This window comes from Mustela nigripes, chromosome 9 (assembly GCF_022355385.1).
Source record: "Mustela nigripes isolate SB6536 chromosome 9, MUSNIG.SB6536, whole genome shotgun sequence".
Lineage (NCBI taxonomy): Eukaryota > Metazoa > Chordata > Mammalia > Carnivora > Mustelidae > Mustela > Mustela nigripes.
In genome coordinates, this window is record NC_081565.1 from 24,796,849 (window position 1) to 24,941,027 (window position 144,179).

The 144,179-nt window shown below is 42.2% G+C and overlaps 1 protein-coding gene, 1 non-coding gene and 1 pseudogene across 2 annotated transcripts; 1 reads left to right on the forward strand and 2 right to left on the reverse strand.

The window, feature by feature from the left end:
- Positions 1–37,482: 37,482 nt before the first annotated feature.
- On the forward strand, positions 37,483–37,592 carry LOC132025214 (U6 spliceosomal RNA). Its single transcript, XR_009406479.1, has one exon. It is a non-coding gene; the product is annotated as a U6 spliceosomal RNA (small nuclear RNA).
- Positions 37,593–62,922: 25,330 nt separating this feature from the next.
- LOC132024103 (large ribosomal subunit protein uL6-like) lies at positions 62,923–63,456 on the reverse strand (annotated as a pseudogene).
- A 14,723-nt stretch (positions 63,457–78,179) lies between these two features.
- Positions 78,180–120,483, reverse strand: RAD23B (RAD23 homolog B, nucleotide excision repair protein). The gene is made up of 10 exons (XM_059411129.1): positions 120,402–120,483; positions 103,963–104,044; positions 103,565–103,644; positions 100,385–100,650; positions 95,220–95,275; positions 90,152–90,279; positions 87,601–87,733; positions 85,512–85,639; positions 84,597–84,767; positions 78,180–79,092 (listed from the first exon to the last, which is right to left on the reverse strand). Exons 1-10 carry the CDS (start codon positions 120,465–120,467, stop codon positions 78,979–78,981), a joined length of 1,224 nt encoding a protein of 407 aa, XP_059267112.1. The 5' UTR covers positions 120,468–120,483; the 3' UTR covers positions 78,180–78,978.
- Between the last annotated feature and the right edge of the window lie 23,696 nt (positions 120,484–144,179).

Below are 144,179 nucleotides of genomic sequence, written 5' to 3' on the forward strand. Positions count from 1 at the left end.
GCTAAGTGCTTTCAAACATATTTTATTCAGTGTATGCACCCAACTCTAGGAAGCAGATATTACTACTATCTCCATATCACCAAAGAAGAAACTAATGCACAGAGAAACAGAATAGCTTACTAAGGAGCCATAGATCCCTGGATTCAGATCTCAGAGCTGCCCCCAAGCTTAGGTCCTAGCTTTCTACAGACAGCACCGCTCGGGGGAATAGTGGTTCTTTCTGCTTCCCAGGGCTATTCTCCATGAGTTGGCCTTTTCATTGGTGCCGTAAATGACCCACACAGTCTTCTCTTCCATTAGGCCATCTCACTGTCATCCAGGCTCAGCCTCTGCTCAGTGTCATGAAGTCACAGTCCTTTAATGGAGACCAGACCAGGGCTGGAGTCCTCCACTTTGCTTTGGCACCTCTGGGGTCCAAGACAATTTGCTTTTCTTGCTCAGTTGCAGTTTTCTCACTTGGAAAATGGGAATAATCCAGGATCACCGTCTCCTACCTCAAAACCATCTGAACCACGTGTCTCAGAATTCAGCCTTTTCCAGGTTTTATTTTATTTTATTTTAATTTTTTTAAATTTATTTTTATTTATTTGACAGACAGAGATCACAAGTAGGCAGAGAGGCAGGCTCCCCAATAAGCAGAGAGCCTGATGTGGGGCTCAATCCCAGGACCCTGGGATCATGACCTGAGCTGAAGGCAGAAGCTTTAACCTACTGAGCCACCCAGGTGCCCCCTTTTCCAGGTTTTAGACAGACAACACGAAGCCCATATTGTGTATTATATAACACCCCACAGGAGTCTGAAAGGCACTCCCCAAATTGAACAGGTGATGATTTTTGCAGCAAAAGGATAAATATTCACACGGAGTGGGATGAAGACACGGTTGTTTCAAATTAACTTTTACCATCAAATATGCTACAAAAGTATTTTTGTTTGCGGGGGGGAGCTCTCTGGAATTTGGACTTGAGATTATAGATTTGTACCTGCCCCGGGGGCTTACTGCGAGGACGACACACCCTGAAAGGACAGACGAGTGAGGGCTCGGGCTCCGGAGGAACCGAGGTACGTAGATGAGGCAGGTATCCTGTCCAAACCCTCCACTCACGCAGGCCCCTTCCAAATTGACTTCTTTGACTTTCCCGTTCATTGACCTACCCCTCCGTGGGCTCGTCTCATCCCCAGACTGGCTTTTTCATCTTCCTAACTAGAATCTCTCCAGACCATGTACGACTAGTCATTGGGCCTCATCCTCCTCCTTGGAAATGTCAGGTTGTGAGGACCTCGGAGAGCCAGCCTTGGTCTCTGTACGAGGGCCATTTGATGTAAGCTCCTCCTAAAGTTGACTGCTTTCCTACAAGAGCATGGTCACAAGCAACCCAGGTCTTTCTAGAAATATGAACATGACCGCCCCACCCTACCAGGAAGCCCACCCCAAACATCCTCTCTCTGCCTGACACTCGGCTGAGGGAAGGTCCCCCGGACGTGATGAAGTAGTTGGGCTAGTCTCTTGTCTTGTAGGGTCAGCCAGGTCCCCGTAGGGTCTCGCACCCAGTCGTCAAGGCGTTACCACCTGTGTTTTCAGGAACACCCCGGGGTGCCCAGAAATGTGGGAAGGGCAGAGGCAAGGCCTTCATGGGTGCATTTCCAGCAGCTCGTAGAAGCCATTGTTGCCATGACGAGGATGTTGCACCACAGAATGGGAAAGGCTCTTCCCCAATCTAAGCCATGATCATTGCAGGTCCTATTCTGGCCACAGACGCCACGTGGGGAGTCAGGCCTCTGCTGTTATTTCAGCCCCAGGGGTGAAAACATCTGAACAGTGGGATCTTTTTTATACCTGGCTCCAGCTTGGAATGCACAGACTTTGGATTCACCATTGTTTGTCTCCACCTATCACCACGCCAAACATAAGGACCTTCTGACGCACATCTACGCTCCCTCTTCCTAAGGCAGGCCTGTTCCCAGCGGCACCCTAGCCACCACCTTGGCAGGGGCCCGAGACCTGGAAAATTAAGGGACCTAGGTCACCCCGGCAGACACGGACTGGCTAGGTTAGGGGTGAGACTGGTGGGAGGAGCAGCGGGGTGGGAAGCGGGGTATCCGCTGGGCTAGCCAGCTTGGGGTCCAGGTAGGGACCGAGGGGAGGCCTTGCGCTTTGGGGGCTGGGGAGCTGCTGGTACCGGCCTTATCAGCTCGTGCCCCTGGTGGCGGTAGCAGGAACTGCAGGCCGATGTCCTGGCTCAAGGTTCTTGTTGATTTCGCCGGCTTTGATGAGGCCTGGAGGGAGAAGCCTTCTTCAGAGGAATGTAGACCTGTCTGTACCCGAAAACCAAAACCGAGTCCAAGGGGCGTGGCTGGGCGGCTGGAGGACAAGCCCCACCTTACCTGGGCGGACCCTGGCATCTGGAATGAAGCCTGGCCCAGTGGGCCTCGGGAGGTGGCTGCAGGCCCAGGGCCAGCCACGCTGCTTTCCCATATGTCCAGGGGTTGGCTTCCTCCAAACCAGACCGGGGTTGGGGGTGGGGGACAGAGAAGGAGCCTCCCAGGAGAGGAGAGCTGAGGGCTTTCCCCTTTGTGTGCACCGACCTGTGCCAGGAGGCAACTGCCGCAAAGAGGCCAACCGGGCCTTTGGCAGGGATTCTCAGGACCCCTCAGTTCGGATCCCTGGCTTGAAGCGCTCCCTAAGCTCCTGTTACCGCCCACTGATCTGTCCAATACTAGCTACTAGGTACCCGTGTCACTGAGCACCTTAGCTGTGCTCCTAATCTGCCCCAGATTTCAGAGACTTAGTATGAACAAGAGAATGTAAATACCTTATTAATAATCTTTTTGCCAGGGGCACCTGGGTGGCTCAGTCCGCTGAGCTCCTGACTCTTGATTTCAGCTCAGGTCATGATCTCAGGGTTTTGGGCTCTAGACCTCAGTTGGGTCCTTGCTCAGCAGGGAGTCTGCTGGTGATTCCCTCTTCCTCTCCATCTGCCCCTCCCCCCACTTGCATTTTTTTCTCTCTCTCAAATAAGTAACAAGTCTTTTTTAAAAAGAGTTTATTTATCTGAGAGAGGGGGGGGGAGAATGTGAGGGGGGAGGTTCAGAGGAAGAAGCTGATTCCTGTCGAGCAGGAAGCCCGATGTGGGACTCGAACCCAGATCATGGTCTGAGCCAAAGGCAGACTCAGCAGACTGAGCCACTCAGGAGCCCCAATAAATAAATCTTAAAAAAAAAAAAACAAAAAAAAAAAACACCTCTCGGGGCGCCTGGGTGGCTCAGTGGGTTAAGGCCTCTGCCTTTGGCTCAGGTCATGATCTCAGGGTCCTGGGATCGAGCCCTGCATCGGGCTCTCTGCTTGGCAGGGGGCCTGCTTCCCCCTCTCTCTCTCTCTCTCTGTCTGCCTCTCTGCCTGCTTGTGATCTCTCTCTCTGTGTCAAATAAATAAAATCTTAAAAAAAAAAAAAAGAAAACAACCTATTTTGGCTATTGAGTTAAATAGCATATATTAAAATTAATTTTACCTGTTTCTTTTCATGTTTTAAGAATGCAGCTGCCAGGACATTTACACACGTGGCTCGCATTTAATTTGTTGGGAGCGCAGCATGCCAAGCTTCCTTCTGGCCCCAGGGTCTCTGTACTTGTCTTTCTCTCTGCCTGGAGCGCTTTCCTCTCAGCATGACTTTCTTTTTTTCTTTATTCCGATCTCTATTCCAGTTTCCCAGCTCTGACTCCTAAAGAGTCCCCTCCACCTCCCTTTCATCAGATGAAGACGATCCAGTTCAAATGTCTTCACAGCACTCAATACTCTTTTCTATATCCTGTTCACCACCCCCCACCCCCAGCCCCAAGTCGCTCTCGTTCTTAGAAAGTCAACTCGGGAGCTGAGACCTTGAACATCCTGGTCACTGTGGTCTTCCTGGTGCCCACAGTCAGTATTTGCTGAATTAATGCTGAGGGGCCCCTCTGATGTGGACCCATGGATCCTTCAATTGCCTTCAAAATTCGAAGTCAACAAAGTCAAAATTCTAGTCTGTGTGCTTGACTTGGCCATTCTCCTAGATCCTTTGTTTTGCCTTTTCTGATCACTTGTCCTGGGAAGTGGGAAAGCAAATGTGGATTTGCATGACTGTAACAGTCCTTTCTTTTACTAGTTTGCAACCTAGCCTGAAGGTGAAGAGTCCAGTCTTCAGACATCAAAGGTTCTGGTGTCCGTTTTGTCAATCAGTCCATGCCTCTGGCCTGGTCAGAGCCTTCTCGGAGCTCTGGTGCCGTTGAAGTGCTGATCTCTAGGGGTTCCTCTTGCCCAAAGGTGAGAATTTAGGTGTTAGGGCTTGGGCAACTGCCAAGGGCACGTCACCCTGTTTTGAACTCCGAAGTCACTTGGCTAGCATGGCAAGGTCTCCATTAACCACCGAGCTGGAGTGCTTGGGGGCAAGAGATGTCCTTAACTTCCTCGCTAAGTATCAACTAACTAGAACATCCCTACTGAAAATTTGGATAGCATATGAATCCATTTTCCATCTCTAGTACATCATGGCGTTGAATACGGTGACATATTCTTAGAAAGGACAGTAAAGTGGCATTGCTGTTTTCCTTTCAAACCTACAACTGAGTGCTGCGGATGAGTCACAGAGAGGCTTCGGGGGTCCCTGGTTCTGTTAAGTGCAGCTCTGTGACTCTAGGCAAGGCAAGGCCTTAGCCTTCAGGTTATCCGTGTCCCTGTGGGGAAAATGGGGGTGATATGACCCAGCTTGCAGGGAAGACACGAGAGGAAAGTGGGTAACACACAGGAAATGCTTGGCATTTATACGTATTGGCCTTGTTGGCAATGTCTCTGGCCGCTGTAAGGCACTGAGCCACATATGTAACCAAAGGAGGGCAATCGCCAGGACAGAGAGGGCCTCTAGTCCAGGTCGGTCTGTAAGACCTGCCTGGGCCCTGGGTGGCCTCTACCACTCCCTGGCCTCGGCTTCCTCTCAGGTAAGATGAGGCTGGGGCTTAGCCTCTGATTTTCACTCCGGTGCTGAGAAGCTGCCAGTCTCGGGATGCCTTAGGGTCTTTTCTTCTGTCAAGCTTGTGTCTAGGCCTGGCTCCAGAAGGCTGAGCCCTCCTTCTCTCTTGGCTGGACTGGGACCTCCCCAGGTTCTGGCTTCCAGCCCAGCCTAACTGCTGTTCTCAGCCCCTGTCTGCTTGCAGCGCTGGCAAGGGCATCGGGCCCCAACCCTGGAAAAGTGGTCCTGCGACGCCCTCTAGAGGACTCAGGGCTTCCCTCGGCTGCCAGGTGCTCAACCTTGAATCCTGGGGCCCCAGGCATCTGACCTAGGACCCGGCTGGAGAAAGGGGTGGGGAGATCGTCAGGCATGCAAATGAATGCCAGCTGGGAGCAGAGGTACGGTATTCTTGGTAATCTGTGTCTCTCTCTAATCTTGTCCCCTGCAGGGCCTCCTCTCTGGGCTCACTGCCTCCAGACCCTCCCACTAATGCCCTCCTAGTGTGCCCACCAGCCACTGCTTAAAACCCTTAAGGCTTCTCGGGCCAGCCTCCCTGAAGAACAGCCAAGACCCACTTGGATGGCAGCTTCCTGGTGTTTCTAGGCTCCTTGCTCTCAGGAACCCACTTTCCGGGACTGATTTATCAATTAGGTATTCGAGATGTAGCTACAGAAAGATTTCTCTCTTTCTATATAGGTATACATTCTCCCCAAATTCTAAAACAAAAAAGCTGCCAAGTTTAAGACATGCGAAATGAAATGTCTGCAAAATGTAACATTCTGGGGCGCCTGGGTGGCTCAGTTGGTTCAGCGACTGCCTTAGGCTCAGGTCAGGATCCTGGAATCCCCGATCAAGTCCCGCCTGGCCTCGGGCTGCCTGCTCGGTGGGGAGTCTGCTTCTCCCTCTGACCCTTCCCCTTCTCATACTTTCTCTCTCTCTCAAATAAATAAATACAATCTTTTAAAAAAATGTAACATTCTGTCAACTGTCTTTGCAGCTGGCCTCAACTGTTACACGCTGCATATTGCTCATATTAAACATGCGGTGTGGGTGACTTTTCATAGCCCCGATGCGAGGTGGGGTGGGGCCATGGAGGGTAACAGTGCCTTGGGGCCTCCAAGGTCTAAAGCCATCCCTGCCCTTCTCACCCTCTGCCGCAGCCATTTGGGGACACTTGCTGCTCCTCCCACACTCTCGCTCTCCCTGGATTCCAGGCCTCAGCTCCTGCAGTGGCCCTGCTCTGATGCTCTCTCTTCCTCTTCCCTACTCTTCACCTTCTCCACCTCGCCTGGCTAATTCTGATGAATCTCTCACTAGACCTCTCAGGAGCCGCTGCTCAGCCCCTAGGTTATAGTGTCCTCTCGTTGGATGGCTGGTGGATGGTCCAGGAAAGTGGGTGGATGGATGGAAACTTCTAGCATCGGGACAGCATAAGAAGGGAGTTCTACGGTCTGGTATCTGAATTTCCTCTTGGATGCCTCTGTCAACTTGCGGTTTAGGCTCTGCTGGAATGTCTTCAGAGGGCAGAAAACTTCTGGTTCCGCCACTCAGTTTGTGAGACTGGCCATGCTGCTCTCCTTCTCTAAGCTTGTCTTTTCCTCTGTAAAAGATTTCATAATCCCTAGGCCATAGGATCCCAGGGGCTTGAATAAGACAACTTCCTTGAACTGTAAAGTCATTCTGACATCTGAATTTTTATTATTGCCCTGGTTCAAATTCTATTCGGCCGCTATAAGAAGCTTCTTCCTTAACTTGATTTAAAACTTTCTTCCCATACTCTCTACCTGGTCACCAGCCACTCTGTTCTCTGGAGTCCCACATGCTGAGAATGGCCCACCGGCTTTGGTGACAAGCCTGGTCAGGACGCTGATGCAGAGAGGGGCAGAAGAAACAAGCGCCCTGCCCGTGTCCTCAAACCAGTGACCCTCTCCTATCAGAGCACTCAATGTCCCTGCTGGACCACAGGCCCCAAAGAACCAGCCACGGAATTTATGACACCTTGAAGTTGCAATCCGCAAACTCCAGAATATGGTTAACGCTAGATAATAGGACCAGACTTGCAAGGGAAAAACAAACAAATTGCAGAAGGAAGAAAAAGGTGAAGAAGGAAAGTTTATTATTTATTTATTTTAATGATTTATTTATTTATTTTAAAGATTTGTTTATTTGAGAGAGAGGGAGAGCACACACAAGCACATACATGTGGGGGAAGGAGCAAGGGGCGGGAAAGGCGAGAGAAAATCTCAAGCAGACTCTGCCTTTTATGGAGTCAGTCACGGGGTTCAGTCCCACAACCATGAGATCGTGACCTGAGCCGAAATCAAGAGTCAGATGCTGAGCCGACGGAGCCACCCAGGTGCCTGTGGAGAGCGAAACTTTAGACTGAAAAGACATAGCAACCAAGTGCTACATGTGGATTTGGTTTGTATCCAGACTGGAACAAACCAACTATTTAAGATGATATAATCAGGAAACGGTGAACGTTATCAATAAAAAAATAATAAAATTATTTTTAATTTTTAGGTGTGATTATGGTATTGTGCATATATGTGTGCTTATTATCTTTTGGAGATATCCACTGAACTATTTATTCAAGGAAATGATTTGTGATTGGTTTGAAATGATCCTACAGTTATGGGGAGTGGTAGGTAGGGAATGCATGGAGGTAGAGATGACATAAATTTGTCCCTGAAGTGATACCAGCCAGAGTTGGGTCTTGAAGGTTTTTTTTTTTTTTTTTTTTTTTTTAAAGATTTTATTTATTTATTTGTCAGAGAGAGAGAGAGAGAGCAGGTGAGTACAGGCAGGCAAAGTGGCAGCAGAGGCAGAGGGAGAAGCAGGCTCCCTGCCAAGCAAGAAGCCCGATGTGGGACTCGATTCCAGGGCGCTGGGATCATGACCTGAGCTGAAGGCAGCAGCTTAACCCACTGAGCCACCCAGGCATCCCTCCTTGAAGGTTTATTATGCCATTCCTTCTAGTTTTGCGTATGTTTGAGAAATCCCATAATAAATGCTTTTTTTAAAAAAAAGATTTTATTTACTTGTTTGACAGAAATCACAAGTAGGCAGAGAGGCAGGCAGAGAGAGAGGGGGAAGCAGGCTCCCCATTGAGTAGAGAGCTTGTGCAGGGCTCGATCCCAGGACCCAGAGACCATGACCTGAGCCTAAGGCAGAGGCTTAACCCTCTGAGCCACCCAGGCACCCTAAATGCACCCCCCCTTTTTTTTTAAACTTCGGGAACTGTTTTGATTCCTGGAGACACCTTGAATGCATTCACACCAGAAAGACTAGAGAGTCCTTTGAGTGTACTGGATGGAAAGCATCCCTGTCCTGAGGAGGTGCGGGCCTGGGGGGACCTGTGCTTGAGCACCGTGTTAGTCCACCTCAGTGTTCAGCCCTGGGCGGGCTGTTACTTTTGAGTTCCCGCCATGTGCCAGCCACAGTCCTAGGCACCCTCCATCTCCTTGGAGAGAAGATGTTTTCCTCACAGATGAGAAATCTGAGGGTCAGTGAGTTCACATAACTTGCCCCGATTCACAAAATTCAAAAGTGTCCAAATTCTACTAGAACAGCCAGAGATGGATGCGGGACAAAAAGGAAATGGGATAGCAAAAGGGAGGAAAAAACAACAACAAAAAAAGACCTGGGCATCCATGAATAGTGCAATCAACCCAGGAAACAATGAAGAAAGTCCCAGATAATGATGGGTTTGAAGACATAAGACCAGATTGGTGCAGACTGAAAAATTCCCAAAGAGAGGTTTCTGGAAACACCTGAAGGAACACATGATTTCATACAGAGATTGGAAACACTTTATGTCATATTTCTTGCAAAGAGTGTAAGACATAATGAATTTAAAAGTTAGGGGGGAAAACCCTGTAATGTTCTAGAATAAAATAGAGAGATATAAAATAGAATAAAGTAGAGATAACATATTTTATAAATCTCAGAGTTAGAAAGTTACATGTTCACAAAACCAAAATATCATTTTTTAAAAAAGGGAGGTTGATAGATTCAATTACATGAAAACTAATTTCTCCAACTCTGTGGCCAAAATTAATACAACAAAATCAGAACCCAAGTTGTACACTGGAAAAATTATTTGAACACATAAATCAATAAATGGCTAATTTTAGTAATATATATAATGTAAACGTTTTTAAAGTTAATAAGAAGACCAACAATCCAATATAAAAGTGAGCAAAGAACTTGGATAGACAATTCACAGAAAAGGAAAATGTGCTTAGTATATGAACAGGTGCTTGCCCTTACCCATAAGAGAAATGCTAATTTAAACTACTGTGAGACGTTCTGAGACTCACACTAAAACATTTGATAATACCCCTGTTGGGAATGCTATGGGGCAAGAGACACTGTTATACATTGTTATGGGGAGTGCCAGTTGTCCCAAACTCCACAGATGCTCCTTTGACAACATCTGTCAAAATTAAAAGTGCCTATGTCCTTTTTGTTTAAAAAAAAGATTTTATTTATTTGTTTATTTGACAGAGAGAGAGAGATAGATCACAAGTAGGCAGAGAGGCAGGCAGAGAGAGAGGGGCAATCAGGCTCCCTGCTGAGCAGAGAGGCTGATGCGGGACCCTGAGATCATGACCTGAGCCAAAGGCAGATGCCTAACCCACTGAGCCACCCAGGTACCCCTATATGTCCTTTAACCTAAAAATTCCACTTGTAGGAATTTACCCCACAGATACACTCAAACATGTACAAACGATTATGTACATAAGTATTCATCACAACCAGGTTATAACAGTGAAAGTTTGGAAATCTCTATAGAGAGAACTTGCTAAATAGAGGATGGTCATATGTACACTGGAATAAAATGCAGCTGTTAACAAACAAAGGAAGGAGTTAAATATGCTGATAGAAGATTACCGTCAAGATTAAAAGAATGTTTTTTTTTTAAGATTTTATTTATTTATTTGACAGAGAGAGAGATCACAAGTAGGCAGAGAGGCAGGCAGAGAGAGAGAGGAGGAAGCAGGCTTCCTGCTGAGCAGAGAGCCCGATGCGGGACTCGATCCCAGCACCCTGAGATCATGACCTGAGCCGAAGGCAGCGGCTTAACCCACTGAGCCACCCAGGCGCCCTAAAAGAATGTTTTAAAACAAGAGGAAAAGGTACAGAAAGGAGGCCAGTGTAGGTGCTCTGCAAAGGTGAAACGTACATCATATCATCTTCACTATTGGCCTTTTTGTACTTTACAGGTTTTATTCCATGTGTAACAGTTACCTTTTATAAAATTTATAATTTATAAATTAGAAAATTAACTAATTAAATCGAAAAGACAGCCTGAAGCCATAGGAAAAAATTTTAAAACTCTAAAAGATGGGAAATGACGTCAAAGAGAAAGGGCAGGAGCTCTTTCTGCCCACGGGTCCTGTCTCTGAGCTTTAATAAAACCACATTTTTACCCCCAGAAAAAACAAATAAACAAACAAACAAACCAAAAAACCCAAAGATATCACTAACTTAGCATCAGGCAATATTTATTGAGCCACTATACTGTAAATGCTCCTTATTGATTTTTTAAAATATATTTTTAACTTTATTCTTAAAAATGAGATTAATTAGCTTATCATAAAAGTTACCCCCTTTTAAGCATCCAGTTCAGTGGTTTTTAGTATATTCACAGTGTTATAAAACTATCACCACTATCTAATTCCAGAATATTTTCATCAGCTCCGAAAGAAACCCTGCACTAATTAGTAGTCACTCCCCATCGCCCTTTCTTCAGCTTCTGGTAACCACTCATCTCTTTTCTGTTCCTGGCAATTTCTGTAAGTGGAATCATACAAAATGTGCTTGGAGTCTCTGATGTCAGGGAAGGTCTGGGCCCCTTTTAAAGGGCTCATCTAATGGATAAAGATGATATGGTCCATATATACAATGGAATATTATGCAGCCATCAGAAAGGACGAATACCCAACTTTTGTGTCAACATGAACAGGACTGGGGGAGATTATCCTGAGTGAAATAAGTCAAGCAGAGAAAGTCAATTATCATATGGTTTCACTAGTTACTTGTGGAGCATGAGGAATAAGATGGTGGACATTGGGAGAAGGAAGGGAAAAGTGAACTGGGGGACATTAGAGGGGGAGACAAACCCTGAGAGACTGTGGACTCTGAGAAACAGAGTGAGAGTTTTAGAGTGGAGGGGGATGGGAGGGTTAGGTGAGTCTGGTGGTGGGTATTAAGGAGGGCACATATTGCATGGAGCACTGGGTGTGGTACATAAACAATAAATCTCGGAACATTGAAAAAATAAAATAATAAATAAATGAATAATAATAAAAAACAAACAAACAAACAAATAAAATAAAGAGCTCATCTGATTCGGTCAAGCCCATCTTGGAAATTATCCTTTTTGACTAATTCAAAGTCAACTGATTAGAGACCTTAATTATATCTGCCAGCTCCTGTCGCGTTTGCCACATAATATGAAGTAATTAAGGAGGGCTACCCTCTATCAGCTCTACTGTATTCTATAGGCTGGAGGCAGGTCACAGGTCCTACCCATACACAAGGAGTGGAGATTCTATAGGCAGAACTCCAGAGGGAGGAGATAGCATGGTGGGTCTTAGAATTCCCGGCCACACTCTTCCTTTCAAGGATAATGCTGTGGAGGTTCTTCAAAAAGTTGAAAACTTACAACCCAGCAATTGCACTACTGGGTATTTACCCTAAAGGTACAAATGTAGTGATCTGAAGGGGCACGTGCACCCGAATGTTTATAGCAGCAATGTCCACAATAGCCAGACTATGGAAAGAACCTAGATGTCCATCAACAGATGAATGGATAAAGAAGATGTGGTATATATATATATACAATGGAATACTATGTAGCCATCAAAATAAATGAAATCTTGTCATTTGCAATGACCTGGATGGAACTAGAGGGTATTATGCTTAGCGAAATAAGTCAGTTGGAGAAAGGCAACTATCATATGATCTCCCTGATATGAGGAAGTGGAGATGCAATGTGGGGGGGTTTGGGGGGTAGGAGAAGAATAAATGAAACAAGATGGGATTGGGAGGGAGACAAACCATAAGTGACTCTTAATCTCACAAAACAAACTGAGGGTTGCTGAGGGGAGGGGGCTCGGGAGAGGGGGGTGGGGTTATGGAATTGGGGAGGGTATGGGCTATGGTGAGTGCTGTAAAGTGTGTAAATCTGGCGATTCACTGACCTGTACCCATGGGGCTAATAATACATTATATGTTTATAAAAAATAAAAAATAAAAAAATAAAAATAAAAATAAAGGATATTGCTGGCTGTGGTCAGAATATCTAGACTGACTTGCAGATTTACAATCTAACATGTCCGTGATGATCAATAAGCTACTTGGAACCCTCCGTTTTTATATACTTAAGAAGAGATACATAATACCTTGGACCTGAGCCGAGGAAACCGTGGTTCTGATCCCTCGTTCACCACGAGCTCACGGCAGCAATTTAGATGAATTCTTTTCTCTCTCTGAGTTGACTTTCTTATCTGAGTTGTGGGGATGGTTGAAAGTCATGCCTACCTCTCAGAGCTGGTGTGAGGATTTCAGGTGAGAATTCACACGAACTGTCCACCCCTCCACCACCACACCGGCACTCATACCCACCCTCTTAACCATATAGTGGCCTCAGCCCACATGCGCCTCTCCCAGAGCCACAGGACAGGCCTCTGTGGTCCTACTCCTCGCTCAAAACAACTTAAGGGCCTGGGATCCCATGTCCCTGCCACCCAGGCAGCCTCCCTATCCCCGGGCAGTGGGCATGAACGTGGATTTAACATATGGCTGTCTCCTAAGAAGGGGAGAGAAAAGCAAAAAAGAAAAGCATGACCTTCTGCAGGAAAATGAGCACAGCGCCCACCTGTCACATTGAATACGAATGCCTACCCGCCTGACAGCCGCCAGAGCAAGAACCAAGAGCTGCGCTCAGCCCCACCAAAAGTATCATTAGCTTCTATTCCCTCTGCATTTATGATGACAGTGGGTTCAGAGTGGCACGGAACCAGCTTTAATGCCTGCGATAAAACTTTGTTCACGTGAGCCCATCCATTAAAACGCGGCTGGAGCACCAGATGAAAGCCCAGGGCCTTTCGGGGTGATTCTGGCTTCCTCTGTCACACCCCTGGGCCACCACAGCAGCCTTCTGTGCCCCCTGGTGATACCCTCCTTCCTTTTTTTTTTTTTTTTTTTTTTTTAAAGATTTTTTATTTATTTATTTATTTGACAGACAGAGATCACAAGCAGGCAGAGAGGCAGGCAGAGAGAGAGAGGAGGAAGCAGGCTCCCTGCTGAGCAGAGAGCCCGATGTGGGACTCGATCCCAGGACTCCGAGATCATGACCTGAGCCGAAGGCAGCGGCTTAACCCACTGAGCCACCCAGGCGCCCCACCCTCCTTCCTTTTTTTCTTTTTTTAAAAAATTACAGTAAAACATTACAAAAAATTACATAAAACATTTTTTCTTTTTTTCTTTAAAAAAAAATCACAGTAAAACATTGCAAAAATTATAAAACATTTACCATTTTAACCATTGTTAAATGTGCAGTCCAGGGGTGGTAAGTACATTCACAGGTTGTGCAACCATTGTAAATATCCATCTCCAGAACATTTTCATCTTCCCAAACTGAAACTTGGTACCCATCAAACAGTAAGTCCCCCTTCCACCCTCCCTCTAATCCCTGGTGCTCACTATTCGACTTTTTGTCTCTGAATTTGACTTTTCGAGGTACATTGTATAAGTAGGATCATACACTATTTGTTGTCTGTCTGGTGAATTCCACTTAACACAATGTCTTCCAGGTTCATTTACTTCACAGCAGGTTCCAAATTACTTTTCTTTTTAAGGCTACAGAATATTCCATTGCATGTATAGACCACATTTTGTCGATCCATTATCTGTTGATTGACATCTGTGTTCCTTCTATCTTTGGGCCATTGCTATGAACCTGGTATACCAAACACTGGGGTACAATTATCTGTCCGAGTCTCTGCTTTCAATTCCTTTGGAAATATGCACAGAGGTGGAATTTCTGGTTCAGGTGGTAATTCTATGTTTAATTTTTTGAGGAGCCACCTATGCTTTTCCCCAGATGCTGCCCCGTCTTACGTTCCCACCAGCAAGGCAGAAGGGTTCCTGTTTCTCCCCATCCTTGCCAACACTTACTATTTTCTGCTTTTGTTTGCTTGTTTTGTTTGCTTGTTTTTGTTGATCAGAGCCATCCTCATGGTTATGAAGTCATAGCTCATTGTAGTTTGCATTTGGGTTTCTGACACCCCTTTTGACCCAATCAAAATTTCGTTCCTCTGCTCTGATTGAGGCGCGCCCACTAGGTTTGTCCTGCGAGGGACCCGGGCCATCCCTGAGATACCAGGTCACCACTTGCCCAGAGAGCCTGTGCATCTACGAAGAGCACTTCTCTCCTTGGCCAGTTCACCGCAGACATCCCAAGTCCCGCTCTTGTCTTGGACTGCATGGCTCAGAGGCTCCTGCCAGATGTGGGAATGCCACAGCCAGCACGTTCCTGGGCCTGCCTCACTTGGAGCCAGGCATCGTCTAGAGGCGGAGGGGCTGGCAGCAGCCAAGGCTTCCGGGCTCAGCCTCGGAGGACATGCGAAGGCCGGCAGACAGCGCAGCCCTACAGAGTGATGTCCTCGGAGTGCTATTTTCATCGGGCTGTCATTACACCATTCGGAGCTGAGATGGAACACTTGGATGAATTTCCCTCATGCTCTGAGCCCACAAGAATTTATGCTGGTCAGATGTGATACATTATGGAGCCCTGTTTGGGGACATGAAAGCTTCTAGAGGATATTTTTGGTAAATTTGATGTATCCCTGATACACGGTTGCTTCGTAACAGCCATTTGTATAAGGTATACAGTGACTGTATTTTCCGAACCTGAAATCAGAAAGACTAAGTTCTGGCAAGAATGAGTGCATTTATGGGAATACAGCACATTTAAAATTGGAACTTTACCACCAAAACCCAGAGGTATGGAGTCGTGGAAAAGCATGACATGCTAATGAAGCTTGCAAACAGAATATGATTCAGGGTTATGGTGTCCCCCCCACTCACAGTCTTGATCTCCAGAAATGTGCTTCTGCACAGAGTGGGAACTGGGTTTTTCATTTGATTTCAAGAACCCAAACAATACATAAGTAAACTCTCACTAGGGAAAAAAAAAAAAAAGAAAATAATACTAATAAGGCTGGTATCTTCTTTGACTCTTATTCCTAATGCCTGTCTCGTTTCAGCAGTAATTACTGCTGTAAGTTTGATGGATTGCCTTCTTGAGCCTTTTCTATCAATTTACAGACAGGTATCTATTTATAAATACATTATTTTGTATTTTAAACATAAATTGTGCCATATTTCTATTAGTTTGCAATTTAACTATTTTCACTTAATATATGTTAGAGATTTCTAAAAGCCTGAGCATACAGTGGTATTCAAAAATGAAGGAATTTTCTAGAAAGTCAACTTGCCTGTTGGGAGTGTGTTGTACCTTGGTCCTGGGTGAAAATGAACTGTTTACACATAAGAGAGACCCCGCTGAATGGAGCACTGGAGGCGAGACTTAATGCTCAGGTATCAAATATAAATGAGGTAAGCCAAATGCGTGGAAGACCGTCAAGAGAGGGGAGGAACGAACAGCAGACCGCTACACCCCCATGTCTGGGGTAGCCTCTACGCAACTCTTGGCATATGGGAATGAAGACTTGGTACTGATAGAGACTGCATAAGAACCGGGATCTTTTAAAAATTATTATTTATTTATTTTTTTAGATATTTATTTATGTATTTATCTATTGAAGAGAGTGCACTCACAAGCAGGGGGAGCGGCAGACAGAGGGAAAAGCAGACTCCTGGGTGAGCAGGGATCATGACCAGAGCTGAAGGCAGATGCTTCACAGACTGAGCTGTCCAGGCGTCCCTGCATTTTTGCTTTCGTGATGTTCCCAGTCAACTCTGTCGAGAGCCTCAGAATCACCTGCCTGCATCTCTATTATCCAGAAACGTTTCCTCCCTACCCTCAGCCTGCAAAATGAGGAGCCCTACCTGCCAACACAGGTGCCATTTCTTCTTCTGGGCCAGAGCAAAGATCATCTCAGAGTTGGTTCTCAGATGCCCTGACCATAGAGAGGTGACAATGGTGCTTTCAGCTTTTAGTTTTCAGGGCAATCCTGGCTTTGACATCGTGAGCCCTCTGTTGTTGCAGATCGAAGCCCTAAATTCTTCAGGAGGCTGTTGGCTGCAAGTAACAGAAATCCAGTCACAAAGGTTTAACAACCACGGGCGTTCACTTTTCTCAAGTCTGGGGAAGTCTTGCAGCAGCCAGGGATGAGCCGTGGTTCTGTGGGGCCCCAAGGAACTAGACACATCCATGATCCTGCTCTGCTGCCCTCAGCACACAACTCTCTCTTGCAAGCTCAGAGCCGTAGCACCTCCCGGCCATACTGCTCTTTTCTGGGGGGATGTGGAGGAAGAACAAAGGTAAAATCCATAAGCGGGTTAAGCCAATTATTATTTCAAAAAAATTTTCTTTAAGATTTTATTTATTTATTCAACAGAGGGAGAGACAGTGAGAGAGGGAACACAAGCAGGGGGAGTGGGGGAGGGAGAAGCAGGCTTCCCACAGAGCAGGGAGGCCGACAGGGGACTTGATCCCAGGACCCTGAGATCACGATGGGAGCAGAAGGCAGACAGACGCTATCAACTGAGCCACCCAGGTGCCCTAAGCCAATTATTTTTTATCAGGAAAACCAACAGTCCATTCTCTGGAAGCCCCACCCACTGGCTCTCACATGGGACAGCCTGGGATATGGAGTTTGTTTTAGCTGACATATTGCTACCCCAATAGGGGATTGTTAGAGAGGAAATGGGGAAACCCAATGGATACTGGGTAGGCTCCTGCCGGTGTCTACCATATTAGACACCTTCTTTGTTTACAAAATACATTTTGGACTTCAGCTGTCATCCAGGGTCATGCCGGCTTGAAAACGAAGCAATCCATGGGTCTAACCCGACCACGGAATCCACAGACTCTAAAGGGCGACAGGGTTCGCCAGGCTGGGGCATTACTACAGAGGTGATGGACGCGGTCACAGAGCAGGGCTTTGTCAGCGACAGTGGCAGACGGTCGTTTCCACCTGGGACTCTCATTCTGGTGCCGCATCGCCACCTGCTGGGGTCCCCTCTTGGAAACAAGGTCCTGCTCTCCTTTCTGACTTTTTATTTTTCAAAAATATTTTTATCTAACGAAGAACACAAGTATTTGTTACAAATATTATAGCAAAGAGCACACATTGAGTTCAGTCGAGTTCACTTTAAACATTTGACGCGTCTTTTCGATATGTTCTTACCTAGATGTGTCTCCTCCAGCTCCTTCATATCATTGTAGCTCATGAGGGGATGAACCAGACTTTTTGGCCCCTGGAGTTTCCATGGTCAGTTTTGCTGACTGCACATTCTTGGTGTACTTCTTCTTCTGTATTTCCTGGAAATTTACAGCTGGGTCCAGACACGGGATCAAGCTTAATCCTTTTGGCAGAATTATCAGTGGTATTTGTTAAGACTATAGGAGGCACGCCATATCTAGTTTCTCTTTTTGTGATCTTAGCGGCCAGTGATAGCCACGTTTTCTTTCAGTGTTAGAGGAGGAATGCAGCATCTATAGGGACTAAAGCTTTCTCCCCAGGGATGCTGGGCTCCTAACCCTTCCATCTGGAAATGTCTTTATGCAAAAGGATGGGCTCCCATACTTCTTCTGGAGCTTTCTGAGGCCCCAGTGCAGGTGAGGTGGGCTTAGGATGGATGCCCACCTCTCAGGTCTACTTAGGTCTTAGTGAGTGAGGGAAGAATCCACCAGTTTCTGTCACGACACACGTGAGGTGTCAGGAGTCATGCAATGCTGGACAATGGAACATACTTGGGGGATGGGGGTACTGCAAACGGTGGGTGGTGTCAAAGATGGATGCAGCTGCTTGTATAGCTGTGCCCAGACACACTGGAGTCTTCTGACGCTGAGCACTCGTGAAGAAAACCACACTTGCCACCTACACCAAGGCCATTTCCCCAGCAAAGTCCTTGGATACTGGGTTAAACTGATGAAGATGAAGGGCTCACTCCTCCCCTTGTCCTGACATCACCCAGCCATCCATGACAGAGCCATGAAGCATCACCACCTGGGGAAGGACAGAGGGATGACAATGGAAATGGGAGCCAGACAGGCCAGTCAGATCCCCTTCCCTTCCACAGGCTCTACTCTCCATGACTAGGAAGGGATGAGAATAAGGCCCTCCAGGGCACTGAATCAGAGGGGGGCAGGGAAACAATCTGGAGAGAGAATATGCAGAGTCAGCTACACTGGATCTGCACACAGGGCTTGAGCTGTTGTTCCTGCAGTCGGATGAAACGCTTACCAGCCTTCCTGGTCATGAGAGAGGTAGCAGCTTTCTTGGAGCCCAGTCCTGTTCTGTCGTATCGTTCTAGGAACCATTTCCAAAGCTCAGTCCAGAGCCTGTCCTTTAACCCTATTAATTATTTCTTTCAGCACTGAATTCCCTGTTTTTCTTTTTCTTTTTTTCTTTTTTTTTAAGATTTTAAAATTTATTTTTGAGAGAGAGACAGCGTGCAAGCATGAGTCGGAGGGGCAGAAGGAGAGGGAGAGGGAATCTCAAGCGGACTCTACGTTGCGTGTGCTCTATGACTCAAAGGATTCATGAAACCATAAAGAAGCTACATTTTCTTTAGGAAAGAAAAAAAATTCTATCTTTCCTGATCCTGAAATTCTACTTTGAATTGTGCACATATTCCAAGGAATCATAATCTCTTCAGCCAAGCACATAGAACAGAAATATCAAATCCATGTTGTGCTTGCCATTTACCCATTCTGCACTCATGACAGACATTACTAATCAATCATGTGCTCTTTCTCCCCCAAGGCCAGATGAGGCTTTATCCATCTCCACACAACACTTCAAGCAACCACTTCTTTTTTTTTTTTTTTTTTTAAAGATTTTTTATTTATTTATTTGACAGAGAGAAATCACAAGTAGATGGAGAGGCAGGCAGAGAGAGAGAGAGGGAAGCAGGCTCTCCGCCCAGCAGAGAGCCCGATGCGGGACTCGATCCCAGGACTCTGAGATCATGACCTGAGCCGAAGGCAGCGGCTTAACCCACTGAGCCACCCAGGCGCCCCAAGCAACCACTTCTAATCATTTAGATAGAGAAGCAAGACTAATGCTGTTTGGTCATGTCTGCCCTAGAACAAAGATGAGTTCAAAAGTGCCACAATATTTTTAAAGTCTCTCTCTCTTTCCTTCTATAATTTTTTTACTGAATGCCTGTTATGTGCAAGGCTCTGAGGTATATGCATTAGAAGAATGTAAGTATTATTTTATCTCTTTTTTTTTTTAAGATTTTATTTTTAAGTAATCTCTACACCCAAGTGGGGCTCAAACTTAACAACCTTGAGATCAGGAATCACATGATTCACCAACTGAGCCAGCCAGGAACCCCACAGAGGAATACAATTATTTTAATATGGATTCAGTCTCAGGAAACCTCTAGAACACTAGAAGGCAAGTCAGGTATAACATTAGATCACAAGCTATGCAAGGATAACATGGTGATGCACCCAATGTGTTATGAGGGATGAATGTTTCCTGCCAGGAGCTGGTAGGACAAAGTCTTGTAGAATATATGAGCTTTTATTTTATTATTTTTTAAAGATTTTATTTATGTGTTTGACAGACAGAAATCACAAGTAGGCAGAGAGGCAGGCAGAGAGAGAGGAGGAAGCAGGCTCCCCACTGAGCAAGGAGCCCGATGCGGGGCTGGATCCCAGGACCCTGGGATCATGACCTGAGCTGAAGGCAGAGGCTTTAATCCACTGAGCCACCCAGGCGCCCCGAATATATGAGCTTTTAATACGTGGCAGTACAGGGACAGAGGAGCAGTGGAAGGGATTCTAAAGGGAAGGAACTACATGAGCAAGTGCAGAGAAGTCAAAGTCAGCGTGAACAGAGCAGAGAGCAGGGGGCACCATCTGGCTGAGTAAATGAGACAATGTGATAGGGAGTGGCAGTGGCTGACGTTTGCAATGAAGGATGGCATTCGACTGCCAAGGCCTTGAATGTCTAGCTCAGGAGGTAGGGCCTGATTCACGCAACAGGGGGAAGCCAAGAAGTGGGGTTCAGGGTGGGAGAGCGGTAGACCGGGGCTTTGTTAGGAATGTGGATCTTGCTGCCAAATAAATGAGGCATCAAAATGGGAGGCCAGGGGCGCCTGGGTGGCTCAGTGGGTTGAGCCGCTGCCTTCGGCTCAGGTCATGATCTCAGGGTCCTGGGATCGAGTCCCGCATCGGGCTCTCTGCTCAGCGGGGAGCCTGCTTCCCTTCCTCTCTCTTTGCCTGCCTCTCTGCCTACTTGTGATCTCTCTCTGTCAAATAAATAAATAAAAATCTTTAAAAAAATAAAAATTAAAAAAGAAAATGGGAGGTCAGAAGGAGGAGAAGCCACTGGAAGGCTGCTACCATGCCCCTGAGTATCAGCCATGGTCCAACCAAGAGAGAAACCACCCCTATAATTCGGAAATGGAATATAAAAACTTTTTTTTTTAAATTGTGGTGAAATATATGCAACATAAAATTTGCTGGTTTAACCATGTATTTGAGTATACAGCTCAGCGGCATGAAGCAGTAGCACCGCTGTACGACCCTCACCACCATCCCTCTCCAGAACACCTTCATCTTCCCAAACTGGAGCTGTCCCCACTAACTATTGCTCCCCTCTCCTGACCCCCTTCCCTCTCCCCCCCCACCAGCTCCTGGCAACCACTATTTCACTTCCTGTCTCTGTGGGTTGACTACTTTGGGTATCTATATAAGTATAAAGGACTTTGAACTAGGGCAGTATGGTTAATTAGTAAACAGGACAAAAGATACAGAAGCTGCAATAGCAGAGAGCAGCTCCGAGCTCTGGAGCACAGTGGACGTAGAAGGATACCCCTTCACCCTTCTGTCTTCCTTCCAGGGCTGGGACTCAAGTCCTTTTGGGGAGCATGTGGCTGCCACAAGATTATGAAACCTACCAGTGGCAGAGAAATATGTCACAAGCTAGGCAAAGGACTAGACTTCCAGGTGGCCAAAAAGGTTACCAGACGCATAGGCAGGTTTGAGTCAGTCAGTAGGAGCAGGCTCGTGTGGAAGACATGGTGGATTCTTTCACAGTAGTACCACCCACATGTGCACCCCAAGGTTGAGTTTAGTCTAGCTCATTTTCGAAACTTGATGTGATGATCTGATATCCGTATGTATTGTGAAAGGATTACCACATAAGATGAGTTAACACATCCGGGATCTCACATAGTTACTTTCTTTTATTCTTTTTGGTTCCATGTATAAATGAGATCATACATTCGTCTTTCTGTGACTAATTCCACCCAGCATAATGTCCTCGAGGTCCATCCATGGTATTGCAAATGGTAGGATTTTCTTTCTTTTTATGACTGAACTAGGTTCCTGTGTGTGTGTGTGTGTACACTGATTAGTTCATCCATTGGCCGACACTTAGGTTGTTTCTGTCTTGGCTATTGTAAATGCTCTCACAAACATAGGGGTAGAGGTATCTCTTTGAGGTCCTTGAGATCTTTGAGTTCAGCTACATCCCTAGAAGGGGATGCTGGATCACACAGTGGCTCTATTTATAATTTTTTGAAGAACATTCCATACTGTTTTCCAATTTACACCGATTTACATTCCCACCAACAGGCCAGGAAGGTTCCCTTCCCACATACCCTTGCCAGAATTTGTTATCTCATCTTTTTGGTAATAGCCATTCTAACAGGTATAAGGTGATACCTCATTTTGGTCTTTTTTTTGCATTTCCCTGGTGATAAGTGATGTTGAGCATCTTTTCATGTACATTTTGGTCATCTGTATATATTTTTGGGAAAATGTCTTTTTTTAAAAAAGATTATTATTATTTTTTTTAAAGATTTTATTTATTTATTTGACAGAGAGAGATCACAAGTAGGCAGAGAGGCAGGCAGAGAGAGAGAGAGGAGGAAGCAGGCTCCCTGCTGAGCAGAGAGCCCGATGCAGGACTCGATCCCAGGACCCTGAGATCATGACCTGAGCCGAAGGCAGCGGCTTAACCCACTGAGCCACCCAGGCGCCCCTAAAAAAGATTATTTATTTATTTGACACACAGAGAGAGATGACAAGTAGGCAGAGAGGAAGGCAGAGAGAGGGGGGAAGCAGGCTCCCTGCTGAGCAGAGAGCCTGATGAGGGGCTCGATCCCAGGACCCTGAGATTATGACCCAAGCAGCAGGCTGAGGTTCATTCAACCCACTGAGCCCCCAGGTGCCTCAATTTTTGGGAAAACGTCTGTCCAGGTCCTCTACTCATTTTAATCAGATTATGTGTGGGTGGTTTTTGTCTTTGTTTGCTTTGTTATTGAATTTGAACATTTCTCATATATTTAAGTTATAACCCCTTACTAGTAGTTACATAATTTGCAAATATGTTCTTTTGTTTTGAGGGTTACTTTTTCATTTTATTGGGGGCTTTTTTGGTATAAGTTCTTTACTTTGATGTAGTCCTACTTGTTTATTTTTGTTGTTTTTGCTTTTGGTGTTATATCCAGAAAATCATTGCCAAGACCCATCCATGTCAAGGAACATTTTCTGTATGTCTTCTTCGAGGAGTTTCATGGGCTCAGATCTTATCTTTAAGCCTTTAAGTCACACTTTGTGTGAGTGGTGTAAGGTAGAGTTCCAGTTTCATTCTTCTGTATGTGGCTATCCAGTTTTCTAAATATTATTTATTAAAGAGACTATCCTTTCTTCCATCGAATATTCTTGGCTCTCTTGTTGAATAATAGGTGACTGTATATGTGTGGGGATTTTTCTGGGTTTCTGATGTGTCCCCTTGGTCTGTGTATCTATTTTTATGCCAGTACCATAGTATTGTGATGACTACAGCTTCCCAGTATAGTTTGAAATCAGGAGAGATAATGCCTCCATTTTGTTGTTCTTTCTCAAGATGGCTTTGGCTATTTAGGGTCTTTTGTGGTTCCATTCGAGTTTTAGGATTGTTTGTTCTATTTCTATGGAAGGTGTTGTTAGATTTTTGATAGGGATTACTTTGAATCTGTAGATTTTGGGTAGTATGCAATCCTAACATTAATTATTCTGATCCATGAACATGAAATATTTTTACATTTATTTGTGTCTTCGTCAGTTTCTTTCATCGATGTCAGTTTTCAGGATGAAGACTAGATTTTTATTTTTAAAGACTGTATTTATTTATTTATTTGTCAGAGAGCGACAGATAGTGGACAAGCAGGGGGAGCAGCAGGCAGAGGGAGAAGCTCCCTACTGATCAAGAAGCTAGATGTGGGGACGCCTGGGTGGCTCAGTTGGTTAAGCCGCTGCCTTCGGCTCGGGTCATGATCCCAGGATCCTGGGATCGAGTCCCGCATTGGGCTCCTTGCTCAGCAGGGAGCCTGCTTCTCTCGCTGCCTCTGCCTGCCTCTCTGCCTGCTTGTGTGTACTCTCTCTGTCTCTGGCAAATAAATAAAAAATCTTTAAAAAAAAAAAAAAAAAGAAGCTAGATGTGGAACTCGATCCTAGGACCCTGAGATCATGACCTGAGCCAAAGGCAGACAATTAACCAACTGAGCCACCCAAGACTAGATTTGAAGTAACAAGGCTCATAAACACTAGTTCTCAAACTTGGTTGAAACTGGAATCATGGGGTGCCTGGGTGGCTCAGTGGGTTAAGCCACTGCCTTCGGCTCAGGTCATGATCTCAGGGTCCTGGGATCGAGTCCCGCATCAGGCTCTCTGCTCAGCAGGGAGCCTGCTTCCTCCTCTCTCTCTCTCTCTCTGCCTGCCTCTCTGCCTACTTGTGATCTCTCTCTGTCAAATAAATAAATAAAATCTTAAAAAAAAAAAAAAAAAAAAGAAAACTGGAATCACCTGGCCAGCTTTAGCTTATACACATATTTAAGACTCACCCTCAAAAATTCTCATTTCATTGGTTCAGGGTAAGTTCTGAGCAGTGCGATTTCTAAAGCCCAACAAGGTAGTTGTAATGGGTAGCCAGCTGGCCCAGAGCAGAAGTCATAGGTGGGTAGCTGGAGGGCCAAGCCCAATCAGCTCATCTGTTTGGTTTGGCCCACCTAGTATTTTAAATTTGTTCCACTGACAACATTTAAAAATGGAAATCTCATAGACATGCACAAACAAAGCCTACAATTCCAGCTTTTCCTGAAAAATCAGAAAATCCGGTGCACTCAGTCGGATCCCGACAAGGCCATAGTGGGCAGATATGGAGTAGCTGTTGCCCCTGTAACTGTCCTTCAGAAGCTCGGCCTACTCATTCCTCACCATTATCTCACCATGTGGACATTTAGCTTTGCTAACCCAGATTAGACTCTAGAAGTACGTTGGAACTTCTCCCTTGGATTCTGTCTTTGTCTGCTTGGCTGGGAGAGAAACATTTCTTCCCAAAATCTGGTTTTTGATTTTCAAATTGCAAAACAGCCAGTGTGTTGCATATCTGGGTATTGTGCCCATACATCTTCTTCTTCAATAGGTTACATCCTGCCCGGTATTGTTTTATAGGAGTTTTTTGAATGTCCTAAGATGAATTATGATCCCTTGTTGGAAACCCATACGAACCACTTGCTGAATCTGACACCTGGTTGGATTTGCCTTTTCAAATTGGAGCATTTATTCCACAATTCACTTGCAGGCATCAGTTGTTTGCATTTGCACGGAGAATAACAATGCCTTACGTATTCAGAATTCTGCATAGCTTCAAAAGCACTTCCTCAGACTTTCTTTTATAGGATCTTCACAGCAAACCGAACAAAAGCAACTATATTATTTTCAGTTATTGACAAGAAAAATGAGAGTAAGTGACTTTCTCAAGCAGACCTGGCCTGTTATTCAAGACTCTTGCTATTTACCTGACTCCTGCCCCTGCCCTTTCTACTTCAACTGCTACTTCCAAAGAACGCTCTTCTAGGAAATCCCATGAGAAGTGTGACACCCTCATTGGCAAACGTTAATCTGGAAAACACAAGGCTTTGGAAAGGCTCACTCCTGAGGTCACATCTGCTTTCTGGCCTCATACTGTTCAGATTAGATTGCTCTTGGAAAAGCTTTGATTTATCAAGAAAAGAAAAAAGTTATGAAAGGATGCTTGGTACAGTGGCAAGGACATGGACTATGGAGTCCCTAAACCACCCTTCCATCAGCTCATTCAAAGGGAGACCAGATGCACCCAACTGGCTGAGGGTGACTCAGAGTAAAGAAAAAGAGAAGCAGAACCTGAGTTGGGGGGTAAGACTAGAGGGCAGGCAAAGACAAAAAAAGTGAAGAGGACTATTTGATGTAAAGGAAAGATGGGGCGACAGAGAGGCAAACTTTGATGTCTAGCTTAGGTGGGTTTGGAAGGCTTACCCCAAGGGAAAGCCAAGAACTGTTTTACACAATCTTTGGGACTTAGCTTGTATGCACAGTAGTTTGCTAGGGTCTCAGGCAGCCCGTTCCGACCCTCCCTTCCACTAGGATAATAGTTTCGGTGTTTGCTTGCTTAGCCAAACTCACTTTTGTGCTGGAAGGATGTACAATGGAGAGGAACTAGGGAAAGGTGTAACAGATTTTGTATCCAAGAATATTTTTACTAATTATGCATCTGGGCTTGAGGGAAGACCAAAAGGGTCAGTGGAGTTCACCATCTCCATCCTGTTCTCATTTTTGCTCATCAGTTTTTTCCCGGACCTTTGCATCCATGCTACAGCTACGAGAAGTGGTGTCATTCTTGCTCATATACTGGAATCACCCGGCGGAGATAAGGCAATAGATGAGGGAGGCTGGGGTCCGGTTGGGAATGGGTAGGTAATGCAGTTATAGGATTTAGACTTCACCCTGTTAAGCAGTTTCAGAAACTTATTTTAGCCCAGTAGCCCTCAGCCTTGACCTGACTTTAGAATTAACTGAGGAACATTTAGGTCTGGGTCACACCCAGGCCAATTACATCCGAGTTTCTGGGGGTAAAACCCAGGCAGCAGTGGTTTAAATCATCCCAGGTGATCGCAGTTACCTCAAGGATGAATACTACTGCTCATGGATGCCATGTGGAGGACGGACGGGAGGAAGAGGTGCTCATGAAAAAGCAAGAAGGCAGGTTCCAAGGCTGAAACAGTGGTCCAGGTGAGCGATGATAAGGCAGGAACCGAAGCAAAAGTGCTGGAAATAGGAAAAGAAGGATATGCGCTAGCTTAGGGAAGGAGTTGGCTGGGGTAGGCAGGATAGGGGAGACATCAGGATGATTTACAGGGCTCTGCTTGGTCAACTGGTCGAGTATGGCACCATGGCCTAGGAAGGGAAGACTGAGAGAGAAGAAGGAGGGGGAGGGGAGGAGATGTTGAATGTGGTAGGACCGTGGGTCGCTCAGGAGGACATACTGAATGTGTTGTCTAGAGTTTATGGGTGATGCCCACAGGGAAGAGTATATGGTCCTGCCCTGGATCAAAAGGATAGTTTGAGACTCCTTGGCATCTAAGTGGTAGTTGAAACTATAGGAGTTGGTGCGATGGCCAGGGGAGAAGGTGGGAACAGAGTCAAGAATCAGCTCAAAGAGGGAAATAATTAATAAGAAAGTAATGGTAAACAAACAAAAAATTTATGACTGTGGCTAAGGTCAAGGATTCTTTTTTTTTTTTTTTAAAGATTTTATTTATTTATTCGACAGAGAGAGAGCACAAGTAGGCAGAGAGGCAGGCAGAGAGAGAGAGTGGGGGAAGCAGGCTCCCTGCTGAGCAGAGAGCCCAGTGCAGAGCTGGATCCCAGGACCCTGGGATCATGACCTGAGCTGGCAGAGGCTTAATCCATTGAGCCACCCAGGCGCTCCAAGGCCAAGGATTCTTATCTCTCAGTATCCTAGAGAGCAAAACACAGAAAAGAGAATGGCTAGGCAGACTTGGCTCCCAGCTAAAGCTGAAACTTTGCCTAATATACTACTCAAATATTTGGAAGAACACAGTCTCTGACCCCCCACCCTACTATGTGCCCCTAGCCTAGTGAGGGATAACATCTGAGTTAAAAACAAATAAATCAGAATGCAACATCCTATTCTTACCAAGTGGGCATCAAGAATCCCTGTTCATCTCATAGATCCAAAATCAGGAAGGAATTCAGCCTTATTCCATGGAGTTGAATATGGAGGTTCAGAGGATGGAAATGCCTTGTACAAGTGCCACAGCAAGATGGTGGCGGGGTCAGGGAGTGGGAATCCAGGTGCTTGGAGACCAGACCATAGTGCCCCTCATTGTGGTTTTGGACCCCATGTCTCACTGTCACGAAGACCAGCATAGTCCTCGGCATCTACTTAGGCACTCCACACTTAAAGGCATATTAAAAAGATAAATGTTTCAACACTCTGTGAGCCCTGACGAAATGGAGATTATTAGGGAGAAGACAGGGGGTGTCAAGGATCATCAACTTGAAAGCATTTGTTTGGGCACAGTATTTGCCGTGAAAAATAGGAAGTCTCCTGTGAAGAGTACTTTCTTTGATCATTAATGTTGTCCACAGGCTGGTGTAACAACCATCAACAGACTGGCTGAGAAGTTTCATCCCAGTCTGGGCTCAGCAGAATCAGCTATGTAGGAGAAAAAGCAAGGAAGGCCATGCCCAGTTCTGCCAATTTCCAGCATCTTAGGGTGATCATGTCCCCTCTCTGGGTTGCCTGTAAAATGATGAGGTCAGAGTAAATAAGCTTTGAGATCCTTCAAAACCAATGACTTGATTTATCCATTGCCTTTCTCCAGATCGCCATGAGATAGCTACTGTAAATTCTTTCCCAAACATGGAATAAGAACTCTTCCTTCTCCAATGCCTGATGCTCTCCTCCAGGTGGAATTAATTAGTAATCAAGGCTTGATGTGGGGAAAAAGAATTCCATTCTCATGTTATATTTGTTAAATACACATTTCCATATAAGCACATCCATCTGTCTTTGTACTTGCCCTGAAAGATACTTCTGCTGACAGTTTCTTGGAGGGTTCGGAGACTAGAGGCCTCTTTTCCAGCACTCACCTCACTTGGGAGTGAGGACTTTGAAGCCCAATTAATGTAATAGACTTCATGGGGTTGGAGTGCTGGTATCTTCCTTTCTAGCTTACAAGGTCTTTCTTATACTTTATGTTGGGCCCTCACTGCAGCCCTATGAGGTAGGTAGTGTGGGTGTTATTATTACCGTCTTATTAGTGAGGCATTGGAGGTTAGGTGAGGTCAAGTGACTTGACCAAGATCACACAGTGGTCTTGTGGTACTCCCAGCAGGGCTGGGGTACCAATCAAGGTGTCCTGATCCCACAGCCAGTGGTCTTACCATTATCCATCCATCCATCCATCCATCCATCCGACCTACATTTACAACCTCACATGAGCCAAAGATGGTGACAGGCTCTGGAGATACAAAGCTGTGTAAGACAAGGTCCCTTTCTTGAGATGCTAACAATCAGACGAGTTGGGAAGCAAATCTCTACAGCACTGATGTGAATACAACTGTTGTGCCTTGGGAGGAGAGAAGAAAAGGAAATTAACTCTGCCCGGGGAGACCCTCTCAGGCAGCGGATGCGGAGGAGGAGTGTTCACAACTGTAAAGAAGGAAAACAGCACTGCAAGGGAAAGGAACAGCATGGGTAAAGAAAGGCATGGAGGCATGAATAGTTAGCATGTTCAGAGGACACTGCAAAGGGTGACTCAAGACGAGGGTGCATGGTGGGTGTGGACGGAGATGAGGCTGAGGGCAAGGGACCTGGTGTGAAGGCTCTCTAGTTTTCTGAGAGGAGCTAGCCTGGACCCAGTAAGTGAGGGGTCATTGGACAGTCAGCACGTAGGTGTTCCAGATTTTCCTGTTTATCTAATAGTGTGTCTGCCTAATCCACAGTCACCTACACAGTCTTCTCCTCCCCATACATGGCTGACTTGACCCAACTGTTCCAGAGTATTGCTCAATTTCAATATAGCTCCCATAAGAGACCAGAGAGAGAGAGAGAGACAGACAGACAGACAGAGAGAGAGGGAGAGAGAGAGAAGAAGGAAGTAGAGAGATGTTTGAGCAATGCAGATGGCCCAGCTGGGCTCTGGTCTCTTGGAGCCCATGTGGGTTTCACATTCTCAGGAAAATATTTGCCACCCTCACTGGCAGAGGGAAAGTGGAGATTCTTCATGAACTGTTTGAGCACAGGTCTAGGCCTGAATGGGAATGACTCATTGGCCTTGGCTGGAGCTGGAAGGGAGCCTGGAGGCTGATGGTGGGTACCAGTGGAGGGGGACTAGGAGGGTCCTCTCCTGGCCAGGGAGATTTTCCTGCTCCTGAGGCTCTGTCCAATCCTCAAAACTCTTTGGGTTTACTCTTGTCCCTCCTCCCACACCAAAGACAAGGGTAGGAACAAGGGGGCCAGGTCAAATGAGGAAGGTAGAAAGAACCATTTCAACTCCTGTGTTTCCAGTTATATTGTACAGTTAATTTCCAACTACAATACAATGTACTTCCAACTACATATACACATATGTATATAACTTCTAACTCTAAATACAATGTACAAGTATTTGCACAAGCCTAGTATTTGCACTGCCCCTTAGTTTCTACTTCATCACTCAAACTGGGACCCTTGAGGGGCACCTGGGTGGCTCAGTGGGTTAAGCCTCTGCCTTCGCTCAGGTCATGATCCCAGGGTCCTGGGACTGAGCCTCGAATTGGGCTCCCTGCTCAGCAGGGAGCCTGCTTCCCCCTCTGTCTCTGCCTGCCTCTCTGCCTACTTGTGATCTCTCTCTCTCTGTGTCAAATAAATAAATAAAACCTTAAAACAAACAAACAAGCAAACAAACAACTGGGACCCTTGACAGGGTCACACTGCTAAAAAGGACAGGACATCACGTATATACTGGAACTATTCTGGAGGTACCATAATGTATGGTCACTCTCGATATTTCCAAATCTAGTGGTTCATAAAACCCTCACGTTTTCATTTTACATTGGAAGAGAAGCACATGTTTCCTGGGGGCTTGCTGCCACAAGGATGGAAGAGGAAGACGAGCCAGCAGAGACTGGGCAGGGTCAGCAGCTCCCCTGCCCAGCCACTCCCAGGCAGCAGAGGCTGTGTTAGAAGAGGAGCCAGGAAGGGACCCCCCCGTGTGAGTGTTTGAGATGAGGCAGGTCTTGCCTTCAGCACGTACCCATTCATTGCCTCACTTAATCCTGACATTCTGCAAGGAGCTAATAATTTGCCAGTGAGGAAAACAATGTTCAGAGAAATGAAGTTACCCGTCCAACACCCAGAGGCTTTAAGTGAGGAGTTGAGATTCGAGTTCAAACCAGTACCTTTCCCATCACGCTAGGCAGCCCAGTGGGGCACCTGGGCGTACTTAGTATTGAAGTTCTCAAGAAGAACTAGGTCTGGGGGTGAGAGCCACTCCCCAGCATTCTGTGACTGCCTCTCCTAACCAACTAGGTTTCAGCAGTCACTTATCTGAATGTGCCTTGAGTCAGGCCAACCTTGTACCCAACAGGAAATACGTGCATTGAAAAAGCCAATAAACCATCTTAACTGGGCTCCCTTGTGGCAGGAAGGCTGCTCCAACAAGCATCCCCTGCTGAAATGGAGGGAGAAGGTGCAGAAGGGAGCCACAGAAGTGACCTCTGGTTGGTGGCTTATGCTCCAGGACTACCTCTGGCCCTGAAAAAGCTACAGCTACCAATGCCAAGGGCAGAGTCCCTGGCCACTCACTCTGCTCCTGGGAGACTTTCCTCTACACCCGGCCTGATCCCGGCTAACTGCAATAAGTCTCCTGGCAGCCTGCTGACTGCCTCTCTGCCCAAGTGGCAAGGCAAGGTGCCCAGCAGCCATCACCTTCTCCACTCATAAGCAGCCACCTGCATACAAGGTGACAGGCATTTGTTGAGTCTTCAAGCCACTCACGCATTTCATAAGATGAGAGCGCATGGCCGAGTTACCTCATCCTACCTCATCCTGGATTGCTTCTCCAGGTGGCTGCATGATCTTGCCAAGTTTTCTCTAGAACACTGTGAGCCCTATTAGGTTCCTGTTTGTCTGAGATTTTCCTCTCCTCTCTGGTGAGTCATTGCCTAACACAGTCGATTTCCTCGTTACTCAAAGTGTAGACCGTAGTTCATTCAGCTGCATTGGTGCCACCTGGGAGCACCATCTCAGCTCCCGCTCTAGACTCACCACACAGCCTGCCTTTACCATGATGGTAACACTTGAAAAGAGCTGCTCTCAGACACCCATGACCGTTCAGTTCCAAAACCCCATCATCTCAAATCAATTTCATATAATGAAAGAGAGCAGATGATGGTCAAGTACAAGATACTCTTAAAACATGACCAAACACTCCTCTCCTCAGACTAGAGAGAGTTATTTGGGCACCAGCTCAACTGGCAAAATTGTCCTAGCTCAAGAATATTCGCTGTCTGTCTTGTAGGCCAAGGCCAAAATACAGGTTGTGGCAACGTGGGGCTCTATGCTGAGAGTGTGTTTAGGTCTGGGTTAGATTAGAGGCTAAATTTAGGTTTAGTAGGAGTGAGTGGTGATGGATTAGCAGTGTCTGCCATGGATCCAGGGCTACAGAGTGGCTGCATGTGTGCCACGCATTGCCCTCCCTATCCTAGGCACTACCTGCTTTCCTGGCACTCATTCTCATTTACAACTCTACTCAGCTCCTGGCATTTCCCTGTAACTCCTGGGAATAATAATAGTATGACTTCAAACCTGACCATTTAGGATTAGCACTAAATCCAGCACCTGTTCACTACCATGTAGACAGTGACCACTCATTCTGGCCATTTTCCACCCTATTGTCCCAGCTACATTTCTACAGGAAGAAAGCACAAATATGGCCCCAAAATGGGCTCCCCTGCTGTGTTTGATCCATTCGTCCCCATGCAAAGGCTGGAGGGACCATGGTCTTCTTACCACAGGGACTAGAACTTCTTATATACCCAGAAACTTGTCCAAGTGACAGGAGTATTATCCCCAATAGCAATTTTGCTCAGAACATACCCTTCAAGGTTTTAGGCAGCAAGTCAGTCACCTTTAGCCTCAATCCATCCTGCTCAGTCCAGAACTCAATAGGAGTGAGGATAGTGACCAATTGGTATGAAAACATATGACCTTGAACTTCATTAGGGAAGATCCCTGATGACACACCAAAAGGCTAAGGGTTCAGCCTGAGCTGCAAGGGGAAATCTGCCCTCATTTTCCTCTTGGACAGAATCAGCTGCCCAAATTTTCTGGCTTCTGGGTCAATAACCCATTCTTTTTCTTTGAAAATGAGCACTGCGGAAGTTTCCAAACCAGAACCTGAACACACCAAGACGTCTTCCCTAGGACTATCTCAAGTTCCCTGCCTTTCTACAGCTGCCTGAAAAATGGGAACCAAAATGAACTGGATGCTATGTAATTTCGTGTACTTGATTGTGTACTTGATGGACACTTTACAACAATCCCATCAGGGAAACATCATTATCCAAATTTACAGACAAGAGAAATAACATGTCCAAAGTCACACAGCTAGTAAGTGGTGGAACGAAAATTCAAACCCAGTACGACTAGGCTCCCAAATTGGCATGCCCTCCATGTTCATGACATCTGCAGAAATTCAATGACGTCCCTGTAGCCAGAACCTTGTGTTTAATTCTTTGTTCCCATCTTACTTGATGTTTTAGCCACATTTGACACAGTTGACCTGTACCCTTCTTCTTGGAACATTTTCTTCTCCTGTCTTTTGCATAATCTTACTTGGTGATGTTCCTCCTACCTCAGTGACTGTTCCTTCTCACGTGACCTTTTCAGATTCTCCATTTTTTGCTTAACTTCTCAACTTCAGAAAACTCAGAACTCAATCCTGAGCTTTATCATTCTTTTTTTTTAAAGTTTTTATTTTTAAGTAATCTCTACACCCCACATGGGGCTCGAACTCACAACCCCCAGATCAAGAGTCACACACTCAGAGAACAAGATGGCAGAGGAGTAGGAGATCAAAATATCATCAGGTCCCAGGAATTCAGCTAGATAGTTACCAAACTGTTCTAAACACCTACAAACTCAGCAGGAGATAGAAGAGAAGAGCAGCAATTCTAGGAACAGAAAATTGACCACTTTCTGAAAGGTAAGACGTATGGAGAAGTGAATCCAAGATGGTATATGGGAAGAGAGACCGCAGCGGGGAGGGGCTGGCTCCCGGCAAGTGGTGGAGCAACAGAGAACAAAATCAGAACTTAGAAGTCTGCTCCACTGAGGAACATCACTCCAGAGGCTACATGGATGTGGAGCCCTCGTAGGTACAGTGTGGTCTCAGGTCCCACAGGGTCACAGAAAGATCGGGGCAGAGCTGCCAGGTATTGGAGCGGGAAAGCAGGCAAGGGAGACGGAGCCAAGGAGTGTGCTCTCAGCTCGGGCTTACCTTAAACCGTGATCTGAGGCACAGCTGGGCCACTGCTCTTTGGGCCGAGATGCCATAAGTGGCAGATCCAGGGAGACAGCCCACTTCCTCCTCCAGGAGAACCAGCACAGTCAGGAATCTGCTGGGTTTGGAGACTCCAAACAGGGCTGTGTGCCAGAGATAGAAACTCTTGGTCACAAGCCGGGTGAGCACAGAGCGTGGCCAGAGACCAGGGAGGGACTGACTGCTTTTCTCTGAGGGTGCACTGAAGAGCGGGGCCTGAGCTCTCCGCTTCTCCAGGCTGGAAACTGGGAGGCCACCATTTTCATTCCCGCCCTCCAAAACAGTACGGAAAGCGTTCAGGGAACAAAAGCTCCCAGAGCGAACCTGAGCATATTTCCTAGCCTGGCCCCTGGCTAGGGCGGTGCAATTCTACCTCCGGCAAAGACATTTGAGAATCACTACAACAGGTCCCTCCCCCAGAAGATCAGCAAGAACATCCAGCCAAGACCAAGCTCACTGAGCTAGGAGAACAGCGGAATTCTAGAGGAGGGGAAAGCAAAGCATGGAATTCATGGCTTTTCTCTCATGATCCTTTAGTCTTTCAAAGTTAAATTTTTTCAATTTCATTTTTTTCTTATTCTATTTTAAAAATTTTTCCTCTTTCCTATTTTAATGTTTTTTAACTATTTAATCTTATCAATACCTTTTAAAAATCTTTAAAAATTTTCATTGTTATACTCGTATTTTATCCTTCATTGTATTTAACCTTATTTTTTTGTATACATATAGGTGGTTTTTTTTTTTTCTTTAAAATTTTGGGATATAATTTCTTCTAATAGATCAAAATATACCCTAATTCTAGTGCATGGCATTGCTCTAGTCTCCAGCCTGATCACATTCTTTCCTCTTTTTTTTTTTTCCTTTTTTCAACCAACTTCTTATCTTATTAACTCCTTTTACAGAATCTTTTTAATTTTCATGTTTACAGTCATATTCCATTCCTTCATCATGTTTATCCTTATTTTTGTGTATATTTATAAGTTTTTCTTTCTTTAAAATTCTGGGATGTAGTTTCTCCTAACAGACCAAAATATACCCCAAAATCAAGTGTGTGGCTCTGTTCTATTTACCAGTCCCAGTCATATATATATATATATGTGTGTGTGTGTGTATTTTTTTTTAACTGTTTTTCCTGCTTTCTTCTCCCTCTCGTTTTGGGTCACTTCTGACTTGGTTAGTGTATATTTTTCTTGGGTTGTTGCTACCGTTTTAGTATTTTGTTCTCACATTCATCTATTTTTATCTAGATAAAATGACAAGGCGGAAAAACTCAACACATAAAAAAGAATAAGAGGCAGTACTGACAGCTAGGACATTAGTAATATGTCAGAATTACAGTTTACAATGATGATTATCAAGGTGCTAGCTGGGATCCAAAAATGCATGGGATATATTAGAGAATCCCTTTCTGGAGAAATAAAATCCCTTTTTGGAGAAATAAAAGTACTAAAATCTAACCAAGTTGAAATAAAAAAAGCTATTAATGAGATGCAATCAAACACAGAGACTCTTACTGTTAGGATAAATGAGGCAGGAGACAGAATTAGCAATACAGAAGACCAAATGACAGAGAATAAAGAAGCTGAGCAAAAGAGAGACAAAGTACAAGACTATGAGGGGAGAATTTGAGAGATAAATGATACCATAAGATGAAACAATATTAGAATAATTGGGATCCCAGAAGAAGAAGAAAGAGAGAGAGGGGCAGAAGGTATATTGGAACAAATTATAATAGAGAATTTCCCTAACATGACAAAGGGAACAAGCATCAAAATCCAGGAGGCACAGAGAATCCCCCCCTCAAAATCAATAAAAAGAGGTCCACACCCCATCATTTGATAGTAAAACTTACAAGTCTTAGTGACAAAGAGAAAATCCTTAAAGCAGCTGAGGACAAAAGGTCTGTAACACACAACAGTAGAAGTATTATATTAGCAGCAGACCAATTCAAAGAGACCTGGCAGGCCAGAAAGGACTGGATTGATATATTCAGAGCACTAAACGAGAAAAATATGCAGCCAAGAATACTACCTGCAGCTAGGCTGTCATTGAAAATACAAGGAGAGATAAAAAGCGTCCAGGACAAACAAAAACCAAAAGAATTTGCAAATGCCAAACCAGCCCTACAGGAAATATTGAAAGGAGTCCTCTAAGCAAAGAGAGAGCCTAAAAGTAACAGACCAGAAAGGAACAGAGACAATATACAGTAACAGTCTCCTTACAGACAATACAATGCCACTAAACATATCTTTCAATAGTTACCCCTGAAAGTAAGTGAGCTAAATGCCCCAATCAAAAGACACAGGGTATCAGAATGGATAAAACAACAACAACAACAAGAAGATCCATTGATATACTGTCTACAAGAAACTCATTTTAGACCCAAAGACACCTCCAGATTTAAAATGAGGGGGTGGAAAACAATTTACCATGCTAATGGACATCAAAAGAAAGCTAGGGTGGCAATCCTTATGTCAGATAAATCAGATTTTAACTAAAGACTATAATAAGAGATGAGGAAGGACACTGTATCATACTCAAAGGTGCTGACCAACAAGAAGATCTAACAATTTTAAATATCTATGCCCATAACATGGGAGAAACCAATTATATAAACCAATTAATAACAAAAAAAGAAATACATAAAAAATAATACAATAATCATAGGGAACTTTACCCCCCCCCCCCCCACTGAAATGGACAGATCATCTAAGCAAATGATCAATAAGGAAACAAAGGCTTTAAATGACACACTGGACATCACAGATATATTCAGAAAATTCCATCCCAAAGCAATGGAGTACACATTCTTCTCTAGTGCGCATGGAACCTTCTCCAGAATAGATCGCATCCTGGGTCACAAATCAGGTCTCAACCAGTAACAAATGACTGGAATCATACCCTGCATATTTTCAGACCACAGTGCCCTGAAATTAGAACTCAGTCACAAGAGGAAAGTTGGAAAGAACTCACATCCATGAAGGCTAAAGTGCATCCTACTAAAGAATGAATGGGTCAACCAGAAAGTTAAAGAAGAATTTTAAACATTCATGGAAACAAATGAAAATGAAAACACAAATGTCCAAAATCTTTGGGACACAGCAAAGGCAGTCCTGAGAGGAAAGTATATAGCAATACAAGCCTTTCTCAAGAAACAAGAAAGGTCTCAAATACATAATCTAACCTATACCTAAAGGAGTTGGAGAAAGAACAGCAAAGAAAGCCTAAATCAGCAGGACAAGAAAAATAATAAAGATCAGAGCAGAAATCAACTAAATGGAAACCAAAAGAACAGTGGAATAAATCAATGAAACTAGGAGCTGGTTCTTTGAAAGAATTAATAAGATTGATAAACCCCTGGCGAGACTTACCAAAAAGAAAAGAGAAAGAACACAAATTAATAAAATCATGAATGAAAGAGGAGAGATCACAACCAATACCAAAGAAATACAAACAGTTGTAAGAATATATTATGAGTAACAATACACAAGCAAATTTGACAATTTGAAGAAATGGATGCACTCTTAGAGATATATAAACTACCAAAACTGAACCAGGAAGATATAAAAAACATAAACAGACCCATAACCAGTAAGGAGATTGAGGCAGTCATCAAAAATCTCCCAACAGGTGTGACTGGGTGGTTTAGTCATTAAGCGTCTGCCTTCAGCTCAGCTCATGATCCCAGGGTCCTGGGATTGAGCCCTGTAGCGGGGAGCCTGCTTCTCCCTTTCCCATTCCCTCTGCTGTGTTTCCCCTCTTACTGTGTCTCTCTGTCAAATAAATAAATAAAATCATCAAAGAAAAAAAAAGATCTCCCAACAAACAAGAGTCCAGGGCCAGAGGGCTTCTCAGGTGAATTCTGCCAAACATTTAAAGAAGAATTAATACCTCTTCTCCTGAAACTGTTTTAAAAAATAGAAATGGGTGCTCACTTCGGCAGCGCATATACTAAAAAAACTGGAACGATACAGAGAAGATTAGCATGGCCCCTGCACAAGGATGACATGCAAATTCATGAAGCGTTCCATATATATATATTTTTTTAAAGATTTTATTTATTTATTTGAGAGAGAGACAGTGAGAGAGAGCATGAGCGAGGAGAAGGTCAGAGGGAGAAGCAGACTCCCCATGGAGCTGGGAGCCCGAAGCGGGACTCGATCCTAGGACTCCGGGATCATGACCTGAGCCGAAGGCAGTCGTCCAACCAACTGAGCCACCCAGGCGTCCCAAGCGTTCCATATTTTTAGCCCATCAGAATAATGGCAGACCTGTCCACAGAAACCTGGCAAGCCAGAAATGGCTGGCAAGATATATTCAGGGCACTGAATGAGCAAACATGCAGCCAAGAATACCTCATCCAGCAAGACTGACATTCAAAATGGATGGAGAGATAAAGAGTTTCCAAGATCGGCAAGGCTTAAAAGACTATGCAACCACCAAGCCAATACTGCAGGAAATATTAAGGGGGGTCCTATAAAGGAGGAAAAATCCTACGAATATCATTGAACAGAAATATGGAGACAATCTACAGAAAGAAAGACTTCAAAGGTAACACGATGTCAATAAAAATGTATCTATCAATAATCACTCTCAATGTGAATGGCCTAAATGTGCCCATAAAATGACATAGGGTTGCAGATTGGATAAGAAGACAGGACCCATCCATATGTTGTCTACAAGAGACCCATTTCAAACCTGAGGATACACCCAGACTGAAAGTGAAGGGATGAAGAAGCATCTTTCATGCCGATGGGCCTCAAAAGAAAGCTGAGGTAGTGATTCTCATATCAGATAAATTAGATTTTAAACTAAAGACTGTAGTCAGAGATACAGAAGGACACTACATAATTCTTAAAGGGACTATCCACCAAGATGATCTAACAATTGTAAATATCTATGCCCCCAATATGGGAGCAGCTAATTACATAAGAAAACTATTAATCAAGATAAAGAGTCATATTGATATGAATACATTAATAGTAGGAGATCGTAACATGCCTCTTTCAGTAATAGATCATCCAAACAGAAAATCAATAAAGAAACAAGAGCATTGAATGACATATTGGACCAGATGGACCTCATAGATATATACAGAACATTCCATCCTAAAACAACAGAATACTCATTCTTCTCAAGTGCACATGGAACCTTCTCCAGAATAGACCACATACTGGGTCACAAATCAGGGCTCAACGGATACCCAAAGACTGAGACTATTCCCTGCATATTCTCAGATCACAATGCTTTGAAACTGGAGCTCAGTCATAAGGAAAAGTTTGGAAGGAACTCAAACACCTGGAAGCTAAAGACCACCTTGCTTAAGAATGCTTGGATCAACCAGGAGATCAAAGAATAACTTGAAACAATTCATGGAAACCAATGAGAATGAAGACACTTCAGTCCAAAACCTATGGGATACAGCAAAGGCGGTCCTAATGGGGAAATACCTAGCCATCCAAGCCTCCCTCAAAAATATTGAAAAATCCAGAATACACCAGCTGTCTCTACACCTTAAAGAACTGGAGAATCAACAACAAATTAAACCAACTCCACACACAAGTAGGGAAATAATCAAGATTAGAGCAGAGATCAATGAGATAGAGATACCGTAGAACATATCAATGAAACTAGAAGCTGGTTTTTTGAAAGAATCAATAGGATCGATAAACCATTGGCCACACTTTTTCCAAAAGAAAAGAGAGAAAGCTCAAATTAATAAAATTATGAATGAAAAGGGAGATATCACAACTAACACCAAGGAAATAGAAACAATCATCAGAAGTTATTATCAACAGTTATATGCCAATAAGTTAAGCAACCTAGATGAAATGGATGCATTCCTGGAAAACTATAAACTCCCAAAATTGAACCAGGAAGAAACTGACAACCTGAATAGACCAATACCTAGTAATGAGATTGAAGCAGTGATCAAAAACCCTCCCAAGAAACAAGAGCCCAGGACCTGATGGATTCCCTGGGGAATTCTACCAAACTTTCAAAGAAGAAATAACACCTATTCTCCTGAAGCTGTTTCAAAAAATTGAAGCAGAAAGAAAACTTCCAGACTCTTTATGAAGCCAGCATTACCCTGATCCCCAAACCAGGCAAAGACCAGACCAAAAAGGAGAATTTCAGACCAATATCACTGATGAATATGGATTCTAAGATTCTCAACAAGATCCTAGCAAATAGTATCCAACAGCACATTAAAAAGATCATCCACCATGACCAGGTGGGATTCATCTTTGAGTTACAAGGATGGTTTAACATTCGCAAATCAATTAATGTGATAGAACAAATCAATAAGAGAAGAGAGAAGAACTACATGGTCCTCTCAATTAATGCAGAAAAAGCATTTGACGAAATCCAGCATCCGTTCCTGATTAAAACGCTTCAAAGTATAGGGACAGAAGGAACATTCCTTAACTTCATAAAATCTATCTATGAAAGACCCACAACAAATATCATCTTCAATGGGAAAAAGCTCACAGCCTTCCCATTGAGATCAGGAACACAACAGGGATGCCCACTCTCACCACTCTTGTTCAACATAATATTAGAAGTCCTAGCAACAGCAATCAGACAACAAAGAGAAATAAAAGGTATCCAAATTGGCAATGAAGAAGTCAAACTCTCTCTCTTCGCAGATGACATGTTACTTTATATGGAAAACCCAAAAGACCCCACCCCCAAACTACTAGAACTCATACAGCAATTCAGTAATGTGGCAGGATACAAAGTCAATGTACAGAAGTCACTAAAAATGAAAATACAAAAATGGAAATTAGAGCATCAATTCCATTTACTATAGCACCAAGAACCATAAGATACCTGGGAATAAACCTAACCAAAGAGGTAAGGGATCTGTACTCAAGGAACTACAAAACACTCATGAAAGAAATTGAAGAAGACACAAAAAGATGGAAGACCATTCCATACTCTTGGATCGGAAGAATAAACATTGTTAAAATGTCTATACTTACCAGAGCAATCTATACTTTTAATGCCATTCCAATCAAAATTCCACCGGTATTTTTCAAAGAGATGGAGCAAATAATCCTGAAATTTGTATGGAATCAGAAGAGACCCTGAATTGCTAAGGAAATATTGAAAAAGAAAAACAAAACTGGGGGCATCACGTTACCTGATTTCAAGCTTTACTACAAAGCTGGGATCACCAAGACAGCATGGTACTAGCATAAAAACAGACAGATAGACCAGTGGAACAGAGTAGAGAGCCCAGATATGGACACTCAACTCTATCGTCAAATAATCTTCAACAAAGCAGTGGGAAAAAGACAGTCTCTTCAATAAATGGTGCTGGGAAAATTGGACAGCTCTGTATAGAAGAATGAAACTTGGCCACTCTCTTACACCATACACAAATATAAACTCGAAATGGATAAAAGACTTCAACATGAGACAGGAATCCATCAGAATCCTAGAGAAGAACATAGGCAGTAACCTCCTTGATATCAGGCACAGCAACTTCTTTCAAGATATGTCTCCAAAGGCAAAGGAAACAAAAGCAAAAATGAACTTTTGGGACTTCATCAAGATCAAAATCTTTTGCACAGCAAAGGAAACAGTCAACAAAACAAAGAGGCAACACACGGAATGGAAGAAGATATTTCCAAATGACAGTACAGACAAAGGTTGATATCCAGGATCTATAAAGAATTTCTCAAACTCAACACACACAAAAGAGATAATTATGTCAAAAAATGGGCAGAAGACATGAACAGATACTTCTCCAATGAAGACATACAAATGGCTATCAGACACATGAAAAAATGTTCATCATCACTAGCCATCAGGGAAATTCAAATTAAAACCACAATGAGATACCACCTTACACCAGTTAGAATGGCCAAACTCAGCAAGACAGGAAACAATGTGTGTTGGAGAGGATGTGGAGAAAGGGGAACCCTCTTACACTGTTGGTGGGAATGCAAGTTGGTGCAGCCACTTTGGAGAACAGTGTGGAGATTCCTTAAGAAATTAAAAACAGAGCTTCCCTATGACCCTGCAATTGCACTACTGGGTATTTACCCCAAAGATACAGATGTAGTGAAAAGAAGGGCCATCTGTACCCCAATGCTTATAGCAGCAATGGCCCACGGTCGCCAAACTGTGGAAAGAACCAAGATGCCCTTCAATGGATAAATGGATAAGGAAGATGTGTTCCATATACACTATGGAGTATTATGCCTCCATCAGAAAGGATGAATACCCAACTTTTGTATCAACATGGACGGGACTGGAAGAGATTATGCTGAGCGAAATAAGTCAAGCAGAGAGAGTCAATTATCATATGGTTTCACTTATTTGTGGAGCATAACAAATAACATGAAGAACAAAGGAAGATGGAGAGGAGAAGGGAGTTGAGGGAAATTGGAAGGGGAGATGAACCATGAGAGACTATAGACTCTGAAAAACAATCTGAGGGTTTTGGGGAGAGGGTGGGAGGTTGGGGGAGCCAAATGGTGGGTATCATGGAGGGTATGTATTGCATGGAGCACTGGGTGTGGTGCATAAACAATGAATTCTGTTACGCTGAAAAGAAATAAATAAAAATAAACAAAAATATGAATGGCAAAATTTTAAAAAATAGAAATGGAAGGAAAACTTCCAAACTCATTTTATGAGGCCAGCATTACCTTGATCTCAAAACCAAAGACCCCATCAAAAAGGAGAATTACAGACCAATATCCTTGATGAACACAGATGCAAAAATTCTCACCAAAATACTAACCAAAAGGATCCAACAGTACATTAAAAGGATTATTCACCACAGCCAAGTGGGAGTTATTCAGGCTGCAAGGTTGGTTCAACATCTGCAAATCAATCAATGTGATACAATACATTAATAAAAGAAAGAACAAGAACGATATGATACTCTCAGTAGATGCTGAAAAGCATTTGACAAATTACAGCATCCTTTCTTGATCAAAACTCTTCACAGTGTAGGGATAGATGGTACATACCTCAATATCATCAAAGCCATCTATGAAAAACCCATAGTGAATATCATTCTCAATGGAGAAAAACTGATAGCTTTTCCCCTAAGGTAAGAAACATGGCAGTGATGTTCAGTATCACTACTGCTATTCAACATAGTACTGGAAGTCCTAGCCTCAGCAATCAGACAACAAAAAGAAAGAAAAGTCATCTGAATCAGCAAAAAAGAAGTCAAACTTTCATTCTTCGCAGATAATATAATATTTTATGTCAAAAACCCAAAAGACTCCACTCCAAAACTGCTAGAACTCAAACAGAAATTCAGTAAAGTGTCAGGATATAAAATCAATGCACAGAAATCAATTGCATTTCTCTACACCAACAACAAGACAGAAGAAAGAGAAAGTAAGGAGTCGATCCCATTTACATCTGCACCCCAAACCATAAGATACCTAGGAATAAACCAAACCAAAGAGGCAAAGAATCTGTACTCAGAAAACTGTAAAGTACTCATGAAAGAAATGGAAGAAGACACAAAGAAATGGAAAAACATTCCATGCTCATGGATTGGAAGAACAACTATTTGAAAATGTCTATGCTACCTAAAGCAATCTACACATTTAATTCAATCTCTATCAAAATACCATCAATTTTTCCCAAAGAAGTGGAACAAATAATCCTACAATGCATATGGAACCAGAAAAGACCCCAAATAGCCAGAGGAATGTTGAAAAAGAAAATTAAAGTTAGTGGCATCACGATTCCAGACTTCAAGCTCTATTACAAAGCTGTCATCATCAAGACAGTATGGTACTGGCACAAAAACGGACACATAGATCAATGGAACAAATAGAGAGCCCAGAAATGGACCCTCAACTTTATGGTCAACTAATCTCCAACAAAGCAGGAAAGAATAGCCAATGGAAAAAGGCAGTCTCTTCAACAAATGAAGAGAACTTATTATAGTGATGAGCCCAATCAACTTGCAGAAGAATGAAACTGGACCATTTCCTTATACCACACACAAAAGTAGACTCAAAATGGATGAAAGACCTCAGTGTGAGACAGGAATTCATCAGAATCCTTGAGGAGAACACAGGCAGCAACTTCTTCAACCTCAGCCGCAGCAACTTCTTCCTAGAAACATTGCCAACGGCAAGGGAAGCAAGGGCAAAAATGAACTCTTGTGACTTCATCAAGATCAAAAGCTTTTGCACAGCAAAGGAAACAGTCAACAAAACCAAAAGGCAACCTATAGAATGGGAGAAGATATCACAAATGATGTATCAGATGATGGACTAGTATCCAAAATCTATAAAGAACTTATCAAACTCTACACCCAAAGAACAAATAATCCAATCAAGAAATGTGCAGATGCGTGAACAGATATTTCTGCAAAGAAGACATCCAAATGGCCAACAGATGCACGAAAACAACACTCCACATCACTCAGTGATGCTCCACATCACTCAGCATCAAGGAAATACCATCAAAACTGCATTGAGGTACCAACTCACACCAGTCAGAATGGCTAAAATTAACAAGTCAGGAAATGACAGATGTTGGCAAGGATGCAGAGAAAGGGGAACCCTCCTGCACTGTTGGTGGGAATGAAAGCTGGTGCAGCCGCTCTGGAAAACAGCATGGAGGCTCCTCAAAAAGTTGAAAATAGTTACCCTATGACCCAGCAATCACACTACTGGGTATTTACCCTAAAGATACAAATGTAGTGATCCAAAGGGGCACATGAACCCAAATGCTTATAGCAGCAATGTCCATAATAGCCAAACTATGGAAAGAACCTAGATGTCCATCAACAGATGAACGGCTAAAGATGTGATATATATATACATATGTATATATATATATATATATATATGCACACACACACACACACACACACACACACACACAATGGAATACTATGCAGCCATCAAAAGAAATGAAATCTTGCCATTTGCAATGACATGCATGGAACTAGAGGGTATTATACTGAGCCAAATAAGTCAATCAGAGAAAGACAATTATCATACATGATCTCTTTGATATGAGGAACTTGAGAGTCAGGGCAGGGGGTCATGAAGGATAGGGAGGGAAAAAATGAAACAAGATGGGATTGGGAGGGAGAGAAACCATAAGAGACTCTTAATCTCAGGAAACAAATTTTGGGTTGCTGGGGTGTGATGGGGGTAAGGATAGGGTGGCTGGGTGATGGACATTGGGGAGGTTAATGTGCTATGGTGAGTGCTGTGAAATGTGTAAGCCTGATGATTCACAGACCTATACCCCTAGGGCAAATAATACATTATATGTTTAAAAAAAACATAAAATGAGAAAATAAAAATAGAGTCACACACTCCACCAACTGAGCCAGCCAGGCACTCCTCCTGGACTTTTTCTCTTCTCTCATCTATGTTCTTCCCAGGTGATCCCACTGATCTTCTGGTTTATTTTATTTTTTTAAAAAATTTTATTTATTTATTTGACAGAGAGAGATCACAAGTAGGCAGAGAGGAAGGCAGAGAGAGAGAGGAGGAAGCAGGCTCCCCGCCGAGCAGAGAGCCCGATTCGGGACTCCATCCCAGGACCCCTGAGCCGAAGGCAGCGGCTCAACCCACTGAGCCACCCAGGTGCCCTGATCTTCTGGTTTAAATACCATCCATGTATGGAGGTTTCCAAACCTGTGATTCTTTTTTTTTTTTTTTTAAAGATTTTATTTATTTGTCAGAGAGAGAGAGGGAGAGAGCAAGCACAGGCAGACAGAATGGCAGCAGAGGCAGAGGGAGAAGCAGGCTCCCCGCTGAGCAAGGAGCCCGATGCGGGACTTGATCCCAGGACGCTGGGATCATGACCTGAGCCAAAGGCAGCTGCTCAACCAACTGAGCCACCCAGGCGTCCCCAAACCTGTGATTCTTGCCCAGACATCTCTCTGAAGATCCAGACTTGCATAAACAACTTTGATATTTCTAGTTACATAATTAATGAGATTATTAGTTTTTTTTCCTGAAAAATTTGATTCTCCTTCAATTTCCCCCTTCAAAGTAAATGGTACCTAATTACCCAAGCCAAAAATCCAGTTGTCTTCGATTCCTACAATTATAAAAGAATTGCATCAATCTATATAAACTAGAATGGAATTGATGTCATTAAGTAAAAAGAGTAAGATTCAGAATATTACATCATTGTGTTCCCATTACATTTTTTTAAATTTAAAAGTTATATGTGTATGGATAAGCAAAATGTGGTATAGAAATACAATGCATTATTAAGCAGTCTTAAAAAGGAAAGAAATTCTGGTATATGCTAGAAAAACCTCCAAGACATTATTCTATGTAAAATAAACCAGTCACAAAGACAAATATTATAGAATTCCACTTATATGATGCTATAGACCAGTGTTTGTGTCTCTCCTACATTCACATGTTGAAACCTAATCCCCAGTGTGATGGTGTTTGAAGGTTGGGCCTTTGGGAGGTGATTAGGTCATGAGGGTGGAGTCCTCATGAATGGGATTAGTGTCCTTATAAAAAAGGCCCCTGAGAGTTGCCTTGACCTTTCCACTCTGTGAGGGCACAGAGATAAGACAGCCATCTATAAACCAGGAATCAGGGCCTCTCTAGATATCTAGTCTGCTGGAGTCTTGGTCTTAGACTACTAGCCTCAAGAATGATGAGGAATATATCATCTTCCCAGTCCATGGTGTTCCATTATAGTTGTTGAAATGAACAGAGACATATGAGGTACTTGGAGCAGTTGAAATAATAGAGACAGAAAGCTGAGCAGTCCTTTCCAGAGGCTGGGAGAGGGAGGAATGAGGAGGTACCTTTTAATGGCTATAAAATTTCAAGTTGCAGGATGGGAAGAGTTCTGGAAATGGATGGTGGTGCTGATCCACTGAATTGTACACTTAAATATGGTTAAGACAGAAAATTTGATATTACAGACATTTTTGCCAAGAAGACATCCAAATGGCCAACAGACACATGAAAACGTGCTCCACATCACGTAGGTTCAGAGAAATACAAATCAAATCCACAGTGAGATACCACCTCACACCAGTTAGAACAGCTAAAATTAACAAGTCAGGAAATGACAGATATTGGCAAGGATGCAGAGAAAGGGGAACCCTCCTACACTGTTGGTGGGAATGCAAGCTGGTGTAGCCACTCTGGAAAACAGTGTGAAAGCTCCTCAAAAAGTTGAAAATAGAGCTACCCTACGACCCAGCAATCACACTACTAAATATTTACCCAAAAGATACAAATGTAGTGATCTGAAGGGGCACATGCACCCGAATGTTTATAACAGCAATATCCACAATAGCCAACTATGGAAAGAGCCTAGATGTCCATCAACAGATGAATGGATAAAGAACATGTGGTATAGATACACAATGGAATACTATGCAGCCATCAAAAGAAACGAAATCTTGCCATTTGTGATGACGTGGATGGAACTAGAGGGTATTATGCTGAGTGAAATAAGTCAGTTAGAGAAAGACAACTACCATATGATCTCACTGACATGAGGAATTTGAGAAATAAGACATAGGGTCATAGGGTAAGGGAGAGAAAAATGAATGGATGATTTCACAAGGTGAAATCAGAGACGGAGACAATCCATAAGAGACTCTAAATCTCAGGAAACAAACTGAGGGTTGCTGTGGGAGGGTGGTGGTGCGGTGGGAGGGATAGGGTGGCTGGGTTATAGACATTGGGGGAGTGTATGTGCTATGGTGGGTGCTGTGAAGTGTGTAAGTCAGATGAATCACAGACCTGTATCCCTGAAACAAATAACACATTTTATGTTAATAAATATAAATAAATAAAAGAAAGAAAAAAAGAGAATTTCATGTTATACATTATAAAAATCAGATGTACGATATGTGTGTGTGTGTGTGTGTGTGTACACATATACATGCATGCATACGACTTTCCATGTAAAGAGGGAGGGCTAGGAGAATGTACACGGAACTATTGCCATTGGTGGAGGAGAGAAGAAGTTGGGGAAGTGCCGTGTGAACGGGGAAATTCATTTCCATTCTATTTTTTACCTTGAGAATGTGGTATTCAAATGGAAATGGGTATTCAAACTTGGAGTTCTTCTGTCTTCCACGATGTCAAGTGATTCGTTTCATGGTTTTTGTACTGCCCTTCCACACTGGTGCCAAGGAGAGGGCATAGTTGTCTCCAGATTCCAATGTGGAAATTCATGGTAAGGTTTTACATTCGTACTGCAAGACAAATTGCTACTTTTCAAACTGTGAGCTCGCCACAGGAGACAAGGGGGTTTGACTTCGAATTTGCTTTGAAAAGGGGGTGGGGAGAGGAGTGTGAAACACTGTGGAGCGCCACTCCTTCCTTCCTGCTCATTCCAGGCCTTTCTCTGTTGGGTTCCTTTATTTTGAAGGATCGTTAGGGCATAATAAGTTCTCGGTGGGTGCGTTAGAGAGGCAACACTCCATCTGTCACATAATAACTAACAATAAATGGTTGTTGAGTGAACGACAGAGAGCAATAAGACAAACGGAAGAAATCACTTCAAAGGAACCATGAGCTACACCAGTCTCCCGTAATGGCAACCGTACAGTGCCATCCCGTGGGGATTAAGGATGAGGCCACTACCTTGGTTGCCAGGGTGGAGCTGGGCCATTCCTTTCTATGTCAGGACGGCGGTAGATGGTGTGGATAACTATCATCCCCCTTGTTCTGAGGAGGAATATCAAGCAAGTCAGGCTGAGGAGCTCTCGTCTTGGTGATGCTGGCTGCTTTGAAGTGTTTTCTGCCTGGTGGTCCACAAATGGCATTAATACCAACACATCAAACATCAACCCGAAGGAGTAGTGAGTGAGTAGTAGTGAAGGAGTAGTGATGAGCCCAATCAACTTGTTTGGGTTCTTAGAAACCTTCTCACGAGATTGGCCACGTCATCTGCAGGTCCCAGGGCAAAATGTTCATAAAATATGAGGCATTCTGGGGTTCCTGGCTCAGTGGGTGAAGCGGCTGACTCTTGATTTCGGCTCGGGTCATGACCTCAGGATCCTGGGATCGAGCCCTTCGCCGGGCTCTGTGCTCAGTGGGGAGTCTGTTTGAGGATTCTCTCTCCCTCGGCCCCTCCCCTCACTTGCACGTACTCTCTCTCTTTCTCCCTTTCTCTCTTTCTCTCTCTCAAAGAAATAAACCTTTAAAAAACCGAAAAAGCAAAACGAAACAAAATATGAAGCCTTTTAAGAAGGTGACAGTGGAGGAGTTAGCCAAGCCCAGGGCCCTGCTAGGCAGGGAAGCTGTGTGTGACTGCTCGGCCCAGGAAGCCGCCCTGCCCTCCACATCAACACCCCCGCCCCCCACACCACCACCACCATCTTTCTCTGACTCCTCAGTCTCTCATTGTCTGATTCCTCCCACACACTCTCCTCAAGCCACTCCCTCAACCCAGTGCCCCCACCTCCCTAACTTGGGTCAGTCACCCCCTCCACATCCTCCTGTGGGAGAGTTCTGACTCAGTTTTTGCATTTTGCAAATTCTGGAACCCTGTTCCACCAGTTGTTATGGGAAATGCTGCCCTACCTGTTTTCTGAATCAGTCCCTCGGATTGGGATGGGGAGGGGGTGTGGAGGCTCCGGGCACTCTAGCTGCAGTTTGATCTCTATGACGAAGGAAGATTTCGCCCATTTCATCGGAACTACCTGCAGACAACACCCTTTACCACTGAAACCATTCGCTTTCTCCCAAAGGGAACAGTCTCGTCTCAGAGAATGAATACACATTTTTTTCTCTGAGAAACAAATTCAATCTTTTCCTAGTAACACCATGGCCCTGGCCTTGTTGTGCTCAAAGAAACTTCTTTGTCCTCTTTTTACTACAGAGAGCCCCACATTCGCTGAATTCCTTTCTGACTGAGCTGTCTGGAACTATTCTAAAGAACTCCTCTCTGATTCTCCAGTTTTTTCGCTGACAAGAGAGGAAATGGAGTTTCTGTCATCCCACCACATGGCAACAGGCCAGGGACAGCAGGGACGGTTAAGCCTGATTCTTAGAGGTTATCACGGTGGGGGAAGAGGGCCTCCATGACACGTCACAGGATCCTTATGGTGTTGAGTCTTCCTGATCTGGGGATGTCACATTATTACGCTTTCTCCTTCGGTCACATTTAGTTGCCCCCTCTCTGGGTGAGCAGGGAACATCACCAGGCTCTAAACTCATGCTGGTCGCATCAGTGGGCCCGTGATGTGGCTCCAAAATCCTTTCGCCCAGCTCTTAACCTCTTTGCTGTTCCAGCCTTTCAAAAATGTCTTGCCTCATTTTGCATTTCCCAGAGTCCTTCATCCTGCAGAACTCTGTCTCCTTCTGTACCAGCTGGATACCAATGGAATATCCAACTTCTCCTTCTCAACTCCTGTCTGTATTTTCACTTATCTTCTTTCCTCTCCTTTACCTGCACTAGGAAGACCTTCCATCCCTTTCGAAACCCTTTTCCATGGACTTCCCTCCCTTTCTGTCTTTGACGTTTAATCCTTTCTCCCATGGGTCCCCCCCCCACACACACCCGCAAACCCTCCAAATATCTCCCAGCCTGAAATAACTTTCCCTTCACCCCAGCTTGCCCTTAGGTGATCATCACGTCTCTTGCCTTACACTTCACAGCACATAAATTGAGCAAATATCTCTCACACTTGGTCTCCATTTCCTCACCTCCACACATCCTCAACCCACAGCCATCTGGTTGCTTCCCACCCTCTCCATGGCAACTGGTCTGACAAAGGTCAACCGGCTCCTTTTGCCAAACCCAGTGGGTGCATTTCAGTCCTTATCTCACTCGACTCACCTCTCTGTGAGGCTCATGTTAATCACCCCATTCTTCATGAAGCTCACTTCTCTGGGGCTCCACACCTTTCCCTCAAGTTTCTCCTCCTACCTTCTTGGCATCTTATTCCTTTTCCTGGTTATATCTTCCTCAGTCTTGATGATAGCAGGGAGAACAGACCGGTAATTAGAAGTGGGACATGAAAGCTGGGGTCCTAGTGAGGTTGCTTCCTGGGAGCTAGATAGAATCCCAACTACCTGTTAACGGAGAGCTTGGAAACCCCAGGACAGAAGGTGCCTGAGGAGCTGAAGATGGTGTGTCAGGTGCTCAAGCAAGCACTACGGAAAATTTGCATTGTCTCTCATCTCTTCAAACTGACTTCCAAGCTCCCCGAATCCTTCCTCCTTCCTATCAGGGTGGAGATATCCACAAAACAGCCGTACAGCTCCACGACGCTGAATAAATCAGGACAATCCAACCGTACCACGCTGACGATCAAGGGTGAGGAATGATTGACGTTCAGTCTCCCCCTTCATGCGCTACAGGAATATTTTTCTAACAATTCTTCCCTTCTCTGCTCTCCAGAATCATTCCCATCAGCATACAAAGATGCTGTTACTCTTCCAGTCTTTGAAAAAGTAGTCTCCTATCGCATGTGCCTTTCTATGTCAGACTTATCTCTGACTTACCATAAAGCCCTCAAGATCCATTCATGTTATAAAAAAAAAAAAAAAGGGCAGGATAGCCTTCTTTCTCATGGCTGAATAATATTCTGGGATGTGTGTGTGTGTGTGTGTGTGTATCACATCTCCTTTATCTGTTCATCCATTAATAGACACCTAGGTTATTTCCATATCTTGGTATATATAGATACAGAAATATATATATATTTCTATGTCTACCTATATATTTATATATATCCATATGCATATATAAATATATGTTTCTATATCTATACAATCTATACAATATCTATACATATACTATACAATATATACTATATATAAATATATATTTCTATATATTCTATATATTTATATATAGAATATATATAGAAATATATATATAGAAATATATATAGAAATATATATTTCTATATCTATACAATGCAACTATATATTATAAATAATGTTACAATAAACATGTACCTTGTTTTCATTCTCTTTGATGATAGACCCAGCAGTGGAATTGCTGGATCATATGGTGGTTCTGTTTTTAATTTCTTGAGGACCCTCCATACTATTTTCTACAGCGGCTGCACCAAATTCATATCCCCATCAACAGTGTATGAGGGGGTTCCCTTTTCTCCACAGCCTTGTCAATGCTTCTTATCTCTTGTTTTTTTGATAATTGCCGTTCTAACATGTGGGAGGGATATCTTATGGTGGTTTTGACTTGCTACAATTTCTAGAGGAAACAATGGAACAAAGGAAAGATGCTCTAAGTATTAAAACTTAAAAACTTAAGGGACACCTGGGTGGCTCAGTCAGTTAAGCATCTGCCTTCAACTCAGGTCATAATCCTGTGGTCCTGGGGTTGAGTCCCATGTCGGCCTCCCTTTCTGTGGGCAGCCTGTTTCTCCCTCTGCCTGCCCCTCCCTCTGCTTGGGCACTCTCTTTCTTACAAATAAATAAATAAAATTAAAAAAAAAAAAACCCAAATCTTAAAAACTTAGAAGAGGAACCCCATGGAGCTGAAGCTCAGACCTCAGAGTCTTTCCCTGACTGGGCCAGTGACCCCGTCCGTGTCTGAGGTGGTTCAGAGAGCCTTGGGCTAACTCTGCTTGTTACCAAAGCTGTATTACCCCTCAGACTCCGTTCCGTCACTTGTATCAGAGAACTAATGGTGCTGACTCCATAGGGCTGCTTAAAGGATAAATCAGGCAGCATAAGCCAGGCACCCCGTTCCTGAAAAGTGCAGGACAACCAGCAGACCAAGATCAATTTAATTGCTCAATCTATAAGAATAGGACTAAATAAACAAACAGCTTGGGGAATGTCGACTGTCACACTCTTATTTCCTTCACTGTCTGGGGGGCCGTAGTGGCAAAGCAGCAGTTTTCCCAGCTGCCACCTCTCCAGGGGCCAACGATGGGGTGGCCGTGGGGACCAGACAAGGCAGGCACTCCCTCCAGGGAAGCTGACGGTGAGGCGTGGGGCAGCCGTGAAGTTGGCCCTCGGGTGAAGTGTGGGTCCTGACTGGTGGCGCTGGGACGTTCTGGCTAATTAATCACACGGCTTTGTTCCCTGAGAGCCCCTCTGATGGTACGGGATGGTACTGGTTGGGAGCCCTGGCTCCGAGCCACCGCAGGGTGTCAGCGGGAAGTAGCCGTATGCATGTGTATGTGTGTATGTGTGTATGTGTGTATGTGTGTGTGTGTATGGACTGGAGGAGTCTGGTCACTAGAACACTGTCCCTGGCACTCATTTCTGCCATGGGCCTGGCTCACCCAGGGTGACATTGAAGGGAGAACAGTCCCCCATCCTGAGGAATAACTTGGGGGATGAGTATCAGTAGTGGCCATTAGAGGACACCGCATCTCAACCAGAGAATTTTGAGGTGGGTCTAGGATCCGGAGAGGGAGAGCCATGAGAGTGGTAGCACTGGGAGTGGGCACAGTGGGCACCATCAGCAGCCAGCCAGCCCTGCAGCCGGCCACAGAGAGGCCGGCACCATGGCCTTGCTCCCCACATGTGCAGCCACGATGTCCCAGGACAGACCTCTGAGGTCTGAGCCACCCCTCCGGAACTTTTGGATTCACCAGAGTAGGGGCAAATACAGAAGCAGAAAAAGGCCTCATTGTAAACAGTCTGGAATCATTCCATTTGCATTTTTTGAAGAAATCTGACCTTATTTGTAATTCCAGCTGTTAACGTGGTACAGTATCAGTTACTTAGTTTGTCTTGGTTTTCTTTCACATAGAAATTCGATTTTTTTCTGATTGCATACATAAATAATACATAATAATTCTTTTTTTAAAAGATTTTATTTATTTATTTGATACAGAGAGAGATCACAAGTAAGCAGAGAGGCAGGCAGAGCGAGAAGGGGAAGCAGGCTCCCTGTTGAGCAGAGAGCCCGATGTGGGCCTTGATCCCAGGATCCTGGAATCATGACCTGAGGTGAAGGCAGAGGCTTAACCCACTGAGCCATTATTAAGAATTAAGAATTATTATTATTATTAAGAATTTAATTAAGAATTTAATTCATTATTAAGAATTAAGGATTATAATTCTTTTTTTTTTTTTAAAGATTTTATTTATTTATTCGACAGAGAGAGACACAGTGAGAGAGGGAACACAGCAGGGGGAGTGGGTGAGGGCGAAGCAGGCTTCCCTTGGAGCAGAAAGCCTGATGCGGGGCTCGATCCCAGAACCCTGGGATCATGACCTGAGCCAAAGGCAGACACTTAACCACTGAGCCACCCCGGTGCCCCTAAGGATTATAATTCGTAATAATGAGAACTGCAGTTGACCCTCCAACCATGCAGGTTGGAACCTCAAGGGTCTGCTGACATGTGGATTTTTTTTTTGTAAATACAGTAGAGTACTGTAAATGTATTTTCTCTTCCTTGTGATTTTCTTAAGATTTGCTTCCCTCTAGCTTACTTTATAGTAAAAATACCATGTACAATAATACATGTAATATACAGAACATGTATTAATCAACTATTTATATTATTGGTAAGGCTTCTGATCAATAGTAGGTTATTAGTACTTAGTTTGGGGGGAGTCAAAAGTCATATGTATGTGGATTTTGACTGTGCTATTCTGTGTTGTTCAAGGGCTGTGTTCATATACAGATCCGAACAAAAAATGTCACCTAGGATGGTAGCACCCTGAGAAAATCACCATTAACAATGTTTTTCACCTTTCCTTGTACTTCCTTTTGCACTTACGTACATGCGCATCTATACATCTGCCTAAACGAGAAGGCATTATTAATTTTCTAAATCATCTACACCTTGTTCTCCCATCCCCCGACCCCACCCACAACCCGCGGGCAGTCCGTGTTCACAGTCTGGTCCGTGTCCTTCCTTTACTCCGGACCCGGACCGTACAAATGTCTACTTTGTTGTTTGTAGCAGCCTGCTATTGGTCTTTGCTTTATAAAATGAGGTCACCTGTCTCCTTGCATCTGATTTGTCTCTGTCAGCAGCTTGCCTGGAAATCCATCCAGGGTCACCTGAAAGGGCCTCGGCTCCTCTCCTAAGTGACTACTGTACATTCTGTGGCCAATGACACGAAGGGGAAATTTCTCCACCCACTTTCCCCAAGGAGTCTGATCCTTGCCGTTGCGGAAGAAATCACAGTCTGCTGGGAAGGCGGTGAGATGCAGTGGGAGACCAGGAATCGTGCAAACTGAGAACCCAGTTTTCTCAGTGCCTGGTACGCATAAACTAGGACGGGTATGGGAAATATCTGCATGTATTGGTTTTGACTTTCTTGCAGACTTTGTTTTTTTCCTAAGTTTTCCTTTCCAATAAATAATGCCTTCCCATGGTTCAAACTCCCCAAACGTACAAAGGGTGCACAGGGAAAAGATTCCTTCCCACTCCCGTCTCCCAGCCGCCCAGCTCCCCACCCCATGGAAGTACCACTAGTGGCTACTTTCTAAATTAGAAATAATTCTGATTTTCTTTCTTCCCTTTACTCATCCTATCAGAGTAAAGTAGGTCGTGGAACAGTTGTCACTCCGTGTTACAAACGAGGAAGCTGAGACTCCGAGAGTCTCTGATGGCAACAGATTCAAGACCGACGTGGATGGGGCCCCCCAATCGGTCAGACCCCAGGCGCACTTGGCCGGGCTTTCTACTCACCTAATGAGCTCACTGTGTGGCTCAACGAAAGGAAGCCAGTCATAAATCCTCATCCAGAGTGAGTGCTTCTCCCCCCCACTCCCACCCCCCGATGGAGCACTTTATAGCAAGCCTGGATTTTTTGCCCCAGAGGCTTTTTATTTTTATTTTTTCCTACTGCAGAGCAGAGCTGATTCCCTGAGCAGCGGGAGGTGACCAAGCCAAGAACTGTCCCACCTACATGCTAGCAGCATCCGGAGCTTCTAGAGAAAGCCGGTGCTTGTGCAGCTGGGCCCCTTGTGCCTTCTCTTTATCTGCCCAGTGTCTGCCCTGAGGGCCCCAGGACAGAGGCTGTCTGTTGCTGCCTCTGTTTTGCTACCTCTGCCGCGAAGCCTTTCCCAACACCCCTTGATAATCCCCTGACGCTCAGTTGAGAAACCTCCCTCAGGCTTTCATGGCTCCATCCACCTGATCCTCGCGACAGTGAGAAAGGCACGAGGAATCCGAGACTCTGAGAGACCAAGCGGCCCACCCAGGACTCCACAGCAGGCAAGAGTCCCCTCGAGGACGGACACCAAAGTTTTCTCAGGCCTGTTCCCAGGCTTGGTCTCCGGCTCCGGGCCACCTGCAGGGACTGCCTGTGCCCTTTGCTTCTGCCTCTGGTGTGCGAGGCGGTGCTCTACGGGGGCTAGGGGGCTAAGGTCGTAGTTTTGGGGATTAGCAGAGGGCTGGCTTCGGCGCTTGCCAGCTCTGTAATTTGGGACAGGTTCTCTATTTCTCTAAACTTTGGCCAGCCAAAAAGTGGAGACGGTGAGCTCTGTCTCCTAAGTCCCAGAAAGGAAATGAGATCACGTACAGAGCATACTTGTCGCAGGGTTTGGTTGGATGTCAGCAGTGGAGATTTTCTATGAGGGTTTTTTTTTTTTTTTAATTTTAAGATTTAATTTATTTGTTTGACAGACAGAGATCACAAGTAGGCAGAGACACAGACAGAGAGAGAGAGGGAAGCAGGCTCCATGCCGAGCAGAAGGCCTGATGCGGGGCTCGATCCCAGGACCCTGAGACCATGACCCGAGCCGAAGGCTGAGGCTTTAACCCACTGAGCCACCCAGGCACCCCTCTATGAGGATTTTAAAAACTGGCTCATTAGCTCTGGTTCTCCTCCCTTGCTCCCAGCAGAGAGAGGCCTAGGCCCACCCGTCTTGGAGTGTGTGGCACTATTTTGCACGAGTGGCTGACATTTTGATCTGGGGTTCAAAAGGTGACAAGTTGAACAAACAAGGGAAAGGTTGCCAAGGCCAGCAGGTGTGGGGGTGCCGGCATTGTCTCCGAATGAAGGCTCTTGCATGTCCTTGGACCTCACAGGTGCCTGGAGGAGGTGTGGAGAGAGATAAGCCTGGAGAAGTGAAGAGGAACCAGATTCATACCAGGAGTGGGTAAAACAGAGAACAAAATTAGCCCGTGGCCTAGCAGGTCCATGACGGGGATCAAACCAGACTCCCATGTCTGAGACTATTTTAGGCAAGTTGGAAAAGAAATGGAACTTCCTGGGTGCCTCCAGCTACACAACTGATTGGCAGCCAGAACGAACTTTTGTTGTTGGAAGAATCCATCTGTTTCTCTGCCCGGTCGCGAGTTTTCCTTCTGGATCCCTCTGATATCCCTAGATTTACCAATCTACCCTTCCCACTGCTAGGATAATTCCAGATAAAGATGATCTCTTATGAATTTGGGAGTTGGAACCCTTGGGAACGTTCAGTTATAAAATCAGAACGGTTTTGATTATTGAAGGGAAAGGTCACACTAAAACAACCAGAAACAAAGTAACAAACAAAAAGCTGCATCAGCTTCATTTGTTTGCAACAGAGCAACACAAGCATTTAGGTTTCTTCCTAAGGCCACCAGAGGGAAATTCTCTAAAGTTTATAGTGAGGGAGAGGTTGTACTTAGAAAATGACAACAGGGTGCCCATAATTTCTAATCTCACATAGAAACCAGGTCACCAGCACTTACTTGCTTTGCTGAACATGCCATGTTCATCAGACTATTCTCAGGAAGGTAAAAATGTTCCTAAGCATGACCTAATTTGCCCAGACCTTGTCAACCTGCAGGTAGTCTGGGGATTGCCCTGAACACCAATAACTTAGTTTCTTTAGTCTGTGCCTAACACAGATAGAATATCGGTCCCCAACAGAGGTCTGCACCCTGATCCCCAGTTCCTATGACTATGTCAGAGTACACGGCAAGGGGTAATCAAGGTTGAGGATGGAATTAAGATCGCTGATTGGCTGACCTGAACATAAGGGGACAGTCCACATAGGCCCAGTGTAATCACAACGGTCTTGATAGGAGGGAGATGGGAGTCAGAGCGGAAGGGCATGTAACAATGGCATCAGAGGCCTGAAGAGTGTGGCCGCAAGCCAAGGGATGTGGGTGGCTTCTAGGAAATGGGAAAAGGCAAGGAAAAAAGGATTCTTCCCCACGCTCTTGAGAAAGGAGCACAGCTCTGCTGATACCTTGATTTTAATCCCATGAGACACTCTGACGTCCAGATCTGTGCGATAATGAATCTCTGTGTGTGTTTTTTTAAAGATTTTATTTATTTATTTGACAGACAGAGATCACACGTAGGCAGAGAGGCAGGCAGAGAGACAGAGGGAAGCAGGCTCCCTGCTGAGCAGAGAGCCCGATGTGGGACTCGATCCCAGGACCCTGAGATCATGACCCAAACCAAAGGTAGATGCTTAACCCACTGAGCCACCCACGCGCCCCACGTGTTATTTTAAGCTGCTCCTTTTCCAGTGATGGTTGCAGCAGAAATGGGAAACAAATACAATGCCCTTCCTTGCTGACAGAGGAGCGAGCCCTTTCTACCCACTGCAGGTCTGCTGCTTCTTCTGGACAGACATCCCTGGGCTGACTCACATAGCTCCCGAACACACCTCCCGCATTCTTCCGTTCCAGCTTCTGCGGTGAGGTGTGATGCCCACGTCGCCCTTGGCCATGCTTTGTCACCATGGCAGGGATCCCGTGGGAGCACCCAGGCCCATCCTCAGGGGATCACCTTACAGGCGACCCAGAGCAGCACTTGCTGGGGTTTCCAAAGTGACACTGTCCCTGCCGCCATCACTTCAAGCCCCACCATTGTCTATGAAGGAACTGGAAGAAGATTGCTTCTCCCACTCCATGCTTCGCTCGGGCCTCTGGTCTCAAGGGGCTGCTCCGTGTCTTCCCGGGCAACACAGGCAGCTGGGATCCCATGTCCTCCAGGACAGGAGAGGGATCTGCCCGTCTCAGCTCTCCCAGAGGCTCTTGCTGTGACCGCCCTGCTCCTTCAGCCTGATAGTGTCACGTCCACCAACTCCCTTTCCCCCTAAGCGCATTCTCACCAGACATGCCAGATGCGTTTTCATCCCTGCTAAGCCACAAGGAAGCCCTTCCACAGCCACAAAAGAGTTTTACAGTTTGACTTGCCCCACGCTGCTCCCCAACCCATGTTTCTAGACTCTTCGTTTTCTCCGCAGTGAACTCGGCCATTGTGGAGGTTGTAGAACCTTGACTAGCCAGTAGGAAAGAGCCACTGAAATGCTTTCCTCTGGAGAAGGGGGATCCCATCACCCCACTTCTCATCTGCGGCTGGGTGTGCTGAACAGTGAGCTCAGCACCTGCTCCTCCCCCCCAACCATGTGCCCTCAAAGACTTCTTTACAAAGAAGCCTCTTTTGGGGAGAGGTGAGGATGTGGCAGGAACTCAATGCCATCCCCCTCCCCCATCCCATTAAACCTCTCCCCACTAACCTTACTTGCAAAGCTGTTCAATCCTTCTTCCTGATGGGCCTCAGGAGCCGGCCAGGGTGACCCCAGACCCCAATCCAGTCCCAGACGCTGACGGGCCCCCCGTGGCTGTCTTGGCTGATAGAGCGGTCTGGGGGGGAAGAGGAGGGGTCTCCTGCAAGCTGGGCCCACCAATCAGCCCCCATCTCTGCAGCTGAGTCTCTTGTGGAGCTCTTTTGCATAATCTGGTTCAATATTTACTGAGCCAACCTCATTTTCTGGGCTGTCTCCATGGCCGACGACAGCTGCGAAGGCTGCAATTATGGCATTACTGGCGCGCAGGGAAGCCACCGAGAGAGCACGCCGCGCGGAGGCTTCCAAACACATGCAGCCCTCGGGGAGCCCCCGCCGTGAGCGACCCCATCCCCGCAGCTGGAACTCTGCCTGGACCCCAGCTGCAAGCCAGCCTGCTCCCAGACGCAGCTGACAATAACAGCAACGGCAGCAGTAACAGTAAGCCTCCTAGCCGGCTTCTGCTGGGACAGTAAGCCTCCTAGCCGGCTTCTGCTGGGTGCTTCCGGGTGGGCACTGAAGGGGGCATGTTGCTTCTCCAGGGCCACTCCTCTGGGAGCAAGGGAACGCAGGGAAGGATCTGAGAGCAGACAGGCAAATGCGGGTTCCCGCATCCTCTGACTCTGTCGCTGGAATGCAGGCTCATTTAAAGCAGGGGCCAATTACGGTTACTCCCCAGCACCTAAAAATGTCTGAACATGGGAGCCTTTCAGATAAATAGGCTGATTCCTGCTTCTTGAGGGATGGAACACATTTGAGGCTTAGTTTAGACAGCCATTAAATGTGTAAAAACAGCTATCCCCAGGGCACCTGGGTGGCTCGGTTAAGCCTCTTACTCTCGATTTCGGTTCAGGTCATGGTTTCAGGGTCATGGAATTGAGCACTCCCTGGGCGTGGAGCCTGCTTCAATTTCTCTCTCCCTCTCCCTCTGCCCCTCCCCCCACCTCTCCCTCCGTCTTAAACCAAGGAGGGGGAGGGGGAGGGGGGAGGGGGAGGAAAGGGGGGAAAGGGGGAAGGGAGGGGGAAGAGGAAGAGGAGAAGGAGGAAGAAATAGCCATCAGTTTGGTGATGATTACATGAGAACATTTAAGTACACATGCCTAAAATTCTAGGTAACACACCATTAAGGACTGTAGACTTCATGAACTCATCCCTTTTCTAGCTGTACTGACCATGGGAATCGACCCAGACAGGTAATAGCTTCCTAGGGATGGCTTGCGTCCCCTGATATAATAAAGTGGTTTTTAAAGGCAATAACACTAACCATCTTTCAGCATGTCTTGCCCATTACAATGCACCTTTCGATTAACGATCTCATTTGATTCTCTCTAAACTTCCATGTCCATTACTGGAGAGCTAATATTCATTGACAGTGTGTCCATGCCAGACACAACTCTAGATGCCTTGTCTTCAAAGATGATTCCCCTCATCTTCACAAGAGCCTTAAAAAGTAGGTATAGATGAGGGAGCTGAGGGCTAGGAGGTTAAGCAACATGTGACAGTGGTCGTACAGCAAACAGCAGAGTCCCAAGTTGTCACCTCGGTGAGCCCTCTTTAACCATGAAGCGAGATGCTGTTCTCATTGGTTCCGTGAGAAAACTGGACAGGGAATCATACAAAGGTCTCCCAAGTAAGTGGTAATTGGCAGAGGTGGGAGTGGAAGGCAATAATTCAGATCTTCTCCGATTCCGAGCCAGCAAAGCTCGGTCTCTCTCTGTCATTCCAGAGCAGAAAGGTCATGTGCTTTCAGTGGGCAGCTGCCCCTGGGGCTCAGGACCCAGAGCAGACACACGACACATGACAGGGGGCTATGTGGTCTGTGAGGTGGCTGGCTGCCTGGCGTGGGGGTAAGAACAGGGGTCCCCTGTTTCACTCTTTTTCACACCAAACCTGCAGGGCCAGGGAGCCCGGGTGGGGGGCAGGTCAGAGAGGAGGGGGGGGCAGCGAGCTGGGAACTGCTGGGCGGCAGAGCCAAGCTAGAGGAAGCTCCGGGTGCCCCGAGACGGCACCCGCCTCCAGACACACAGGAGAGCACCAAGAAATGTCTGATGGGTGAAATCAAAACAAGCACATGACTGAGCGGAGGTGGGAGTTTTCTCCACACGCCAGCAGAGAGGAGACGCAGGGAGAACAGTGAGCCAGTCAGTAGGTCACATTCTGGCGCTGCCCACACACACCTGGGGCGGTGAGCGGCCCCTGAGGGATTTATCTCCACAGAGCCTTTGTGGGAACAGCAGGCAGTGAGGTGGACAGGTCAAAAGTTTACACCGGAGAGTCCAAATCTGTGGGACACTACATGCAACATAGTATCTTGGTTTGATTTCCAAACAGTAAAAGGATATTAGTGGAAAGCCACATAAAGCCTGTGGTTTAGTTAATGGTAATATACCAGTGTTAATTTCTCAATGGTGACAAGCGTAGAACGTCTGTGCAAGATGTTCCCATGAGGGGACCCTGGGTGAGGGTGTGCAGGAGATCTCTGTATTACCTATTCCTGAAAATTTTAAATTCCAAAAGAATTTTATGAAACTGGGACGCCTGGGTGGCTCAGTCCATTAAGCATCTGCCTTCGGCTCAGGTCATGATCTCAGAGTCCTGGGATCGAGTTCTGCATCCAGCAACTTGATCAGCAGGGAGCCGCTTCTCCCTCTCCCTCTGCCACTTCCCCTGCTTGTGTGCTTGCTCTCTCTCTCTCTGACAAATAAATAAAATTTTTTTAAAGTTACATATATATATTTTTTAAATATTTTATTTATTTATTTGACAGACAGAGTTCACAAGTAGGCAGAGAGGCAGGCAGAGAGAGAGAGGAGAAAGCAGGCTCCCCAAGGAGCCTGATGCAGGGCTCAATTCCAGGACCCTGAGATCATGACCTGAGCCGAAGGCAGAGGCTTTAACCCACTGAGCCACCCAGGCGCCCCTGACAAATAAATAAAATCTTTTTTAAAAAGTTTAAAAAATAATTATATTAAACTATTTTTTTTTTTTTTTTTTTTTTTTTTTTTTACATCTCCGGACGGAATCTCAATTCTGTCCCATGCCATGCAATCTTGACTGAGTCATTGAAGCACTCTGTGCCTCAGTTTCTTCATTGGTGCACACAAGCCTGGGGATGATAACAGTCCCTGCCTTCGAGGATCCATGACACCGAGCCTTATCCGGCCCTAGAAATGAGTGTTAACTATTATTATTATCAGTAAGGTCTGCTTTCAAGTGTAACTGCATTCCTGGGTTGTGGTTGACATGGGGATGGCTCCCTGTGCCCCCTGCGTGGAAGGACTTGCTGCCTAGCTTCAGTGAGTAGTCGTTCCCAAGGTCATGTCCTCCCCGAGGCAGAGGGATGGGAGGAGAGGTGGTGTAAAGGCTCCATCACTTAGGCCAGACTGGGGGACAGCTCTGCCCAGCGAGCCTTGCTCCAGGCCTCCCAGGGGACAAGCCGAGGTTTTGTCAGGCCTGCATGGCAGGGGACATCCCTAGCCCGGTCCCTCACAGTCATTGATCCCTGATCTACCTCTTGCCCCCACCTCCATCCAAACCCCATTTCATTGTTTTCTTGCCAAGAGCCTTACCTGCTGCAGCTGGTGCCGGGAGTGGTCCAAGAAAGCAGGTGGTTAGAATGGGGGCTTGGGAGCTGTACTATCCCCCCTCAGCTGGCAGGGAGGACCCACCACTGGGTTGGGGGGAGAAGCGCAGGCACGCCCTAGGGAAAGGTGCTTTTCAATTGTTAGAACATGTAGCGGTGTTGAGGCACCTAGATGGCACAGTCAGTTAAGCATCTGACTTGGTTTCGGCTCAGGTCATGATCTCAGGGTCCTGGGATCGAGCCCCACATCGGGCTCTCTGCTCAGTGGGCAGCCTGCTTCCTCCCTCTCCCTGCCAGCTTCTCTGACTACTTGTGATCTCTCTCTCTCTCTTTCTCTGTCAAATAAATAAACAAAATCTTTAAAAATTTTTTCTTTAAAAAAACCCAGAAATAGAGATACCATCCCAAACTTTTCTGATATCCTTGTTTCTAACTGCTATGTCTTGCTGAATCAAAGCAGCTGATTCTGATATAAGTTCAATGTAATTTCCTTCCAGAACTAACTCATCTTTCTGGGCTTGAGAGGCTGAACAAGCAACACCTGGCCTCATCTGAGCCCTGTGGACATATTTCAACAGGAGAACCATTTTCCTGAATAACAGCGTTGATGGAGAAGTGAGCATTCCCAGACCTCATCTGGTAAGGGAAGCCCAGTAGAACACGCCTTTGATCATGTCCGGTACGTGACTGCAGATAGCGTGAACAGTAGCCAGTTCTTTTCTTTTTCCCACCGTTTGTCAGCTAGGAGCCTCTTCCTTTTCTTTCCAAGGAGACTTTTTTCCGATGACTTCTACATTGATAGGACTGAAGCCCTTTTTCAGGAGGCTTCCCAGGAACGTGCATCCCTTCAGAGTGATGTTGACATTTTCTGGAATGTAGACAGTCTGATTGCTGAGAATGGTCTTCATTCTTGCAGGAGATTTGGCAAAGAGAGCTGTTTATATTCCTCTTATCAGTTTATTTTTTTTCCCAGCATCCAAAATCTTTTTAATAACAAAGCAGGATCTGAGCTTAGTTTTTGTAGCCACAGTGGGCCATTTGGTCTCTGGTGCACTTGGACTTCTGGTCCTTGGAGCACTCACAGGGGCTGGTGGGGTTGTGTAGGGTTCACAGGGCCTTGCTGAAATGCCTGTACACCTCTGGGCCCTTTCGAGGATCAGAGAACAGGAGCGTGGCACAGCCCTTGTGGGAGTCCGGGGCGAACTGGTTGAAGGTGGCAATCTTGTTCCTGGCCTTGATGTGGCTCATGTGTGTGGCATATACACCTTTAGTGTGGGGACCTCTGGGACGCGCACATCCCCCACTGCAGATCCTACAAGCACAGTTGTTTTGTCTTCCTGGCAGCAAGCTTCATCTTCTTGGGCATCTAGGAAAGGAACAGAGGCCATCAGTTAGTGCAACTCATGAACAACCTTTTCAGCACAAACCAGTTGAAGGTAGAGCTGGTTTGTTCTGCTAGAGATGTGTGCAGATTTACCAACAGCCTCAGTAGATGTCCTGGCTCTTGGGCTCTTGGGCCAAACCTTTTGGTCCCCATTGTGGTAGATGTCCTCTCCCAGGATGGTGCCTCCTGCTCAACCAGATCCGTAAAGCCCTTCTATTATCTCTATAGTTTTATGTTTCTCATTTAGGTCTTTAGTCAACCAAAGAGAACTGAAGACACACACATGATTAGGAACCTTTATTTCTGTCTGGAGAGAAGCCAGCTTCCCAACACCCATCCTTTGTCCGTCCGTTCTTGATGTCACTTTTTTCCTACAACAAGCTCTAGTGGATTGTTAAATCTGTTTCACAATGTCATGTTTTCTGCCATTTTCTGCTTTGTCGCCTGCCTGCTTCCTTGGCTCTGGCTTTGTAATATGTCTTAATAGCTGGCGAGGGAGGTGAGTGAGTGATAATTATTATCACTGCAGATGAGGACACTCAAGCTCAGACAATCTAAGTGACTTGACCAAGGATCACATGACTAGTAAGTGCCCAAACCAGGATTTGAACCCACATCTGCTTTATTTATTTATTTATTTTAAAAGATTTTATTTATTTATTTGACAGAGAGAGATCACAAGTAGACAGAGAGGCAGGGGGTGGGGGGTGGGAAGCAGGCTCCCTGCTGATCAGAGAGCCCGATGCGGGGCTCCATCCCAGGACCCTGAGATCATGACCTGAGCCAAAGGCAGAGGCTTAACCCACTGAGCCATCCAGGTGCCCCATCACATCTGCATTATTTAAAAGACTGGGCTTTTTCCACTCCTCCAGGCTGTCCTCAGAGTGGTTTTTTTACCCTGGGTAGGAGAAGAGGTTGGGTGAGTATTTTGATTACATTGGCTTCATGCTTCTGGCCTCAAAGGAGGTCACGTTTCTTCCCAGAAGGAACGAACATTTCTTTTTGGCTCCTGGAACCAAAGGATAAGAAGGCTTATCCTTGGGAGCACCCAGTAGGGTAGAGAGAAGCAGCCTAGAGCTCGGGGCCCAGAGAAACAGCCCTTCAGAGAGTGGGCTTCATGCTTCCTCTCCTGTGGCTGCAAGCAAGGGCTGAGAAACCACAGAATTATCTTTATCTTTTTGAAAATAGATCTGACCATATCTATCTCCCCTGCTGAAAACAAAATAAAGAAACTACACACCCGCCTACCACCACCCACCGAGAAAAAACAAAACCCGCCATGGCTCCTCAATGAAGCAATAGGCTGCAGACTTTTTTTTTTTTTTAAAGATTTTATTTATATATTTGACAGACAGAGATCACAAGTAGGCAGAGGCAGGCGGTGGTGTGGGGGAGGGGGGAAGCAGGCTACCTGCAGAGCAGAGAGCCCAATACAGGGCTCCATCCCAGGACCCTGGGATCATGACCTGAGCCAAAGGCAGAGGCTTTAACCCACTGAGTCACCCAGGAGCCCCAGCTATAGACTCTTTAGTGTTTGTGTTTCTTTTTAGTCAATAAATCTTTTTTTTCCCTAATAGAATTGCATGCAGGAGCCCCAAATGTAAAACAATAAAGTGTGGCTTTATTAAGTGTAGATTTTCTTTTTTTTTCTTCTCTTTTTTCTTTCCTTTATTTTCTTTTCTCTTCTTTCTTTCTTTCTGTGCAAAAAGTTGGTTTTATTAAAGCATGCGTGGGCAGAAAGAGCTGCCTAAAAGTGTAGCTTTTTTTTTTTTTTTTAAAGATTTCATTTATTTATTTGACAGACAGAGATAGGCAGGCAGATAAGTAGGCAGAGAGGCAGTCAGAGAGAGAGGAGGGAAGCAGGTTTCCTGCTGAGCAGAGAGCCTGATGCGGGGCTCGATCCCAGGACTCTGAGATCATGACCTGAGCCAAAGGCAGAGGCTTAACCCACTGAGCCACTCAGGCACCCAAAGTGTAGCTTTTTCAAGCCTAAAGTGTGGATCTGCTTAGCTCGCTCCTGGGCCTGGCACCCAGTAGGTGCTCAGTAAATATGTGTGGATTTGACAAGTAGGCTTGAGGACCTGTCCAGGGAACCCATTTGGCATCCACCGTCCTTGAAGTCAAGCATGAACCTCCACGACGGCACGTAAATGCCTAACTTTGGCCTTGCCGTGAATTAACCTCCCATCTCCTAGACCGACACAGGAGCCATGCTAATCGGCTCACCATGCCCAAACGTGCCCGGTCCTTTCTTGTACCTGTGTCTTTGCAAAAGCAGTTTTCTCAGCCTGGAGTGTCTTTTCCTCCCATGTCTCCTGCTTTGTGAACCACCAAATCTTCGTAACCCAGCTCACACATCCCCTGCTCCACGAAGCCTTCCTTGGTTTCTTGCCAGCTACCTGGAAGCCCCATCTTTGTGCTGATTGTGCACCTGCTGTCATACTTGTCATGGCTGTCAGAACTCTGTCCCACAACTCCTCAGGGCAGGGTTCGGGCCCTTTGTCCCCATCTGCAGTCTAGCATTCAGTCTCTTGGTGCTCAACAAATGCATGTGAATCAATGAAGGAAGGAGTGAATCAATCCATGAATATGGAGACACCAGTCAACCCACTAGAGGTCTGCCATGGGAAGATCCAGCCCAGGACAGCCCTCGCAGAAGGACCAGCGGGGGTCAACACCCAGCAATGTGTGGCAAGCCCCAAGAAGGTGGCTGTAGCTATGTCACAGGCCGGGAAGGGTAGGAATCTATGAGGCTAGGTTCCTATCAACTACAGCTGTGAAGTGGCAGCCAATCAAGGGTAGGTTCTTGCAGGGGTAGGGGCCTCTTCCTGCCTGAAGGCTCCTCTCTTCCAGCACCCACACGCCCCTCTCTGTTCATCCCAGACCTGGGCCATAGAGCAATCACTTCTACCTTCATAGCCTCTGGATCACCCTGGGGAAAGAGCCCCTTCCTCATTCTAAGTCCCGAGTTTCCTTGGGCATCTCGTAGTTGGCTGTTATTAATCATTCTCTCTGCTGGTCCATGGGAGGCCTTGTGCTGGGCTTTGTCTTAGAGGCTCAATGAATATCAACAATGCAACAGATCTGTGGGAACACAGAAAGGTCACCAAAACCATCAATAAGCTCTGGCCAGCCCTATAGCAGGGACAGAATCATGAGGAACTCCACTCCAAGGAAACACAACAGTAAACGGCGACACTGTGGTCTCTGTATACATGGGTATGCTTTCAGTAAGCTCTAGCCTGATGTCCGACACTAGCTGCTGTGGTACGTGGTAATGTCTGGCTCATCAGACTGTTGAAGAGCAAGTATAAAGATTCCCATTTTTTAGATGAGGAAACTAAGGCTTACAGAAGAAAGATGACTTGCCCAAAGTTTCACAGTTCAGTGAATATCAGAACTGCTATCAGAACCCACATCCCTCTGCTGCGGGAACCTTGAAAATAAGACCATTCCCTGGTTGGTTGGTTGTTTGGTTGTTTTTTTTCTTGGGGGAGAGAAGCATCAGAGAAGCCTTCATGGGTGTGATCCTTAACTGAGCCGTTATGAAACTCCTTAACATTGGTTCATTTATTCAACCACAATGTATTGAGCACCTATTGGATGTCAGGCACTAAGAGTACTTAGAATAAGATACAGACCTTCTCTGAAGGAGCACAGGGTCTAGTGATGGGAAAAAAAAAAAAAAATCAGACAAAGGCAAAGCTTGTATCAGTGGCAAGTGTGACAGGACAGTCCCCAGGAGGCTCTCCATTCCCATGGGGGATCATGGGAAGCTCCTACGGCAGTCTGAGGGCATCATGGGAAACTCTTTGTCCAGGGTGGAGGGTGTGGGAGACTCTCCAGCCAGTGTGGGCATCATGAGAAATTCCTGGGCTAGTGCAGGAGATCTGGTGAGGCTTGTGGGGGAGGGGATATCTGGGCTGAATCTAGAAGGCTGAATGGGCTGAATCTAGAAGGCTGAATGGGAAAGCAAGGGAAGAAGTGCAAGGAAGACCCTAGAGCAGTATGAGCTAAGGTCTGGAGGCCAGGCCTCTTCTGTAGGCCCCGAGAACAGGTGGACAGACAGCTATCAGTGTATGTGTATATGGTCCAAGCCCACAGTGGATAATTTATGAGGCCTCAGTCAATTCCTGGGGTTTGTGCAAGCCCAACGTTGCTCAGAATTGCATTGTATAACTTGAGATGATTAGTTTTGTGAAGTTGTAAAGAAAGGGACACCAAGGGGCACCTGGGTGGCTCAGTGGGTTGAGCCTCTGCCTTCGGCTCAGGTCATGATCTCAGGGTCCTGGGATCGAGCCCCGCATCAGGCTCTCTGCTCAGCGGGGAGTCTGCTTCCCCCTTTCTCTCTGCCTGCCTCTCTGCCTACTTGTGATCTCTCTCTCTGTCAAATAAATAAATAAAATATTAAAAAAAAAAAAAAAGAAAGAAAGAAAAGAAAGGGACACTAAAAGGTTGTAAAAGCATTCCAGGCCATAGGAAAAGAATGGCCCTTTGGAAATGTTGTCTGTTCACTTCTTTCAGGCACTTCTCTACCTCGACCTGGGGGCCGTAGGGGCATCTTCTTGGAGAAGCCACATGGTCATGTGAGGGTCATTCCACTTCCAGTTGGAAGGTGGCTCTTGGACCAGGTCAGGGACAGACACAAGGAGCAGGGAGTTTCGGATGATTCATAGCCCCTTGGAGGGGCCAGCTGTTTGTTTGGTTGGGTTCTGAAGGTGAACAGCCTGATTTTTCTTCTTTTTTAAAAAAGATTTTATTTATTTGACAAAGAGAGAGAGGGAGAGCTCGAGCAGGGGGAGCGTCAGGCAGAGGGAGAAGCATGTTCCCCACTGAGCAAGGACCTCAGCTATGTTCTAATGGGAACTTGGCAGATGGCTCCTTTGGAGACTGACTTCCTCATCTGCCCGGCAGCTCTCCATGGGGACTCAATGAATCAGTGCGATAAGGCTTGTGCCCACGGTCCTGCCAGTAGGTCTGGTTCCCTTCCCTCTGTTCCCCTGCATGGCGTGGGCACCAGAAGTCCAGAAGGGCTGGCTTTTCTAGCCTGGCATCTTCCCCTCCTCTCTCTGGATGGGTTCCCCACAGCTCGTTTCGACTTTTCCATGACCCAGAGGTGCCGGTTCCTCCTCACCTGCCTGGCAAGCCCCACTTCGCCCTCCGACCTGAAACACAGGATGGTTCTCCCTCACCACAAGGGGGCATGTGAGGGCAGAGTGGAGGGTGGTCACCTTTCCAGCCTGTTCTCTGTCAGGTCCTGGCATTCTCCCATCCCTTACCTGGGCTTTTCATTCTACTTTTCCTTTACGATGTCGGACCCTCCCGCCTCCCACCCCAGCCCCATAGCCAAGCCTTCAATGCACGATTTCTAACAGTTCCCTTGTTAGTGTTGGAGGCTGAGCTCCTGCAGCCACTGATTGGTATGGTAAGTTTGGGTTTTTTGGCTTTGACACAGTGTCCAAAAAGCAAAATGTTCAAATAAGTAATAATTATGCTCAGAGAGGCACCTTTTGTATGCTACATGCTCAGAAAGTAGAACAAGGAGGCAATCCTCTGCTGGTTCCTGGGCAGGAAAGCCTTCGTAGAGCATGTAAAGTGAAGTGGGTTTTGCAGGTTGGACAGGAGTTCCCACAAGGAGGGAGGAACCCTTCTAAGCAGAGAGAGAGCCCAGCATATGTAAACATGTAGAAGTGTGGGAAGGCATGGGGGCTGAGGTCCGGCTGTATTGTGGTAGAGAAGGAAGGAGACAAGGTGAAGGTATAAACTGGAGCAAGCTGGACTGAAAAAGGTGTGGGAAGTCAAGCAGAAGAGTCTCATGTTTGTTTTCCTGAAATTAGGAATGAAGGGCAGTAGGGCAGAGGGGTCTCAGAAAGTTCCAGAAGTCTGATAGCCCAACCATGTCTCCAGCAGACAAGAGACAACACTTCGCCGGTGCCCCAGGCACCTTCCCAGCGGTTTCTGGGTCACTTAACTGGTGAAAAGTGGAAAAACCACCACCTAGAGCAGTCCTCAAACTTCCTGCTCTTAGGACCTCTTTTCCTTCTTAAAAATTGTTGAGAAGCCTAGGACTTTTTGTTCATGTGTGTTCTATCTATCAGTATGTACTTGATCAGAAATTGAAGTTGAGAAATCTAAAAAATATTAATTTACTTAAGAGAAACCCACATGTCAAAATTTTAAGAAAGTCTTCATGAAAAATAATTATTTTTAAACCATGAGTGAGAAGAATGGTGTTGTGTTTGATTTTTGCAAACCTTGTTGTCTGGCTCAGTGGAGGCCTGTTGGATGGCCGCTTCTGCTCCTTCGATCTGTGGTACTATCGCAGGTCACAGAGCCTCTGGCAAGCTCCACTATGTGCCTCTGAGAGTGGGAGTGCAAGCAGCAAGCAGAGTCGTAGGGTTATTCTAGAAGTACTGCCAACCTCACAGATGCCCCCTGTGATTGGCCCACAAGTTACCGGTGAAGAACTGCTAGTCCAGCGAAGCCAGGCAGGTCACCAGAGGAGCAAAGAGCTGTTTGAACAGCTAGGAGGAATCAAAACAAAACAAAATAAAGCAACATCACAGGAGGAACAGACCTAAGTCTTGGACACAAAGAAGAGATGAATGTGAGGCAGTGTTACCTTGGGTGATTTGGGAGCTAATTGACATCAGTATGCCTCTTGGCTCTGCCACATTGGCCTGGCTGACCTCAGTTGGCCCATCTGTAAAATGGCAAGTAGTACAAATAAAGCACTTAGCACAGGGCAACGCACCTGGTTTTGTTAACTCTTTCCTTTCGGGCCAGAATAGGACTTTGTAAAAACAGCATTTGTTCAGGAGCTAGGAAATACATGTGAGTTTGTGGTGGGCTGCTTTTACTTCTGTAACACAGATCAGATGTGGACTCTAAATGTAAAGAAAACCTTGAAAACTCTGGTATATCAGCATAGCTGCTATGGTGTGATGTGGCTGTTAAACCTATCAATCTCAAATTCAGGGTGCATTAATAGAGGTATCAGGCACAGAACAAGGGAGGTGAGAACTCCTCCTACAGTTCATACTGCCCCTCCCTGAAGTATTTCCCTTATCAGTGTGGAGAAGGGACTTGCCATAATACATTAGGTGAAGGATTTTTTTTCAACATCTACAAGACTTGACTAGAGGGTGAGAGGTGGTCTGGGAGAGATGATCATGCTTGAAAGGTTGACAGAGCGACCCCACAGAAGTGACTAGAGCCTGAGTCTGACCTATGCTGGGAAGCAGAGGGGTTTGACAACCACTAGAGTGTCTAAAATTTAAAGAGTCTGAGCCTGCAGCAAGGTCACATCACTTGAAGTATTCAAGTGGAGGTTAGAGGTCAGGCATGAATGAGGCACTGCGCTTGATCCCTGGAGGGCACCCACAGACCCCTTCCAAATCCGAGTTCCTGTGCTGCTGGCAGGCTGGAAAGACTGGTAGAGGAAATGGAAAGAAAATATGGAGGAGAGAGTCCCTAGGGATGGGTGAGAGGAACAGTTTTGTCAGGCAGGTTGGCTGCATTCTCTGCCAAATTTTATCTGGAGATGAGATGTACCTGCTAGTTGCTTGGCCTGAAACCTGATAGGAGAAAATTCAGTGTCACTCAGAAACAGTTCATGGAAATTCAATCTTTCCATGCCTGAAATGCCCAATGTTTGAGCCATGCTGCCCAGCTGAGTGGGAAGCCCACCGGCCTTGTGCAAATACAGTGAGAACACTAAAGCAGGGAGGACAAAGGCGCCGTATCAGACACTCAGCGCTATTGGAAACAACTCAGCCAACACTCAGTCCTCTCGTGGCAACCTTCAAATCATTGGAGAAAGGTGGAGAGCTTCTTCCAGACTGCAGGTGGGCAGTCGGCACCCGCCTCAGAGCACAGGCCTGGCCTTGGTAGGGTGCCCTCCCATCCAGTATCTCACTCGAGGAAGATTCCATGTGCTGGTTGAGGAAATCAGACACAGACGGAGAGAGTCATGGTTGAAGTCACACAGCCGGTGTGGGGTGTGAAAGCAGAAATCCAGGCCGGATTAGTCCAGGTCTTGACCCCCACGTCTCTCTGACCTGGCCTTGGCCTGGGATTCTCAGGAGAGCAGCTGTTGGTCCGCTCTCCACCTGAGTCTCAGATGGAGCCCCATCTGGAACATGTCACCAACGCTGCTGTGTCTACAACCAGCTCATGGATTGCATCAGGTCTTCTAGAATCTGCTGCAAGAGTCCCTAGGGTGAGGACACCAAAACAGAGCAGCCTTCAGGATATTGTTCACTGTCCCTCAACTTTTTAGCTTTTAGAACAGAAGGGGTAGCTGAAGGCACAGGAGAGCCCAGAGCCCCAGGAGAGAGGACAGACATCCCAATGAGGTGTTCATGGCCCATGTGTATCCAATATTGACTGGGCATCTCCTCTGCACTAGCCCTTCACCAGGTTCTGGGGATACAGAGGTGAGAGGCATGGGTTTCCAGAAGAGGTGCCTTGTCTAGTTTTGGATGTGTATTTGCTGAATATATGGATCAGCGAAGCATCTCTGACAAGACAGAGATGTGACTAATTCTTGGGGGTGGGGAGACTGGAGACCACTGAGAGCCCAGCATGGGGGCTGTACACCTCTACCCCAGCCCACCCCTCCTACCACCTCCCTGACCATTGCCAGCACCTAAAACGCACACTGGTCCCAAGGAGAAGACACTGGAAAAACTCACGCATTTGAACTCCATGTGCTAACGTGCTAAGACATCCCAGGGCATTTAGCGATTGATCTGGTGGCCCAATAATGGGAATGAATAAGGCCTTCTTCAGTGCAGACAGGCGCTATTACTGGAGTGCTGAATTCAGAACTTCTCTAAATACGCTATCACCTCCATTTAAGTCCAGTGAAAAATAACATTTAAAATATTCATGTTCCATCTGTGGAAAGAAGTGGCTACACAGCCAACGGCTTGGCACTCAACCAAGAAAGGAGCCCGAACGCCTAAGGGAATGGGTTACGGGCTGAGCACGACGAGAGCCAAGCTGCTCACTGACCAAGGAGAGTTAGAACTTGGGCAGTGAGAAGCTAGACTGGGCCTTGTGGTGCTGGACTAGCATGAAAAGTACCAGCCTGAACTTATCAATATTTATATGCAGGTACGGAAACAGATGCAACTGTGTGTGCACGCATGTGTGCTTAATTCCTACGTTGAGACTCAAGTAGCAAAGAGCACACCTAGCACCCAGTGGCGGTTTCTAAATACAATTTCCTCTGAAGGAACTTGGTCTCCTTGAAGAAACAGCGAAATTCCAGGGCTGTGGCACAGGGAGGACAAGAGCCTGTGGACAGGAGGACACAGTGTTGTGCCACAAAGTAAGGAGGGACTCGAAAGAGTGATAAGAGCAGGCCAAGCACAGAAGGCAGCCCTTAGAAGGCACACAATGACAGAAGCTAGGACAGTGTGCCCATCAACCCTGCTACAGTAACGGATCGAATACCCCTGGGTAAGACAGCGATCCGAGCCCATACTCACGCAGATTCTGAATGGGGGAAAAGAGAACGCCAGGATCCAGGAGACTGCTAACTAATAAACGTAGAAATCTGAAAATCACTTGGCAAGAAACATCAATGGATACTAAAATGAATGGGCCAAATATTCAGAAGAAATAGGATATTCTGCCTCAGAATACCTTATCATAAAACACTTACTAAATACAAAGGAATGAGTAACTGTTCAGTCGAGAAGCTGGGCAGACATCACCTTCCTTGAACAACCAGAGTGAACCAAAGTGGAACAAGCGGACACTCTGTGCCCCCTTCATGGGATGCAGTGAAAAAAAGCACAGCATTTGTTGTTGTTTTGTTTTGTTTTTCCAAAACCACAGAACTGGAATCTAGTCATGGGGAAACAACTAAACATAAATTGAGGGCCATTCTAGAAGGCAACAGTCCCGTGATGTTAAAACAAAATGTTAAGATCATGAAGACCAATTAAGGACTGAGGAAGGTATAAAAGTGGCTTGTTACCCTGGATTAGGTCCCTTTACTACAAAGACGTTTACTAGGACTCCCGCACACTGAAAAAGGTTCAGGGGTGGGGTGGGGGTGAATGGGAGCACTTTGTACTGTCCCTGGGACTTTTCTGTAATACATGTGAAATTATTTGCAGGTGAAAAGTTAATGCTCTTTGCAAAAATGCAAACATGGTCTAAAAATTTTAACACCAAAGTTAAAGACATGAAAATATTGAACTTTCCTTTAGTTTTCTTAGAACTGGAGACAAAATAAAAATTAGCAAAACAGCTCTCAAACCAGCACAGGCAGGCCTAATTGACCAAAAATAAGTTTGAACCCTCCCTACCTGAAGACCTCCTAAAAGTTGCAAAAACCACTCCAGGGTTCCTAACATTGTTCAAGACCTCCAGTTGAGCTGTTCTAAGGCATAGCACCTCCAGCCCCAATCATTCCATCCAGTTTTTGTCCATCACTTTTGAGTAATTTACCAAGTATCCTTCTAATCCACTATTGCAGGGAAATTAAAACCCAGATTGGCTTCTACAATTTACAGCCAAACTTTTAGGAGCATTTTTTTTTTTTAAAGGATTTTATTTATTTGACAGAGAGAGAGATTACAAGTAGGCAGAGGCAGGCAGAGAGGCGGAAGCAGGTTCCCTGCTGAACAGAGAGCCTGATGCAGGGCTCAGGATTTATGACCTGAGCCAAAGGCAGAGGCTTAACCCACAGAGCCACCCAGGCGCCCCTAGGAGCAGTTTTGAGACAACTGGGGACTTTGTTAAAGAGATCGAAGTTGTCAGTTCCACAGGCTTCCATGTAGAAGGCCCATCTGGAGAGTTGGCTCACAGGATAAAGCCTCCCAACGTTCCCGTCACAGCAAATGTAGTTGTCCAAAACCTGGGGTGGGGGGAACACGACGTTGCTTGAGAGGCAGCCAGAGTTGAGAACAGCTTTCCCAGGAGCTCTGAAGACCACCTCACTGCCTGGAGAGGATTACGTGCCTTCAACATCAATAACTCATGGCAAACCGGCTGGGAAAGGATGAGGGCCCAGGTTACGAAGAATGGAAAACAAAGTTTAAGTGCAACATGAGCCATAAGTCTGCGATGGCTATCTTTCTCATCTATGCTCCGAGCAAATTCTGCCGTACCTAGTTAAATGTTCTGTAAAAGAATTTAAAACTCAATGGCAGAGTCCTGGTCTCCATTCATTCTGCTATCAGCAGCACCAGGCACATGAAGCGAACTTGTCACCACTGTTTCTTCAGTCATCCCAGACTCCTCTCCACTAAATACCCTCCCTGGGGAACGACTGCCATCCCTACTGAACATCCGGAGAGAAGCCTTTTACAGCCAATTTGTCTCCACCACCGTCCCTGTGCTTCCCCAGGCACTGCTACGGTGCTGGAGCTCGTCCCGAGCAAGCCCAGGACTTCTCTCCCTGTCTCCCATTCCCAAACTCTGTACACTGCGCTGGAAACTCTGGAAACTCGTCTGCCACCCAGACAGGTCCAGCAGCTATACTCCCCCTCTAGGGTTCTACCCACTCTTTTTCCAGCCATGGTTAAGTTGCTTCCTTCAACTGTCTCAACTCTTACCCTAGGGCCCAAAGATTCCCAGATGTATTCATCTGATTGCTTTGTTCTGACCAATTCAGCACCATATCAGGTGCTTCTGAGTGTTTAGTGCTGAATGGCATTATCTGACTGTAAGAGCAAGGAACAGCTCAACAGAATGAGTCATTCCAAGGTTGGTACCCTAGGGCATCACATATGTTAGGAGAGCATATAAGGCACACACTGCTTAATACCACTCCTCTGGAAAGAACCTGTGATGGTCACAAGTAAACCACACTGAAGCTAAGACCCAAAGTCAAGAGGCCAAGATGCCAAAAAACAACAGAAAGCATCATATACTTTAATATGGGATGGGCTAGTCACAGTTTAGAACAGTGGTGGCCAACTTTCTCTGGAAAGGGCTAGATAATAATTACTTGGGCTCTGTAGGCCTCAGTCTCAGCTCCTATTTGACAGCAAGCCTCTGTAGCACAAAAGTAACTATAGGCAATATGTAAATAAATGAGCATGGTTGTGTTTCAATAAAGTTATAGACACTAAAATTTCAATCATCTTCACATCGTGGAATCCTTTCTTGAAAACAAACCCTTAAAAATGTAAAGACCATTCCTAGTTCATGGGACTGAAGTTTGCCAGCCCCTGGCTTAGAAGACCAAATTAGAACAAAATGGACATGGAAGGTCAACTAATGGGAACATGTTGTACTCAAGCCTCATGGCCAGGGAAATCACCAGAACAGACTTTGTCAGGAAGTACTGATAACCTGAAATTGCTTAATATTGGTTGAATATTTTGTAGCAGTCTTATTAGGCTGGCTACTATAACACAAGAGCATGGGAAAAATGGGAATTGAACCAAAATTTCTAAAAGCCCTTATGAATCTTGATTTAGGGTCCATCCAGTATTCCATCTCTGTGTTGATGTTTTGATTGCAAAAAACAAAAACAAAAACAAAAACAGGAGAACCAATAAAATTGATCTAGCACCTGGCCCCCCACATGCCAATCACTGAAGAAAACAGAACTATGGGTGACAGAGGCATTGTCAACTCTCAACCTAAGACTCTATATGGCAAAAGGGTCATTTTAAAAAATGAGAAATGCAATGGTGGATATATTGAAAATATTTTATAATTAATTCTCTAGAATCCTAGCCACGTAGTACAGGAAAAAATTATATGGTGGAACACTTCAGTATTTTGTAAACAATGTAAAGACATATTTGACTAGAGGATGGCAAGAATTAACAAATATAAACTTAAGCTTCCTCACATTTTCCATAGAGCAACTAAACAATAGTATTTCAAGAAATAGATGACAGAATACCTCAAACACAAAATTCCAAAATCAAAGAGCCACTTACATTAAGAGATTTACCAAAATGGTTTGTAAATTAAAAGATAACAGCAAAAGGGTCATAAAAAGCCTGTTCCCCCCACCCCCACAGCATCTTGGCTAATTCTTTAAGCGGATAAAACATGGTAAAGAATGGTCAAAACTTGGCCTCAACTGTCTTCTCGTAATGATTAATCCCACTATTTGTGGTTTGGTTGTCCGAGGACAAAAATTCCAGGCCATCAACTTCTGATGTCACTTTCCAGAGAAAAGAGGCTGCTGCCGGGGTTTTGTTTTTGTGTTGTTTTTTCCTCTTTTCCAGTTTTCGCTATGCTGAGCAATTAGGCAGCAGACAGAATGACGTAAAATAAATGAAAATATTCCATTATTCGACCAAAAATGCCACCCTCCTCCCAACTCATTGCTCTGCCCTGAAGGATGAACATATTTACAAATCCTCATTTTATTCTCCTGAGACATTTTGCATGATCCATTATAAAACATACAGGTAATACAAAATCCAAAGGTGTGCTGTGTTTTAAGGGGTACACACATGAAGATTAAACTACATGATAACACTGTGGGGAAAAATCATGGTTTCATTTATTTTCATGAGTGACAGGTACGAGTGCATGATGTAAAAGATTAAAAGTCATCCCCAAACTTTGCTAAGAATTACTGTAAGAGATTACGCAGGGAGAAATCTGTGCAAATTCATTTTCTTTACTCAGTTATCAGATGGTAGGGGGAAAAAGTCTTCCTTAAACAGTCTTGTTTATATGTAGGAAAAAAGATCTGAAAAACTGAACAAGTAGACATATTCCCCCTCTTTTATGATCAAATAATAATGCCAATGAAGGAGTTTAATAAAAAAAAAAAAAAAAGTTGAAAAAAAAATCCAAATAAAAGCCAACACTGCTATTAAGATTTTTCTTTTAATATGCCATGAGATATTCTTGATTGTATATTTTCCAAAGTACTTTTCCAGCTGCATCTCCCAACCCTTCCAGAAGATTCCACCAGTCTTTCCAATTCAGTAAAAGATGCTGGATTATACTTTTGTCCACCTTCTCTTTTTGAAAGTAATATAGTCCTAATGACTTTAATGGTCATACATTCTTATCTAATAAGGAAAACACTTACAAATATCAGAAACCCAGTTTTGAAACATTTGCATTAATTTTGAACTGAATCAGCATTTTGTGGGTTTAAAAAAAGGCAGCAATTGGAACTCACAACTTACTGACAAACACATTTCTGCAGAGGGATGGGGAAGAGAGGGATAGTGAATGCTGCATTTCTCCATTGGCCCCAAAGTGCTAATTTCACAAAGGGATACATCAAAAGCAAACATGCAATGGTGGTTTTAAAACTTTTACTGCAATATAACAATGAAGTAAACAGTAATTAGACACCTACCAATTTTTTCCCAAAACAAACTGGAAAAAAAAAATGTAAACAGGAAAATAACTGCCTATACTTGTACAGCTTCTCAAATCATGTTAGAAGGGTCTCACATTCGATCATCAAGAAATTTTAAAATAGCAGTAATTATTTTCATTTTAAGAAAAGGTTCCCCTTCTCCCTCCCCCACCCTAAGTACTTAACATGAAAGAAAGGGCTTCCTTACACATTAATTCAATCTGATTTGAAGCAGCAACAATAACCATCAATAATTTGGCATTTCTGTTTATGGTTGCTGCAAAATTTTTTCAATTTCACAAAGCCATTATCCAGTGTTGCCATGAAATAGACTGTAAATTCTAGGTAGCAAAGATTCTTTCTGAAACCAATGTTAAGTCAAAGAAATATAAAGCAGGGCATTACACTAAATTTCTGGATCTAGTACACTAAAAAGAGTGAAACCTAGGAAAAGTTACCTACTGTTTTATAGAAGAAATAAAGACCTGCAAAAGCTGATTTTTGGTTGTATAATATTTTACACACTGTGTGGATTTGCGGCATCTGCTAATTGAAGCAGACATGCACTGTATTTATCCCTGCCCTATATCCTAGATCCCTCCCTCCCCACCCCCAACAATCTACTACCTTATACCAAGTATTGTGGATATGAGCCCAAGTCATCCCAGACAATCCAGTGAACAAAGTTAGTGTAATGCACTGGTGTGAAGTGTGAGATTAAAAAAAAAGTCCCTTTCAATCTTCATCAAAGTTTTGCTGTAGAAGAAAATTGGCAGCCAAGTTCTCATTCTTCTCACAAGCAAAATATGCTTGTATCACAAGTCCTTCAGGAAATCCTAGTGCCTTTAACTGGAAGAAAAGAGAAAACACACATGGGTTCCAGCATAGCAACAGGGGCAGATCAGCACTAGAAAACATGAAAGGCACAAAAAACCTCTTGAAGACATTATGTGAACACGTGCCTACCTAAGTATGGATTCACTGTCCAACCTGAGCAGCGAGATGGAGCCTAGAACCTTTCCTGTATCAACCACTGAGTGTTCCTAGGTGAAGCTTTTAGATGAACAGTTCCTTTGCTAATACTCACTGGCATTAATACTAAAAATTAGTGGCTGAGTGTGATGGTTTAAAAATAAGTGACCCTACAGCCTACAGAAATGTGTAAGTCAAACAGCTTTTAGTATGGAAGTGGGGGAAGATACAGATGAGAGCAACAGGAGAAGAGTTTAACTACTTCATCCAATTATTTGTAATGAAGGTCAGTCAGATCAAGTATCACTCTCCATCTCTTTGGCTTATGAAAAACTTTATAATAGAAAAATAGGTGATCAATTATTAATATTACACGATATACTTTGAGATCAGACATATGGTGTTTTACTTATATCTGCTTAACTTTTACAGAATTTTAAATGGTGGTATCAGCCACTCAATTTTGTTTTCCTAGTCTGCTAAAAATCCCTGTGAATGGGGTGCCTTGGTGGCTCAGTGGGTTGACCTCTGCCTTCCGCTTGGGTCATGATCCCAGGTCCTGGGATAGAGCCCTGCATCAGGCTCTCTGCTCAGTGGGGAGCCTGCTTCCTTGCCCCTCCCCCACCTACTTGTGATCGCCCTCTGTCAAATAAATAAATGAAATCTTTAAAAACAAACAAATAAATAAATAACCCTGTGACTCAAAAATCTGCTTTTAAAAGTGTTTTTAAGCAACCAGGTCAATTATCTAGTTCACTAGGTACTGTATATTTGTTAACCAAGTATTTTTTATGAACCCTCTGTTCAACTGTCTAAATCACCTTACACTGACTATTATCAAGAAATGACCTTAAAAAACATGAGCAGAAGTCTCAATGCAGCATGATTAACTATTCATCCATGAAATAAGAAAAGAATGATTTTGTTACCAAGTCTTGTCTAGATTAAAGCTTGCCTAGCTGAAAAGGTAGGGCACTATCCAACTGTATGCTTCTATAAGATACACACTTAAGATTCAAAGACACAAATACACTGAAAGTAAAAGAATGGAAAAAAGATACATACTATGCAAACAGTTACAAAAAGAAAGCTGGAGTAGATACATTAGTATCAGACAAAATACACATTAAGATTAAAAACTGTTACTAAAAACAAAAGACATTTTATGATGACAAACCATCAGGAAGACCTTGTTACAAAGACACATAACAAGAAAACCTGAAACACACGAAACAAAAACTGACAGAACTGAAGAAAGAAAGGGTGATTCAACAATAGTTGGAGACTTTGCTATCCCCACGTTCAATGCTGGATACAACCACCAGGCAGAAGACTGACAAGGAAGCCAATCTTAACCACATTATGAACCAACCTGACCTAACAGACATTTACAGAACACTTAACAACAGAAGATCACATGTCCTTTTCAAGTATGTATCAAACATTCTCCATAAAGACAATGTTAAGCTACAGAACTAGCCTCAATATATTTAAGAGGATTATAAGTGTGCAAAGTACATTCTCTGACCACCACACAATGAATTCTGAAATCAGCAACAGAGGGAAATTTAAAATATGTGGAAGTTAACATAATCCTTAACCAATGATGAAAGAAGGAATCACAAAGGAAATTAGAAAACACTTGAGAGATGCATGAAAACACCATCAAACACACTAAAACTGATAGGGTGCTGCTGTAGCAGTGCCTCAGGGACAGTTACAGCTTTATCTGCAGTAAGAAAGATCTTAAATACATAATCTAAGGTTCTAGCTTAAGAAACTAGAAAAAAGAGAAAATGAAATCCAAAGCAAATAGAAGGAGAAAAAGAGTAAGGGTTAAAAAGAAAACAAGTAAAACTACAGACTAGAAAAATATAATCAATAAAACCAGAAGTTGGTTCTTTTTTAATTCAGAGTAACAACACTGATAAACGTTTTAGTTAAACTAACGGGGGAAAAAAAATCGCATTCAAATTACTAACATCAGAAATGTGGGAACACTACTTTTTAGAGAAATAATACTATAGAATACTATACTACAGAATTTCTGAAAGTATAAAAAAATCTAATTTTAGGGAAATACTGTGAACAACTCTAGCCATCAAGTTAGATAATGCTGATAAAATACACAAATTCCTAGAAAGACAAAATCACCAAAACTGACTCAGGAAACAGAAAATCTGAATAATCCTACAACAAATGAAGAGACTGAATTAGTAACCACAAAATTTTCCAAAAAGAGAAGCCAGGCCCAGATAATTTTACTGGTGAATTCTACCAACTGTTGAATGAATTAAAACTTTTCTTCATAAACTCTTCTAACGAACAGGAAAGGAGGGAGTACATCCTCACTCATTCTCTAATGAGGACAATCTTACCGATACCCAACCAGACTAAATCATCACACACACCCAAATCCACAGACCACTACTCCTTATGAATACAGATGCAGAAATCTTCAACAAAACACTGGCAGACAAAATCCAGCAACATATAAAAAGGACTATTCACCACAATCAAGTGGCATTTATCCTAGGAATGCAAGGCTAGTCCAATATACAAAAATCAATGTTATTAATAAAGCATATAAAAAAGGGAACAAAACCACATTATCATCTCAGCACACAAAAACCATCTGACAAAAATCCAAGACCCTTTTGTGATAAAACCACTCAATGAACTAGAACAGAAAGAAACTCTCAACCTGAGAATCTAAATCTAGTAAAATAGCTAACATCATACTTAATGGTGAAAGACTGTCTTCTTCTAAGATCAGGGACAAGACAAAGATCTTGGCTCTCACCACTTCTATTCAAAAATACACATACACAGAAGGCCACAGAAAGGATTAGGTGAGAGAGAGAAAGAGAGACATCTGGGTGGCGCAGGTCATGATCCCAGAGTCCTGGGATCGAGTCTTGCACTGGGCTATTGGGGCCTGCTTCTCCCTCTGCTTGTGCACATTCTCTCTCTGACAAATAAATAAATAAAATCTTAAAAAAAATAAAATAAATTAAAAAAAAAAAAAAAAAAAAAAGAGGGCGCCTGGGTGACTCAGTTGGTTAAGCAACTGCCTCTGGCTCAGATCATGATCCTGGAGTCCCAGGATCAAGTCCCAAAGTCCCACATTGGGCAGGCACCCTGCTTTGCAGGGAGTCTGCTTCTCCCGCTGACCTCTCTACTCTCATGCTCGCGCGCTCTCTCTCTCAAATAAATAAATAAATAAATCTTAAAAAAAAAAAAAAAAAGATACAAGGGGAGAAAGATAAGAGAAGGGAAGTAAGGAAAGAAAGGGGAAGGGGGAAGAGAAGAGAAAGCATCTATACTGGAAAAGAATTAAAACTACTTGCAAATAATATTCTACAATTAGGAAATCCTAAGAAACACACATGAATTATCAGAATTAATAAATGAGTTCAGGAAGATTTCACGATGTAAGAGGAACACACAAAATTAAGTTGTATTTGTATATAGCTAGCAATGAACAATCCAAAAATTAAATTAAGAAAATATTTCCACTGATAACAGCATCAAAAATAAAAATACACTTAAGAATAAATTTAACAAAAGCATAAACCAAAGACTATAGAATTTCTGAAAGTATAAAAAAATCTAATAAATGGAAAAGCATCTCATGTTCATGGCTTGGTGAGACTTAATATTGCTAACATGCCAATAGTCTCCAAACTGATCTGCAGGAAAAAAACACAGTATTAAAACCCCAGTTTTTTCTCTTTTCTTACAGAAATCAGAGAAGTGGATCCTAAAATTGATACAGAAATGCAAGGGATCCAGAACAGCCAAAACAATCTTAAGAAAAGAAAATTGGGAGATTTCAAAATTTACTACAAAAAAGCCACAGTAATCAAGACCATGAGATAGTGGCATAAGACAAACATACAGATCAATGGAACAGAACTGAAAGCCCAATAAACCTTCAAAATCATGGCCAGTTGATTTTCAAAAGGATGCCAAGACAATTCAATGGATAAAGAGAAGAATTTTCAGTAAATGGTGCTGGATATCCACAAGCAAAATATTAGGAAGCTAGACTCCTACACCTCACACTATAAACAAAAAGTAACTCAAAATAGATCATAGACCTAAATGTAACAAGAGCTATGAAACTCCCCAGAGGAAAAACAGGAGTAAATCTTTTGGTCGTGGATTAGGCAGCTTCTCTTCTTCTTCTTCTTTTTTTTTAAGTATGACATTAAAAGTACAAATAACAAAAGAAGAAATTTCTTCTCCAAAACAGAAATCAAAAACAGATACCCCTAACCATTTAAAACAAAACAAAACAAAACAAAAACGACAACAACAACAACAACAAAACACTATAGAACAACTGAGGCAAGTGTCATTCACCCACTTGCCTTATTTAAGGGGGAGAAATATTAGCATGATACATAAAAGATCTTTTAAGAAATACATAATTATAAATGCTGAACACCTGAAAAAATGTTTATCGTAAATATGGGCAAATTATCTTACAGATGATTTTCTAAGTACTAAGTTAAAATGAACTTTTATCAGATTTCCACCTCAAAATACTTTGTAAGATAAGACAGGTTAAGTATAGTGATTTCTAATTTACAAATATTAACAATGGAGCCAAGAGGAAAATGAATGACCTGTCATAATATCATACAAACTAAGTCACTGCAGTGCCTCACATGAACTGGCTGACCTAGTAAGGATGTAAACAGAATCATGGTATCAGCTTCTGATGTTTAATGTACATATTTTTTATATATAATTCATATACATATCTATTTTACATTTTAGTGACAGTACAAAAGTGAAATTTTTAAAAGTGGATAATCTTGAGTTAGGCATTCACTTTATTATCATTTTCTTTGTTTTAAAGATTTTATTAATTTATCTGAGAGAGAGAAAAAGAGAGCACAAGCAGGGGGAGCAGCAGAGGAAGAGGAAGAAACAGACTCCCCTCCCCACTGAGCAAGGAGCCTGAGGCAGGACTCAATCATGCCAGCATGATTGAGCAGATGCTTAACCGACTGAGCCACCCAGGTGGTTTCCCTAAGATCATTGTCCTCATAAATTTTCAGACATAAAAAGAAATTTTTAATTTTTAAAATATGTTTATAACTATTTTATAAAGCTGCCATTCACTTAGCAGTTCCTTGGCTAGCACAAAGGCCAAGATGTGAGAGGAGGGATGAAAATACACGGTCTCTTTATTGCAATCCTTAGGACAATGCTGTATTTGGCTGTGTCCAACAGAACTATCTCCAGTGGCAGAAATATTCTATCTGTGCTACCCCGCACAGCAGCCTCCAGCCCCATGTGACTACTGAGCCTCTGAAATGGGGCTAGTGACATTAAGGAACTAAATTTTCAGTTTTACTTCAACTCACCCTTTCTATAGCTTCTTTCTCCTGAGGCGTTACTTGAATGTAGTTCATATGACCACTTCCGGCTTCTGCAATTCCTCCACTGCCACCTCCACCCCCTCCTCCTTGACCACCAGCTTCTTGAACTGGTTCATTTAACATCTGAATAAAATGCTCCTGGTGCTGGCTAATTTGCTGTGGTAATTTGAAGGACAGAAAAAACAACAACAAAAAACAACAAAAAAACAATACAATGATATAAAGTATCTTCAGGAAACTAAGAATTCTAAATTCAAACAGCAGAGAAAGCTAGAATTTCGTAACTGCTTTATTTTTAGAATGATTCTGAATTATTTCATCTTTGGAAGGATGTGATTTCTTATATACTATTAAAAAAACTTGGCACTTTTCAGTGAGGTAAATAGTGAAGAATTAAGGGAATTCAAATTCTCTTTCATAAATGGGTCCCATTTTCCCAAATCAATGTTAAAAAAAACTATTTGGGGATTATAAAAAGAAACAGAACTTCTGTATCTTCCATACTAGTACGCAGTACAATGCTGAGTTTCATAACTTGAGGTTTAAATAAGCCCATGGGTATTAAGAGGCAGTGCTCCACTAACATTAAGTTTGGGGAAAAAAGATTTTATAAATGATTTCTTTCACAAAGAGTTTCTCAGATTTTTTAATCAATAATTTTAATCAATAATTTGATTATTTTATAATAATCAAATTATTATTTGACCAACTTAAATTAACCTACCTCCACCCTCCGACTCTTTTTTTAGTACATCTAATCTATAGCACATACTATTGATTGCAACTCAAGAGAAAAGTTTACAGAGCTTATGGAGGGGAAGGGGAGTCACATGGACTTAAAAAAAAATAGGATATATTCTATAAACCCACTTTTGAAATTAACTTCGATTAAATAGTTACCTGCAGTAATTGAGGATTTTCTCGACCTATCTGTTGTAGCAATGCTGGAAGCAGGGAAGGATTCTGTTGAATAATCTGTCTCATCTGTTGAAACTGAGGCTGATTCCGTAAAAATTCAAGTGGATGTCCTAAAAATCACATAACATTATAAACAAAAGCAGTAATTATGTACACAATATATATACATATACGTGGTTCAATCATAATTTTAGACAGCAAACACTGACAAGCAAAAAATTTGATGAGTTCTCAGATGTATATAAAAATGGGAGTAAATAATGACAGAAATCTTTCAACTATACCAACGTGCAAGTCTTATACTATAGAAATTACTCCTACCGGTATAGGTAGAGTGCAGAACACTGAAAGAAGGAAGTTTTCCTACAACTGTTAGAGGTAGTTAGTATCATCAAACAACGAGAAATTATGATCTGCATGCACTCTATCAAAATAAAAAGTACTAACACTGTTCCTAAGAAAAATATTTATCTAGGATTAACAAAACCAAAAATTCCACTTTCTAATACAACCCAAACCTTTAAGAAAACAAAACAAAACAAAACAATCTGAGCTCGAATTCCTAGGAAATTCTAAACCAAAGAAGTGAAAGATAATACTTAAAAGTTAAGAGATGAGATATGCAGATCAGAAGTTTTATTAATACAAACTTAAATTATAATTAGGAAGACAATTTTGGTTATTACAATTAAGCTTCAAACATTTTTAATTTATAAAAGCTTGAGATAAATAAGCTACAAATAGGGGCACCGGGGTGGCTCAGTCATTAAGCATCTGCCTTTGGCTCAGGTCATGATTCCAGGGTCCTGGGATCGAGTCCCACATCAGGCTTCCTGCTGAGAGAAGCCTGCTTCTCCCTCTGCCTCTGTCCTTCCCTCTGCTTGTGTGTGCTTGCTGTCAAATAAATAATCTTTAGAGAATAAAATAAGCTACAGGTCAATCTAGTCCTAATACATTTAGAACTCTTTAGTCCAAAATTCCATGGCAATCATAAATATTAAGGATGCCAAATAAGACAGAACTTGCCAATTTTGGGGGGTAGTGGTTGTGCTCTGATCATACTACAGGAAACCAAGAATTGCATGTAACTATGTTTTTGAGGTTACTAATGAATTATGGGCATTTTTCGGATGTTATTTCCTTAATTATTCAAGAAAATCATTCAAATTAAAATGGCCAAATGAGTATGAGAAGTAACCTTCCTTCTGTGACACCGGTTTTATAGATGAAGAAAATGAGACTCAGGAACTAAATTAACTAAGGACTGCTAAATGGGACAGCAGTCCCTACCTGAACAAAAGCTGTGGCCTCTTCTTTCCATTCTTGTGCCAACTCTGCATAAATGAAAGCCTGTCCTCTGGGAGACTGTACACAAAAATGAAAGCCTGTTCTCTGGGAGACCGTACACAAAATACTCATGGCTTTTTGTCAACAGGAGCGGTCATTACATAGAGCTAGGAAAAGCATCAAGAAGGGCCTCTTCAAAATGAAGTTTAAATTACCTTATCACTACTGTGTACAGAACGGAGCCTGAAGGAGAACAAAGTAACTTGAGCCCACCAAGGCTCTAGGGCCTCCTCTGTAGTCACACCTTCATCAACGGAAGGGTGGATGCTGACCAGTAAACAGAGGTGAATTCAAGATTGGCTTTCAGCTCTAGATACATGTCTTCAAAGTTCTCAGTGCTTTATTTCTTTGGTGGTAATAACAGCGACTAAGATTGTCCCAGCTTTGAAATTACACATAGTTTATGATATGCACAGGGGAAGAGAAGAGACAAGGTGAGCAAACATTCTGAATGACTTCAGAATGTTAACACAAAATGCAAACTGGGAAGCCTCTCTTCCTCGGAACAGGCTAAACAGAATGTGCCCTTTCCAAAACTACAGCACTGAGGTCTCAGCGAGAAGTTAATGCAATTGCCACTTGGGAGAATTTGTTTTGGGCCCTTTTTTAACATTAATGGATAGAGAACTTGTATAAAGAGTCCTCCAGATGCTCCAGGAACAAGCCTCACCTCACACTAGAAACTCAGGACTGTGCCCCCACACCCTCACCAGCCCATGCTAACCTCCAGGGCTCGCTGTGGTTGTCGATGCCGTCGTAGTCGCCGCAGCGGCCGCCACCGAAGATGGAGGAGCCCCAGTGCTGACCGCAGGAGGGGTGTCCACCACAGCCTGACTCTCTCTATCTCCAGGGATCCCCTACAATACAATTTCCCAGCTTTAAAATATCTTGTCATTCAAAGATAGTTCAATACTATACAAAGAAAAAGATTTATTGATCTATTTAATGTGCTTGTCTAATTTCCAAAAGCATCAAACAGATATCTGCTTCTATTAAAAGTAAAAGATTAAGACTTATCTAAAAGCTGTGTATATTTGGATTAGATTAGAAATGACCTAAGCATGATATAGAAGAACCCATAGTGCAATAACGTAAGGCAGCACAATGTCCAGTAGAATTTTCCATTATGACAAAAATGTTCTGTATCTATGCTAATAAAATATTCATTGATCACACAAAGCTACTGAGAACTTGAAATGTGGCGAATGTTACTAAAGAAACTAATTTTTAATATACTTTTAATTTTATTCAATTCAAATAACTATTTGTACTTAACACTACTTAATAGCTATTTTACTAGACAGTGCAGATCTAAGATATAAAGAGATTTGTAATTTAAAACATAAGTCATAAAATGTTTACATACAGCAACATATTACATCTAACATCAAAGATCCTAAATCTGTATATAATAATATAATTTTTAAAAATATCAATACAAACCTTATCAAAACTGGACATTTGTTTTTTATGCTATGCATTACTCTATTTTTTGAATTTCAGGGAAACTTTCACCAGCTGTGTGATAGCAAGGTTTGCATTTGTAAAGCTGAAAATTATCCAAAGAAACAGGTTTTGACACATGTGCAGTTCTGAAATGAATCCTGAGGCGGGTAAAAATCTAATGGAGACAGAGCAGGTGGCAACAGGGGCCAAGCAAGGAGGAGCTCCTCTACTGAAACACGGTTCTGAGAAAGCATTCTCCAGGAAGTATCACATACAAAAAATTAAATTATTCAAAATTTACAAAAGTAGATGTAAGAACCTTAAATATTTCAATATTTTCTAAGTTTATAGTATTTGTCTTTTGAACTTATTATAATCTAAACTGCATTGAGACTTCTGGAGCACTATTTTGATGCATGATTTACAAGACTTTTCATATACAACATATCAAAAAAGTCTTTATGAAATCCACATAGATTGTGAAGGAGAAGAATTAAGAAGGAAGTATTACATTTGGGTAAAAGAGGATAATGGTTAATGCTTCCATTTCCCAATAAATCAGAAGCTGAAACCATAAACATATGAAGAATTATGCATAATGAACCACATGAACGGTAATGGCTGCTAGCATGAGATGTCACTCCGGGCATTAGAAACAAATGTTTTTGAGACTTCCTTGACTATTACTGACAATAAATAAGCTAACAATTCAAATGTGAATGGAACCAGGTAAATAACATCATACATTGAATTAAATGCATGCTATTATATCAGGAACCAGGGAATGGATGGGAAGATAATGAATTAAAAAGAGTCTATGATCTAAAACTTTTCCTAAACCCTTACAAAAATCCAGAATCCAAGTTGTCCAGACAAACCAGCTCTCTGAATTAATTAATCAATCTACCCATCTATCTTCTAAGTCTTTTATTTTTTTTTTTTTAACCTAGGCTTCATGCCCAGCTCGGAGCCAAACTCAGAGCCTGAATTCACGACCAAGACTGAGATCTGAGCTGAGCTCAAGAGTCAGATGCTTAACTAACTAAGCCACTTGGTCACCCCTTTCAAGTTTTTATTTAGGATGTCAGTTTTTTTTTCTTTTTCTTAGCTATCTAAATTTGTAAGTGAAATCTCTTCATTTTTAAAAGTTGGCAACTAATTATAAAAATGTACACAGCATAAGACAAATAAAATTGGTTGCGGGCTTCCAACTTGTTACTTTTGCCCTCTATCGTAGAGGAGGAGCACCTAGGAGGGGTGCCTGGGTGGCTCAATTGGTTAAGCATCTGCCTTCGGCTCAGGTCATGATCCCCAGGTCCTGGGATCAAGTCCTGCTTCGGGCTTCCCGCTTCGGGCTCGCCGCTCAGTGGGAAGCCTGCTTCTCACTCTCCCTGATGCTCCCCTGTTTGTGTTCTTTCTCTCTGTCGAATAAAATAAAAATAAAATCTTAAAAAAAAAAAAGTATACCCAGGAGTATGCTGGCCATCAAAAAAGCCACTAAAATGGTAGATTAGATTTTAAAAAATTATCCCACACTCCAAACTGTCATCCTTTGAGGATAACATGAATGGGGTAGAAGTTACTACTCTAAGTGGAGAGCCAATTTTACAACTCATTTAGCCATGGTGTTTCCTAAATAAAAATCACATCAAAATCTTTTAGAAGAGGTTACATTTTACCAACACAAGATGTTAGCAAATTAAGAAAAATACAAACATTACATAAATTACTAGCATATATTCTCATTCTCCTGTGAATTATTACTGTTCCTTAAAAGTCTTTGAGACTTCGGCATTAAACTACAATAAATAAAGTGAAATATTTCTCACCATTAAAAGGTACTCCACTGCTCTGTCAGGGTTGTTGAAACTGGCTCTCAGGGCTGCAATCACTTGCTCTCGTTCATATCCCATTGACATGATTTCAGTTACCATATTCTCATAAGACTGACCTGTCACTAAGAAAAGATGTGTGGCATGGGAGGAAGGAAAAGAAAGAAAACATTTAATAAATATGCATTTCCCGTGTATTTCTTGAATGTATAAACAATATTTCAGGCACTACAGGACTAGGGGTACAAAAATGAGTAATGGAACAAACTACAACATATATGTGTATGGGTAAAATAATGCCCCCCTGCCCATCCCTGGAAACTATAAATGTGTTAGGTTATGAGGCAAAGTGGAATTATGGTTGTTAATCAGCTGACTTTAAGAAAGAGAAATTATCCCAGATTATCTGTGTAGGCCCGATGTAATCACAAGGGTTCTTAAAAGCAGAAGGAAAACAGAGGGGAGGGTCAGAAAAACAGATCTAAAGACAAGAGCAAAGAAGCAAGGTTGCAGATGCTATGCTGCTGCCTGATGACAGGAAAAAGGGGCTATAAGCCAAGGAATGCGGGCAGCTTCCAGAAGCACTGAAAGGACATAGAAGAGATTCCCCCCCTGGAATGTACAGAAAGGACTGCTGCCTTGATGGTAGCCCAGTGATTCAGCCCCTTGATTTTAGTCCAGTGAGGACTATGTTAGATTTCTAACCTACTGTGCACCTTAAGATAGGTGCTCATCTGTTGTTTCCTACCAAGAAGTCTGTGGAAACTTATCACATTAGCAACAGAAAACTAACACAGTATGCGTAGTAAGTACAATAAAAACATCAGATACAAATATACGAGAGAATTAGCAGGTCAGAGAAGGCAACCTGGAAGAGACTGATGAACTAATTTTTTGAAAACACAAAGGAGGGATATTTCAAGCAATCAATTCTACTGTAACAACTTCAGTTTTCCTTCGACATCTTTTATTACCAAAGCTGAAGAAAAAAGGAGGTTAGAAGCAGGAAAGTTAGGCTTTCATATACAGATCTTGTGTAATGCCCCAAGCGCTGCTATCCCAGGAAGTCACATCCCACGGGCTACCGCCAACCCAAACTTGCTTTTCATGGAAATGTCAGACCACAGACAACAGTCTGAAAAGAAAGCCAGCTCTCTACACCAAACTTACTTCACTTAAGCCATCTTGTCTTTCACTTCTCTTATGGGTACCATTCCCTTTCTTGTCTCCTTAAAGAACTGGACCCTTTGGTTATCCTCTCTTGTCTACCTCCCATCTTTCACTCTCCATTTAATCATCCTGATCAGCAGTTGACTATATCCTAGAATGTCATCCTAAAAGCAGAAGCCAACCCCCTTGGTCGGATAATAATTCCTCTTTCAGAAACTGGTCCATCTGTCTGCTGCCTTCCCTTTCCAGCCATAGCTAACTGCACAGGCTGTGTCCACTTTTCACATTCCACTCACTCCTTAGCCAATATTGATCTGTGACTTTGAATCTATAAGATTTCCCTCTCAGATGTGTCCCACCATTATCTGTTTTCTCCATTTCAATAACCAGCACCTCTATCCACCCAAGCCCAAGAACCAGGAACCCTGGTGACTGCAAGTTCCCTCTCCCTTCCCTTCCATCACTTATCTACCAGTGTTATCTGCTAGGTCCTACATCTGAAATACAGTGCAAAACTGCCTACTTCCCACTTTCTTCACTGCCTTCACTCAAGACCAGGCCACAACAATCTCTCATCTGGATAACACCCTGCTTCCTCTCCTGCCCCCGAGCCTATAATCTATTCTTCTGCCGGCTGGAAAAGCAAGCTTTTTAAAAAAGAAACCTCATCTCATTTTGGGTTCCCAACACTCAACAATCTCCACACACCACACTCCAACCACGCTGTTGTTTTCCAGCTTACTTCACAAGTCATACCTTTTAGAATCAGTCCTAGAACCTTTACACACACACACACCCCCCCTCTTCTCTGAGGGGTCAGTTCCTTCACAGCTCCAGTTCTCAATTTAAACTGAGAATACATCCCAGAGATGTACTGCCTAACTATCCCAAGTAAAGTACCTTCTATTTTCTTAATGGGAGCCCTTAGTTTCCTTAAAATCATTAATCGTGATTTTCAATTTACTTTGTTTCACCACTTCTTTCCCCCATCTGAACAAAAAGTTCAGCTGTACAAGGGACCCTGTCGTTTTACACTGCCATTTCCCTGGCACAGGTGACACTCATCAGTTGAGTGCTTTGTTTTGTTTTGTTTTTTTGCAGAATTTTCAATAAAGGCATTTAATAGCTATGAAAGTATAGTTTAAAAAAATTAAATATCCTTGAGCAAATGTAGCATTCATGATCTTGCTTAGAATAATGACTTTTCCTTTCCCCTTCCATAAAGGACTTGTTAATATATTTGTTCTTAATTATCCATTCAAATGACTCTAGCACAAAGCCACTTAAGTGTCAATATCCCTTCAGTAATCAAGTTCCCAGGTACAGAAATTAGCATCAATATAAACAAAATTAAGAACTGTGGAGTATCTGAACTACACTATTATGACATGGCGTTTCTCATTTAATCCTCACAATAACTCCATGAGAAAGGTTTACTATGATCATGGTTTAACAATGGCTGGTAAGTCATGGTACAGATACTAACACAGGCTGTTAAGAGTCCAGAGTCCCACACCTAGTCATCAAGCTACACCTCCTAAAATTATGCCTCCTAATTAATCAAGTTATAGAACTCAGAAAGAGATGCCTATAAGCAGTGTGATACTTTCCAGATAGTAATAGTATAAGGGCAAATGACTCACAGAAAAACTAGAGACAATGGACAACACAATAGAGAGCTAATGAGGTTACAGTGGAGTAGTGATGAAGAACCTTGTTGTGTCACTAAGAGTGAGCTGTGGTCTTATCTTCCAGGTCACACAGAGCTGTGAAAGGAACTAACAGCGACCTCATTAGATCTGCCTTTTATGAAGTCCACTATGACACGGCACTGACCAGTTACGAATAATGCAGGAGTTATCCGTAAGATAAGGCTGTGAACTACAGTAGTCAAGTGGCAGCGAAAACAAACTATTCCAGGAACCTCAGGAAGGAGGGTTGTCAGGACCCTGAGCTAAATGGCCCATGAGAGGCGGGGAGGTCAAGGACAATGCCAACATATGGTAGAGATGATGATGCAAGCAATGAGGAACAAAGAAGAATCAGATGGGAGGATAAAATAGGATTCCATTTGGAACCTGAGGAGTTTATGGAGGTTGTAGACTTTCCACATGGTGGCTTAAAGAATGAGTCTGGGGGGCGCCTGGGTGGCTCAGTGGGTTAAGCCGCTGCCTTCGGCTTGGGTCATGATCTCAGGGTCCTGGGATTGAGTCCCGCATCGGGCTCTCTGCTCAGCAGGGAGCCTGCTTCCTCCTCTCTCTCTCTCTCTGCCCGCCTCCCTGCCTACTTGTGATCTGTCTCTGTCAAATAAATAAATAAAATCTTAAAAAAAAAAAAAAAAAAAGAATGAGTCTGGGGACTCAGAGGGAGATGTGTACTGGAATTATAATTTTGGGGATCTTTACAGTATATGGGTGATATTTGCCAGTCCCATAGTTTGAACTTTGAACTATGATCTCTAGCAGAACCACAGAAGATCCATTCACTTAAGGGTCAGATAAAATGAAGAGTTAACTAGAAAGCCTGCAAAGGAATACTCAAGAGGCATGGATCAAGAAAAGAGCAGTGTTATAGCCACAGAAGGCAAGTTTAAAGCAGCAGGGTATCAATGTAAAGACTGGGAGGATTAAAGAGTAAAAGGGTCTTATGACCTAAGTTGTGTAGCGAGCCAGAGACATAAAAGTACAACATTGCCTTCAAAGGACTAGGCATCTAACAGCGGCAGCTAGAATTCGGCAACATCGTGCTTTCCAACGGAGGTGGCAGTGGTGTCAGCCAGACAGTTCAGGAGCACAAGGGGCAAGTGCCAGGTGGTTCCAGCTCTGTAGGCAGACGGCACCTGACTGATTTCTGGGTCACCTCTTATAGTCTTTCCAGTATCTCACTAATAATTTCTTAGGATTAAGCCTTTCCCTGTCTGAAAGGGATTTCTGTTTTGTTGACTGGACACTAACTCAGACTCATTTGACAGCAGACTAGTCCCAGAACACAGTAAATGTAAAAGAGTAAATGTGGGTATGGTACATCCAGGTGACCTTACGTTGATTACTTACAACCATTTTGACCCTACATGCTATGGACAACCAAGATGCCATTTCCATGGCAATGAAAGGATCATGGAGTTCAAGTCATCAGGTCAGAGGCCAACTCCCCAGATCATATGAGGTACTATTGCTGTTGGAACCCTGCTGCTGCAGCAACTAAGAAGCTAGAAGCCCATACCACTGAAGCTGCTGTTCCTAGTCTTTCTCCTCCCTACCATTTCCAGTAATAGAGAACAGAAGAAAGGAGAGGGATGGAGTTGCCAGCCAATAGACCAACAATTAGCAGGAAAGTAGGAAACGTACTAGAAGTATCACAAAGGGAAAATGGGGGAGGGGGGACTGATTTTGACAGACTAAGTGTGAAGGGGAGATGAAAAAGCATTATTCAATAGTTAAAGCTGGGACAAAAAGGTACATTCACTGCAGTACCATAAAAGCAACAAGACAGAGATGGGACATGACAGGGCTCCAAACTGGAATAAAGATGTGCAAAGAAGATTTAGTAACATTTTATACCCGTTTTATAAATATTTTTAAATAAACCTATCAACAGTTCAAACTCTGTTAAGACTTCATTTAAAATTCACATTTGAAAAATAGAAAATAACCTGCTTTAACCAAAAGAATATGCTTGACTCTAATAATACTTTAAATAGTACAATTTAAAGAATTCAATATGTAACACACAAACTTACAAAGTCTTTAGTAATATATTAATCAAATAATTATCTAAATCATTTAATAGCTTGATAATAAGCAACCATGAAAATGAACATTTTCATGATCTAGAAAAATGAAATTAGAACCTCCTCCCTACCTTTTGTAAGGTTATTTATAAGGTAGATACTTACCCAGTGCACTGGTTGCATCTTCAAAAAGGTTTGACCGAGAAGAATCTCCTGATGTACTGCAAAAGGTTTTCAGAAAATTGTACATCAGAAAGTACATAAAACTTACACTGAAGTTTAGTAATGGTCCAAATTGTAAAGATACTGTTTGATTTTAATCAAATGTATAAGTCTGGCTACAGTTTTTAAACCATCTTCTACATTAAACCCCAAAGCTTTATCCATAACATTTATGGTTTGGGAAGAATTTTCAATCTTAATATTCATACTGTTCTACAAATGCCTCATTTTAAATGTCCAAAGATAGAAAATAACAACTGAACAGAATGTTTACCATTTAAGGAATACAAAAAAAGATAATGCACAACTATTTCCCTAAAAGAATTTATAAGTTAAATAACCTGTAAGTCAAGTCACAATAGAAGAAATACCAAACAACGCAAGACCTACATTAGTATCCATTTTCACTAACCAGAAGAAATCTGAAGAGAATTTTCTCTAAAGAGGATTTCTGCTTATACAAGAAAAGTGAAAATAGTGTTTTGTTTGTTTAACAGCAAGCCTTTACAGAGGAACACACCCTGAGAAGCCAGCGCGGGCCCCGAAGCTCCTTCCCCAGAACCATACTCAGCATCTCAGCATCAAGCTGCCATAACTGTGTCTGTGAGCATCTGCACTTCATCTAAATTTATTCTGTGCCTCCATTACCAAGGTGTGTGTGTGTGTTCAGAAAAGCCTGAGAGGTTATTTTATAGGTCTGGAAATGCTCAAAACTTTTCCACATAAATTTATGATAACTGCTTCTTTGCAATTATTTCTTTGCTTATGCCACTTTGGCTTACAAAAGGTTTCATAGGAATACTCTATTTTCAAACAGTGGGGGAAACCTGTACAGAATAAAGAGGTAACGTAGAAACCACATTATGCTGGAAGGCCTGGGAAATCTTTACATAACAGAATTTCGGTTAGGTCTTATAGGTCAGTTTTTCACGCAGGAGCTGATAAGGCATTCAAGTCAAGGAACATAGCAAAAAACAAAAAATGGAGAGGTATGTTAAAATCCAAGTTGTAACCAAAAGCAAACCAGTTTAAAAGGACTAAGTTTCTGCTGGGCAATTGCAGAAGATGAGTCTAGAAAACAAAGCAGACGAAAACAAGATTATGAAAGACCATGAAGAGTAGGCCAAAGAAAAATAAGTTGAAGTTTACAAACTAGTAAAGGTAGCAGCTGGCAGTTTAGATTAAAACATATATACAACAAAACACACACTTACACCTCTCCCAATTAAAAAAAAAAAAAAAAAAAACACAGTATGGGCAGCTGGGTGGCTCAATCAGTTAAGCGTCGAAATCTTGATTTCGACTCAGGTTATGATTTCAGGGTCATGAGATCGAGCCCCATGTCAGGCTCTGCACTGAGCATGGAGCTGCTTAAGATTCTCTCTCCCCCTCTTCTTCTGCCCCCCTCCCCCTACCTATGCACAGCAAGAACAAGGGAAATACGTTAAGTCTGAATTCATTAATTATTTTTTAATCCTCAGTTTATTCATCAATACAATGAAGTCCATAATAATATCCATGTATCCCAAAGTGGTGTATGTAGGGTTCTACTGGTAAAGTATTTCGCAAAGTGCCTGGCATCATAACATCTGATATGATTAAACTAATTTTCTGGTGTAACTTTTTAAATGATCTTCATTTAACTAGATAGCAAAGCTAACTTACATAGAAGGCAAAACTTTGAAAAGAATTATATATAGTTATATATAGAACAAATAATTCTCCTGCCCAAGTCCCCTACCCAGGGAATAATCACTACTACCAGTTTCTATATAATAATGACTTGTGTCTTGCCTTTGGGTGTGTTTTATTTAACTTAATTATCTCATGTCAGCAAAACCACAATGACCTCCTATTTTCCCCAGACATACAGTACTCCATTTAATTGACCAAACCAAGCCCTTCAAAGGGAATTTTCAGTTTGGTTCTCAACTTTTAAATTCCTTCTGTAGTCAAATTTACCAACTGTTCCTTCTATGACTTCTTTGATTAAGATTATTTTTATTTTTATTATGTTCTCTAGTTTAGTTTCCTTTTATGTTGATTCTTTATCTACCTAGAATTTATTTTTAGAAGTATAAGGTATATGACCCATCCTCCCCCTTCCATTTGGCTAGACATTAATCCCAACAGCATCTTCGCACAGTGGTTTCAAATTACATCTTTATCTTATGTTAAGTCCCTGGTATGTGTTCTGGTCTGTTTTTAGACTACCATCTATTTACTTAAGCACTCTTTTTAGTAAGAGCCATTGTAAATTACTGAAATCATTACCACCATGTATAATATATTTTACTACCTGACAGGATTAATCTCCTTCATTCCAGTTCACTTACAGAACAATCTGTGCTGTTCTGCACAATGCTTTAAAATTTCCTTTTATATATCTCAGATAAGAGTGAGGTACGGCTGAACCACCATTATTCAGCCTTGATTCTACCTCACCACTTCTTGCCCACCTGCAGAGGAAACCACTTATGAGTTAGTGTGCCGTCTCGTTGCTACTGTTCTTCTGCACATTGCTATACACAGCCACAGAAGAGAAAATATATGATGTTGTTTTGTAGCTTTTGTTTGGTTTATGATTATTGCCCATTGTTTTGTAATGTTTTTCTCACTTGATAACAAAGCCTTAAAAACACATTCACTCAATATGATATATACTACATACTTTAATTCGCCAGTAGCACTTCAGGAAGCCCAAGAATACAGATTTCTGGGATCCACCCCCAGATAATTCTGATTTAGGTGAGGGTTTAACTTCAAACAAACTCCCAGTGATGCTGATGCTGCCCACTATCACTCTGACTAGCACTGCTCTCTAATATGAATAAATTACAGGTCGAGTCATTCCCTTACTAATGTATTTAAGTTGGTTCCTATTTGCCTTGGACTATGAATAACGTAGTCTTGTGCACACGCGCAACTTCTCTAAGGTAGAGATAAACAAGGAGAATATGCATTTTAATTGGTGGTTTCTCAAGAACAAAATTGGCCTAAACACACAAACACCTATAATGAAATGTCATGCCAGTGGTGTCCCTCAAATTCATACCAACATTTCTCCTGATAATTTTAAGTTTTGTACTTTACAGGACACTCCATGTTTTACAATACAGATGAAAGGACTAAGGCACATTTAAGTAGTTTTCTGAGCTTCTCTCATCCTACCTTTCCTGTGTTATCCTTCTCTAAGGTGATCATTTGGAGAAATAAGAATAAACAGTTGCGGGGGGGGGGGGCACCTGTGTGGCTCAGCCGTTAAGCAGCTGCCTTTGGCTCAGGCCATGATCCCAGGATCCTGGGATGGAGCCTCATATTGAGCTCCTCGCTCAGCAGGAAGTCTGCTTCACACTCTCCTCCTGCTTGTGGTTCCCTTGCTGACAAACAAACAAACAAACAAATAGCTGGTGTATAAGGCCCAATCAAGTAACTCTAGCATCTGCTCTCTGTATCACTGATCATCTACTGACTTATGCAACTTCTGTACCTCTGAAAACATAGTAATACTGACTCTTGAGAATGGGGAAATCAAATTGTAGCCCCAGGAAGAAATTTTAAAAAGTTAACAATAAAGAAATTTGGATAAATGCTCTTAGCACATTAAAATGTATCAATCGATTCTGAAATTCTCACAATGAGCTTTTCAAAGAGCTGAAAACATATCAGAAAATAAGGTATACTACACTGAATGAAGACATATTTACAGTTACAATGTTTAAAATGATCTGGGAAATCAATGTGTTAAATTTGTTCAGTTCTCTCCCAAAGACAGAACTGATATACAACTTTTGACAGAACAGCTAAACCTGAGTCTGGGTTGTCTCCCACCAGGTAAGAGTTTGAATGCATTTCTAAATATACACAGGAGAAGCATCATGTTAGGCAACAGTGTCTCAGAATGCCTAAAGCAAAGTTCAGCAAGCAGGCATAGGGGAAATATTTTATTACCTTAGCCTATGCTCTCCTGGTAGGGAATGAATTCCCTGGAAAGAAGCCCTAAGTGAGCAATTAATCAGATGACTCAAACTCCTTTAAACACCGTGGACTGGGTCAGACACAGTAAACAGACATAAAAGCAAAACACTAAAATAAAGGATCATAATTAAATTTTTTCTAACCATTACTATATTTATCACAAATATGCTTTCCTATCAGTAAGTGTCTCCATATCCTGTATAGATCTCTGTTCCATCTGGTTCTGATTCCAAGAACTACTGCCACTGAGGTCGCAAGTTGTACTAAAGTCACAAAATACAAACAGCTTTAGTGCCATTGCACACTGGACTAAATATAACCCATGTTCTCAGGTAAAAGAGAAATTCCCTATACAAGTCCACCCAAGAGAACCAAAGCACATGTTTTGTTTATTTATCCTTGGGAGGAAAAAAACTTTTGTCATAAACTATTCAATAATCCTGCCAACTTTCGCACAAGAAATTATTTCTTGTTCCTCAAATATCCTGCACCTTTTCTTTTGTATTAAAGATCTACACTTATAAGACTTAAATTTCTACAAAAGTTCACAAGAAATATGGATTAAACTATACAATTCAAACAATCCATATGTTCAACAAAAGGTGGTAGGTTAACTATGCGCAATAGCTGGTATTTAACTCTGCTGTGAATATGTGCCATTTCACAGCTTTTACACCCATTATTCCATTTAATACTTATAACAACTCTAGGATATAGGTCCTATTGTCATCCACATTTTACAGATAAGGAAAGTACCCAAAGATGTTACTTTTCTAAGGTTAAGTGCCAACAAATGTCAGATCCAAACACAATGCTATGCAGCAACTGGAAATATTTAGTGGCATGGAAGGATATTTATAATATAAATGACAATGATCAGAGAAGAATATAGAGCAAATATAAACAATGATTAGGGAACAAAGTCAAGTTATTTATAATACGTCAAACTATAATAAAATAGCAAGTTATAGTTTTATAATTTCTACAGGTTATTTACAGTTCAGTGTTTAGAAAAAGTTTAATGTAGCAGAAACAAAGTTTGATCCAAACAATCATCAAGATAAATACATGGATGAAGTTCTTGCCATGAACTTGTGTTGAAATACGATTTCCTAGACTGCAGGTCTCACCTGTCAGTTGCTGTTGGACTCGTAGCTACTGGTGTCTCTGCTGGCTTTTCTGCAGGCTTCTCTGGTTGCGTCGCACTAGCAGGTGCAGGTTCAGAAGATGCTGTCGTTGGTGCTGGAGTGATGGATGCAGGGGAAGGAGTAGGAGCCAGAGCGGGAGCCGGGGTTGGGGCCTGAGCCACAGCTGGAGCTGTGGAGGAGCTAACTGTGGTAGTGGTGGCAGGACTTGACTGTTGGGTTGTAGCTGGTGCTGGTGTCACTGCTTTGGGCTAAGCACATTAAAAGAGTAAAACAATGAATTATGATAAAATACCCAAATTCTAAGTAGACAGTACTGTTACAGGAGGCTACAAACATAACACCAACAAAAACTTGCAACCTGGAAATAATTTCATAAAGCAACATAACAAGTGATCAGTATTAGCCATCTGAATCACTACTTATGTACTCTCTCAAATAATTAGCTTTAGCTAATAGTTTCAGTCTTTGTTATCAAGTTAATATGAAGAAGAACCAGAAGCAGCCGCTACTCAGAAATATACACAATGTATACTGACAAACAAACACCATGTAATTATTGTCCCACCACCCCCAAACATTACACTTTAAGTTCCTTGGTTATAACTTTCAAGTATCTATTGTCATTTAAAACATCACCAAAATAACTTTTTTGTTTGATCTGGCTAATATAAAGCACATTGGAGAAAGAGTGGCTGTGCAAGGTAGGGCAGGGGACTTAAAAAAAAAAATACTAGCAGTGTTCATTCTCTTCTTTCTTTAATTCTAAGAGTCCTGTGTTTAGCCCTGTAACTTTTTAAACTGCCAATACCCTGCAAATTATTAATGTCATAAAACTCCAATCTAAATGAAGTGAAATTTAAATGCATCACTATGCTCACTTATTATTTCCCTTAAGATTACTTGTGGTCAGTATCATATAGTCACATTCCATGCCCTCAAGGTCTCTGTTGCCACAGAGCTATGTAAGCCTCATTCTAAATGGAATCAAACCCATCCCCTTTTTGAAGTTTTTCTGCTCACTTCTGTTCTAAACATCTTTTTCCTGTCTCTTTATAATAAAGTCATTTCTCATTGCTTCCATAATGCCTACGTTTTTTCCCTTCTAATAGGGGGCTTCTCTTATTAACTTGAAAATAAAGTAACTGCAAATACCAGTAGAGTCCTATGTAAAATAAGAAAAGGCCTGGCTTAAGTAGCTATTCTATAAATGCATGGATCTATTCTGAGACCTATCCTGCTTAATTCTTAGTAATGTTCTAAATAATCAAGGTTATTCTAATACAAATGAAATAAGATCAATAACATAGACATCCAAATATATGGCTACCACATTTTCCACTATATACTATTTGTGATAAAACTAGATGAGACAATGCAATATTATTCAGCCCTAAAAGGACACAAATTCTGGCATATAGCTACATGGATGAACCTGGAAGACATATTATGCTAAGAGAAATAAGCCAGTCACACAAGAAAAACACACTGATTCCACTTAATATGAAGTATGTAGAGTAGCTAAACTCATAGAAAGCAGAATGGTGGTTACCAGTGACTGGGGGATGGGGGAAATAGGAGTCACTATTTAGGGGGTACCGACTTATAGAAACGGATGGTGGTGATGGTTGCATAATGTGAATGTACTTAATGCCACTGAACTGTACAATTAAAAATGGTTAAACTAATAAATTCTGTGTTATGTATATTTTATTACAATTAACAATACTGGACTGAGTACATGATTCTGTTCCTCTATTTAACACTTAGTGAATATAAGTGCTTTAATATAACAAAATCACTATGGTTCTTAATGGATTAAAAACTTTTAAATCTAACACCTATAAACTGTTTAGCTGCTTTTTCTCAGAACAAAATATTCAGTTAATTACAATTTACTTGCTTAACTGTTTTCTACTGCATATATTACCTTAAACTTAGGAAAAAAAATCCCTCTCATTTATTCTTTCAGTCTTTGATAAACTGGCTTCCAATTACGTATTTAAACTTATTTTCAATGTCACAAGTATCACTGATCTTCTCAGATTACAACTCAATCCAAAAGATTCCTGTCACAAGTACCACCACATCTCTATTTGTTTTAACTCTCCACTGCATGCTCACGTATCTTTAAACAAAAATATAACAGTATCTCTGAAAGAACCCAAATTCATTCTTCACTTAAGAGGAAAACTTTGACTTTTATAAATGCCCCAAATATGTTTCACTCAAAAAATTCCCTTTAAAAAACTTCCTCAAGGGGAGCCCAGGCAGCTCAACTTGGTTAAGTGTCTGAATCCTCATTTGTCAGGATTCCAAGGTCCTGAGATTGAGCCCCATGCCCAGCTCTGCACTGGGCATGGAGCCTGCTTAAAATTTTCTCTCTCCTTCTGCCCCACCATCTAAAAAACACCCCTCCAAACCAAAAGCTTTCTCACAACAATCATTCTACCATTTCTTAAGCTGCCTATTCCCTTTCCAGTGTCTAAAAATCTACCCCCTCAACTAAGGAGCATCACTGAAATTAGGAGTTTACATGCCTTTTCTGCCGGAGGAGTTGGTCAGATCTAGTACATAATTTACCAAGTCCCTTTAAGGCACCCCTATTAAAACCACAAAATAACTATTTACTCAATTACTAAGAATCACACTTTTAATTACATAATTACTGATTTTACTGCTCCAGCAAAACTTAACAATTTTCACATGACATGTTTTAACTGTTTCATTTAAAATCATGTTTAAGCTATATAGGGGCGCCTGGGTCGCTCAGTGGGTTAAAGCCTCTGCCTTCGGTCATGGTCTCAGGGTCCTGGGATCGAGCCCCGCATTGGGCTCTCTGCTCAGTGGGGAGCCAGCTTCCCCCCCACCCCGCCACCGCCTCTCTGCCTACTTGTGATCGCTGTCAAATAAATAAATAAATAATCTAAAGAAAAAAAAAAAGAAAATCATGTTTAAGCTATATATATGTATGAAATAATTAATTTTATGGCTGACTCAAAGTACAGTGTTTTAACAACAGTTAAGTACTTGCCATATGGATGTGCATAAACTGTATTCACTTATTAAAGTATAACGGCTTAGGACCATTATTTTAAAAACAAAACAAAAAACAAAAAAAACTCTCACATGCATAAAGATATACAGAACAAGGCTCAAACTTACTTTTGTCACCATAACCACCACGAAGTTTTTTTCGTCAATTTTATATTCTTTTAGAGCAGTATCATCATTGAGGATTTTGCCTAGTACATTAAGAAAAAAAGAACACATTATTTGAAGCCCCATAACCTTTGTCTTACACACAACTGAAGATCAAACAATCACCAACGTCAATTCTATCAATAAGAAAAACATTAACTAATCAGCCAAGATAAATATAAATAGAAATGTACTTGGGTAAAAAGGCACTAACATCTGACTAAAAGATATCAAACACCAAAAACCATCTATGTTTCTGACAGACTCAATTTGTATACACAATTTATAAGATGACAATTTCTAAAACCAAAGAATGTCACTGTAAACAAGATAGCATATTACTTTTAATATTTAATTCATACCTGCATAAATTAATTTTTGACCTGCTACAGGAAAAGCATCTTTCCCCTTTTCAGATTCAATTTTCTCTTTCAGTGCTTTTACCTATAGGAAAAATAAAGATTTTTTTCTAAAAAGTCTAAACAACAAATGACAATTCAGAATTTGAATAAACAATGCAAGGTAAGGTTTTATGCATATTAATTATCAATAATTCCAAAAACTTAGAGATGTCTTTACAATATTGTTTCAAAAAAGACTCATTCTTAATGCATATCATTAGGCATAATAGGTATGAAGTTTGTTTTACCACAGTTGCTATAAAGATAAAAAAAAAAACTTTACCAGTTGACTTAATAAATCCATTCAAAATATTCAACATCAGAAAGTTTTGATTCTCATTATAGTTTATGAGCTTATTTCCCAGAGTAAAAAAGTAAACAAAAACTTTCTCACCTAAAAGTTCTAAGAAAATAGTCATATCTATAACAATAATAGAAGTCAAATATGAATGTTAAATGCAAATGATTCACTTTAACAGTGGGATACGTTTCATTACAATCATACCCAAGGGGGCTTCATAAAGACCAATTAGTAAAACATAATTTCTGGGGATGGGTGTGAACATCTGTGTTTTCTTTAAAGCTTTACAGGTGGTTCCAAAGTTCAGCCTTGGCTGAGGACCACTGTACCACTTAAATGATCTTAAAAAGTAGCTTAGTTTCTCTCATCATTCTCATCTACAAAGAGGGACTGAAATAGATAATCTTTACGGTCTCTTTAATTCCTAAAATTACTGACAACAGGCTCATTATCAAGTATTTTGAAAATGAGTCCAATCAATTTCTGAAACTGACCAGAAAGCAGGGTGGCAGAGGAATAAAAGAGGCAAGAAGACATAATGGAACTAGTTTCATTACTTTAAAGGTACAAGAATCAAGATGGAAAATTCTATTCCTTTTATTTCCCAGAATACTTCTAAAAATTGTCTAAGTTGATAGTTCTGAGCTTTAGGTGAAAGACTGCCAGATAGGGATACAAAGAGAGAGAACTAGTTTCATTAAAGACACAAGAATCAAAGGGGAAAATTCCATTTCCTTCAATTTCCCACAATACTTCTGAAAATTGTCTAAGTTGAATAGTTCTGAGCTTTAGATGAAAAACCGTCTGTCTGAGATATAAAGAGGGACCTTCTCTGTACAATTAAAAAGCAACAGTGTATCTTCCAAAAGGAAAAAAAGACAATAATGCTTATACAGCTTTAAGTACATTGACGTACACAATTTCACATAATGCTCAAAACTCTGGGACAAATGGGAATATCATCCACTCAATGTTACAGATGAGAAGAAGAGAGTTTAAATCTCCTCCCCACGTCACACAGCTACTACTTAGTAGCTGAAACCCAAAACACCTTTCTGACTTCAAGCTTTAAAGTAGAGTATTTTGCACACACCATAAAAATTACCCTTGCTGTACTGATCTTCCTGAAATGAGTCATCAGCATCACCAGAGCAGAAATCCATCACAATATAAGCCTAGTACTTTTATTGTTCTGAATTTCAAAGGTTAAATGAACACAAGTAACAACTTAAATAAAAAAAAAAAAAAAACCTCAGAGAATCTGATTTTAACATCAGTAAACTCAGGCTATAAAATTCCATGGCCTTATTCAATTTCATATACTGTTCTTTATCAGATGATAAACACTGCTATGTGTGCTTCAGAATAAAAAAGTACAAAGACTTTACAACTCCAATAACTCTACAGTTGGTCCTTGCTTTAAATTAATGACCATAGTTCTGGTTTTACCTATACATTCAGCTAGCACTTCATGATAAGAGCAGGAAATAAAATATACTATCCAAATTTCTAAAACAAAGTATGTTTTTAAAAAAGATTTTATTTATTTATTTGACAGAGAGACACAGAGAGAGAGAGAGAACACAAACAGGGAGAGTGGGAAAGGGAGAAGCAGGCTTCCCGGTGAACAGGGAGCCTAACGTATGGCTAGATCCCAGGACACAGTGATCATGACCTGAGCCAAAGGCAGACGGTGAAGATTGAGTTACCCAGGGAAAGATCATTTCGTTAAAACCCCTGCACTGATATGGATGCTAAGGCCTAGAGAATTCTAGGTGTGTGGTCAGGGAGCCAAAAAGGTTTGTAAGACCTTATCAGGTGGTCTGTGGGGTCAAAAGACATCATTTGCCTTTTTCCATTCTAGTTTTCTCACAAGTATATTAATATACTTGAGTTTTCCAGAAGTTACAAAGCATGTAATACCAAAAAGACTGAATGCAGAAGCAGATGAAAAGCCATCTACCTTCTATTAAGCCAAACATTAAAGAGTTTTGGGAGTGCCTGGCTGGTTCATTTGGTAGAGTATATGACTCTTGATCTTAGGGCTGTGAGTTCAAGCCCCACACTGAGTGTGGAGCCTACTTTAAAAAGAAATAGAAATGACAGGAAATGAACTTTACTAATACACAGCACTAAGCAAATTAGTGTTTTCCCATATTGTGGTGAGTTTGAGACCCACGCTGGGAGTGAAGCCTACTTAAAAAAAAAAAAAAAAAAAAAAGTTTTGTAAAACAATATCTTCTCATTACTTTTTTTTTTGTTATTGTTTTGGAAATGAACTTTTCACATAAAAATATAACATTTATTGCATTATCTTTAAATGAAAATTTAAAATATTTCTCAGTTTAATTTCTAATATGGTAAACACAAGCACAACGACAAAAGTTATTTTGGAGTCCTCAAGAAATTCTGAGTGTAAAGGGTCTTGGAAAAAAAAAAACTTTGAGAACTGCTATCTTACATGCTAAATGACTTGCTAGAAAAGACAGCCTTGAACAATTCCTGGTGTTAAGTGTGAGGAGATACACTCTCAGAAAGAGTATCAAACAATGAAGTATTTAAGGGCAACACACCAAAGGTCAACATTTTTCAGGGGTTGGCCACTCACTCCAGCATTACCACTTCTGGTTAAGTATCACAGAAAACAACTGAACTAGACTTTAGAACCAGGTGCACTGACCTGTCCAAAATTTTGGCATTGTTCCTAACCTTAACACAATGATCTTTACATACTTAAAAAATGAAACCAAACAGAACATGATCTTTACCTTCAATCTACTTAAGTCATTACCTACAGGACACAAGCTGAATTTTGTCATTCCAAAACTGTCCCCATCTTTGAAATTATAAGCACCAAATCACCTTTTCCTATCAGCTCTCAATAACCGTTCACTACACCTGCTCTTGCATCTCATTAAGACTCTGGTCTCCAGAGCCCCTATTTTCATCGTGATCTTTACTGCCAGCACTATTCAGCACATACAAGCAATGCCACTGTTTCTATTGCTTTTCTTCCTATTGTCAGACCTTCGTGTCTTTCTGCTGCTTCTGCCAGGCAAAGCTCCTTATCTGGACCAACACAACTGATTTCATTTCTATCAGTACTTAATGTAAAATTTAGTTCAACCACTCTGTGCTATCTCCTACCTTACTTAGCTAATAAATTTTACTTTTAACTATCCAACCCCTACCTTTCCATTTATATCCAGTCTTCTAAATGCTATAGAAAATGAAAGATAACTAAATCCTCTGTTCTTCTGGTTCTCCTCCATTCTCCCAAGAGGTATTTCAAACCTGCAGTCTTCTCTAAATTTGATTCCCAACACTACCCTCCTCCCCACAGATGACCATCTTCTACTTCATTCAAAACATAGCAGATGTCAGAGGAAATCACCTTCCACTTTCTGCCACCAAAGGGATATACTTTTTTCTTTTTATTTTTTTTGCATCCAGATCCACCTAATTTCCTTCTCACTTATCAAGTGAAAGAGGCATCCCTCTCTTTCAAACCTAATTCTTTCCGCCTCTCCCCTGTTCTCCTTCCAGTGTTCTTCAGTACCTTGCTAGATTTATTGTTTCCTATCCTCCCCCAGCTGTATTTTCAACCTCTCCCTCAAAGCCAGTTCATTTCCATTCAAACAGACCCAATTTTCTATCCTCTTAAAAACAAAACAAAAACTTCCCAACTCCTCATATCTCTTGGTAGCTATACTCTCCTCCCCTTAGTCTCAGGCATTTTTCAAAAAATTAACTACACACACTGTAGTACTTACTCTTAACACCACACCTATTATTCAACCATATAGTGCTGACAGAAAAATGGACTTTATTCTCCTTCTGCTGCATATCTTCTCCCTATCCCCACAATTTCATAAAACTCTTCTTTCCAGTATCACTAAATTCAGCAAAAATCATAACCAGTCATTTCTTAGTCCTTCCCTACCTTACTTGTCACATTAAACAATACTGACCTGTCCCTCAGGTTCACACTGCCCTCCTGCTGCACCCATAAAGCTATACCTTCTGGATTTCCTCCTTTCTGTTCACTGCTTTGTGAAATCATCTCCCTTGGCTAGCCCTTTAAGTGCAGCTTAGTGTTATACCCAAGGCTGCCTTTTTGTTCTATATAAAGTTCCCACATAATCCATCTCCTTTAGTTTTAATAACCATCCAGGTGTCACTTAGCCCTCTCCTTAACTTTAGCCATGCATACCTAAGTCTCTACTCAACACCTGTACTGGAATCCCGCAGGCATTTCAACCATAATACATTTGCTGAAAGATAGTCTATATACTATTAGGCTAAATCCTAACCTGATCAAATTGAACACACTTTAAAACAGCTTATAAAGAAAGGTCTTCTTTCTGGATGTGGCAAAAAAAGAAGAGGTAGCACCTCTGCACATGGCTTTTCTTGGGAAAGTTATGACCAGCAACGGATGCAGCTATGACTCCTTTAACTGTGCTGAGCCCCATGCCAGTGCTACTTCATTAAGTAGTAAACAGGATGGATCAAGAATTGATCACCACGGTCCCAGTAAATAACCAAGGCTATCCTTTCATTTTGCTGTTTATTCCCCCCTAAGAATGAGTTTATCATCAACCCAACCATCAATAGAGCACTGTTAACAATCAAGAATCAAACATTTTTCCTAGTCGCATACTCCTCTTATGAAAGAAGTGCATTTTAAAGAAAAACATACTCTTGGGAACCTGGGTGGCTCAGTTGGTTAAGCAACTGCCTTCGGCTCAGGTCATGGTCTTGGAATCCCAGGGCCACATCAGGCTCCCTGCTTGATGCGGAATCTGCTCCTGCTCCTCCCTCTGATCCTCCCCCGCTCATGCTCTCTCTTTCTCTGTCTGTCTCATTCTCTCTCAAATAAAAATAAAATCTTAAAAAAAAAAAAAAAAGAAAGAAAAACATACTCTTTATCTAACATTAAACACAGTTGACCTGGCTCCCCCCGACAGAAGGGAGACAACCGTAGTAATAGTAACAGTGTATTAGAAGCGCCAACACAACAGCTCAGCAGTTAACCTTTTTCATCCCATTCCCATGAGATGCTTGTCTCTTCACATTCCTCACACCACATCATTCATCCAGTGGTTCCAAATTACATCTAATTATTTCCCAGTGTGAATATTACATTGCATTCCCTGGCACTACCCTAGTTCAGGCCCATAACCATTAATAGTCTTTTCCATTCGACAAACTTAAGATATCAAAATAATGTCTTACAAATTCTATCCCCACCATAGTAACATGATGTTTTGCACCTCAGCCTTCTTACACAGCACTTCCACACGAGACTTCTAGGACTACAGCGTGTTGATTTGGTTCGCAACTGAATATTCATATGATAAGCCAGCTTCCTAACTGTTACAGTGTATTTTCCTTATTTCTGCTATAATTGTGTTGTTACTTACTACTGTTGTAAGTAGAAAAAAAAAAAAAAAAAAAAAATTTATGCAAGCTTTAATGGGTAGCCCTGAAATACAGAGGCTGAATGAGTAACAGCTCATGGGTGCTATGTACTTACCACATGTCTGGCAGTATATGAAGAGCTTCACAAAATTTAACTCATTTAATCTGTGCTACATCTCTTATTTGAATCCTGGCTAGTTACTCATGTGGAAGTTGATATTTGTGAGCACTGATGCAGGCAATTCTGAAGCAAACTGACGCCTTTGATACAGTAATTCTACATCTAGAAATCAATGCTAAAGACATGTTCACACAAATACTTCAAAGATACATGAACAAAATATGTGTACCACACTACTGTTTGTAATACTGAAAGCCCTAAACATTCAATGGTAAAACAGATTATTGTACACACATTCATTTCAATACAATGCAATACAAGAACCATCACCACACATGCAAGATATTCACTGAATGCGTGTACATAAGAATAAATGACACATTTATAATTATCTTTCAGGGGCAAAAGCTGGTTGATTTTTAAAAAAACATAGTGTAGTTATGTTTATGTGTTACATGTACATAAAAAAATGTCTAGCAGCATATGGAGTCCATAGTGGTTATTTGGACCAGGAACATAAAAGCCTTCCACTCTTCTAAACACTTACTAACTATAATAAGCCTGGATTATTTTAGTAATTTAAGAGAAAATTTAAAAAGTTTAAAAGCAAAGAAAAAAAAATCACTGCATCCTCCCTCCAACCATTGCTTACTAACACTTATACTTACTTATACAAGAGTGCATTACAATTCTGAGAGGAATCTTCATTAGAAAAGAAAAGTCTGAGGTGCCTGGCTGGCTCAGTTGGTAGAGCATGCAACCTCTGATCTCAGGGTCCTGAGTTTGAGCCCCATGCTGGGCACAGAGGTTATTTAAAAAAGAAAAGAGAAAGTCTAATACCTAGCTAAATTTTGAAAAACAAAAGAGCAACCAAAGTTTGGCAATTAACCATTAGCAAAAGGGGAGTCCTAAGCAAAAGGATTTCACAGATTTACACTGTGGGCAATGCCTTTTTTTTTTTTTTTTTAAGATTTTATGTATGTATTTGTCAGAGAGAGCGCTCGAGCACAGGAAGAGTGGCAGGCAGAGGCAGAGGGAGAAGCAGGCTCCCTGCCAAGCGAGGAGTCCCATGTGGGACTTGATCCCAAAACGCTGGGATCATGACCCAGCCTAGCCACCCAGGCGTCCCCCCCCCACTTCTTTTTTTTTTTAATTCTTTGGGTGGTATCCTTCCATATGAGAAAGTTGCAGGCACCAAGGAGTATTTCCTGGATTCCTCCTACTCCTCATGATGAGCCTACTCCTCAACTAGGCTCCTGCTAATTCTAAAAATAGAACTGACTATAAAGAATCAGCTGATTTTAGTGAAACAGGAAAAACCTTCCCACTAGAAACAAGGAATAAAAGAATGTAGCAGAAGAGATTTTTTTTATTACTGAGAGTACAGTATTAATAATGTGAATAGACAAGTAAATAAAAGCCATCAATTCTCAAATTATGATTATGATCTAAAAGGCTATGATTTTAAAATATAATTTGGGGGATGTGTGGGTGGCTCCGCTGAGGTCATGATTCCTGCCTCAGTGTCTCTGAAGCAGGGAGCTTGCTTCTCCAGCACCCTCTGTGCCAACCCCCACCATTGATGTTTCTCTCTGTTCTAATAAATAAATAATCTTTGAAAAAATGTAATTTGAAATCCAGAATCTATCTATCCTACAGAAACTATGATATTTAGGCTCCTAAGCTGAACTATTCATGCCAATTTAATATATATTAAAATATATTCTTAACAGTATGATTTCAACAAGATTAAAACAGACACAGATTTTGAAAACTAAGTAGAAAAGTAGGTATCTCAAGATACCTATAACTTTTAAAGTTTCTATATAGGCAGAGAAAGGATCTTACACACTACAAAAAAGCCACCCACCTAGTTCAACCAACTAGGTTCAACCAACTCCCAAGAGGGAGTGACACATTAATTTTTATCTACTTGTTGAAGTATTTAGGATCTGCTCATATATATTAGTCATTTGTAGCCAGTCTACTTCCTCTGCTAGACAAGGTTTATATAATGTTTAAAGGGTTTATAAAGTTCACTGTTACAAAATTAGCTCTTGGAGACACTACATAAGGATTTACACAAACTTACAGGAACAGATGGTGTGATGTCCTTCAGCAGCATTCTGTGCTGTGACAGGTTCAAATTTAGCACATTTCTTTCCAAAAGTAACAAATTTTATACATTACCTATCAAATATCTCATAATTTCTAAAAAAAAAAAAAAAAAAGGTAGAACACCACTCTTAAAAACTGAAATTGCTGATTATATCAAGTTGACACAATGAGAGAATACCACATCCATATAATCCTTTTTAAGAAAAGATAGTGAAAGCATTGATCAAAATAACAGAATCGACGAAAGAGCGGGATTTGTTTTTTAAAAATTGGCATACATTTATTTTTATTCACTAAAAAGTTTCAGATCCATGATCTCATTTGATTTTCGTATCAATTCTAAAAGGCAGGCAAGTATTTTACTACTGAGAAAAGAGATTTAAGAGCTCAAGGACATAGGACAAATCCAAAATGGGCAAAAAAACTCAGCCCTCAGCAGTAGTACAATGTATCTGAAAGAGAGCAAGATGTAAAAACAAGTAAAGAGTCAACAGCTACCCTTAAGTTGCTATGAAGAGCAGCAGGGAATGGGATATGGAGCAGCCAAAAGGGATATGGAGACAAGTGAGAGTTTTTTAAGATGGAGAAAATGTCTGAATATTCTAGAATGGAAAAATGAACGAGGCAAAAGAGAAAAGAAGAGATGGATTGAGGTCCTTCACAGATGACCACATACAAGGTACAGTGGCAAAGGAGAGGGACCAGCCTTAGTACCACCCAAATAGATACCAAACCCCAACTAAAGGAGAATAGAGGAAGTAGGTAGTTGTGGTAGGACTCTGCAAAAGTTCTGTCCCAACTGCTTCTATATTCTCAATAAAATCTAAAATCTCAATAAAATCTAAAAGCTAGGGTTATCGGCTGAAAATAAGGACAGTGGAAGAGTGAATGGACTGACTAGTGTACTAGTGAAGTACACCTAACAGGCAATACAAAGTGCCCAATTAATGTTCAGTTTTTTGTGTTTTTTTTTGTTTTTAATTAAAGATTTTATTTATTTATTTGACAGACAGAGATCACAAGTAGGCAGAGAGGCAGGCAGGGAGAGAGAGGAGGAAGCAGGCTCTCCAAGGAGCAGAGAGCCTGATGTGGGGCTCCATCCCAGGACCCTGGGATCATGACCTGAGCCGAAGGCAGAGGCTTTAACCCACTGAGCCACCCAGGTGCCCCTAATGTTCAGGAGTTTTAAGTGAGACAAATCAATGTGGGTATGTGTTTGTCTTCTAGCTACATAGTGCATGCACAAACAAAACTGAATTTAGTCACATTTGGGGTTTTCCAAGCTAAAACAATGAAGTGAGAGTGGGACCACATTGTCAAGCGTGGTCACGGTTTTATGTGTATGCTCTGAAACTCATAAAACCTTCCAAACAACCATATGAGGTTGGTAGTTCCAGTGGCAATATCCTCATTTTAGGATGAGCAGACAGGCACATTATTGGGTAACTTGCTCAAGGTGACAGAACAAGTGCTATAGCCAGAACTGAAAACTCAGAAAGCCTACTATGCTGACCCTTGCAAGAGAGTAATTATATAATTATCATCACTGACCCTGTTTTAGCTATGTAAGAGTGGAAGCAATAACATAAAGGGAGGGCCAGCAAAAAAAAAAAAAAAAAAAAAAAAAAAGGGCGGATCAAATGAACTCTAGGTCTCAATACAATTGGAACCAGAAGGTAAAGCAGGATACTAATAACAGATTACTGGGAACGGGGGAATAGCTACAGTTACTGGTAATAAGATCTAGTTACCAGTCACGGAGTGAGTAACTGAGGTAGCACAGAAGGAAGAACACTGGATGAGAGATTAAGTAGAACGCAAGGCCTGGTGTCTGAGCAAGACCATCTTTCATAGATAATGAAACTACCAAAGCCACTAAATGGATGATGGCAGCAAGTTACTAGTCACATTGGCATTCATTTCTTCTTTTGAAAATATACACTACTACATTATTTTCCACAATTCTGGTGTGGATGTCTTTTTTAAACAATGTCTATCACATGCTGTGAAGCTCAGAATTGTGATCATTTTCACATGTTTTTAACACAGAGATAAAAACAGCTACATCAGGGGAAATGACAATGTCAAGATAACTAATACAAGTTCATAATTCTATCTGCATTTCCTCATCTCCCATTCATTCCTCAGTCCATTCAAACACAAATTTTGGCTCCAACATTCCATGGAGATTACTTGTCAGGGTAACCAATAATCTCCAAGTTGTCAAAACCAAAGGGTATGTCTCTTGAATTCTCAAGCAGCAGACACATTTGATCCTTTCCTTCTCCTTGAAACGTTTTCTTTTCTTGGATTCTTTCGACTTCAAAGATTGTTCCTTGACTGACCTCTTTTACTCAATCTCCACATGAAATCTCCAAATCCAGGCTTCAACCCGAGGCCCCATCCTATTACCTAGGTACATCCTCAGCATGGTTCTTCAATTCTAGTAGAATACAATTACATATAGTGGGTAATTTAGGGTTCAAATTACACAAGCAATGGACACTGAAAAAGACTGCTAAATGATCTCATCCCAACCCATGGATTGAAGTCAACCACAAATGCTGCCTATTGTCAGGGCTCTATCTCCAACCCAAACTTCTCTTTGGAATAGAGATTCGTAAGAAATCTACTTGCTATCTTTACTTCAAAGTTCAGTAGGCATTTTAGACTTAAATCTCGGGTTCCCACTGCAACCCCAAACCTGCTCCCTTCCCAGCTGCCTACATCTCAGGAAAGACCACAAGTATTCACGTAACTTATACAATCAAAATCCAGGCTTAATCTTCAATTTCTCAATTTTCCCCACTCCAACCCAACAAATTCTCTCAACCCTACCTTCCCAAACACATCTCAAATCCATCCATTTTTCTTCCTACCTGTCTGTGGCTCCTACTTCCCTCGTTAGGCCCTGAATGTTTACGACTACTACGCAAGCCTAACTTGTCTCCCTACTATCCCTCTTGCTCATCCTACTACCCCATTTCCCAACCAGCAAAGTAACCTTTAAAATCATAAAAAAAAATTTCTCTTATGCTTAAAATTCCCAAAGGCTTCCTATTTTACCTTGAAAATCCCCCAGCTTACTATAAAGTCCTTATAGGCTCTGGCCCCTCGCCTAACTCTGATCTATTACTTCTCTATTACTTCCAGACTCTTAAAGGTCTTTCCCTACAGAAAACACTCATCCCCATCTGAGTACTTATTATTATTCAGATATCAGTTTAAATGTCACTGTATTCAAAGAGCCCTTCAATGACTAGTCAATTTAAAAGTAGCCACCCAGTCATACACTATCACATTACCTCACCCTATTTCAATTCTCTACATAGCTCTTAGCATTATCTGGTTATTAAAATTTGTTTTTTTAACGGGTTTATTCCACTGTAATATATGCACTATGATAGTAGGACTGACTGTTTAGTAAGTACTCAACAAACATTAAATAAATGAATCAACATGCAAATACTGAGGATCACTAAAAGAATGTATTAAATTAATTCAGAAGGTATTTATTAAATGCCACTATGGGCTAGGTATAGGAAGAAAAAAAGTCTGGAAGAAACCATACCTGATCTCCCAGGTACTTCCTGTGTTATGTTTTACCAATATGCCAAGAAACCTTAATTTCATGTATGTGATACAGTTTTTCAGATTTACTTTTTTATTTTAAAGAGAGAACATCTCGGGGCACCTGGGTGGCTCAGAGAGTTAAGCCTCTGCCTTCGGCTCAGGTCATGATCTTAGGGTCCTGGGATTGAGCCCCGCATCAGGCTCTCTGCTCAGCGGGGAGCCTGTTCCCTCCACCCCCCCCCCCGCCTCTCTGACTACTTGTGATCTCTCTCTCTCTCTATGTCAAATAAATAAATAAAATCTTAAAAAAAAAAAAAATAGAGAGAGCATCTCAAGCAGACACCCTGCTGAGCACAGTGCCCAACATGGGGCTCCATCCCGGATCCTGAGATCATGACCTGAGCCAAAACCAAGAGTCAGACCCTCAACTGACTGGGCCATCCAGGGGCTCCCTCCCCTGTGATATAGTATTTTTATACATTTGTTACTGTTAATATATTAACAATCTAGGAAACTTCTATAATAAAGTATTATCTCCAGCACAACTATATTAATATACAATAAACCACAATAGGAACAAACTGCTAATAAATGATGGCTAATAAATACCATATACAGAAAAGTACTAAACAATATTTTGCAGCATAAACACCAATACTATACAAATAAATCAAAAAGCAAGGGAATTCTTTACACAATACTGTGTGGTACATTAAACATGCTATCAATAATAATTAAAACTATATCTCTACAGTTCTTTTATCCAAAACTTCCAACATATACATACAACAGCTTTGATGTCATTTATGTACTATTATAACTGCATTTCAGCTTGTTCATTTAAAATCTAATCTCAAACTTACTTTTTTTTCCACTTAATGAAAGCACACAACAGTGACAAGGGTTAGCATATTGAAGAATTAAATCTTAATATCACACTTTTTCTTGTCACTATTACTAGTGATACAATAAAATCTGCAATGTATTACAATCATGTCAGTTTTTGTTAATATACCTGTTCTTTTTTTTTTTTAAAGATTTTATTTATTTATTTGACAGACATAGATCACAAGTAGGCAGAGAGGCAGGCAGAGAGAGAGGAGGAAGCAGGCTCCCCGCTGAGCAGAGAGCCCGATGCGGGGGTCGATCCCAGGACCCTGAGACCATGACCTGAGCCAAAGGCAGAGGCTTTAACCCACTGAGCCACCCAGGCGCCCCAATATACCTGTTCTTAACTAATGGTTGAAGTAACCACAAAACAAAACAAAACGACTTTTGATTTGAGCTTTAAGAAAAACTATGAACTCCATTTTCCTCTGTATGTCCATCCATCACATCATCAACTTTCAAATTTTTAAAAATTTTATACATGTAGCAGTCTATTAGATATCAGAATGCTTTATATAGATTAAATCTGTTTCTTTTACAGTAAATATCTTTAAAATAAAACTTCACACAATTAAGAATATTCTCTTTTAGCAATGGTCTTCCCATCCAAACTTCTCATTTTGTTTCTGTACTGTTTGACTATAAGAGGAGGCAGATTACTTACTATAGTAAAAACTTGCAATGATTACACTAAAGGCAGTGCACGGGAATGGTCAAGTAAATAACCCAGAATGGTTAGCAAGTGTTAAGAAAATTTTGGCAGCTGTAAAAGGGGGAGAGGACTTTTCAGCATTCAAAAACTAAAGCTAATGGGGCACCTGGGTGGCTCAGTGGGTTAGGGCCTCTGCCTTCGGCTCAGGTCATGGTCCCAGGGTCCTGGGATCGAGCCCCACATCGGGCTCTCTGCTTGGCGGGGAGCCTGCTTCCTCCCTCTCTCTCTGCCTGCCTCTCTGCCTACTTGTGATCTGTGTCAAATAAACAAATAAAAAAAATCTCAAAAAAAAAAAAAAAAAAACTAAAGCTAATACAAACAATATAAAAACAAATTCCATTGCTTTCCCCACTTTGTACATCTACTCTATAGCTTTTGAGCTACTAGGTCATGAAGGCTCCAGGCTCCCAAAAGACCCACCACAGTCCACATGTGCCTGTACTCCAGTGCTGACACTCAAACCACCAAACATATACATGTTCAACAAATGAATCATTCCCATGATTCCTCTTATCTCAGTCTTGTCTTGCATTCATTTTTGTTCTGCTCATCTCAAGTTCAGAGTTTCTGTACTGGCAACTTCAAGCTTACTTAATTTTCTTACTTCTAGGTAAAAATCAAACAAGGACAAATCTTTGAGTAGCCAAAATCAAGGTCTCTGAGAGCAAAAACTCTTCATTTTATGTGGATCTCCCTACCGGTCTCACTAAAATCCTATTTTCTCCTCCTTTATTTTAGACCTATTTCTAATAACCTTGGTTACCTAGTTTTCAAAACAAATTAGAAACAGGACACTTAGAGCTTCCTTATATTATTACAACTTTCACTGTTTCTTTTCTTACAGGAATTTTACCTAAATAATGTATCAAAAATAGGTATTAAAAAAAACCCACTATAAACATTTCTGAAATTTAAGTTCATTAAAATGAAATCCTACAACAATGGGGGGCTTGGCTAGCTCAGCGAGTGGAGCACCGATTCTTGGTCTCAGAGTTTTATGTTTGAGCTTCACATTGTGTGTAGACATTACTTAAAAATAAAGCTTTAAAAGAAAAAAAAAAAAAGAAATCCTACACGTCATTTAATGTAAATGTTCTACACACCACTGATTAAATGTATTCATTTCTTGCTCCAGATTAACAATGTTAGTTTTTATGTTTATATAAACAAAACAAAAATATATTTAAACAAATAGGAACAAAAAGCTGAAGCCACTCTCTGTAACAATGGTCCTTCTGAAAATACACTTTTAGAAGAATACTTATAAATCATATAACTCAAGCCATTCCTTGGAAGTAAACTGGTAAATAGTTAATATAGTGAGGAGCATATACAAAAACAATATTGGCTCTAAGATGCACAAAGTGCAGAAAGAGCTATTCAAATATCAAAGAACATTCAGTGGAGCTGTAGAAAAGTTACTGTATAACTTCAATACACCCACAGGTATTTACAAAAACCTCCTTTAGGTTTCAATAATTCTGGAGTTAATTCTGAATATTGTAAGCTGGTAAAGTTCCTGCTGCACCAATATTACTGCAAAGAACCAAAATCAAATAGACATTTTATAAAAAGTTTTGTCTGAAAACATTATACAGCTGCACTTTAAACTTTCATCCTTTAACTTATTAGTACACACTCAGCAATAAAGAAAAATTCAAGAAAAATTTGACTTCTATTACTCACATCAATCCAGAGGGCGTCAGTTTCTAATCTATAATTGCTATCTCCTGTACCTTTAAGAATTTAATCACAAAGTATACTTTTACATATTCTTGCAATAAAATTATTTTGTGCCACAGTTCTAAAAAGATTGAACTATGTTTCTTAAATAACTGAAGAGGTGCAAAACTTCAGATTAAATGAGACAGGTAAAACATATAACTATATCCTCACCCAAAGGTATCCGTTACAGATTTCATTTACTGACCACCAATTAAACGCCATTTAATAACCTCACATCTCCGAAAGGCAGGTACATAGCAAATAAGACAGAAGCACAAATGGAACTGATCTAACAGCCAGACCCTGACCTTCACCAAAACCAGAGTCAACTATTTTTTAAAATACAGATGGGTAGAAAGCAGCTGGTTTAAACTAAACATGACAGTCTTAATGATGTACAGAAGCACAATTCCAAAACAACAGCAAATTCACACCGGTGGCATATTTAGATTCTTGGCATAAAGCTGTACTGACTTCAACACTGTGGCTCTTTTTGCAGTCACAAATACAGAAGATGGCACGAGAATCTACCACGTGGACTTCTGCAGTGTTCGAGGGTTTAACTGCAGAAAGATCCAAAGTTTTAATTTTCTTCTTCTTCTTCTTTTTTTTTCCTACCTTGATATGCTATTATTTGAGAGCTGGGAGAAGAGTGCAAGGTTTCCCGTACCTACATTACAAGACTTCTAACGCAAGAGGAGTCAATCTGGAAGTGAGTTTGAGCCTGGATGTGAAACAAAAAAATCTTCACCACCAAAGAGGCCTGGAAGTGCAATCTACGTATGGGTGTGGGCTCGGTGGCGGGAGAACTGAGGCTACAGGATTCAAGATAGTATATGCCAATAAAAGGGTCGCCAGTTCTGGGGAGGAGGGGGCAAATGATTCATTTTCAACACTCCTCTCCACTCACCTTTCCCGCTGCGGCTGACGGAACCTGATACCTTTTTTTAAAGCTCATTCTCTCCAGTTACCACCTCCCAGACTTCAGCGCCTAACCGGGTCCACGCAGGAGTAGTGACGACGCCTACATCTCCCTCCCGCACCTAAGGACCCGGAGAGGCCGACTCCATCACCGAGGAAGCCTTGACCTCCCCCTCCCCCTCCGGTCCCACTACTGAGAGCTTCCCAGGCCCAAGCCTGCGGTGCCCCGCGGCCGTGTGCTCCACGCCATATGCCACCAGGGCTTCGGCGTCCAGCCACTGCTTCCCCTTACTCCTGCCACAAAGCCTGCGGCCAACTCCGAAAGCTCAGGTGGGCCGTACACCGCCGGGGCCGGGACCCCGGGCCCTGCCCAGGGCTAGCAGGCCTTATCCAGCGCCCGGGGCCCGAGCCCCAGGCTCGCCGCACACTCCCGGGTCTGCTGAGAGGGCTTTCCCCGCTCGGCTGCGCTGCGGGGCCCCGCTCCGGGTTGAGGCCCCCGCCGGGCGCACAGAACCGCCGCGCCGCCCCCCGCCCAGGCCCGACGGGGTCCTCGCGCTCCCCGCGGCCCGCGCGCGGCCGCCCCCGCCCTGCCCGGGCACGCTCCCCGCGGCTCGCACCGTCTCGTCGGGGTCGATGTCGATCTTGAAGGTCTGCTGCTGGAGGGTCTTCAGGGTGACCAGCATGGTGCCGGCGCGCAGCTCCGCTGCCGGGCCTGCTCCGGGTGCTGGCCGCTGGGCGGGGTCTGTGGCCTGGCGGGGCCCCGGGGTCGCCCGCGCTCCTCGCGCACTCGGGAGGAAGGCGGTGGGGGTGGGGGCTTGTCACATTCGCCCTGCGGAGCGGCCTGTCCCCCAGCCCTGGGCCCGGGCCGCGCCGCTACCTCCGCGACTGCGGCCTTCCTCACGAGTTCTGGCCGCCGTGCTTCCTCACGCTCCCGGCGCCGGCTACTGAGTCTGCAGGAGGCACGAGGGGCTCTGCGAGACAAGCAGAGAATCCGCTAGCTCACCACAGGCTGGTGGCCGCCATCAACGTGACTCGCCGAGACGCGCCCCCTCCCCCACCTGAAAAAATCTGGGGGATGGGGCCGGGCCGACGAAGCGCGCAGGCGTAGGGTGCGGCGAGGCTGTGCGCAGGCGCGGTCAAGAACTCCGCCCCGGAATTGGGGCGGGGCGGATTGCGGCTCTGGAATGCCGGCGGCCTGGATCGGGCGTGCGCAGGCGCAGTCAGTGGGCGTCTGGAGGGCTCTCGGGGCTTCCTTGTGGCGTCTGCAACCGGGGCGTTAGGCTGCTCGCCGCTGCTCCGCCTACGTCCAGACTCCTCCCGGCTGCCTGAGTTGCGCAACCCGTAGCCGGGGAAGCGCTACGTGGAGACCGCGCTAAGTGGAAGCCGAAGTCTGGAGCTGGGGAGCTGGAGGGCGGTAGGTTGGGGCGGGGTTTGAGAGAAAGGCTCGTGGTAACCAAGGTACGGGGCCGGCGCTTACCGGACGCTTTCGGTATGGATGAGCCTTTGTGGTGGCGACTCGAATTCCTCACTCCTGAGAGTGCAGACCCCAGTGCCGGATGCCTAGGTGGACCTTGGGCCTGAGTAAGACAGAGGAGGTCAAGCTCTCCAACGCCTCCGTGGATAGAACGGTCCAGTGGCTCCTGTCACCGAGAAGTAAAAGTCCGAGTTCTTGGAATTGGATTCATAGCCCCTGCCTCTCACCTCATCCCCCTCCCCTCCCTGGTTCTTGGGGTTGTTGGTGGGTACTAGGCTCCCGCCTAAAGGCCTGCCTTCGCCTTGGCTGCGCCCCTGTACGAGCCCTCTTTACCCAGATAGCTGGGTGGCTCACTTGTCTCCCCTCCTTCAGATCTTTGCTCAGATGTCACCTTCTCCGTGAAGTCGACCCTAATCCTCGGCTTAGAGCAGCAACTTCCCAACTGCAGTAGCCTACTCTGTTACCTCCATAGCATTTATCATCTTCCAGTTGCTGCATAACAGAGATATTATCTTTGTCGTCTTTTCCTCCAAGCCCCAGACTGAAGCGGCACAAAGGCGAGGGTTTTGTTGTGTTAACCGACGTGTCTCTAGCGTGGAGAAACGTGCCTGGCCGCAGGCACACAATAAATATTAGTGGAATGGGTGAATGTGCTCCCAGTCCCTCAGCAGTAGGGAAGGAAAAATTGCACTCAACTCTATTGATTATTGGAGGCGGGTAAAGACAAGGAATGTAGGTGAGAATCCCATAAGGAGTTAGCTATTTGTAGCATGCCCATTGACAGATAAGAAAAGTGAATACAGAGATGCTGAGTAATGTGCCTGGTGTCACTCACCTAGGAAGGGACAGATCCAGCATTTTAACCGGAACAGAATGACTCTAGAGCATGTGCTCCTAGGTGCCAGGCTATTCTGCCTCTTACTAAGGTATCATGTGGCAAATTTGACATAAGCTCGTTGAGTATAAAGGAAAGTTACAGTTAGACCACTAACCATGTGGCCAATTGCAAATTACATCTCTGCACCATCATCCTGACAGATACAGTGTCACTGCTTGGTTTTTCCTGTATTTAAGAGCTCAGATACAATTCTTCCATGGAACTTTCCCTCACCAACTTCCCTCTCCACTAACCTGGCATTTCCCCTTGCACAGCCCGTTTGTCCCTGTATTGTAATTCAATATCTAATCCTCTGCCCTCTGTATTTCTGTATATCTACTGTTAGTCACCAGGTGATCTCATCTTGTTCGTGGTTTTGAAATACCTCCAGCCAGGACCTGTCCCCTTAGCTGTACATAGAGTTAGCCAGTTGCCTACACAATACCTTCAGTTAGAATATAACAAGGGTCTGAAGCCTATTATGGCTAAGCAGAACCATTGATTTTCCTCTGGACCTCTCTTCCGGGTGAAACCTGCCTCTTTAGCAGTTTTCCCCCACCTATAATTTATGGCAGCACCACCATCTACCCAGGTGCTCAGACCAAAAATCTAGTCATCATCCCTGGTAAAGCTCTCCTCTGTTCCTATTTCCTCACCCACCACATGTAATCCATCATTGAGTCCTGTCAATTTTATTCTCCAAATTATATCCCAAATTCAGCCATTTTCACCATTTCTGATTTCTCCAACCCTAAGCTAATCATGATGCTTCACCTGCTTCCCAACTGGTCTCTCCGCTTCCCTTTTCCCCCCACCAGCCTCCCTAGCAGTCAGAGTAATCTTTTTCAGCCATAATTCACATCATGTCACATCTATTCTTAATACCTAATTACACTTTAAAATACAGTTCAAAGTCTACCTGGCTTTGAAGCATTCACATGATCTGACTCCTGCCAAATGGTCTGGCTTCATCTCTTTTCTTCTGTCTGCCTCTCATTCACTGGCATCGATTCTTTCATACCTCAAACAGGCTGAACTGGTTCTAACCTGTGGAACTTTGCAGATGAGGTCACTTCAGCTTGAAACCCTCTCTTCCTACATCTTCAAATGTCTAACTCCTCATCTTTCAAATTCCAGGTCGTGGTATACTTCCTTAGAGAGGACTTCTTCAACAACTGCAATGATAAATGATAAATGTTAACTCTTTAGGCGAGACACTATCTACTTTATGTGGATAATCTCATTTGAGCCCCAACAAAACTCCATGAGATAGGTACGACATTACCCTGGCTTCAATTTTTTTCATGGATCTACCTGAAATTACTATTTTTCAACTTGTTTATAGTCGTCCACATTACTACTCAGTTCCCACTTCTGCTTTTTGGGGAGAGGAACTCACGTGCCTTACTCACGGCTCTTTCCCAAGCATCTAGGTCAGTGCCTGGAACACAGGTGCTCAGTAGCTTATATTGACTGAATCCCAACCCACTTGCAAGCTGCATGAGGCCAGGTGCTATGTCGGTCTTGTTCAGAATGGTATTTTTAGAGTCTAGCACAATGTGAATGCTTAATATACACTGAAAAAATGGTGAAGTCACTTTAATTAAAATGAGTTGATTTAGTTGAAATTTTAACAGTTGTAAGAAATTATTTGAAGCCATTTTATAATTTATTATAAATTTAATTCATTCATTATAATTAGAATTTATTTTTATAACATTAAGTGTATTCATTATATTTATTTGTTATAATACTAAAACCTTTTTCTGTTACAGCTGCTCTTATCCGTCTGCAGAAAAAAGGAGGTGAGAGATGCCTCTCCATATATTAGTGTATGTTTTAAAGAAAATCTTTTGCTCATGGCAAAATAAATAAACAATATAGGAAGGGATTGATTGAAAATACATCCCCCTTCCCAGCCCCTAGAAATAATAATTGTTTTGAGAGTCTTTAGACATATTTTAAATATATGCAAGAATATATCCCCCCCCCCAAATAGTTGTGGCAACAGTAGATTTTAAATGCCAATTGAAAGATTCACCTGATACATTTTCTAAAGTACAGTGTTCAGATAAAAAGTTGTTTTTGTTTTCTTTTAATTTCTAGAAAAACTGTAGGCCAGACATAATCACTCTGGGCCCAATATCTCAGGTTGGACAGGTTGTATGCCTCCTTGTTAGATATAGTTGCCTTTACCTAGAGTCCCATGGTTCATATAACAGATGATAGGACCCCATCCCTGGCCCTCCCAACACAGAGGCCGAGGACGTGAGGATGCTTGTGAGCAAGGCCTTGTAGGATAGGCCTTGGGCTTCTCCATGAGCTATTGGCCAAGATAAAAAGATGGATGGGAGTAATTGATTCCAAATACTTAGGAACAAACCAGGTAATTTTGCTTGCATTTTTGGAAATCAGTCAAATGATTTCAGGGAAGAAGATGAGCAAGCTGAGATACAGCAACTGCTGACTTAGAAAATGTTAGGGCAAAAATGCCAGACTTCAAGCCATTCATTCAGCAAATAGTTACTGAGACTCTCCATGCTGGGAACTCCTCTGGGTGTTGGGAATACAATAGGGAAAAAAACAAAGTCCCTTTCCTCATGGAGTTTATATTCTTGTGGGATAGTAGATACATAGATAATGAACTAAAAATAAAAAAATATTTATAATCTGTCAGGTGATAAGTGCTATGTTTTAAAAAGCACATGAAGAGGGGGCACCTGGGTGGCTCAGTGGGTTAAGCCGCTGCCTTCGGCTCAGGTCATCATCTCAGGGTCCTGGGATCGAGTCCCGCATCGGGCTCTCTGCTCAGCAGGGAGCCTGCTTCCCTCTCTCTCTCTGCCTGCCTCTCCACCTACTTGTGATTTCTCTCTGTCAAATAAATAAATAAAATCTTAAAAAAAAAAAAAAAAAAGCACATGAAGAGGATCAGTAGTGCTCAGAAGAAATAGGGTTGCTACAGAGAATGGTGCCAGACATTTCATTCTTTTCTCCATCATTCTTTTTCCCCTCTTCTTTGCCCAGCAGTGGGTTCCAAGAAGGCTGACCTATGGGGGCGCCTGGGTGGCTCAGTGGGTTAAGCCTCTGCCTTCGGCTCAGGTCATGATCTCAGGGTCTTGGGATCGAGCCTTGCGCGTCAGGCTCTCTGCTCAGCCCGGAGCCTGATTCCCCCTCTTTCTCTGCCTGCCTCTCTGCCTAATTGTGATCTCTGTCTGTCAAATTAAAAAAAAAAAAAAAGAAGGCTGACCTGTATGGACTACCACAACTGGCTTCCTGGGGAGTCCTGGCAGGAGATAGGAGTGAACAAAAAGAATGAAGTTAGGGAATTTATTCTTTTTTGTGCCCTTGATACAAGGTCATTGCTTCTGTAGGGTATCCTTCCAAGGGGGCAGAAAGGTACCCAGTGAGTCAGTGGGAGTGGTAAATGGAATCACTCCTGCTTCCTTGGCTTGCTTCGTAGATCCAACTGGTCTTCCTACTGGCAACAGAGTGCCCTATAGGGTTTTCTGATTCAGCGTGTAGATTGTATCTTAGAGAATGAAGCCCTCCTGTATAGTATTGCCTCTGAGGTGGTACTTCAGCTGTACTATCTGCAAGCCATTCCATTGCTCTCTCAGATTGGCTCTTCTGGAGAGAGCAGTATCTGAAAAGACTAACAGGTCCTATGATCATGGGATCACTCCCAAACCTCCATTGTGAAGTAGATCCCCTGATTGGATGCTACGATGGGTGGGGTTCCATGTCTGTGGATCAGGTACTCTGTAAACTCCTGTACAGTGATATAGACTAAAACTCCCCTGGCAGGAAATGTAAGCCTATACCAAGAATAAATGTCTTTTCTTGTGAGAACAAATTGGCCCTACAGTATGCAGATTGCCCAATGTAGTCAACTTCCCGCTAAGTGGCTGGTTGATCATTCAAGGAATAATACTATACTGATAACTCAATACTGGTCTCTCTGGCAGTTTGGAAATTCAGAGATGATGGTAGCTAAATCAGTCTTACTGAGAGTTCCTGCCAAGAGACTATGCCGAGTCTCCATCTCTGCCACTGTGGTCTCCACTCATGTGGCCATCATATTTCTACTCTTGCATCCTTAAAGTCTGTTCTGAATACAGTAGTCAGATCAATTCATTTACATGCAAAACCCTGTAATGGTTCCCCACTTCAGTGAGTAAAATCCCAAGTCTTTACAATGCCCTTCCTCCTTCCTCCTGTTCATTATTTTCCTGACTTGTTTAGCTACACATTTCCACAAGTTCACTGTGTTCCAGTTGCACTGGCCTCCTTACTGTCCCTTGAACTGGGCAGGTCCACTCCCACCCTGGTCTTTTGTTGTCTCCCTGGAACACTCTTCTGTAGACAGATAAACCCTTTCCTTCACCTCCTCCAATCTTTGTTTGAACTTCACCTTCTCAGTGAAACCTGCCCTGAGCCCTTTCTCATCCCACTTAATATGACAAAATGCCTGACACTTCTCTGCCCAGCATTCTTACGCTCCTTACCCTGCTTTCCTTTTTCCCCTATTAAACGTACTGTCTTCTAACATGCTACTTTATTTATCTGTTGTGTTGCTTGTGTAGTGTCTGTCTTCCCTGCCAGAAGAGAGGGCTCTTTGTCTGTTTTTCCCCCTCACATACTTTAAGCACCAGGAAAAGTGCCTGGAAACAGAAACAGAACTCAATTAATAATGAAAGGAAAATTGAACCACCCATGAATAAAAGCGAATTAAAACAAGGTGATACTTTTGTGTTAAAATTAATGATTAAGACTCTGTAACCTCCCCAAATACCCACAGTGTGTGGGAAAGATGTTTCCATAGTTTGCTAGTGAGTTTACAACCTTTTGGAAAGCAATTTAGCAACATAGCTGGTTCTTAACTTCTCGAATTTCAGTTCTCATACACTCTACATGAATACCTCTGAAACTACTTTCCTCAGCATAGTTATCTAACTATGACTTGAAAAGTTGATTTAATGGTGTAGTCATCCAGCCAGTGGGGCAAAGGCCTGGCATTCACATGTTTTATGTTTAAACAGTATCATTTACACAACCCCAACATTCCTTTTTCTCATTTGAACTGATTTTCTCATTAGTTTTGCAAGACTAGGAAAACTGTTAGCAATAAATTGTGAAATAGATCTTTTGCTAAAGTTCAATATGTTTAACAGTTTTGGTTCTTTTGTTTTCTCGTTTTTCCCAGCTCAACATTCTGTTTCTAATTTGACAGCCTTTTTCATTTCCAGCTAAAGTTGATTTTAATTCATGATTTATTTCAAGTATACCTGACTTATCTTTGGAGCTAAAAATCATAGCTGTTTTTTTTTTTTGTTGGAATCATGTTTATTAATTACTTTATTATCATTTATCCTCCAGTATTCATTGGGAAGCAGTGATATGCCAGGCCCTACATAGGTTGGGCTTCCTCTGCCCTCAAGAGATTAGTAGGAGAAACAAACAAATAGCTGTGTGGTGTGCTGGGATTGGGGCAGGCTCCAGGAAAACAGTGAGGCTTGATTAACTCTGGGTGGGGTGGGAGATGGACACAGGGACTCAGCATCTTTTCAGCTCTATCTCTCTTCCACAGCTGGTCATCTAATCTATGTATTGGCCAAATGTTCTGCAAATTGTAATAGAATTAAAATGCTATCTTGTCATAAAGGAAACTAAGAATAAATTAATACAATTCTATGAGCTTCTCTGAAGAAACTCTATTTAGAGCATTTAAAAAACATCTTTTTTAAACTTAAAATGGAAAGTGTGTGTTCCTTTTCCATGGACCCATGTTGATTATTTCTGGTTTTGCAATATCTGCCTGCCTGTGTTTTTCAGAGTGGTTACACTATGTATAAATTAAGAAGAACCCCAGGACCCAAAGTGTTTGAAGTTTAGATAGCAATTGCCCCCTGATACATATTTTCTTGTGTATTTATTGCTATATGAAATTGCTATATAAACTCTAGTTTATATATAAACTAGTTATATATATAACTATATGTAGACATATATATAATTACATATAATTAATAGAATTGACTACATCAGGATTTCATGACCTCATCATGTAATAACAATGTAAACAGAATAACAAGCATGCAACCAACTGGAAAATATTTCCAACATGTGACAAATTTAATATCCTTAATATATAAATTACTCAGAAATTGGAAAGAAAAGCATTGTGATCCAATTAAGCAAAAGCATAAGAGGTTTGTACAGAAAATTCATGGAAAAAATACAATTAGTAGTGCTTATTATGTACCCAGGTGTTTTTCTAAATGCCTAATAGATTGACTTTTAGCCCTCATGTCAATTATGAGATGACTCTGATCAAGTTACTTAACTTCCTGTGCTTCAGTTTCCCTCCGCTGTGCACATGTCTAAGAATTTTTCTATGAAAAATGCAAAGAATGGGCGCCTGGGTGGCTCAGTGGGTTAAGCCGCTGCCTTCGGCTCAGGTCATGATCTCAGGGTCCTGGGATCGAGTCCCACATCGGGCTCTCTGCTCAGCAGGGAGCCTGCTTCCCTCCCTCTCTCTCTCTCTGCCTGCCTCTCCATCTACTTGTGATTTCTCTCTGTCAAATAAATAAATAAAATATTAAAAAAAATGCAAAGAAGTTAAGTTGCTGGGTTGTAGAGATTGTTTATTTTTAATAGGTCTTACCAAAATTCTATCCACATTGCCATGTCAATGTACATTCCCATCAACACGGTTTGAGATGATCACTTTCCCCCAAACCAAGCCAACACTTAATAAGCTGTAATTCCCCTTTTTTGCCAACGTGGCAAATCTCTTCTGCCTCTCAAGAATTCAAATCATGCTGAGCATCTTTTCATGAGCTTCATGACAATTTGTGTGTCTTTTTTGGAGAAAGGTCTATTCAATTCTTTTGCCCATTTTTGAGTTGGGTATTTTTTGATGTTGAATTCTAGGTGTTTTCTACATATTCTGGTGGTTCATCCTTAGTCAGATATGTGATCTGGAAATATTTTCTCCTGTGAGTTGCCTTTAATTCTATTAATATTATCTGTCTTAGTATACTCAGGCCATGATAACAAAATACTGTAAACTGTGTAGTTTATAAACAAAAGAAATCTATTTCCCATAGCTCTGGAAGCTAGGGAGTCCAAGATCAAGGTACTGGAAGATTTAGTTCATGGTTAGAGTCTACTTCCTGGTTTATAGATGGCAGTCTTTTCACTATGCCCTCACGTGGTGGAAGGGCTGCGAGCTCTCTCCAGAGTCCCTTTTATAAGGGCAATAATCTCATTCTTGAGGACTCTGCCCTGATGCCCCAATCACCACTCAGAGGCCCCGTCTCCTCATGCCATCATCTTTGGGGTTTGGATTTCAACATACGGATTTTGATGGGACACAAATATTCAGACCATAGTAGTGTACTTTGATGCATGAAGCTCTTTAATTTTCATGAAATACAATCTTTTTGTTTTTGTAACCTGCGCTTTTGGTGTCATGTCCAAGAAATTGTTGTCACTTCCAATGTCATGAAGTTTTCCCCTATGTTCTCTTCCAAAAGTTTTGTAGTTTTAGATCTTATGTTTAGGTCTTTGATCCATTTTGAGTCAAATTTGTTTATGGTGTTATGGAGGGGCCAATTTCCTTCTTTTGCCTGTGGATACTAGACGTTAATTTTTATTACATTTGATAATTTTCCGTATTGCAAAGCCCCTTGAAGAGCACTGTGTCTTATAATCCTTTATATCCCTTGCAATACCATGCATTTAATAAGAGCTCAGTGCACTTTAAAAAAATACTTATTTTTTTAAATACAAATAACTACTTATTTGTAGTTACTGACTACTGCATTGAAAATATTACTCTGTACCTTAATTGTAGGACCAGCTCATAATAGGCAATTAAAAATGTTTATTGAATTATGGGATTGAATATACTTATTCTGAGGAATTTCATTGTCAAAGAAAAAATATTTTTTCAATTAAGTGATATTGACAGGATTGGAGAATGAGGATTATTGTAAACATTGTAATACATGATACATATATATTAAAAGAGAATGATATAAATACCCCCAAAATACTGTACATAGCCATTTTCAAAGCACATACTTCTCTTTTGAAGATGGTGAATTAAAATGAAGAATTCACTATTTTTTTCCTCTCTTCCAAATCTTTTTGAAATAATCCAATTAAAAGAAAAGCCATAAGAACTCTGGAAAACCAAAAAGGGTGATGTGATAGTTGCATAAAAATGTTCCCAATTAGGGGCGCCTGGGTGGCTCAGTGGGTTAAGCTGCTGCCTTCGGCTCAGGTCATGATCTCAGGGTCCTGGGATCGAGTCCCGCATCGGGCTCTCTGCTCAGCAGGGAGCCTGCTTCCTCCTCTCTCTCTCTCTGCCTGCCTCTCTGCTTACTTGTGATCTCTCTCTATCAAATAAATAAATAAAATCTTAAAAAAAAAAATGTTCCCAATGAACAAAGCTTGCTGGCACTACATCCTTGTATAGTCCCCTCCCACAAGGAAGCTGGAATTTAGCCAGTAGATAAGTGACAGTGATGCTGCACCATTTGAATCTAAGCCTTTAAAAGTCCTGGTGGTTTCCTCTTTTACACTTATTATGGAGGAAAATAGCTTTTTTCCTCTACCCATCTTAGGTTCATTGGTTAGGGCCCTGCAGATTAGACCAACTAAAGACAGATTAACAAGAGAAAAACAGAAGAATTTAATAATAACTGGGCATTGCTATATACATAGGAGAACTCAGTGATGTGTAACTCAAAAAGGTGGTTAGAACTTGGGCATAGATAGTATCTTAGCGAAGCACAATGAATTCCTAGAAAAGTGACAAGACAAAGGAAAAGGGTTATAGACTTCTTAGGGTGGCAAACTATGGGAAGGTAAACATTGGGGGGAAACTAATGGAGTAGGTTGGTTTGTGCAGGTCCATTTCACTGTTGGCTTTCTGTCTTTTTTCATGGCTATAAAAATTCCCTGCGAGAGAGGAGTTATGACAGTCCTCATTTCTCAGAAGTTCCTGCTTTTGGTCAGATATGGAAGTTCTAGGTAGATTTCTTTCTGCATCTGTCAATTCTCTTTTGCCTCCAGCTCAAAATAATCCTTATGACAAAGTGGCATATTTTGGGGTGACATATTCTGGTCCCCTACACACTCTTAGAAGCTAGCAATATGTGAAAAGGTCTTTAAGATTTTTTATAATTTTTTATATAATAACTCTATTTCTAGGTATTATTCCTAAGGGAACATTCAGAAATATGAACTCCCTTTTACAAATAATAGTTACATATCATTGTGAATTATAATAATAAGAATTGGAAGGTGGACATAGCCCTACTGTTGAATGCTAGAAGAATGGTTCAACAAATTATGTTGTATACATTTGTTAAAATTGCTTAGTCATTGAAAGTAATGATTTTGGAGCATATTTACTGACAATGAAATGCCACTCATTCATTTATTCATTCATTTTGCAAATATGTGTAAATAGTGTGTGTCAGGCCTTATTTTAGGTACTGGGTTTTCATAGCGAACAGAACTCTCTTATGGAACAATTACTCCCCTGGAACAGTCATTCAGGAGACAACAGAAAAAAAAATAAATAAACAGGCAAACAAATTTATTATGTATAGTGGTGATAAATGCTAAGAAGAAAAATAAAATCACAGGAGAGTTACTACTGTTAAAATATGATATCATGATACAATGTTAGGAGATGTTTATATAGTGTAATCCTAATTTTATAAAGAAATAAACAAAACCCTTACCACCACAATAAATACATGTACATAAGGACAGAATAATGACTTGGAAAAAAATTAGAATATTCACAGTGCTTAGCCCAGAGTAGGAGAATACTTGGTAATTTTTTTTATATGTTCCCACTTTCCAAATTGTCATAATGAACATTTATTAGAATCAGAAAGCCACAACACACACAAATCATTGAAAAATCCATAGAATTAAGTTTAAAATGAAAACACTAATTTATACATGTTTATTATTAAGTTCATTATTATGAACTTAATACAAGTTTATTATTAATTGCTTAAAGGAACATGACATTTGTCAGAACCCATAAAATGTACAACATGTAGTGGACCCTAATTTATACTATGAATTCTGAGTGATAATAATGCGTCAGTGTAGTATCATGGCACATAATAAAGGTATAACCGTGGTATAGAATGTCCATAGTGGGAAAGATGGTGTTAGGGTGGAGGATAGGGGATATTTGAATTCTCAGTACTTCCTACTTAATTTTGCTGTGAACCAAAAATTACTCTAAAAAATAAAGTTTTTCTTTTTAAAGATTTATTTATTTACTTGAGGAGAGAGAGTGCACGTGTGCACACGTATGAGTTGGAGGAGGGACAGAGGGAGAGGTAGACTCCCCACTGGGCACAGAGCCTGATGTGGGGCTTTGTCTCATGACCCACAAGATCATGAGCCAAAATCACGAGTCAGACGCTTAATAGACTGAGGCACCAGGTGCCCCCAAAATAAAGTTTATCAATTAAAAAAGCAGAGAGTTAATACAACAGCCATAATGACGTCAAGCATAGAATTTCTTTAAAGAGAAAATTTTGGAAATATGCTTTATCTCAGTAAATTTGGCACAAATCACAGTCCTCTTTCTCACAATTCCGGAAGCACAGTTTTTTTTAGTATCCCATGGTAAACACATCCATTTATAAGGGACAAACCAATATTTACCAAACTCCTCAAACTGCAATACAAATCCAATGTCTGTTTTATTACTTAAAGAGTGCTGTCATGTCAGCTGGAATACATGTGTTGGTGTAAGCAACATTTTTTTCTGTGAAGTCATGGAAAAATGCTTTATTATCAGAAGATTGCCTGGAGAGCCTGAAATTAAAGAAGTGGTAGCTTGTTTTATGATTTGATTATCAAATGAAGTATTTCTCAAAGTGTAGGTCCATGGACTTCCTACGTCAAACTCACCAAGGGTGTTTATGAAGTACAGATTCCCAAACACTAACCTAGATTTACCTTATCAGAATCTCCAGCTATGGACCCCAGAACTGCATTTTTAACAAGTACCCAAGGTGTTATTTATGTGCATGGAAGTTTGTAAACCACTGGTACTTGGTTAAAAGGTAATGATGCACTTTCTCCACAATGGGAAATTAACAACTCAAGGGTGTTGGTAAGACATACTTTTCTCTAAATCTGCTTTGAGAACACTGCTAATTTCAAGCTCTGAGCCTCTGCTTTTCTCTTGATTCCTTGACTATGTTAGTTTTCTTTAATTACTGTCAAGTCATCATAGAAAATCATTCCTTTTTCTCTTCATATCACTGCCCAGAGTTATTAAATTATTTTTTATGTATTCTATAGAGGGATAATTGTATACAGTGACAGTCTGATGAGTTTTGACAAATGCATATATCCATGTAACCAACATTCCAGTTGAAAAATAGAATATGCCATCATCCTATCCTAGGAAGTACACTAGTAACCACTATTATGATTTACATCCCCACAGATCAGTTTTGCCTAATCTTGAACTTCATAAAATGGTATATTGATTAAGAGCTAACCCCATAGTTGTTATAAAAGATGACACTCATTTTTCCAAGTTATTTTAAGAGAAACTACTCCAGACAACTCTTAAGAAACTCCAACATATTTCAGTTTTCATTGGTAAAGGTGAAATTCCTTAATTAAGAGTTCTTTGCCTAGAGGTATAAACAGGATTCTGCTGAGGACTTTACAAACTATCCTTCTGTAGCCAGTTAAGCCTTCAATTAAAACCAGCTTTAATGTATCCAAGTTGTAAAACTCTGATAGGAAAAGAGAGAATGCAATTGGAAGAAATTTTTCTGACTCTAAAGAATGATATTGTGTAGCTTTTGCAAGAATTTTCAGATCAACTTTTTGAAATACAATGAATAATACTTTGTAGGAAGAAAGTTTGGAGATAGGCAAATATATGCCATTTGATTCACAGACTGTGGAATACCAAGTCTGGTCCTAGATTAGATTCCAAAAAGGATTGGGTAACATCTTCCCCAAACTTGGATTTCACCATAGTCTTACACACTTTTACGTTTTCAGCCCCACAGTAGCAGTCCTTTTTGAAGCCTAAAGGAATGTGACATCATTTGAGAAATAGTATATCCTTTCTACTATCCATTATCGTAATTCCCTGGGTCCATAACACTTCCTCTGGTCCTTACCATTTGTGCATGTTTTCATTCTTCCAGGAATTAAACATTTCTGCTACTATTTGTGTGTTTCCATGTCACTCTCGTAGCATTGTCATTTACCTCCATCTTTCTCATTGTTCATTCTGTATCCTAACTTAAAGAGCTCTATGTCAACACTTAAATTTCTTTTTAAGAATCTCCCCACCTTTTTCTCCTCACTGGAGTTGTCCAAGGTCATATTTCCGAGGACTTCTTGGTTCTGTCTTCTTTTGGAAACTTGTGAAATTATGCCTGTATTTTAAAAAATATGTTGAGGTCTAGCTTCCTAAAGTCTTCTGTACATAAGCTTGCCCTACTTTGAAGATGATGTGGCCATGTTCTTCCAGGTTCCCACCCCTTCCACTCTGAAGAATGGCTTCTTCCCATTGGTTGGAAGCAGAGCACAATTATTTCTATTACTTCCTTTACCCTCTAGGACATGGAATTGTTAGGAAGACAAGTGAAAAACTGCTTTTATCTGAATGAAGTATCCAAATGTTATCTGCATTGTGTATGCTCTGCCAATTTTGTGGCTTTCCTCCATGTGGCTCAGCTCTGCTTCCATGAAAACATTGCTTCTGTTCTTCTCCTCTTTCATCTTCATCCAAGCGTTCAGAGACTCCGCTGAATCTATTGTTATCACAGCCTACAGTGCTGCTCCATCTCCTTCCAACAGGTCTTTGTGCACACACACCCTTCTATTACTGTGTTCCCATGGATCTCTTCCATTTCACCAGCTCTCCGTGGTATCTGTGAGGTCTTGTTTGTCACCCTATGCTAAATATCAAAGTTGCTGTGTTGCTTATGTTCTGTGCATGATATCTGGACATCTGCTGCCTACGTTTTCTTTCTGATGTCCTTCCTGGTTGTTTTCTTATTGAATCATTCAGCACCTCCCTTACTGTTGAAATTCTTCCCAGCCCCTCCTTAATGTCATTCATGGAAACCCATTTCAGTTTAATCTAGGTGTTTTTTTCTCCCTTCCCATCTGTTTTCCATTTACAGCCCCTTTGGCCAGATGAGTTGGTATCGGACTAAACACATTCTTTTCAGTCTTTGAAAAATTCTCTTCATTCCTGGTCAAATATCCATCATTCCTACATTTGAAACTATGGCTCTGAAATAAAAATTTGTACCAAGTGTGTACCTAGTGGTTCACTTTTCATATCATATTTTTATTCTAAACAGTTGCCTTTAAGTCTTTTATGTCCCAAATTTCACATCATCTTGAGATATTTTCCTAGTCTATTTTGATGGGCTTTCATTTCTCTGAACTTGGCAAGTGATACCTTTGACCAACCTCAGCAGGCTCTGACATGTGCTAGATTTATACTCAGGAAGATAACACCCGTTCTTGCATGACTTGATTGTGTCAATTCACAGACATTACCATATTCCTCACAAAGGGGTCAGTCCCAGTGCTTGGCTTTTCCTTCATAACTTTATCATTTCATGTGTCTTCTTCCTCTGTAAGAGAGCATTATTACAAGTGGTATAGTACAGTAGAAAGGAATTTTGTTCCTTTTGTTCCAAGCTACTTGTTATTTGGTAGCTAAGGAGGACAAATAAGTGAATTCTACAAGACTCAGCTTCTTTATCCTCCAAGTGGGGGATAGAATACTTACCTTATAGAGTTATTGTGATGATCTAATAAAATATTACAAGTGAAACCACTTTATAAACTAAAAGTAGCACAAACATAGGTTTTAAGAGTAATCATTGGATTATTTAGTATTCCTCCACTCTGAAGAGCACATAAAGCATTCATGAGAAGTCTCTCAACATTGGCTCCAACCCCATATTAACTCATTTATTGAGTGCCTCTTGGAAGCTAGGTCCTCTGTAAGGAGAAACAAGGCATGTGCACAAAACTTGGTGGTGAATACTCGGCCAGGAAGAAACTGAATTCGGGAAGGTTTCCTTTCCCCAGAAGATTCAAGTGGGCATTGTGCTGGCCTGTATGGTACATACAGGCCAGCACATATCTGTGCCATGTTCTTTGTTCTTTGGGTTTTAACACTTCAACAAGTACTTCTGGGCACCTGGAAGTCAGCCCAGTGGTGTGCAGGAATCTATTCATTTTTAGAACGCTGGACCTCTGGCTTGTGCTGGATCCAACTTAAGCTAACTTCATCTGGGAATATGCCACAGTACCCTCTTCTCCACCCTAACCATGATGGGATGGCATGGTTCTCTAGCGAGTTTGTAGGACCAACATAATAGCAACCAACTGTGATAGTACCAACTAAAGTCACATGCATTGAATCCCTGCCATGTGTCCATACTTTGTTAGGCTCTTTCTATACATCAGTGCTTTTCAACCATTAAAAATTACTGCTCTCCTAAGAATTGCTCCCCATTCTTAGACATGTTTTTCTTAATATGACATTTTAATACCACAGATAACACTGTGTGCTTGTTTAGGAACTGTATATATGTAGGTAATTTGTGTGATTTATATGGGAAGAGAGTGAGATCTTTTTACCTTCTCCCCCAAGAACCAATTTTCACCCCCCTGAGGGTGATATTACCCCCACTGAGAATGTGTGTGTGTGTGTGTATTCCTCCCCTTCCCTCAGTCATTCCCCAAGCAATCTGCAAACTGTGTCAAATCCTGAACCTACTACACAACTATTGACCCCAGGGAAAGAAACCTTAATTCAGAACACTCCATTTAAGGAAAGGCTGCATTTTCTCCATAGAGCCCAACCCTCAGGTCAAGCCTGGACAGACCCGAGCTTGATGAAATCTTGTGGTCTTTCTCACATACTGTTTTCTTTGTGACTTCCTCCCCCAGGACCTTGAAAGGATGCTGAACATTCCTCATCAGAAACCTGAGGAGGACACTGAAAAGACAGCCACAATTTTCCTTCTGCTTGCTGCCAAGTTTCTTGAGGGCTCAGCTGTTGGGGTAAGATTTGTAGGAGTTCATATATACATACGAAATCTATCTATATATGTAGATATAAAATAAAAGCACACACATACTGCAACCCTGAGGCTTCAAATGCTGTCTTAGTTTTCTGTCAAGGGGCTAGAAAATATGGAAATGAGGGAACATCATGGAAGGATAGGGGAAAGAGGAGAGAGAGAGAGGAGAGGCCAGAAGACTAGAGGGATGAGGACGGGAGGAAGAAAGAAAAGAAGAGAAAGTGTGAAGAAAGGAGCAAGGGCCTTGCAATCGGACAACGAGTCTGGTCACTTTGTGACCTTGGGAAAGTTATTTAAACACTCTAAGTCATTAAAAGACTTGTTCGACAGGGCCTATCTTTATATTTACAATATCTAGCATACAAAAGGTGCCCAGTTGTGTCAGTATTATTATTATCATCACATATTGGTAATAAAAGGAATTAGAATCAAATAAGTTTGACATCCAAGTTTATAATCTTATGCTTATGCATACCAGTAGATATGGGCAGAACCACAAGGGCATTCCAGCACTCTGCTGATGGCAGAGGAAGACGTGTCTGGAGTTTCTAAGGGACCCAAAAAGTAGCCCTCCTGTTTCCCATTCAATATATGAACCATTTGAGATCTACGGCAAAGGAGTCATCAGTGGAGGCCAATATATGGCCCTCATTACTGGTCAATGCTACTTCACAGAACTTGACTGCTATCTTGGAGCAAGTGGAGTTCTCAGCATCAAACTTGGGCATTTGACCAACTTACTCATCAACCTCAGGCAACATTAGAACACGGCAACCTCCCCCACATGCAGAAAGATGCCTTTCTGTGGGTATTCTTGAAGAAAAGGAAAGGAAGCAAGAGCTAGACCATGCATGACTTCTTCTCCTAAACTCACCAACCAGGTAAGTCAGTTCACTTCCCCGGGAAGGGGTGCTGGGGTGGAGGAATGTGTAAGGGAACAGAAGAGGCCAGGTGTGTTCCGCCAGTGGATGTCCTTTGACCTGGACAAGATAAAACGAGAGGGGGTTGGATGTGAGAGTCTCAGCCTCCAACTGTCTCGTAGGTAGTGACAGAACTCAGAGAATTTCACCAGTCTATAGAACTGGCCCTAAGTGGGAGGAAGGGATACTACAGTGTGCTTCAAACTTGTTAACAATGAGTTCTCTAGGGTTAAAAATAAAGATACCCATTTATCAATTTTACTGGTATAAAGGGTGTGTAGCACACAATTTATAAATGATAATAAAACACACACTACTCTCTTCTAAATTCCATGTAGCCAACTGATTCTCACTGAATGTTTTCACTGGTGTTTGCTCTAATGTTTTATCCATAGCCAGCCTGTGGATGCAATTCAATCATGAGTTGATAAATGGAGTCATTTCCACCATCCAGATAACAATAGATGTGAATAACTTACAGGCATAGACAATAGCAAAATGTAGTAAGATTATTTAGAAGTGACGAGTTTGCATATTTATGACCTTTGTTTTTAATGTAAATTAATTGTATGTTTGTATAATATACATTTTAATAATAGCTGTGTTTAACAGTCCAACTTATAAAAAGCCCAAAAATGTATCAGTCAGCACATCATCGAGGAGTGTCCCACAGTCCGAATTGTGTTCAGCCCTCACCTTAGGAGATACTGGGGTGCCAGAGGTGGAGCAAGGGGCAGGCTGGCTGTAGGGATTGCCAGGCAGGAAGAACAGCATCCACGAGGGGGCAGTGTGGGTCCAGGTGGTCCCTTATGTAGGGAGCCAGACCTCAGCCTGTGGTTACTGGTTGAATAATGACAAGCACCACCGCTGGAGGGACTTGGGGCTTCTCTCTTGGTGCTGACCAGGCGAGCAATCTGGAAACCAAAACACATGACCTGAGCTGCTATTGGAGAAGGGATCAGGGGAGAATCCTCCTGTTCCCAGCACCCATCTGGCTTCAGGACAGGACGGGACGAGAGCCGATTGCAGTGAGGTGAAGACTCACTCTGGACACAAGATGTACTTGGGGCTCAGGAGCTTGAGTGAGACAGAAGTTAATTAAATGAAATGGAGTTGGGGCCTGTGGTTGAGAAGACCAGGGAGGGGAGACCAACACTAGAAGTCAAGCGGGATTTTCTAGTCTGCTAAAACACTTGGAGCCATGAGGGACACAAGCAGAATCACAGAAATCCATTTCCAAACTGCATTCTTTCCTGTACTTAGGAGCTGTGGCTGAGTTTTTAAGCAGGGGCAAGTTCTGTAGCACAACACATCCATCAGCAGATACTGTGATATGATAAAATACTGGATATTTAATCCTAATTCCATTTCATATGCTTACAGTCATTTTCTAAAAGCCCCACTTAAGGCTTAAATGCCTCTTTTAGGAGTTTGAAGATGTAGTTTCTTAGTGACTTACTTTTTCCCCTCTCCAAAATAAATCTAGCCAACTGAACAGAGCAAAAGCAAAACTAGTACCTGGAAAAATCACATTTTCTTGCTAATTTAGGCAAAATGGTCTTTAAAATTGTATAAACTGTACAAATCATTTATAAAAAGTTTTTCTCTACATTCCCCTGTTAGATTATTTCCTTGTTTAGTTTATGAAGGTCTAGCTTTGTCCTAAAACCTGAAAGCCCAGGATTTCAAAAGAGTTGTATTTATCTCTTTGCTTGCTTCGGGCATGAATTGCTCCTAGGCCATGGAAGACAAGTCAGTTCATATTGACGTGTAGGCCTTAGGTTAACAGAAGATCAGCAATTTTAGTTTGAGATAATACATCTTACCTTGTTATTTTTTTTTATAAGATTTTATTTATTTATTTGAGAGAGAGACAGTGAGAGAGAGCATGAGAGAGGAGAAGGTCAGAGGGAGAAGCCGACTCCCTGATGCAGGCCTTGATCCCGGGACTCCAGGATCATCACCTGAGCCGAAGGCAGTCACTTAACCAACTGAGCCAGCCAGGAGCCCTTACCTTGTTATTTTTAACAGTTTATGAACTGTTAAGTTCAGTGATATATTAGAAATAATGGGAAAACAGCAAATTGTGGGTGATTAATGTCTAACATAAATTAGTTCAAGTTCCTAAATAATTTATTTTTTACAAACAGTATATTATGTCTATGTTAAAAAACTAAGTCATCTTTTATAGGGAAGAATAAGAGAAAAGATATCAAAACTAAATGAATAAATAGGATCACAGTATACATACTGTTTTATAGCTCAAAAATATTTTTGACAGTACATAATTTTAAACATGTAGAGAATGGAGTATAATGAACCCTCAGACTCTGAATCTTGTTTCATCCATCGCTTTACAACACCGTCAATATGACATTTCATTTCTAAATATAGAACTTAATAAATAATAATACACCATGATCACATTTAAAAAATCATTATAAAAATGCCATAGTATCATTCAATATACAGTCATCATTCAAATGTTCTCAACTTTCATGTATGTGTGCACCAACATGTGTGCACACTTGGACTTATAAAGGTGATACAATGTATTGCAGTTGGTTAATATGTCAATTAAGTGTCTTAATCTGTAGGTTCTCCTGTCATTACTTTTGTTTTTATAATTTATTTATTAAAGATAACTTTTTTTTGGTAACTTACTAAATCACAAGTATTTCCCCATCATTCTTTAAGGCTTCATAATATTCTGTCATGTGGGCATTCCATGATTTATTTTCACAACCTTCTATTGTTGGATAATTAATTGTGCCCAATATTTGGACACCAATAGTTACTCAGTAACTGTCACCAGTATCATTCAATTTATTGTGAACAATACCCTAACACATACATCTATGCGGACTTGCTTAATTGTTTAAGAAAGATTGATAGATGCAGAATTCCTGGTTGAAAGAATCAGTGTATGTATCTCTCTCTCTCTCCCCCAGTGCTTTTTCCAATGGTTTGCTTTACTTCTCATGTAACATATGGACTTGCTTTTGAATTTGATTTAAATTCAAACTCTCGAAAAATTGAGGATTCCTGCAGTAAATATTGAAACCATTTCTTTCTATACTGCTAAGGTTCAGGATTTGGTAAACAATCTTTCAATATGGAAGGGTCAGGAAGAGATTTATGGCAAGGTAACTCTACAGGTGTTGACAGTCAAAGAGCAGGTTACACTGGAAGGTGTCATGTGTCCTCAATGACCCACCCCTTTGGCTTGATGAGTCACTTTAATTTGAAATGAAAATGTCACTCTCTTTCATATGATTGATGAAAAACCCTGAACATGTAGACGGAATGCCTTGGAAAATATGTTCGCTCTTTCTTTGATTGGCAATGCTCATATGTGAGGTTACAAGAAAGTCTAGTCTCCTGGAGGGAAGGTGAGTAGTTGTTACTGCCGCAGGGTAAAATTCCATAACTTCCTTTGAAAGCTCTCAGGAATTCATTGTGGGGTTGGATGAATAGGAAGGGGGTAGGGGTAACGATAAAATAAGATCAGCCATGAATGGGTAATTATTGAAGCTAGTACACAGTAATTCATTTCCCTTATTTGGAGAATGTGTGAAAATTCATGTCCATAATAAAAATTTAGAAGATCTCCCAGAGCAGAATGGCCAGTCCATGGCCTGTGCCCCTGGGTGGCTCTTTGGTGCTCCCAAGTACAGCCCTTGAGGCAAACATGAATAAGATTTCACAATATATTACTGTAATGGGTTTTTTTAAAGTAATAACAAGTCCTTGGAGAGATTTCAAATGATATTCCACACAAGCTTGTGCTACCATTCACTTTTATTTCATGCAATAAATGAATCATACAGGAATATTTTACAAGGGAAATTATTGTAGCCCCTTGTCAGTGACACCAGAGGATTCTGCCTTATATCTTCTGTCAAGGAGAGCACTCTTACAGTGTAGTCTTTAAGAAAAAAACCTTCACAATCAGGAAATTCTACTTTCTGTGTAATCTGGTTTATAAAAGGTACACCGAAAACACCTATGGTATACCAAGCTGGGATTCATGAGTTAATACTGAATTTTTTTCTTTTAAACTTATTTTGAAAGTCAGGGATGCCCAAGGACCTGATATATTGTAGACCATCACCTAGAATGGCTCCAAAAGTTGGTGTCTAACATTTTAATTGTAGATTAATACCATGTTCTGGGATGTTCATGGAATATATTATAGATATAAAGGATGATTATATTATTTATACAGATACTTGATCTATTAGATGCTTCCTCTTAGTTGGCTAAGAACTAGGTGTTGAAAATGCTGAGTCAATCACTCGACTCTTGTTAAATCACTTAACCAACCTCAGTGGTAATTCTCTGACATACAAAGAAGAGGGGATATTTCAGTTTGAGTCAGCAACCACCAGCAAGCAGATGGCTGATTTTTTTTCTTCTCCCACACCCTGACAATGAAACTAGAAAGCTATAACCCTTAATGAACATAAATTAGATCTCAATTATAAAAGACCTCATTTCATGAAATAATAAAGATTCCATTGCTTCAAGGGATTCTTCATTTTATACATAAGGAAACAAAGGGTGAATGAGGCTTATAAACTCAAGGTTAGATTGAAATCAAGGTTTGTTCTGATTTAATGACATCAAGTGGCAAAATCTAAAATTCATCTGGCTACTTCCTTCATAAAATAAGAGCACATTTTATAATCTTTGTGAAAAAATGGATTATGTTCTGTCTGCCACCACCAACTGCTTGTTTCTCACTAATACCAATGTACACAATATCATTGCTATTTCTAGTTTGTCTATTGAGATATAATACAATGGTGAACAGAAGCCAGTGCCTCTGTCAACACATCAGACACACAGAGCCTGTCTACACATCTCTTCCCAACTCTGTGTTCTGTAACATCATGTGGATGGCTTGAAATCAGGCATGGTGGGAGTATTTACACTGCAGAAATTGGCACACGCTCAACAAGGACTTTTTTTTCTTTTAATTGGGAGAACCAGTTTGCCTGTACACCACTTGATATACAATAGATGCTTAATAGCTGAGGCTTTAATATTTGTAGTTTCAGTCCATTTACAAATGACCATGAAGGTGCATTACATTCCGCAAGGTACTGATCAAGCCCAGAATCCTCAGTCTAATCTGACCCTTGTCCAGGTCTGGAACTTCATCTTTTTCTCTTTTTTTTTCTTTTCTTTTCTTTTTTTTTTTTTTTTGGTGCAAAATGGTGGTTTTATTAAAACACTGGGTCAGGACCTGTGGGCAGAAAGAGCAGCTGCATGGGGGTCTTGAGGAGTGGCTGATGATATACTCTGGAGTTGGGAGGAAGTAAGGAAAAGGGAGGTTTCAAAGGGTTTTCATATGCTAAAGAGGACCTACAAGATAATGCTAGAGAGGAACCACAAAATACCATGAGCCTTGCCATGGTCAATGTTGTTTTCCCCTCTAGCAAGGTATTAACGTTAAGATAGTTGGGAGAAGGGCACCTGGGTGGCTCAGTGGGTTAAAACCTCTGCCTCTGGCTCCAATCATGATCCTGGGGTCCTGGGATCAAGCCCCATATCAGGCTCTCTGCTCCATGGGGAGCCTGCTTCCTCCTCTCTCTCCCTGCCTGCCTCTCTGCCTACTTGTGATCTCTGTCAAGTAAATAAATAAAATCTTAAAAAAAAATAGTTGGGAGATTCCTAGAAGAATGTCGTATTTGTCCCACCCAGCAGTGTCACCTTGTGCTTTGTTTTCAGCTAGCCTTCTGCTCCCTCATTTCCCACCTGAACAATTTTGACCCTTTAATCTTTAAGGTTGTTGGAAGTGGAAGGTCTCATCTTCTGTAAAATCTTACTGCTGAATAGGGGAGTAGAGCTATCACTACCTCTGGGTCACCTTTGGTCAGTTGGGGAACATATGGAGAAGTTACAAAATGGGGAGGCAGCTGAATCCAACACAGTCAACCAAGATGAACCTCCTTTAGTAGAAGGGATCGTCTGTCAACTGG

Coding starts and splice junctions, on each gene's coding strand:
- RAD23B (XM_059411129.1), bottom strand. CDS start 120,467: ATGCTGGTCACCCTGAAGACCCTCCAGCAGCAGACCTTCAAGATCGAC. Junction 100,651..103,564: donor TGGTGGTTATGGTGACAAAA/GTAAGTTTGAGC, acceptor TAATGTGCTTAG/CCCAAAGCAGTGACACCAGC. Junction 84,768..85,511: donor AAAATCCTCAATTACTGCAG/GTAACTATTTAA, acceptor AAATTACCACAG/CAAATTAGCCAGCACCAGGA.